Source organism: Trachypithecus francoisi, unplaced genomic scaffold, assembly GCF_009764315.1.
Source record: "Trachypithecus francoisi isolate TF-2019V2 unplaced genomic scaffold, Tfra_2.0 Lachesis_group8, whole genome shotgun sequence".
Classification (NCBI taxonomy): Eukaryota; Metazoa; Chordata; class Mammalia; order Primates; family Cercopithecidae; genus Trachypithecus; species Trachypithecus francoisi.
Window position 1 is genome coordinate 72091426 of NW_022681473.1, and position 144179 is coordinate 72235604.

The following is a 144179-nucleotide window of genomic DNA, read 5'->3' on the forward strand; positions in this document are numbered from 1 at the left end:
AACCAGTAGCAAAATGGCAGGAGTAAGTCCTTACTTATTAATAATAACATTGAATGTAAATGGATTAAACTCTCTTTTTTTTTTTTTTTAGACAAAATCTCGCTCTGTCGCCCAGGCTAGAGTGCAATGGCACAATCTCAGTTCACTACAAGCTCCACCTCCCAGGTTCATGCCATTCTCCTGCCTCAGTTTCCCAAACAGCTGGGACTCCAGGCACCTGCCGCCACGCCCAGCCAATTTTCTGTATTTCTAGTAAAGATAGGGTTTCACTGTGTTAGCCAGCATGGTCTCGATCTCCTGACCTCATGATCCGCCTGCCTCGGCCTCCCAAAGTGCTGGGATTACAGGCATGAGCCACCGTACCCGGCCTTAAACTCCTTAATTAAAAAAAGAAAGCAGAAAAAGAAGGCCACAAAACAACCTGAAAACAAACAAAATGACAAAGGTAAGTCCTTACTTATCAATAATAACATTGAATGTAAATTGCCTAAATTCTTCCATCAAAAGACATAGAGTGGCTGAATGTGTTTTTTAAAAAATGTATTACCTATTGCATAGAAAAAACACACTTATTAGAGATACACATGGGCTGAAAATAAAGGGACAGAAAAAGATATCCTATGCCAATGGAAACCACAAAGAACAGGAGTAGCTGTACCTATAGCAGACAAAATGGATTTCAAGTCAAAAACTGTAATAAGAGACAGAGAAGGTCATCATACAACGGTAAAGGAATGAATCCAGCAAGAGGATATAACTACTATAGGTATAAATGCCCCCAACACTGAAGCACTCAGCTAGTTAAAACAACTCTTATTAGAACTAAAGAAGGAGATAAACTCCAAAGCAATAATAGCTAGAGAGTTCAACAACCCTCTTTCTGCCTTGGACAGATTATCCATAAGAAAAATCAATAAAGAGATACTGGACTTAATCTGTATCATAGAACAAATGGACCTGTAAATATCTATATTTACAGAACATTTCATCCAACAGCTGCAGAATACACATTCTTCTCCTAATCACATGGTCCGTTGTCAAGGATAGATCATATGTTGGGTCACAAAACAAATCTTGAAACATTCAAAAAACTGAAATAATATCAAGCATCTTCTCTGACCACAATGGAATAAAACTGGAAATCAATAAGAAGAGGAATTTTGGAAACTATACAAACACACAGAAATTAACCAATATGTTCCCAAATGACCAGTGGGTTAATGAAGAAATTAAGAAAATTGAAACATTTCTTGAAATAAATGACAATGGAAACACATATATTAAAATCTACTCGATACAGCAAAAGCAATATTAAGAGGAAAGTTTATAGCCGTAAGTGTCTACATCAAAAAAGTAGAAAAACTTCAACTAAATGGACAAGTGGGATTGTGTCAAGTTCAAGAGATTCTGCAAAGCCAATAAAAAATCAATGCAGTGAAGAGACAACCCACAGAATGGGAGAAAATACTTGTGAACCACCAATCTGACTGGGAATTAATAGCCAGAATATATAAGGAGCTCAAACAACTCTATAGGAAATATATATAATAATCGAATTTTAAAACGAGCAAAATATCTGAATAGACAGTTATCAAAAGAAGACATAAAAATGGCAAATAGGTACATGAAAAGATGCTCAATAACATTAACCAAGAAAGAAATGCCACTCAACACTGCAAAAAAATATCTCACCCCAGTAAAAATGGCTTTTATCCAAAAAACAGGCAAGAGCAAATGCTGGTAAGGATGCAGAGAAAAGAGAACCCTCCCACATTGTTGGTGGGAAAGTAAATTAGTAGAAGCACTATGGAGAACAGTTTGGAGGTGCCTCAAAAAAACTAAAAGTAGAGTTACTATATAATCCAGCAATCCTCTCCTAGGTGTATACACAAAACAATTCAGTTGATACATTTGGCTGTGTCCCCACCCAAATCTCATCTTGAATTCCCACATTTTAGGAGGGAACCAGTAGGAGGTAATTGAATCATGGGGGCAGGTCTTTCCCATGCTGTTCTTATGATAGTGAGTAAGTCTCATGAGATATGATGGTTTTAAAAACAAGAGTTCCCTTGCACAAGCTCTCTTCTCTTGCCTGCTGCCATGTGAGATGTGTCTTTCACCTTCTGCCGTGATTGTGAGGCCTCCCCAGCTACGTGGAACTGTAAGTCCAATTAACCTCTTTCTTTTGTGAATTGCCCAGTCTCAGGTATGTCTTTATCAGTAGTGTGAAAATGAATGAATACATCAGTATATTGAAGAGGTATCTTCATTCTCATGTTTATTGGAGCACTGCTCACAATAGCCAAGATTTTGAAGCAACCCAAGTGTCCATCAACAAACTAAATGAATAAAGAAAATGTGGTACATTTACACAATGCAATTCGGCCCTAAAAAGAATGAGATTCTGTTGTTTGCAACAACATGGATGGAACTGGAGATTATTATATTAAGTGAAATAATCCAGGAACAGAGAGACAGACTTTCAATGTCCTCACTAATTTGTGAGAGCTAAAAATTAAAACAATTGAACTAATGGAGACAGAGAGTAGAAGGATGGTTAATAGAGACTGGGAAGGATAGTGGGAGTTTGGGGAGTGGGGAAGTGGGGATAGTTAATGGGTACAAAAAAATAGAAAGAATGAGTAAGAACTAGCATTTAATAGCACAACAGGGTGACTATAGTCAATGATAATTTAATTGTACATTTTAAATAACAGGGTACTTATTTAAAAATAAATAATATAATTGAATTGGATTGTTTGTAACCAAAGGATAAACACTTAAGGTGAAGGATATCCCACTTACCCTGATGTGATTATTAAGCATTGCATGCCTGTACCAAAATATATCATGTACTCCATAAATATCTACACCTACTATGACCCACAAAAATTAAAAATAAATAAATTTTAAAAATATAAAAAGCTTACAAAGGCCAAGAGGTAGCAAGGGAAGAATTACTCATGGAGGCAATGGCATGCCCAGGGCTGAGGCAACCAGGCAGGTGGCGGTGAGTGGCAAGGAAGGAGGAATTACCGCAGAGGCTGCATCAAGCCCACTAGACTTTAGCATGTATTGTAGTGCAGATTTCCTGTCAACAAATTCTTTCAACACTTGTGCAGTTGAAAATGTCTATGCATCACCTTCATTTTTTCAAATATATTTTCATTGGACTAAAATTTTTACCTGAAAAATTGCTTTCTTTCAGCATTATAATTATGTCATCCCACTGTCTTCTGGCACTATTTTTGTCTCAGTCTATGCCATTAATATTGTTATACCATTGTGTAAAATTTCTTTTTTCTCTGGCTCCCTTTAAGGTATGTTCTTTTTTTTTTTTTTTTTTTTTTGAGACGGAGTCTCGCTCTGTCGCCCAGGCTGGACTGCAGTGGCCGGATCTCAGCTCACTGCAAGCTCCGCCTCCCGGGTTTACGCCATTCTCCTGCCTCAGCCTCCCGAGTAGCTGGGAGTACAGGCACCAGCCACCTCGCCCGGCTAGCTTTTTGTATTTTTTAGTAGAGACGGGGTTTCACCGTGTTAGCCAGGATAGTCTCGAACTCCTGACCTCGTGATCCGCCCGTCTCGGCCTCCCAAAGTGCTGGGATTACAGGCTTGAGCCACCGCGCCCGGCCAAGGTATGTTCTTTATCTTTGATTTTAAACTGTTTGATTATGATGTAGTCTTATTTGCCCTTAGTAAATTTTCAGACTTTCTTCACACTGTGTCTGTTTTTGTTTTTTAAATCAAATTTGGAAAAAAAATGTTGACTAATGGTTTTTCAGATAGATAGACCCAACAATTCTACTTTTAGGTAATAACATTAGAGAATGTTTTTTAATTCTGCATGTTTTATACACACATATGCACAAAAAATAAGAAATATTATAATAGCCAAGATATGGAAATAATCCAGATGTCCATTATCAGATGAATGAATTAACACATTGTGGCATATTCAAACAATGAAATGCTACTCAAAAACTTAAAGCAATGAAGTACTGATGAACACAGCACCATGCATTAATATGAAAAATATGATGCTGAGTGAAAACCAAATAAAAATAACATACTCCATAGGATACTATTTATGTACAAGTTTAGAGCGGAATAGACAAAACTTTAGTTGTAGATATGAGCAGTGTGGCCTGGTGAGGAAATAGCTGACTGAAAAGAAGCACACCAGAATTTAGAATATACTGGATTATGAAAATAGTTTAGACACTAATTGGAGTGAAGATTATATAAGTGTGTGTGTGTATGTGTGTGTGTAAACTCAGCAAACGATATACTTAATATCTTTGGATGATGTAACAAGGTACTTATGTGCCTGCTAAAATTTCATTGGAAGCCTCAACAAACAACTGATTAAACATATCTAAATGGAGAAATTCAGAAATTGAAACTAGATCAGAAGAAAAGGCACAACTGAAGCACAGAAAGATCAATAAAGAAAATGATAAAATGAAAGTTAAGCTACAAAGAAGACATTTTCTCTTTCTATTAACTTGATAGGTCAAGTATGTGTATCAAACTTCGATAACAAATAATAAAAAATTCAGGTTAAAACATTATAAGAATCTTTCTAAAATAATGTAGAGTTGACAACAGACTTATGAATCATGACACTAAAATCTAAGCAAAGGTAGAAATCCATGGAGGTGAGCAGAACACTGAAACCACTTTAATTCTGAGGGATTTTGCCATACCTAGGAAGAGCTTAGATTTTGAGAGTTTCCCAGGATTTTCGGTAGAACAATAAAACCTGGGGAGTAATAAAGTCTATGACTCGAATGGCAATTCATTTAGGTAAGAATGGCTTAAATAAACATACCTAACCCTGTCCCAATCCAAGGGTAATGCCAGGAAAGTTGCCTTGGCTCTGATGAGAAAGGGGTATGGGATATGAAAATAATTCCACAAAGTCTTCAGGATTGCAGATAAATCTCCAGCTTATTTGTGACTGACATTCATAGCATTTTATAGTTCTAAAAGCCTCAAATTAAAAGTGGTCCCTGACAAGAGGTGCCCTTTGGTGCCTGGAAGTAGCCAACACAAAGGCTGTAAACTCAAAAATCCCCACAAATAATTTTATGTGGGCACTAAGTATTTCATAATCAAAAATGAGCCCAGAAGGAAACAAGACACACTAGGGGAGAATCATCCAAAAGCTGAATAAAAACCAGCAGAAACAAATTCACACAAATTTCAGAAATTTTTTATAATTTTGCAGTTATCAAATGTGAAGTATTTTAAACATATATTTAAAATGTTTAAGAAAATAAAAGAAGAGAAAGCCTTATAATAACTGCAGGAAAAAAACTGAATTTAACTTCTGGAATTAAAATATAGAATAGTCCAAAGTAAAAAATTAATGTGCAGTCTTAATAATATATTAGACACAATTGAAAATAGAACTGAAAATCGTTTTTAAAAATTATTCAGAAGGCCTCACAAAGATTAAGGAAGTGGCGGGAAATGTGAAAGAGTGGGTAAGAGAGACAGAAAAAAGGAAGCGAAGGTATAATGTATGTGCCTATTCCAAGTTACATAATGAAAATATAGATAGAATATAGAATAGCAGATGTTAGAATGATGACATAGTCAATGTCTCAGATTCATGAAGTCCAAAAAGTATAAAAGAAAATGAACAGAAATTTATTCACATACACATAATAGCAACATTGAAATACTAAAGATGAAGAAAATATATTAATAGCATCTTTGGAGGAAGGGAAGATAGATCACCCTTAGACAATCATCAATTAGACTGATAGCTGAGTTTTTAACAAACACGTGCAAAGCCAGATGACAGTGTACTTACCTCTTCAACATGTTGAAAGACTATTTTCAACCTGGAATTCTATACTCACAAAAGTATCTTTCAAGAGTGACAGATAATTAAAGACACTTAAACAGACAAGTACATTTAGAACGTTTGGTACCATATGATTCTCACAAAAGGAAGTTCTATGACATATAATCCTAGATGAAAGGTCTGAAGTATAAGTAAAAAGAATAAAATAAAGGTGAAATATATGTAAATAAATCTGAAAGAAGACTGACTATATAATTATAATAATATTTTATAGAATAAAATAAAAATTAAATTCACAAATATAATATAAAAGTTGAGAAGAGATAAAGTATTCTAATTTCCTGTTTTCCAAAAGGAGGGTAACAGTTTTGACTACCTTCAGGTATTATAAGTGAAGACATTCATGTCATAATATTTTGGGTGACCAATGGAGCATTCTCCATTGGAACAAATTGTGTAAATTTTATGCTAGTATGGTCCTGAATAGTGACTACCAAAGATAATATATGTTCTAAGCTTTGGAATCTGTGATTGTTACTTTATATGACAAGAGGGAACTTGCAGATTAATTAAGGATCTTGAAATGGAGAGATTATTCTGTATTATGCAGGCAGTCCCTAAATATAATCACAAGTGCCCTTATAAGAGGGAAGTATTGGGGAATTTGATGTGGCGACTACAGAGCTATAGAAGAGGAAAAGAGGCCGGGCCCGGTGGCTCAGGCCTGTAATCCCAGCACTTTGGGAGGCGGAGGCGGGCGGATCACGAGGTCAGGAGACTGAGACCATCCTGGCTAATACGGTGAAACCCCGTCTCTACTAAAAATACAAAACGTTAACCGGGCGTGGTGGCGGGCGCCTGTAGTCCCAGCTACTTGGGAGGCTAAGGCAGGAGAATGGCATGAACACGGGAGGCGGAGCTTGCAGTGAGCGGAGATCTCGCCTCTGCACTCCAGCCTGGGCGACAGAGCTGGACTCCATTTCAAAAAAAAAAAAAAGGAAAAGATATGTGATGATAAAAGCAGATGTTGCAATTATAAGCTTTGACGATGAAATAGTCCTAAAGCAAGAAATACAGGTGTCCAGTAGAAACTGAAAGGGGCAAGGAAACAGATTCTCCCTTTCATATCGCCAGAGGAATTAGTCTTGTTGGCATCTTGACTTTAACCCAGTGAAACTGATTTTAGACTCTGCCTTTCATAAATGTAAGAGAATAGATTTGTGTTGTTGTAATCCACTAAATTTGTGCCATTTCTTACAGCAGCAAGAAGAAAGTGATATATATGAAAACATGGATGATAAAAGTTATTGAGCCAATCCAAAAGGAAGCTGTTTTAGCTATACCAAGATACCATAGACTGGGTGACTTAAACAACAGACATGTATATCTTACTAGAGGCTGAGAAGCCCAGCAGATTTTGTTTCTGTCTTGCAAATGGCTGCCTACTTGCTATATCTCCACACGGCAGAAAAGAGAGGCCTGATATCTCTTCCCCTTCTTACAAGGGCACTAATCGACCATAGAGGATCCACCCTCATGACCTCATCTAAGCTCAGTTACTTCCCAAAAGCCCTACCTCCCAATACCATCACATTGGCGGATAAGGCTTCAACATATACCTGTAGGGGAGCACATTCAGTCTATAATAAAAGCAAATAGCATAGAGAAAAAAATCATAGAGATGGTAGAACAAAGAGAAAGCATAAAAAATGTAGATACAAGCCCATATGTATGTTAGTCTATTAAATATTAATGAGCTACTTTTCTATAGATAAAAGATAAAAGATAAAGATTGTCAAGAGATTTTTAAAAAATAGATCCACAACTAAAACGCAAGAATAGAAAAATATCAAAAATTAAAGAATGAAGGAAAATATGGCACACAAATATGAACAAAGGAAAGATGATTTAGCTATGCACCAAAGAGAAAAAAAAAAACTCACTAAAGATGACCACTCCACAAGATAAAATATTCAAATCAGAGAAAAGCACATGAAAAATGCTCAACATTATTAGTCTATAGGGATATATAAGTCAAAACTACAGTGAGATACCACATCACACCCATAGGGATGGCTATAATAATAATGTTTTGAGAAAGAAAAGCAAATTATTGGCAAGGATATGGAGAAACTGGAACCTTTGTACGTTGCTGGCAGGAATGTACAATGGTGCAGTCACTATGGAAAATAATTTGGCTGTTTCTCAAAAAGTTAAACATAGAATTACTATATAACCCAGAAACTCTTCTCCTAGGAATTCACACAAAATTAATGAAAACAGGGACTCAAACAGATACAACAAAAAGGTATGAATAACTTAAGTATACGTCAATTTAAAAATGGATAAACAAAAATATATGCATGCGACTGAATATTATTCAGGCATAAAGAACAATGAAGTTCTGATACATGCTACAACATGGATGAATCTTACAAACATTCTAAGTAAAATAAGTCAAAAGCAAAAGGGTGAATGTTATGATTTATCTTACATAAAAGGGTGAATGTTATGATTTATCTTACATAAAAAATTTAGAATAAGCAAAGTTATAGTGACAGAAAGTAAATTAGGGATTAACAGAGGCTACGGAGAAGGAGAATGGGGGAATTATTGCCTAATATATACCAGGTTTCTGTTTGGAGCGATGAAAAAGTTTTGGAAATAGACAGCTGTGATGGTTTCACAATATTGTGAATATAATGAATGGTCACGAACTGGATACTGCAAATGGTTACATTGCAAATATATTTTATATATACACACATATAATGCATACAATTTTGTATACATATGTATTTTGTGTGTGTGTATCTGTTTTAAAAAAATAGAATTCTGATAAAGAGAAGCCCAGGAAACACAATCAAGAAATACAGTATCATGGAATCCAAGAGCAGTATGCAGGGTTCCCGGGAGAAAGATGTGGTAAACATTGCCTAACGTTGACAGGCATTTAAACAAACACACTCTGGATTCAATACCAGATCTGTCACTTCTTAAGTTTGTAATACTGGCTGATATGGTTTGGATATGTGTCTCCTCCAAATCTCATGTTAAAATGTCACTCCCAGTTTTGGAGGTAGGACCTAGTGGGAGGTGTTGGATCGTGAGGATGGATCCCTTAAGAATATACATAAAGTATAATAATAATGATAATAAAAGAGTGGTTTAGCATTAAACCCTTGGTGATGAGCGGGTTCTCTCTCTATTAGTTCAAGAGCAGGTTGCTTGAAGGAGCCTGGCATATCTCTTGCTCCCTCTCTCACCATGTGACACACCTGTTCACCTTTCACCTTCTGCTGTGAGTTATAAATTCCTGAGGCCTCACTAGAAGTTGAGCAGATGCTGATGTCACACTTGTACATCCTGCAGAACTGTGAGACAAATAAACCTCTCTTCTTTATAAATTACCTAGTCTCCAGTATTCCTTCATAGCATCATAAAAAGGACTAACACACTGGCTCAATCGACTAACTTTTCTTAGGTTCAGTTTTTTGTTTCTGTTTTATCTTGTTTTGTTTTGTTTTTTTCAGAAACAGGGTCTCTGTCACCCAGGCTGGAGTGCAGTGGTATGATTTCAGCTCACTGCAGCCTTGACCTCCCAGCCCAAGCAATCCTTCCACCTCAGCCTCCCAAGTAGCTGGGTCTGCAGGCACATGCCACCAGGCTTGGCTAATTTTGTATTTTTTGTAGCGATGGGGTTTCACATATTATCCAGGCTGGTCTCAAACTTCTAGGATTAAGCAATCCATCTGCCTCAGTTGCCCAATGTGCTAGGATTACAGGCATGAGCCACCACACCCAGCCAGGTTCAGTTTTTTAATCCATTAAATAGAAATAATAATAATATTAAATAGGAATAATCTATTAAATAGAAATAATATAAGAACTATAGTGATGAGTAAAGATCCAAGGGCCAAGTCTAAAATAGCATAATCATTTAATAAATGATAGCATCTAATATTCTATTTTATTTGCTTACATGTCTATTTTCCTGGAGATCATAGACTCTCTCTATAATTCTATTTCCAGTTTCCAACACAGTATCTGGATATATTAGACTTAACTCTAATCTGCAGCTGTCAGGGAGATCTTCATATGTACAACTAAAATTCTGACTCTCACACTACCATAGGCATCAGTAGAATATAGAACAGAATCCACTTGCCAGCAGGGGAGCATCAAGCATTCCTCATCATCAGGAATCCTTGCAGTGGTCCAGCACATCAGTGTTGGTCCAGCATAGCTCTCTGGGAGATAATGTTTCCCAGATGACTGCTCAGATGCAAGGAGATGAAACTCACATCATATAGGGTATTAGTTATCTATTGATGCATAACAAATTGGCCCCAAAATTGCTAGCTTAAAACAACAAACCTTTTTTTTCTTTAATCCTGCAGTTTCTATAGGACAGGAATCTGGGTGCAATTTACCTGAGTCTTCTGGTTCAAGGTATCTCACAAGGCTGTAATCAAGGCATCAGCCAGGGATGCAGTGATCTCAAGACTTCACTAGGGGAAGATTCACTTACAAGCTCATTGCCTGGTTATTGGCAGAATTCAGTTCCTTACAGGTTATTGGACTGAAGGCCTCAGTTCCATTCTTGCTATTGGTCAGATACTCCCTTCAGTTTCTTGCCACATAGGCCTTCTCCACAGGAGAGTAGCACACAATGTACTAACAGGCTTACATCAGAGCAGTCAAACAAGAGCACAAGAGAGGATGAACAAGAAAGAACCTAGGGCCATTTGTAACCTTATCTTGGAATTGGCCATAACTTTTGTTATATCCTAGTTGTAGAGATGCATCACTAGGTCCAGCCTACACTTAAGAGAACAAAATTACATAAGGGCACGAATACCAGGAGTCAGGGATTTTTTGGATCCATTTTGGAGGCTGCCTACCACAGGCATTGTGGTAAACAACCTAGCTTAGAAGCCTCACTTTCCACAGAAATCAATAACTTTTGTAAAACTCCACAAGCTTAGCTTCCAGGCTCCCCTCAAAAGACATGGCATTACAAGAGTTAACATCCTAAGAAACTCTGAGGTATTGCCTTCGCATAAGGTATTTATAATTCATATACAGTTTCTTCTATCTTAGTTGCTCAATCTTTTTTTTTTTTTTAGATGGAGTCTTGCTCTGTCACCAGGTTGGAGTGCAGTGGCGCAATCTCGGCTCACTGCAACCTCCGTCTACCGGGTTCAAGAAATTCTACTGCCTCAACTGCCTGAGTAGCCACCTGAGTAGCTGGGAGTTCAGGCACGCACCACCATGCCCAGCTAATTTTTGTATTTTTAGTAGAGACAGGGTTTCACCATGTTGGCCAGGATGTTCTCGATCTCTTGACCTTGTGATCCACCCACCTCATCCTCCCAAAGTGCTAGAATTACAGGTGTGAGCCACCGTGCCTGGCCGCTCAATCATTTTTATCACAAGCAATGTCGCTTAGCAACATACTAATAGTTGACATTCTACCCTCATCAGATCACCAGGAAAATAGGTAGAAAGATTAAGAAAAATCAAACTATCTTTGCCTACCACATAAAGTAACTATTTTTGTAAGTCAAGGATATTCAAATATTTGCAAATTAATATGGTGCAAACTAACATTATATTTTAATTAATATATATGGCTATCAAATTTAATTTACTGAATTGGACTTGCAAAATCAAGTTTGCAAACAAACAGTCAAACAAACACTATAAAGCCAGGAAACAGAATAGGATGCAAATATTGACTTTTCCGGAGCAAAAACTGGGAAAAATCAGGCCTATAGTAGCTGATAGCTAGCAGAATGAATTTGTCACACACTAAGAATAACTGGAGAAAATCTACTGTAATGTAGGACAGGGCCATATTCATAAAAAGTTAATTATTTAACAAATATTATTGCCGTGGAGGCCCAATTTCAGTTCAGGTGACTTAAACAAAATTGTTTGAACACCACAATATACTAGGAAGTGTGGTAACAGAAATAGAAATGTATAAGGCATGGTCCCTGACCTCAATAAACCAATGTGCTTATATTTAGAGAATTTCTATTGTATTGCAGACACTATGCTAGTAGCTAAGTAGAAAAAAGATAAATGAGATATAGGCTCTGCACTCAAAGTATTTATGAACAAACAGAGCTAGACATAAAAAGTTTATCATTTTATAAACAAGGCAGAGAGTGGCAGAGATGTAGTTGCAGAGGTGGAAAGAGCCCAAATGACAGGGAGCTTTGTAAGCTAAGCTGAGGCAGTCAGTGGGAAGTCATTGAAGGTTTTCATCAAGATAATAATGTGATCAAAAATATAATGTTTGCTGCTGTATGTATGATGGATATAAGGGAGATCAGTGTGAATTCAGAAATATACATCTTTGTAGAGAGGAAAAGGGTCTAAATTAAGGCAGTGGGAGAGGAATGGAAACTTTCTTTATTCAGCTTCTGCTCACAGAGATATACAAATCAATCCAGAAATTCACCTCTCCCTTAATCAGCCACCATACACAAGCATTGCTGCCTTATCTCCCCCACTCTGCTCCCACCATTACTTTCACTGATGGCAAAGTCTAATCACATGACTCAGTCAGGTAGACTTTTGCCCAGTGTCTAGTAAATAGTAGATACCCAAGACCATTGTTTTGGCTTGACGACATGAATCAAGGAAGTGCTGCAGAGTGGACATACATCTTGCCTCCTGTTTTGTTGACTTCCTCACAACTTGGCACAAGTCCATGGCCTTGAAATGAAGGAACTTGGGGGGAGAAAAATAAAAACGGGGAAAAAAAAAATCTGCATTCGGTGTATGCAGCACTGTTTTGAAATCTTCTGCCCCTGCTTCAAAAAGCTAGACTGCAGCCAGAACCAACTGTTTGGTTAATGAAAGCACAAAGGCTAAAGTGGAAAAAAAAAAAAAGTCTCACTCTTGTCCCCAAGACTGGAGTGCAATGGTGCTATCTCGGCTCACTGCAACCTCCGCCTCCCAGGTTCAAGCAATTCTCCCGCCTCAGCCCCCCGAGTAGCTGGGATTACAGGTGCCTGCCACCACACCTGGCTAATTTTTGTATTTTAAATAGAGACGTGGTTTCGCCATGTTGTCCAGGCTGGTCTCGAACTCCCGACCTCAGGTGATCTGCCCGCCTCGGCCTCCCAAGGTACTGGGACTACAGACGTGAGCCACCGCAACAGGCCAAAAAAAAAAAAAAAAGCTTTTAATTTTTTTTCAAGATTCAGTGTTTACAACCAACTTCACTGCTCAGAATTTTTGTTTTATTATTCAGTTGTTTGACCACTTACTGTCGGTGGAGATAGTGCAGGTTCAGTTTCGTATCACTGCAGTACTGGAAATCGTACACATTTTTTGATTTCCCAGGGCGTATAAAAGTTATATTTATACCATTTTGTAGTCTTTCAGATGTGCAAGAGCGTTATGTCTAAATATAATGTACAGACCCTGATTTTAAAATATTTCATTGATTTAAAAAATGCTAAAGATCATCTAAGCCTTCAGTGAGTCATCATGTTTTTGCTGGTGAAGAGTCTTGCATAGATGTTGATGGCTGCTGTCTGATCAGGGAGGTGGTTGCTAAAGGTTGGAGTGGCTATGGAAATTTCTGAAAATAAGAGAGCAGTGTAGATTGGTGCATCAGTTGACTCTTTTTTTTCACGAAAGATTTTTCTGTGGCACGCAATGCTGTTTCTTTCAAATTTGGAGTCAGTCCTCTCAAACTCTGCCACTGCTTTATGAACTAAGGTTATGGAATATGCTAAATCCTTTGTTGTCATTTCAGTGTTCACAGCATCTTCACCGGGAATAGCTTCCATATCAAGAAACCACTTTTTGGCCAGGCGCAGTGGCTCATGCCTGTAATCCCAGCACTTTTGGAGGCCGAGGTAGGCAGATCACCTGAGGTCAGGAGTTCGAGACCAGTCTGGCCAATATGATGAAATCCCATCTCTACTAAAAATACAAAAATTAGCGAGACATGGTGGCGCATCCCTATAATTCCAGCTACTCAAGAGGCTGAGGCAGGAGAATCACTTGAACTTGGGAGGCAAAGATTACAGTGAGCCGAGATCTTGCCACTGCACTACAGCCTGGGTGACACAGTGAGACTTCATCTCAAAAAAAAAAAAAAAAAGAAAGAAACCACTTCCTTTACCCATCCATAAGAAGCAACTCCTCATCTGCTCTGCTCAAGTTTTATCATGAGATTGCAGCAATTCAGTCATATCTTTAGGCTCCACTTTTGGAATAGTAAGTGAGCACTGACTTCGACTTAAAGTCACAAGCTGCATTATCCCCTATTAAGAAAGTCAATCTGTCTTTTGAAGCTTTGAAGACAGCCATGAACTTCTCTGCAGCTGTGAAAGTCCTAGATGGCATTTTCTTTCAATAGAAAGCTGTTTTTTCCACATTGAAAAATCTGGTATTTAATGCAACTATCTTCATCAACAATCTTGGCTAGATCTTCCAACAGCGTCTACATCAGCCCCTGCTGCTTCACCTTGCATGTTTATGTTATAGAGTTGGTTTTTTGCTTAAACTTCATGAGCCAACCTTTGCTAGCTTCCAATTTTTCTTCTGCAGTTTTCTCAACTCTGTCAGTCTTCACAGAATTAAAGAGAGTTAAGTCCTTGCTCTGGATTAGTCTCTGGCTTAAGGGAATGTTATGGCTGGTTTGATCTTCTGTCCAGACCACTAAAACGTTCTCTGTATCAGCAATAAGGTTGTTTTACTTTCTTATCATTCATGTGTTCACTGGAGTAGCACCTTTAATTTCCTTCAAGACATTTTCCTTTACATTCACAACTTGGCTAACCATTTAGCAAAAGAGGCCTAGATTTTGAGCTATCTTGACTTTTGACATACCTTCCTCACTAAGCTTAATCAATTTTAGCTTTGATTTAAAGTGAGAGATGTGCGACTCTTCCTTTCACTTCAATATTTAGAAGCCATTGTAGGGTTGTTAATTGGTCTAGCTTTAATATTGTTGTATCTCAGGAGATAAAGAGGCCTAAGGGGACGGGGGGAGGGAGAGAGAGAGAGAGAAAGATGGAGGAACAGCCAGTCAGTGGAGCAGTCAGAAGACCCACAACACTTATCTGTTAAGTTTCTTGTCTTCATAGGTGTGGTTCATGGAAACCCAAAACAATCACCGTAGTAACATCAAAGATCACAGATCACAGATCACCATAATAGATATAGTAATAATGAAAACATTTGAAATATTGCAAGAATTACCAAAATGTGACACAGAGACATGAAATGAGCACATGCTGTTGGAAAAATGGGGCCAGTAGGCTTGGTCAACACAGGTCACCACAAACTTTCAGTTTGTAAAAGATGTGCAATACAATTCAATTACACAGCTGTGGTGGTTCGTGTCTGTAATCCCAATTACTCAGGAGGCTGAGGCAGGAAGATTGCCTGGGCCCAGCAGGTTGAGGCTGCAGTGATCTCTGATCACACCACTGCATGCCAGCCTGGGCAACAAAGCAACCTCATCTCCTAAAATAAAATAAAATGGTATGCCTATATGTGCCAAGAACGGTAGGACAGGATATTGAATCATACACAGAACTTACCTTATTAGATGAGTTTGCATTTTAATAGACAGGAAAGATATGATGAATAAATACATAAATAGATGATGATGAATGATTAGATAGATGGAAGATAGACTATGGATTGATTACTGGTCAAATATAGCAGGTTTTAAAGTAAAAGAATAAAGAGTTTTGTCAGGGCATAGAGGGAAGACAAGGTTACCATCTCTGCCAAGGATAGATGAGTAAATTTCACAGAAGGGCCCTGTCAGAGCTGGATATTGAAAGATGAAGAATAGTTTAACAATTAGAGAAGAGAATGGGAGAAAATCCTAAACTTGTTCAAAAAGAAGCAACACACTAAACAAGAACACACAATTATGATTAAGAAAACTGCTGGCCGGGCATGGTGGCTCACACCTGTAATCCCAGCACTTTGGGAGGCCAAGGCAGGCGGATCACGAGGTCAGGAGATCAAGACGATCCTGGCCAACATGGTGAAACCCCATCTCTACTAAAAATACGAAAATTAGCTGGGTGTGATGGTGCACACCTGTAATCTCAGCTACTCGGGAGGCTGAGGCAGGGGAATCGCTTGAACCCAGGAGTCAGAGGCTGCAGTGAGCCAGAATCGTGCCACTGCACTCCAGCCTGGCAACAGAGTGAGACTCTTCTAAAACAGAAAGAAAGGGAGAAAAAGACAAGGAAGGAAGGGAGGGAGGGAGGGAGGGAGGGAGGGAGGGAGAGAGGAAAAAATAAAAGAAAGAAAACTGCTGGCCAGATTGTGGGCAATGATGAATTCACCAAAATTATTTTTTTTTCTTCTAAAATCTCAGAGGCTTCCTTCCCCACATGCTTTTTTATGATAAAAAGATATTGTTAATTTGTTCCTCTCATTTATAATCAGTGTGTACCTAGATTGTGAAGTCCAATGGCCTTTATGTGAGTTATTTCTATGTTTTCATCCCATTTCTAAATCACCGTACTATTTTTTGACTACTTAGGTTTCCCAAGAAGGAAGAATATGAAAAGTTTGCCCTTCTCCCTCTATCAAATGGTGGCTAGGAAACACCATGTCTTTTTCAGAGACAATGGAACATTGTTCAAGGTAGAACAATTATTAAATGTGCATTAAATGGCAAGGTTATAGAAGAGATTTCATCATAAACTCAGTAAAATCTTTTTTTTTCTGCTTGCAATTATCAACATTTCTTAATCCCCAATGTAGATGTTTAATAAAATCTCTGGCTCAAATTTGGGAAACACAGAAAGACCACTACTGTGTGAGCAGTACAGGATCTGCAACATAAATCTCCAAATGGGTCCTTGAGTCAAGCCACAGATGACAGGATGGCCCCAGTGTTGTCTGCTGACCAACCATGTGCTGAGCATAAAATGTAAATAAATGTCTCCATGATGACCACAGTTCTTCTTTGTCATCCAAATGCACTGCAGCCTACTTAGCAATATGGTCTTCCAGTTCTTCATGAATATAATATAAAAATTTTGTTATTAAAACTTTCCAAAACAGTGATAATTAGTTGACCACTATGAAAATAGTTGAGAATTGCTTCAGCCACTTGAAAGTAAAAAAAATAAATAAATAAATAAAAAATAAAAACAAAAAAATATTAAAAAATCAAGAATGCCAAGTAACTCACACTGTCAGTGATGTGGTAGGACACACAAAGGATTATAAAATCAGCCTGCCAGCATTTACCCCTCACCCACATATAATATACATGAGGGAAGGTTAAGGAAATTGTTCCAGAGGCTTCAAAGTTGATCTGCACTTTGGACATTTACCCAAATAGTAGCTGGATGATATTGGTCCTAACCAATTGGCAGAAATTACCCTATGTGGTCTGGGTAATTACTGATCATGTTCTCTGATGTACCCATGGTTATTGCCTACTGGGAGAATCAAATGGGTAGTGATTGCTTTCTTCAAGGAAAAAGTTTAAGGAAAAAAAAAACGGAGCTTGTAGTGTCACAAAGAAAAAAATGCAAGGTAGAATCACTCCTAAAAATGTAAAGGAAATGTACAGGTATTAGACTTAATAAGATAATGGGTCCATCTGGAGATTTGTGAGGAGAAAACAAAAACTTAGACTTTCGACTACAGACACATAGAGGTGAGAAGAGATATGAGGAAAGCATGTGGAAATGATATCCGTTAACGAGTTTTTCTTTCATTCTATTATTGCCTGAGGTCCCAAAGGTAGGAAAGAAATTCAAGAATGCCAATAACTTGCACTCACCTCTTAGGGTGGTGCTAGATCCCATATATAAAACTTCTATGAGATCATGAAATCAGTTTTGCCAGCACTCACACCTCATCCGCATCTAAGCAGCAAATCACGAGGACAAAAAAATCAGCATTTAACGTCTTCCACATCTCACAATCACTATGTTAGTTATCAATATATTGCCTCTTAGCTCAGAATACACTCTTCAATATATGCTCTGTGATGATAAAATTTCCTTAAGCATTTATCCTTTAAAGTGAGCACAGTGTGAAGCTATCTCAGTGACAGGAATGTAGGAATACTGCAGGAGGAAAAGGCTGCCCTGTAGTTTTCACCATGGGTTGGGGGTGTGTGGCATGAGTGTGAGGTCATCCAGTTAAGTACTGCCCCAGCCATCGGATGAGAATGTAGTCCCTCTGTGACCAGTCTCGCCTGGTGACAACCTTTCCACAGTCCTCTCAACCTGGAAACCAGAGCCCCACTCAGACACGTGCCCTAAAGGCCTCCTGCCAGGGCCTGTCCCTGGCCCCACTGTGAGCCCACACCCCCAGCTGCTGATCCCCTGCTAATCCCACTGGCACTGTGGAAAGTTGTCTATCACTTGCCGGCAACTCCTGCCAGCTCCAGGCTAACCAAATGAGGGAACTTCTCTGCTATCTCGTGGGCTGAACCATTCCTTCTCTTACAAGAAGGCCTGAATCCCTTCCAAGTTTGTTGGTGGTTATGCACATTCCCTCAGCCCTATCATGCTGTATTATTTCCTTACATCGCATAGTTACTCTTTTATCATCCTTAATTCTTTATAGGAAACATCCCTTGTTTAGTCTACTGTGTTGTTTCTATCTCCTGATTAGACCCAGAATGCTACAGTCACCAACGTACTTTTATAGCTATACAAATCAGGTAAAAATCTCTGCCCCTTGCCTCTCTTTCTCCTAATCCCTTCTGACTCTGGGGGCACTAGATCAGCTCTATGAGTGGAAGGTGAAGGAAAAGCACAAGAGAAAGTTGATAAAATAAATCACAAACTCCTTGCCCCATGGTAGTTTTCTTCAATCACTGCAGCCTTGATCCAAGAGAGATTAAGGGGAGAACAGAAGCTTCAATTCAATAAGCCTTGGGAATTATTACATATGATTATGAATTTATTTGTACCCAAAGCTACCTGGAAAAGCAACTGGATCATCCTGAGACCTTATCCAGGGATAAGGAAGAAGAAGGCAAGAGAGAAGGACCAAAGAGTCTATGGTAAGAGCACCTTGCCATACAAGCTTACTCAATATATTTGTTAAATCATTGTATTATGAGATAAAGATTTCACAGAACTATTAAAATTGTACTCTGCTACTCTATAGACTACATGACTCTGCCAGTATTTTCACCACTAGATCATTCAGCTACTAGCAAATATGATTGTCAATTCCAAATAATACTATTTTAATATTGTTGAGAGAATTGTTATAGCCAAAGGTCAAAGAATATAGGAAGAAAATATAACCAATATTTAGTCAGAGGAAAACAAACTCATTAAGTAGAAGTAGGAGTCTTAAAGTGAACCAGATTCCAATACTTTTTTTAAAAAAATTAAGTCCTAGAGAAAAAAAGCCCACTGGATATTTTTATCAGACTACAAAATTTATTAAGTAAAGGGCATCCCCTGACAAGGAATCACAAACTGTTTTTTAGACATAGGATATCTTCTTGTCCTTACCCCTTTCCCTGAAGTTTCTATTCCTCCCACAACAAACCTGGAATACTGCCAAACAGCCAGAAACAAGGAACTCTTTCTCTCCCAAAAAGAACTCATCTCAATTTCAGAGAGAACAAATATTCAGAAAATGCTTTCTCTAAGTTAAAAATCTAACTACATTTCTAGTCATGCTTTCAGGAGAAACACAAAGATAAAACATCTATTTTCCTTATGGTAGCCTTTCAAATACTTTACTTCTTATATCCTTGGAGATTTTCTTTTCCCTAGGCAGATGAGTCACTATTTTATTTCTCATATAGCTTAGAATAGAGTTTTCTTACTCTTCTCTAAACACACACCAGTTATAAATGTCTTTTACGTATTTCCTTTAGGTATCTTTTTTATTTATACATAATGAGAACTCTACAGTTGGCACAATATACAGGCTACATGGCAGAACAGAGCAAGACTGTCATCTCTTATGCTCAATATACTTTACTTCTATAAGAGTAACCCAATCAAAATTCTCACTCTACACATGCTTCCTGGGCAAGCTCATTCGTTTCTGGTGATTTTAACCACCACAAATATGATCCCCTAGTGCCTAGTGCATATCAACAGCTCATGCCTATTTTGACATTCTTGATGCATTACCCTAGCGTCTACTCATTATCATTTCTGGATATCCCAGAGATACCTCAACATCAACCTGTCCCATATCATTAATCTCAGTTAAAACCACTAGTATTATTCCAGCCACACTAGCTAAAATCCCCATGTAGAGGCAAATATTAATCAAATATTCTTTGTCACTCCCTGCGTATTTCCAATAAATATTTATTGTCACCCTTATGCTATTTAGTTATTTACAATATTCCTCATATTGTTTCCTATGTCTCTACTATTTACCCCTAAACCCATTTTTTCTGCTTCTCATTCAATACTTAACCCAGGCACCATCTCCTCCAGGAAGTCTGGATGGGAACAAAGTCAAGATCTTGTCTGGATCCTAGATAGAAATATAGCACATTTGGTGGTTTATGTCTACCACAATTCTGTCCAAACCATTCTCCTCTGATATAAATACACAATACACATTCCTCACGCCTCACTCTAAAATGTACTTAATTTCTTTTTTGATCTTGCACTGATTCGTTGTTCTTTTTATGCATTTTCTAAGACTTATTTTACTTACTTTTTACTCCCTTCATCCAAAATGAGATATACCTTTCACTAAACTTGTCTTTTACCTATTTTCTTGGATTAAGAAACTGGAAACCTTCGATTATTACGTTCTTGCCAAATCTCAGGGAGCAAAAGAATCCCTTTCTAACATCATGGGGACTGAAGTTCTGTATTTCAAAGATTCCATAATACCTATCAAATGCATCGATTTAACCAGAAAGATATAAAAATAATTCAGAGACACATAGCAAGTAGATAAAAGGGCCCTTAGAGATCACCGATTCCAAAACAGGCCCCCACTTGAGATCTCAGAGTCAGAACATAAACTTTGGAATGAGGTGAACGGTGTTGGAGTCCTGGAGTCATTATTCATAACTGTTTCTACGCAACTGCTTTAACTTCCCTAAGTTTCAGTTTCCTCATCTATAAAATTAGGATAATAACTAATAGTACATAGCTCATAGGATTTTAATGAGGATTAAATGAGATATTAAGTACTAGCACAAAGCTCAAAAGTGTTAACTATCAGACATATTCAAAATTGGCAAACTAGGTGGGCATTTAACTGGGACTCAGTCTCATATCTCCTCTAATATTCATGACATTTTTAGAATTACGTGGTCTATTTTAGAAACAAGATACATGACAAAAAAAGACACTAATTCTTTTTGTTTTTCCTTTGCATGACTGCTTCAGTTACAATTTAGACTCATTGAAATTGCCAAGGGAAATTACTCAGTTAGAAGCATGGGCTGTGAAATATAGCACATACAGTCCATAGTATATCAAACTCCTGAATGCAATGCATTTTTAATTAATATAAACCTCCTTCATGAGCCTTCCTTTCTCCAATGGGGTCTCTGCAGGTAGTAACTGCTAGAAGAAAAATAGCAATGCATTTCTTAGTCTTATCTGGCGTTGTCAACATTTTTTATTTGTCTTATCCTCTCACAGTTTGTCAGTTTATGAAAGAATTTATTTAACACCTATTATATGTCAGGTACTCTCTTAGGTAATAGTTTAGGTATAACCACTGCTCTAGAAGAGTAACAGCTAAATGGGGAGGAGGATGATGGGTGATATTATGAAAGAGTAGTGAAGGCATTAATTACTTATCTCACTTATTTGGCCATTGTGACCAAATTAGCTATATTATCATTAAGAAATAGCATCTCTCTTGTTGTAAAATAACCCTAGGAAACCCTAAATTAAAATGTTGCACTCTACAAAAGACTACTGTACTATAGTTTTAATTTAAAATCCACTGTATAGATACAGTGACATCAGCTAGAGTTGCCTGGTGCTCATTCTCCTCCACTTCCCAAAAAAAAAGGCTAAATCCCTGTGCAGCACAGAAGCCCAGGCCAGCACCACAGAAAGGGGAGCAAGGCATCCTGCCTCTACCACACTGTCTACCCTGCCAGAATCAGCTCTGAGCCAAGGAAGACTTCTAAAATAGGAAAGGTAGCCAGGTTCAGTGGCTCACACCTGTAATCCCAACATTTTGAGAGGCCAAGGCGGGTGGATCACTTGAGGTCAGGAGTTGGAGACCAGCCTGGCCAACATGGTGAAACCCTGTCTCTAATAAAAATACAAAATTAGCCAGGCATAGTGGCACACGCCTGTAGTGTCAGCTACTCAGGAGGCTGAGGCAAGAGAATTGCTTGAACCCGGGAGGCAGAGGTTGCAGTGAGCCGAAATCACCCCAAAGCACCCCAGCCTGCGTGACAAGAGCTAAACTCTATCTCAAAATAAATAAATAAATAAATAAATAAATAAAATAAAGTAGGTAAGGGGTAACTTGGAGGTCATCAGCGGCCTCAATCACTACTGCAGATGCCAGAAGTCATTGCTACAAAAGAGTTACCCAGTCCCTAGAGGCCCCAAATCCAGTCTGGAGAGTTGCTAGGAGTCTGGGCAGCTAGGCTTCCCCAGAGCAGGAACCCCACAGGAGCCCCACAGCTCGAGTGCATACTTCCCTGGAGACCAGTAGCCACCAGACCTCTCTAATCCTGAGGCCCTGTCATCATTCCACTTTGAGTATCTTGAGCACCAATAACCCAGCTGCCTGGAGTCTAGGCCTAAGGAAATGACCAAGATCCTGATGTCTTAATTCACAAGACATCCTACCCCCCCAAGAAGCAGGAGCACTTCCACACCCAGGAAGTCCCTGCAGTCACCAAGCTTGAGTGCTCTGGCCCCCTAAATGACATCGGGCATGGAGGTGGCCCTGTCTTCCCAGAGAGAGTCCTGCACAGCTGCCCAACACACTGCACTTTCACCTGGACTAACAAGTAGTCTGGTGGTGCTTCTACCTGCCCAGAGAACCCACTACTCAGCATGCCAGCCTGCTGTACCCAAATGCACCTAGACTGACAACTAACCCAGTGCCCCCACCCACAGTACATGACCATACCACTGCCATCACAAACTTCTGCAGCATAGGCGACTGAGACAATTGCAGACATCACATACAAAGATTACAGATGAAGAATCTGGATAAAGACCATGCTACTGAATCCACACAAAGCCAAAGCCAACTCTCAAATGAATGCACCATTCCCAATGACACCCTTGGACTCATTTATGGGGGGGTGGGGGGGGGGAACTTTTCTGTGAAAGTTACTCCACAAAATGTGAAAAAAGAGAGTGTTCTACTAGTTGCACAGTCATCAACACAGAGGCACAAGAAACATGAAAAAGCAAGGAAACATGATACCAATAAAAAAGAACACAAGTCTCCAGTAATAGACTCCAAAGAAAGGGATATTTACAAAATGTCTGAAAACAAATTCAAAATAATGATCTGAAGGTAACTCAGAGAGATACAATACAGACAAATAATTCCAGGAAATCAGGAAAACAATTTATGATCTGAATGAAAAATCCAATAGATATCATTAAAAAGAGAACCAAACAGAAATCTGGCGTCTAAAAAATTCAATGAATAAAATTTAAAAATACAATGGACAATGGAGAGTTTCAGCAACAGGCTAGACCAGGAAGTAAAAGAATTTCTGAACTTTAACACAGGTCTTTTAAAATAACCCAGTCAGAGGAAAAAAGTAAATAATTAAAAAGACTGAAGAAAGCCTATGACACTTGTGTGATGACATTAAGCAAATAAAGTCACATTATACGAATGTCAAAATAATGAAGAAAGGCACAAAAAACCTATTTAACAAAATAATAGCTGAAAACTTTCAAGTCTTGAGAGATATGGACACTCAGATTCAGGAAACTCAAAATTGCCCAAAAAGATTCAATCGAAAAAAAATCCTAACATACATTATAATCAAACTGTTAAAAGTCAAAAGCAAAAGAGAGGATTCTAAAAACTGCCAGGGAAAAATGTCAAGTCACCTACAGGGGAATACCCATTAGAATATCAGATTTCTCAGCAGAAACTTCCCAGGCTAGGAAGAGAGGACGAGATGATATATTCAAAATGCTGAGAAAAAAACCAAAAATAGTCAAATGCTGAGAAAAAAAACAAAAATAGTCATCCAAGAGTTCTGTATCTGGAAAAGCTATCCTTCAGAAAGGAAGGAGAAATAAAGATCTTCATAAACAAGTAAAAACAGGGAATTCATCACCACACATTGGCTTTATAGCAAATGCTTAAGAGAGTGCTACAAGTGGAAATGAAAGAACAATAATTATTACCATAAAATGCATGAAAGTATAAAACTCACCAATATAGATAAACTATAATCATACTCAGAATAACTTAATGCTATAATGGTGCCATGTAAATCTTTCAATCCTCTAGTGTGAAGATTTCAAGTCAAAAAGGTCCAAAACATCAACAGCAAAAATTAGTGGCTAAGGGACACACAAAAAATAAAGATGTAAATTAAGGCAATTAAAATACAAATTATGGGGAGAGGAAAAAAGTCCAGAGTATCTTTATGTAACCAAAGTTAAGTTGTTATCAGCTTAAGATAGTCAATTATAACTACAAGATTCTCTATGTGAGCTTTTTGGTAACCACAAAGAATAAACATACACCAGATATGCATATGAGAAAGACAAAGAAAACAAAGATTAGCACTAGAGGAAATCACCCAACCACAGAAGTAAACAAGGAAAAAGGAAACAAGGGATCAAAACACAAATGGCAGGAATAAGTCCTTACTTATCAATAATAACCTTGAATAAAAATAGATTAAATTCTGCAATTAAAAGATGTAGAGTGGCGGAATGGACAAAAGCAACAAGACCCAAGTATATGATACCTACAAGAGATTCACCACACTGTTAAAGAAAAATATAAAATGAAAGTGAAAAAATGGAAAAAAACTATTTCATACAAACAAAATCAAAAGTGAATAGGAGTAGCCACACTTACATAAGATATAATAGACTTTAACTCAAAATCCACAAAAACAGACAAAGAAAGTCATTATATAATAATAAAGGGATAAATCAATAAGAGGATATAGCTATTGTAAATATATATGTACCCAACACCAGAGCTTCCAAATATATAAAGCAAATATTATTAGATCTTAAGAGAGATAGAGTTAAATACTGTAATAGGAGGGGACTTCAACATTCCATTTTCAACAATCATGCCATCGAGACAAAAAAATTAAGACAGAAATATCAAATCTAAACTATACCAGAGGTCAAATGGACCTAACATACATTTATTAAGACAGAAACAGATTTAAACTATACCGGAGTCCAAAGGGAGGTAACGTACATTTACAGAACATTGCATCTAATAGCTGAATACACATTCTTCTCAACTGCACATGGAACATTCTCCAGGATGGATCATATGTTAGGCCACAAAACAAATCTCAGCAAATTTCAGAAGAGAGACATCATAACAAGTAACTTTAAAGACCACAATGGTATAAAAGTAGAAATTAACAAGAAAAACTTCAGAAATCTTACAAATACATGGAAGTTACACAACATGCTCCTAAATAACCAATGCGTCAATGAAGAAATTTAAAAATTCCTTGAGATAAATAAGAATGGAAACACATCATACCAAAACCTAGGAGATAGAGCAAAAGCAATTCTGAGAGAAAAGTTCATAGCAATAAATGGCTACATCCAAAAAAGTAGAAAATAACTTCCAATTGCAAAAGGATAGCATATAAGCAAGCTGGGTTCACTTCTCCCACAGAAAACCAAAACTTAATATGCAATACTGAGATTATCACCAGCAATATCCAGAATTCAACTATGAAGATGAGTAAGTTCCAGGGGTCATAAAGAACTGAAAAAAAACTTCAAGCATATGGTAAGGAAATGAAATTTCCATATCTTCAGTACCCCTCTCCACAATCCACCTAGCACCAAAAGCACAGAAAACTTCCCTGACTCAGGTTCTACATTAAAAAAAAAAAAAAAAATCCATGAGATTGAGGTGGACAACAAAACTTCTCCACCATCTTGTGCTCCCTGGCAGAAGACATGTCCCTGCCTCAACCCACAGGAAGCCTTGTGAGTGCATGAAAAGAGAAATATCCCTAAGGACAGCCAGAAACAAAGGTGGGAAGCAGGACTACCATCCCCAGCCCTGGAAGCTCTGCTCTGTAACTCAGTCAAAGAAGAGACCAAATCAGACTGGTTTTTTAGCAGCACCATGCTGTAGGAGGTATATTCTTCAAGTTTCCTGGTCACAAATCCCACACGGCCAGGGTGGCCCCTGTGGGACCTCTCCCATTTGGGCCAGTAGTGCTTCAATTGTTTGCTAGAGCCAAAGCAACGCTGGGCTGTCATCTAGTGCCAAAAAGGAGGAAGCAACCTAGCAGGAAAAGTAAGTAAATAAGAAATTCAACATGTAAATTACAAAGAATCTCTCATCAAATGTACCCAGTAAAAAAAAAATCTAGACAGAGAAGACTGAAATAAATAATACTTCAGTACAAAGACATAGATGTACATCTACAAGAAACAACAGCAAACAGGGAACCATGTCCCCCCTAGACAAAGCAATGAACCAGTGACTGACCCTAACAAGATGGTAATTTGTGAGTTCTCTGACCAAGAATTCAAAATAGCTGTTTTAAGGAAACTCAGCGGTGTTCAAGATAACACAGAAAAGTAATTCAGAGGTTTATGAGAAATTTAACAAATATCAAAATAATTTTTAAAAATCAAACAGAAACATTGCAACTGAGAAATACACATTTGCTGAACTGAACTGATAGAAGAATATGTTGGAGAAACACTCCAGAACATTGGTCTGGACAAACACATGTTGTGCAAGACCTCAAAAGTATAAGCAATACACTTTGGGAGGCGAAGATGGCCAGATCACTTGAGCTCAGGAATTCTAGGCCAGCCTGGCCATTACGGTGAAATCCCATTCTTCTAAAACTACAAAAATTAGCCGGGCATGGTGGTGCATGCCTATAGACCCAGCTACTCAGGTGGCTGAGGCAGGAGTATCCTTGGAACCCAGGAGGCAGAGGTTGCAGTGAAAGCCACTCCACTCCAGCCTGGGCAACAGAGTGAGATTCCATCTCAAAAAAATAAAACAAAAAAAAGTACAGGCAATAAAATCATAAAAAATGGAATTACAGCAAGCTAAAAAGCTCCTACACAGCAAAGGAAACAATCAACAAAGTGAAGAGACAACCCACAGAATGAGAGAAAATATTTGCAAACTATCCATATGACAAGGGATTAATAGAATTAATAACCAGAACATATAAGAAGCTCAAACAACTCTATAGCATAAAGACAAATAATCCTATTTAAAGATGGGCAAGAGATCTGAACAGACATTTTCTAAAAAGAAGACATACAAATAGGCAACAGGTATGTAAAAAAATCTTCAACATAATTAATCATCAGAGATATGCAAATTAAAGCCACAATAAGATATCTCACTCCAGTTGGAATGGCGGCTTTCATCAAAAAGGGAATAATTTACACTGGCAAAGATATGGAGAAAAGGGAACCTTCATATAAAGTTTAAGGAATGTAAATTAGTACACCCACTGTGGAAAACTGCATGGAGTTTCTTTAAAAAAATTACAGATAGAACTACCATGTGATCTAAAAATTCTACCACTGGGTATGTATCCACAGGAAATGAAATCGGTATATTGGAGAGATACCTGGACTCTAATGTTTATTGCATCACTATTTACTATATTCAAAATATAGAATCAACCTCAATGTCTAACAGATGAATGCATAAAGAAAACGTGGTGCATGGGTGTACATTGTGTGTATGTGTATATACATATACATACACATATTGTGTATTTGTGTCCGGAATTGGTGGGTTTAGGTCTCGCTGACTTCAAGAATGAAGCCGCAGACCCTCACTGTGAGTGCTACAGTTCTTAAAGATGGTGTGTCCGGACTTTGTTCCTTCAGATGTTCAGATGTATCCAGAGTTTCTTCATCCTGGTGGGTTCGTGGTCTTGCTGGCTTCAGGAGTGAAGCTGCAAACCTTCACAGTGAGTGTTACAGCTCATTGTTACAGCTCATAAAGGTGGCGCATCTGGAGTTGTTCGCTCCTCCTGGTGGGTTTGTGGTCTCACTGGTTTCAGAAGTGAAGCTGCAGACTTTCCCGGTGAGTGTTACAGCTCATAAAGGCAGTGTGGATTCAGAGTGTGCACCAGCAAGATTTATTGTGAAGAGCAAAAGAACACAGCTCCCAAAGCCTGGAAGGGGACCCAAACCGGTTGCCACTGCTGGCTCTGGTGGCCTGCTTTTATTGCCTTATTTGGCCCCACCCGCATCCTGCTGATTGGTCCATTTTACAGAGTGCTGATTGGTGTGTTTACAAACCTTTAGCTAGACACAGAGCACTGGTGCATTTACAATCCTTTAGCTAGACAGAAAAGTTCTCCAAGTCCCCTACCTGATTAGCTAGCCACAGAGTGCTGAATGGTGGGTTTACAAACATTTACCTAGACACAGAGCGCTGATTGGTGCATTTATAATCCTTTAGCTAGACACAAAACTTCCCCAAGTCCGCACCCGATTAGCTAGACACGGAGTGCTGATTGGTGTGTTTACAATCCTTTAGACAGAAAAGTTCTCCAAGTCCCCACTCGACCCAGAAGCCCAGCCGGCTTCACCTTTCATATTCATAATATGCGTGTATATATACACACAGGCAATATGTATATATAGGGGCGTGTGTATATACCACTTATGGTATATATGCATGTGTGTATATATACATACACATATGTGTGTATACATACATACATGTATACAGTATTTATATATACATACACATATATACACATCACATATGGTATACACACACATATATATGCAGATTGTGTGCATGCATATATGTACACACAATGTATAGTATTCCATTCCATATTTATATACACACACAATGGAATACTATTTAGCCACAAAACAAAATAAAATCCTGTCATTTTTAACAACATGGATGAACCTCGAAGACATTATTTTTTTTTTTTTTTGAGATGGAGTCTCACTCTGTCGCCCAGGCTGGAGTGCAGTGGCCTGATCTTCTCGGTTCACTGCAAGCCCCACCTCCTGGGTTCACCCCATTCTCCTGCCTCAGCCTCCGGAGTATCTAGGACTACAGGTGCCCACCGCCACGCCCAGCTAATTTTTTGTATTTTGAGTAGAGATGGGGTTTCACCGTGTTAGCCAGGATGGTCTCGATCTCCTGACCTCGTGATCTACCTGCCTTGGCCTCCCAAAGTGCTGGGATTACAGGCATGAGCCACCGTGCCTGGTCCTGGAAGACATTATTCTTAAGTAAAGTAAGCCAGATGTAGAAAGATGAACACTACATTATATCACTCATATTTGGAATCTAAAAAAACAAAACTGATTTCATAGAAATACAGGGCATAATAGTGGTTATCAGAGGCTGCAGAGAGTAGGACAAAAGGAGGCACTGGAAGAGGTTGGTCAATGATACAAAGTTACAGTTAGACAGTAAGAATACGTTCTGGTGTTCTTTATACAGTAGGGTGACTGTAGAAAATAACAACGCAGTGAATATTTCAAGCTAGTTAGAAGAAAGGATTTTTGAATGCCATCACCACAAAGAAATGATAAATGTTTAAAGTGAGGTATATGGTAATTACTCTGATTTGATCATTATACAATGTATATGTGTATTGAAATATCACAGTGGGCCAGGCAGGGTGGCTCATGCCTGTAACCCCAGCACTTTGAGAGGCTGAGGCAGGAGGTTCGATTTAGCCTAGACCGCACAACATAGCAAGACCCTGTCTCTTCAAAATATAAAAAAATGAGCCAGGCATGGTGGCCGGCATCTCTGGTTCCAGCTACTCAGGAGGCTGAGGTAGGAGGGTCACTTGAGCTGGGAGTTTAAGGCTGCAATGAGTCAGGATTGTGCCACTGCACCCCAGCCTGGGCAACACAGTGAGACCCTGTCTCCAAAATAAACAGATAAATAAAAAAATTAAAATATGAAAACTAAACAAAATCACACTGCAACCCATAAATATATAATTATTATGCATTAGCTATAAATAAAAAATAAATAATGAAAAAATACTCACTAGATGTGAGAGAGATGATGATACAAAAATAGTAAAATGAAACAAACGTATACAAATGCTAAATTATAGCATATATAAGTGGCTTTGAGAAAGAAAACAGATAAATTTTGTTTGGATAATCAAGTAAGTCTCCCTAAAACACTTATATTTGGAATGGGTCTCAAAGGTTGCAAAGAATAGATACACCAAGGTAGGTAAAAGTTTCTAGACAAAAACAATAGAATAAATATAAGCCTATAATCTTGAAAGTACTATGTTTGTGACTAGTGAGTGGACTAGTGGGTGAAGATACTCTTACAGTAACCCAGAGTTCAGAGCTTAATGCAACGCTCTGAACTCTGGGTTGCACCTATGTTATATTCATCTTTGAACGCCTAGATTCTCTCATATACTGGCACCTGCCCCACAGTAAAATAATTGAGGGGAGAAAGAAAGGAGGAAAGGAGGGATGGAAGAAGGGAAAGAAGGAAGATATCAGGCATAAGCACCAATCTGAACAGACGTCTCAGAAGTGTCAACTTTGAATCCAGGTTCAAATAAGTCAACTTTAAAATGAAGAAGAAAATTATATATACATATATACATACTGAAGAAATAAGAACACTGACTATGTATAATGATTTTAAGGAATTGTTCATTTTCATTCATGGTAGCGGCACTGTGGTTGTATTTTTAAACTCCTTACCTTATATAGATTGATGCTAAAGCTATCTATAAATAAAATGATATAATGTTGGTAGTACTTCAAAATAATTTCATGGCAAAGGGCAAATAGTGGGTTAGAATACAAATAAAACTGTATTATCCATGTATAGATAGCTGTTACAAACAATTGATGGATACATGGAGGTTCACAATATATTTTCTTTACTTAGGAATAAGCTTGAAATGCTGTATGATAAACGTTAGCAAGAAAGAATAAATGCCTTTAGAAAACTATTGATAAAATATTCTGCAGAGTTCTACAGTAAGATAAATGTTCTACAATAATTTTTACCATGAAAAACTGTTTCATGTAAATTATGCCAGCAGATTTTACCCCTACAAGTAGTATTTAATTTTTATAAGAATACTTTCATGTGTTTTTCTATAATAAAAAATAAAATTTAGAAAGTAAAATATTCAATTTGAAATTGTTATATCACCTTTTACTCCAAAATATTCCTCTACCTTCTTTACATGTCATTAAATTTTTGAGTAATTAAATTATATTTTGGCTATAAGCAAGAATATTCACTCAATATATATGTGTTCAATGCCCCCTACATGGCAACAATGTGCACAATATATGAATAAGGCATAGTGCCTACTCTTAAGGAATGCATTAGTCAGTGAAAGAGCTTAGTGTCATCGGTCAGTTAAAGATTTATTCATTTTCATGGCTGGATTGAGCATGCCCTTAGGTTCTTACAACTTTGACCTGAAAATATAATATTAAAAGGGTTTAGTTATCAGAATCAAATGAATGTCATTTTTTAGTGAAACTCATGGAGAGCAACAGTCAATTATACATCTACAGAAACTTCTGAAAGCATATGTATAGTAATTTCAAACTATGACCATTACAGATAAACTTTTGCAAACATTTAGAGTATTTCTTAGTTTACCTTTATACAAAAGTTGATGTTTTAGGTCTTACTAACTCAAATAGACATCCATGCAAATACCAAAAATTAAACACTGAAGAATGCTACATTCCTAATTTAATTTTGAGAGATTTGGAAAAGTTCATGGTTTTTATTCAATTATATTGAGGAAGTTTTTGCAAAAACTTTTTAAAAGAGTTTTTAAAAGTTTATCAAACCCCAATTGTTCCATTTGATCCAGACTGTATACACAGAATTCAGAATTACAGAATTTAAGAGTATCTCTCTGGCTGACTACTTTTTTTTCCTACTTAGATGAAAATAATCTGAGATATTTTAGGTTAAAAAAATATATATCCTTCAGCTTGTTAATTCTGAGCCTCCACAATTCAGAGTGATTCATTGAAGCCGTGAATAAAGAATGTCACTGAAATACTGAGATGGCCTGAAACACTTTAGAAATTAATGGACTGACTGTGATATACTGGTGCCTCTTTCATGCATCTATAATTGGAGTGCCAATTTATTTCCAATCATTTCAAGCACTGTAATTATAAAACATCATCGTTGCCTGTTTAACACTCAGATGGGAAGCTGCCACATGAATGCTAGCCAGGGACCAATATTTTGCAACTGAGATACATGAACAAAATATGAGAAAATATAAGGCCTATTCTGTTTTTCAAAGCATGAACCTTAGTCAAGGTGGGCAGCATTGAAGGAGGCAGTAGAGCTGTTTTTGTTTGTTTGTTTTTTGTTTTTTTTTATTTTTGAGACGGAGTCTCGCTCTGTCGCCCAGGCTGGAGTGCAGTGGCGTGATCTTGGCGCACTGCAAGCTCCGCCTCCCGGGTTCACGCCATTCTCCTGCCTCAGCCTCCCAAGTAGCTGGGACTACAGGCGCCCACCACCATGCCAGGCCAATTGTTTTATTTTTAATAGAGACGGGGTTTCACCGTGTTAGCCAGGATGGTCTCAATCTCCTGACCTCGTGATCCGCCCGCCTCGGCCTCCCAAAGTGTTGGGATTACAGGTGTGAGCCACTGCGCCCGGCCTGAAATTCTCTTTTTTTATAACACCGTTCACATTCATCAGTTTCTTCCCTTCCCACTTCTACCAGGTAGACAACATCTTCAGCCTAACTTCCCTCTGTTCTCTACCTACACTCTAATGAAGAATTAAAATTTCCCAAAACACCTTTAAGTATGCCACAAAACCTTCTCCAAAGCTTTCAATTATTCTTCATTGTGTGAAATACAATATACCTCTCCTTTACCTGGTATTTAGAAACCTACACAATTCATTTATAATATACCTTTGTGAACTTCTTTCTACTGTTGTGAAATAAATACTGTTCTGTAAAAAGCAATTAATAATTAGTGTGATTTTTGAGTTGTAATATTTGCAAACTTTGAATTTCAATTCATCAAATATTTAGTACTAATTTAAGTGCCATATTTTCATACTCATTATTAAAATGATAATAATGGGAGTTTTATGGGTACATAAAATTGTAATAATGGTAACTACTTTAACAGTGAGTTACGAAATAATTATATATCATTAAATCAATAAGAAAATTGAAAGCTTATAAGAGAGGGTATGAAATAGAAAAGGTTCTGTAGGATAGGCAGAGGGGAGGGGGAGAGTTTTAACCAAAATGCATATTCAAAGCTCACATTCCTCCCCAGGAACAGCAAAATCGACTAAGCACTCTGGTCCCAATTATAGCAACTAAGAAGATAGTAATACAATCTTTGTTTTGATCTTGGCTGGTAAACAGCAATCCATGTGAACTATACAAAGCTGGGTCGTAACAGTGACTAAGTGGTGGTAAATTTATATGGATAATTAGAATAGTGATTGCTGATATCAATTTATATGAGGAATCTTGTTATTAGCAGTAAAGCACAATGGAAATCATGAATAGTGATTAATACAAGTAAATCTATAATTGAATTTATACGGATGGTCTATTAGAAAGATAATCTAAAACCATAAATTTGCTGTGAAAAGGAAAGACAGAGGGAACTAAAACTATTTAGTCCTTGTATGTGCTCCCAACGCTGCCAGCTCTTCACATTCAGGATTTCACTTTAACCTCACAAAAGCCTTAAATTATCAGAGGTGAGTAAAAAAGCTCATCAAAAATAAACAATTTGTTAAAGGTCGATCAGCTAGTAGATTCAGATCTGTCATTTGAACGCAGGTCTTCCAGACTCAAAAGTTCTGTCTTTCATTTCACTAAACTTTGAAAGAAAATGATAAACAACTGACTAAAGAAGATAGAAACTGAAATCTGGACATTTCATATTCTCAAGCAATAATAAGCTGAGGAGAAATTATTTTACAGAGAGGAACTCTGAAAAGAGTAGTGGCTCCTTTCTTGTGGACCAAGCAACCATTCATCCATTGATCTATGTATCCATTCATCCACTGACACTACCACTGAAGCTTCTAACCATTCCACTGTGACACTAACCAGACACTCTGGATGCATTTTGGTAAAGATTAATTATCAGAACAGAAGGGGCAACTTTGTTATTGGACATGAATGTGGCTATGAGAATGCCTATGGATAAAAACAAATAAGAAAACAACTGCTGAACATCAGAATTCTAAATACTTTTGCCTTTTACTGTAAGTCGTCTTCTTTATTGCATTACTAAAATATATGTATATTACATTTTTACTTTACATGCGTTCACCATATTTTCTAATTTTCCAAGAAGGAAATAAACTGATATAGTATAGATCATCTTGGAGCACAAAAATAGACTGTGTACAACAGGGGGAAAAAAAGGAATTAGTAATTACCTGTGTGTGTGTTTTTTTTTTAAGTATTTAAAACTAGTAGTTCCATCTGGGCACAATGGCTCACATCTGCAATCCCAGCACTTTGGGAGGCTGAGGTGGGCGGATCACTTGAGGCCAGAAGTTTGAGACCAGGCTAGCCGACATGGCAAAACCCCATCTCTACCAAAAATACAAAAAAAAAAAAAAAAAAAAAAATAGCTGGATGATGCGGCACATGCCTGTAATCACAGCTACTCAGGAGGCAAAGGCAGGAGAATTGCTTGAACCCAGAACACAGAGGCTACAGTGAGCTAAGATCGCATCACTGTACTCCAGCCTGGGTGACAGAGTGAGACTCTGTCTCAAAAAAGAAACAAAAAAACTAGTTATTTCCTTCATAGAAAAATAAACTCTACTTTAAAAAAATCATTAATTTCAAAGACCCATGAGCTTGGAAAACAGGGAATACCTTATTAATACCCTTGGTACTTAGTTTTCCACTAAGATGTCAATTATATCTCTCATGCTATATTGTTAACATAATATGATAATGTTGGAGGATGAATAAATAAATGACCACGTTTAGAGCTCTAATTAATGTATTTATAGTCAGGTGAGTTACAAAATATGTCTGTTCAATTTCTGCTGGTCAGTTTTCAAATTTTTTTAAATCAATCACTGGAAAAAATTCAGAAGACAAAATTATCAACTCAAATTAGGGAGATGTTACTGAAGACAATAGACTGAAACATCTCAACATTCTTGTAAAGCAAGTCAAATTACCATGATGAAATTTAATGAAGATAAATGTAAACAATCCACTAAGCCTCTAAAAATCAAATACACACGTACATTATGATTAAGACATTAAGTAATTGCCAGTTATATATGAAAGGCTTAGACAAAAGTTGACAGTAAGCTCAGTAAGAGCCAATATTATGATATCAAAACAGCTCATTTAATCTTAGACTACAGTATTAGAAATGCAATACACAAATAGAACTACACTCCCACTGTATTTTGTGCTGACTACATACATAAAGTATTCCTTTCATGTATGGGCAAAATATTTAGTGAGGTACATTAAAAACAACATATAGAAACAAAGTCAAAAGACAAATAATTAAGACGACCTTAAAAAAAAAAAAAAAAACTAATGCTGTGCTCACATATTAGAAAGACGGCAACATAAAAGCTGAGCTACCCAGAGGCAGAGAGCAGACCCAGGACAAATGCAGGTGAAGGGAATACATTTCAGTGACCTTTTTGGAGAGGCAGTGAATTCTTAGACATTCTCATAGCTGAAAAAATCAGGTTTCTATCAAATGGTTTGCACTACATCTATAGAGGTGATTATAAAGCTTTTTCACCTGAATAGAAACATGTTATATTACATTAATTGATTTTTAAAATGTTAAGCAAGTGATATACACTTGAAATAAATCTGGTTGGTCATGCTATATCATCTTTTTTATGTATTACTAATCTTAATTTATTATTTAGTTTAGGATTTTTGCCTCCATATTTATTTTTTTCTTAATTCTCACAATAGCAACCTCAGTCTGGTTTTGTTCATAGATGAGGAATCTGAGTCTCACAAAACTTATTAGGCATTTAGTCAAGGTCACATAGTGAGCAAATACACTAGTTGGACTTTAACCCAGATTTGTCTTGTTCCAAGACTTGGATTCTTCCCATTATATTACACATAAACCAGCATCTTTCTGGTTATAGAAATGTCAAGGATAAATTAAGTGCAAATTATTCACACAAGACACACACAGCATGTCCCAATCCTATTTTCTTTGTGTATTCTCACAATATGACTGTATATGTCAAATTAATAGGAAGGCAAAATGGTTAATGCAAAGGGCAGACACTAGACTTTTAAATTCTGGCTCTCTCACTAATGAGCCACACAATCTTAGCTTCCCTGGGTCTTCAATTTTTTAATCTAAGAAATGAAGCTAAGACTTCCAGTTTCTGGTTTGACATGTTAAAATCTTGGAAATCATCACCCTATCCTACCAAATAAAAAGCTGAACAAACTAAAAATACAACTCTTCTTAGATTAGAAAAATTAGGTCACAGGGCCGGGTGCAGTGGCTCACATCTGGAATCCTAGCACTATGGGAGGCTAAGGAGGGCAGATTGCCTGAGCTCAAGAGTTCGAGACCAGCCTGGTCAACATGGTGAATGAAACCCTACTCTAAAATACAAACCCCACTAACATACAAAAAATTAGCCAGGTGTGGCAGCGTGTGCCTGTAGTCCCGGCTACTCTGGAGGCTGAGGCAGGAGAATTGCTTGAACCCTGCAGGCAGAGGTTGCAGTGAGCTGAGATCATGCCACTGCACTCCATCCTGGGCAAGAGAACGAGACCCAGTATTCAAAAAAATAATTTTTAAAAAGAAAGAAAGAAAAAGAAAAGAAAAATTAGATCACAGAACAAACTGCTGCCCCCAAAATTGGAAAGACAAATAGGCCCATACAGGGTAACACAACTTGACAGAGCAGAAACCCATAAGCAGAAACCTCCATGGGAACCACTATCAGGTAGAAAAACCTGAGCTATAATTGATAAATTATTGAAGTCTTAGTGTGGACAAGCCAGCGAGATTAAAAAAATATATAGGAGGACCAAGTCACATGGGAAACCTACATTTTGAGAGTTTTACCTCCAGAATATCTACCAGGCTCTCACAAGAAATATTGTAGAAAATTTTCCTCATGCTTCCTGCATAGGAAAGGTAAAAGTAACCTTTTGAAATATGCCAGACCATCTCTTCTTAACACACACAAACACACACACAAAAAAAACTATTCCTATACTAGAGTCTAAAGTACTAAAGTACTGGGAGCTTTATGAGAGCCTAACTAAATTACTGGAAGAGAAATATCCAACTCCAGCCTGCTCTAGCCTCCCATGTGAGAGAACTGAAAAACTCAACCCCAGTCCTCTTTAGACTTTTATGTAGAGGAAGGGATACATTATACAGCAGCCAACTCTAGCCATTATGTTTCACCTAGGCAAGTGAAAAATAATTGAGGAGCACTTGTGAAGTTCACAGTCCAGGGCAGAGGCTCATCCAAAGACTACGACCTAATCAAAGGACTATAGAATGGTTTCCTTTGCCCCATGCCTTACCACATAACTAAAGGCTGATTTATTACATTTTTTTCATCCAGTATATCATGTCTAGCTTTCAACAAATAATTATAAGGCAACTCAAAGACAAAACCACATTTTGAAGAAACGGCAAGCAACAGACTCCAAATCAGATGTGACAGGGATGTTGAAATTATCAGACTGGAAATTTAAAACAAGCCCATTAATATGCTAAGGGCTCTAATGGATAAACGAGGCAACCTGTTAGAATAGATCGGCAATGTAAGCACAGAGATGAATATTCTAAACAAATCAAAACGAAATGCTGGGGATTTAAAATACTACAGCAGAAAAAAGAATGTATCTGATGGGCTCATTAGTAGACTGTACATAGCTGAAGAAAGAACCTCATCATCTTGAAGACACATCAATAGAAACTCAAAAGAAAAGAAAAGAGAAAAAAAACTGAAAAAAAAATCCCAGAATATCCAAGAACAGTAGGACTAAAAACAATGTAATATATCCATAAGGGGAATACCAGAGAAGAGAAGAGAAGAGAAGAGAAGAGAGAAGGAAGGGAGCAAAGAATTAAGGAAGGAAGGGAGCAAAGAAGGAAGGAAGGAAGGAAGAAGGAAGGAAGGAAGGAAGGAAGGGAGGGAGGGAGGGAGGGAGGGAGGGAGGGAGGGAAAGGAGAGAGAGGGGGAAAGGGGGAGGGAGGGGGAAAGGAAGGAGGAAGATAGAGGGAGGAGGGAGGAATGAAGGAAGGAAGGAAATATTTGAAGCAATAATGACTAAGAATTTCTCAAAGCTTTAATTTAGGAAGCTCAGAAAATGACAATCAGGGTAAGTGCTGAAAAAAGATATTAAGGAATATTCTACTTAAATTAGAAATAAAGATAAAATAAATTCTTAAAAGAAACCAAAGGAAAAAGATCTTATTTTTTGAAAAGCAAAGATAGGAATTACATCTACCTACTCCTCAGAAACCACGCAAACAAGGCAAGTGGAGTGTAATGTTTAAATTGTTTAGAGTAAAAATCACCAATCTAGAATCCTGTGTGGAAAATTATCCTTTAAAAATGAAGTTTGGCCGGGCGCGGTGGCTCAAGCCTGTAATCCCAGCACTTTGGGAGGCCGAGACGGGCGGATCACGAGGTCAGGAGATCGAGACTATCCTGGCTAACACGGTGAAACCCCGTCTCTACTAAAAAATACAAAAAAAAAAAACTAGCCGGGTGAGGTGGCGGGCGCCTGTACTCCCAGCTACTCCGGAGGCTGAGGCAGGAGAATGGCGTGAACCCGGGAGGCGGAGCTTGCAGTGAGCTGAGATCCGGCCACTGCACTCCAGCCTGGGTGACAGAGCGAGACTCCGTCTCAAAAAAATAAAATAAAATAAAATAAAATAAAATAAAATAAAATAAAATAAAAATAAAAATGAAGTACAGGCCGGGCACGGTGACTCACGCCTGTAATCCCAGCACTTTGGAAGGCCGAGGCAGGTGGATCACGAGGTCAGGGTATGGAGACCATCCTGGCTGATACAGTGAAACCCCATCTCTACTAAAAATACAAAAAAATTATCCAGGCGTGGTGGCAGGCACCTGCAGCCCCAGCTACTCGGGAGACTGAGGTAGGAGAATGGCATGAACCCAGGAGGCGGAGCTTGCAGTGAGCCCAGATTGTGCCCCTGCACTCCAGTCTGAGCGACACAGACTCTGTTTCAAAAAAAAAAAAAAAGAAGAAGAAGTACAAGTAAGTCTTTCTCAGACAAGAATGAGAGAATTTGTTGACAGTAGACCATTCTTACAAGAAATGTTAAAGAAGTTGTCAGAGAAACAGACATACGAAAAAATGCTCATCATCACTCCCCATCAGAGAAATGCAAATCAAAACCACAATGAGATACCATCTCACACCAGTTAGAATGGTGATCATTAAAAAATCAGGAAACAACAGGTGATGGAGAGGATGTGGAGAAACAGGCACACTTTTACACTGTTGGTGGGACTGTAAACTAGTTCAACCATTGTGGAAAACAGTGTGGCGATTCCTCAAGGATCCAGAACTAGAAATACCATTTGACCCAGCCATCCCATTACTGGGGATATACCCAAAGGATTATAAATCATGCTGCTATAAAGACACATGCACACATATGTTTATTGCAGCACTATTCACAGTAGCAAAGACTTGGAATCAACCCAAATGTCCATCAGTGACAGACTGGATTAAGAAAATGTGGCACATATGCACCATGGAATACTATGCAGCCATAAAAAAAGATGAGTTCGTGTCCTTTGTAGGGACATGTATGCAGCTGGAAACCATCATTCTCAGCAAACTATCACAAGAACAGAAAACCAAGCACCACATGTTCTCACTCATAGGTGGGAATTGAACAATGAGATCACTTGGACACAGGAAGTGGAACATCACACACCAGGGCCTATTGTGGGGAGGGGGGAGAAGGGAGGGATAGCATTAGGAGATATACCTAATGTAAATGATGAGTTAATGGGTGCAGCACACCAACATGGCACATGTATACATATGTAACAAACTTGCACGTTGTGCACATGTACCCTAGAACTTAAAGTATAATCATAATAAAAAATAAATAAATAAAAAGAAGTTGTCAAAGAAAAGAAAAATAATTTGCTCAGAAACTTGGGTGTATAAATGAAGGTGAAATCAGAACTTTTTTTTAATTGATTTGACAGATAACAGTTTATTCAAAATAATAGCAATGATATAACTGACTATGCATATATGTGTATGTGTGTGTGTGCTTGTGTATATATATATGCATGCTCAGGTGTGAGTAAAATAAATGACACCCATGAGAAAAAAAAAAAGGAATTGGTGTTATTTCACTATTATAAGGTATGTGCACTATCCATGAAGCGGTATAGAGTTATTTCAAAGTGGACATGCATTCATTACAAATGTGTATCACAAACTTTAAGGCAACCACAAAGATGTTTTTTAAAAAGTATAATTAATATGCGAATAAAGGAGATAAAATTTAATTATGTAAAAATGCTCAATTAAAACCACAAAAAGAAGCTGGGTGCGATGGCTCACATCTGTAATTCCAGCACTTTGGGAGGCAGGCAGATCACAAGCTCAGGAGTTTGAGATCAGCCTGGCCAATATGGTGAAACCCCATCTCTACTAAAAATACAAAAATTAGCTGAGCGTGGTGGCGGGTGCCTGTAGTCTCAGCTACTCAGGAGGCTGAGGCAGGAGAATAGCTTGACCCCTGGAGGCAGAGGTTGTAGTGAGCTGAGATTGCGCCACTGCACTCCAGCCTGGACAAAGGGCAGAGAACAAAAATAGGAACAAAGGTAAAGGGCAGAAAACCAAAAAAAAAGTAACAAAATGATGTATATTAATCCAACTATATAAATAATTACGTTAAACATCAATTATCTAAACAAACAGATTAAAATAGAGTGGATCCAAAAACAAGAGCCAGTTATATATTGCCTAAAAGGAACCCGCTTTAAATAGAAAGACACATTATAGTTTAAAAGTAAAAGACGGAGAACAATATACCATGCTAACACTAAACAAAAGAAAGCTGGAGTGGCTATATTAATTTCAGACAGAACAGACTTTGGAATAAGGAAAATTATCATAGATAAGGAGGATCATTATGTAATGATAAAGAAGTCAGTTCTCCAGAAGACTTAATTATATGTGCCTAACAAAAGCATGTCAAAATATGTGAGGCAAAAATGACTAAAACTGTAAGGAGACAGAGATAAATCCGCAGTTACAGTTTGAGGTGTCATCACCCCTCCATAAAAAATAAAAATGCACAGCTCCAACAAGCAGGAAATCATTAAGAACATAGTTTAAACAGCACAATCAAACAACTAGATACAATTTCATCTATAGACTGCTATATTAACAAACAGCAAATTACATGTTCTCCTTACTTTCACATAGAACATGAACCAAGATAGACCACATTCTCAGCCATTAAACACATTTTAACAGATTTTAAAGAATATAAACACTCAGTATCTGCTCTCAGACTACAATGAAATTAAACTAGAAATTAATAACAGAAATATAGCTGAAAAATCTCAAAATTCTTGAACATTAAACAACACACTTCTAAAGGGTCAAACAAGAAATCACAAGAGAAATTTGAAAATATTTTGAACTAAATAAAAATGAAAGCAAAACATATCAAAATTTGTGGGAATATAGCTAAAGCAGTGCTTAGAGGGATATTTACAGCATTGAATTTATATACTAGAAAATAATAAAAATCTAAAATCAATAAACCAAGCTTTTACCTTAGAAAAACAGAAAAAAAAAGAGAGAAAATTAAATCCATTTTGACAGTGTCACTCTGTTGCTCTGTTGCCCAAGCTGAAGGGCAGTGGCGCAATCTCGTCTCACTGAAACCTTCAACTCCCAGTTCACGTGATTCTCCTGCCTCAGCCTACCGAGTAGCTGGGAATACCAGCATGCGCCACCATGCCTGGCTAATTTTGTATTTTTAGTAGAGACGGGGTTTCACTATGTTGGCCAGGTTGGTCTTGAACTCCTGACCTTGTGATCCGCCCACCTTGAATAAATATTAATGCAGAAATCAGTGAATTTGAAATAAGGAAACTACTAGAGAAAATCAACAAAACCAAAAATTGATTCTTTAAAAATATAAATAACATTGTAAGCCTCTAGCCAGGCCAACCAGGAAAAAAGAGAGAACATAAAGCACTAAGATTATAAATTAAAGAGAGAGCATTAATACAGATATTGTGCACATTAAAAAATATAATATGATGAACAATATGAATTGCCTACAAATTTTATAACCTAAACAAAAAAGACCTATTCCTCGAAAGATACAATCTACCAAGGCTCATGGAAAAGAAAGAGACAACATGAATAGGCTTCTGCCTATTAAATAAATTAAAACAATAATTAATAACTTTCCAAAAGAGGAAAACCAGTTCACTGGTGAACACTTAAGGTTGAAATTATACCAGCTCACTACAATTTTGTCAAAAAGATAGAAGCAGACAGAATACTTTCTAGCTCATTTCATGTGGCCATTATTACACTAATATAAAAACCAAAGACATTTTAAGAAAACTACAGACCAGTATCTCTCATGAATACAGTTGCAAAAATCCTTAACAAAATTTTAGCAAATCAAACCCAAGAGTGAGTAAAAATAATTATATACTGTGAGCAAGTGGGATTTAACTCAAGTATGCAAGGTTGGTTCAACATTCAAAAACCAATTTAATGTAATCAATCACATCAACAGGCTAAAAATGAATATATTGTATCCGGAATTGGTTCCTTCCAGTGGGTTCTTGATCTTGCTGACTTAAGAATGAAGCCGTGTGCCCTCGCGGTGAGTGTTACAGTTCTTAAAGATGGTGTGGCCGGAGTTTGTTCCTTCAGATGTGACCAGAGTTTCTTCCTTCTCATGGGTTCATGGTCTTGCTGACTTCAGGAGTGAAGCCGCAGACCTTCGCAGTGAGTGTTACAGCTCTTAAAGGTGGCCTGCGTCCATTGCTGTTTGTTCCTCGCAGTGGGTTCATGGTCTCACTGACTTCAGGAGTGAAGGGGCAGACCTTCACCGTGTCACAGCTCATAAAGGTAGTGCAGACCCAAAGAGTGAGCAGTAGCAAGTTTTCTTGTGAAAAGCAAAAGAGCAATGCAAGGGAACCAACCGGGTTGCCCCTGCTGGATCAGGTGGCCAGCTTTTATTCCCTTATTTGGCCCCACCCATATTCTGCTGATTGGTGCATTTTACAGAGTGCTTATTGGTCCATTTACAGAGTGCTGATTGGTGTGTTTACAAACCTTTAGCTAGACGCAGAGTGCTGATTGGTGTGTTTTTTACAGAGTGCTGAGTGGTGCATTTACAAACTTTAGCTAGACACAGAGCACTGATTGGTGTGTTTACAATTCTTTAACTAGATAGAAAAGTTCTCCAAGTCCCCGCTCAACCCAGAAGCCCAGCAGGCTTCACCTGTCAATATCAATAGGTTAAAAGAAAGCATTTGATTGGCTGGGTACAGAGGCTCACACCTGTAATCCCAGCACTTTGGGAAGCCAAGGTGGGCAGATCATGAGGTCAGGATATCCAGACCATCCTGTCTCAGACGGTGAAACCCTGTCTCTACTAAAAATTAAAAAAAAAAATTAGCCAGGCGTGGTGGCATGGGCCTGTAGTCCCAGCTAGTCAGGAGGCTGAGGCAGGAGAATGGCTGAACCCAGGAGGCAGAGCTTATAGTGAACCGAGATCATGCCACAGCACTCCAACCTGGGTGACAGAGCAAGACTTCGTCTCAAAAAATAATAATAATAAAATAAAAAAGCATTTGATTAAATTCATTACATATTCATGATAAAAATCTCTTAGCAAACCAGGAATAGAGCCAAATTTCCAAATTTGATGATGAACATCTACTAGAAACCTATAGCTAACATCATACTTAGACTCAAAGATTTCCCACTAAGATCAGGAACAAGGTAAGGATGTCCCTCTCACCATTTTTCTTCAGTATTACACTGGAAGCCTTAGCTAATGCAATTAGACAAGAAAATATATACTGATTTGGAAGGAAGAATTAAAAATTTATATGTTCACAGATGATGCGACTGTCTATGTAAGAAAATCTGAGACAATTAATATCCTGGAACTAATAAGCAATCATAGCAAGGTTGCAAGATATAAAGTTAATATTCAAAAATCAATTGCTTTCAAATATGCCAACAATGGACAAGAGGAATTTAAAATTAAAAACACAATACCATTTAAATTACCACACACACAAAAGAAATAAGTATAACTCTAACTGAATATATATATTTGTAATCTACATGAGGAAAACTACAAAACTCTGATGAAATAAATTAAGGAAGAATTAATTCAATATTCAATAGCCAGTAGGGTGACTGGCTATTGTCAAGTCAGTTCTTCCCAACTTTATCTATAAATTCAATGTAACCCCAATCAAAATCTCAACAAATTATTCTGTTAATATCAAAATTAATTCTAAAGATTTTTGTGAAAGGGCACAAGACCCATAAGAGCCAATGCAATATTGGAAGAGAAGAACAAAGTCATAGAACTAATTCTACATGACTTAAAAGTCTTACTATAAAGCAAGAGTGATCAATACGTGTAATATTTGTGAAATAATAGACAAATAAATCAATGAAACAGAATAGTGGAACCAGAAAATGACTCACATAAATATAGCTAACAATCTTTGGCAAAGGAGCAAAGGCAATACAGTGGAGTACAGATAATCTTTTCAACAAATGATGTTGGTACAATGATATCCATATGCAAAAAAAAAAAAAAAAAAAAGGAATCTAGACAGATTTTACACCCTGAACAAAAATTAATACAAAATGGATCATACACCTAAATCTAAAACACAAAACTTTACATCTTCTAGAAGGTAACACAGCACAATATCTAGATGACCTTGGATATGGTGATTATTTATAAATACAGTGCCATAATCTATAAAGGAAATAATTGATAAGCTGGACTTCATTAAAATTAAAATCTTATGTTCTATAAATAACAGTGTCAGGAAATAAGAAAATCAGCCATAGATTAGGAAAAAATATTTGCAAAAAATTACCTCTAATAAAGGAATGATATTCAAAATATACAAAGAACTCTTAAAACTCAACAATAGGGGTTGTTCTGCCTATGGATAGCCATTCCTTTATTCCTTAACAATAACAACAGCAACAAACCTAAACAATAGGGAAATGAACAATCCAAATAAAATAGGTCAAAAGATCTGAACAGATACCTCATCCTAGAAGACATACTGAGTCAAATAAATTTATGAAAATTTGCTCAACATCATATGTCACTAGGGAGTTGCAAATTTAAAAAAATGATAAGCTATCACTATATATCTATTAGAAGGTCCCAAATCCAAAACATTGATAACACTAAATGTTTGCAAGAAAATAGAGCAAAAGGAACTCTCATTCATTGCTGATGGATGTGCAAAATTGTACAACCACTTTAGAAGATAGTTGGCAATTTCTTACAAAACTAAACATACTCTTACAATATAATCCAGTAATTGTGCTTCTTGGTATTTACCCATATGAGATGAAAATTACATCCACACAAAAACTTCCACACGAATGTTCAAAGCAGCTTTATTCATAATTACCAAAATGTAGAAGCAACCAAGATGTCTTTCAGTAGGTTAATGAATAAACTGTGGTATATCCAGACAATGAGCTATTATGTGGTATTAAAAAGAAATGAAAACACAGGAGGAACCTTAAATACATATTACTAAGTGAAACATGCCTATCTAAAAACACTATATACCGTATAATTCCAACTCTATGACACTCTGGAAAAGGTGAAATGATGGAGACAGTAAAATGATCAGAACTGAGAGGGACTAATAGATAAATAGGCTGAGCACAGAGGATTTTTAGGGCAGTGAATCTACTCTGTATAATACTAAGATGATAGATACATGTCATTATATATTTGTTAAAACCTATAGAATGTACAGCACCACAAGTGAATCCTAACATAAACATTTACTTTGGTGATAATAATATATCAGTATTATTCCATTGTAGTGCAGGATGTCCATAGTTGGAAAGCCTGTGCATGTGTGGGGGCAGAAGGTGTATAGGAATCTCCATCTTCCGCTCAATTTTGCTGTGAACCTAAAACTGATATAAAAAATAAAGTTTATTTTTAAAATGAAGCTAATAGTACTTATTCTTTATGTGGCTGTGAGAATTAGAACTAACATATAGTAAGTATGGGGTGCAGAGTCTAGCTGACACATCATAGCTGCCCACTAAATGTGGGCATGTAAGGTATTCTGTATTAAACTGATCTGTATATACCTCTCCATTCTCCTTGATTTATATTGTATAGATAACGTCAAATCCCCTTGAGAGAAAACATCCTCTAGGATCCAGATTTCCCCATAGCTAAGGCGTATCCTATGGAAATTCTCTCATCAAAACAAAATATTAATTTATTTCCCTCTTTATTAATGTATCACAATGATAGTAAAAGCTCATGGCTTGATACCTGTGGAAGTTATTCTCGCCTGCAATCCCTGCCTGAGATTTAGAAACCTGTTATTTTAAAGTAAAATAAAATAAAATAAAATAAAATAAAAAGCCTTGACTATTGGTTGGCATTAATTTTAAAAACTGGATGCATTTTCTAGCAGTCTCTCCATGACCCTGGGCAAGTTATTAAACCTCTCTTTACCTTTGTTTCCTCCCTTTTATAATGAGGTCGTGATACTACCCTCAGGAATAACAGAAGAAAGCAATAAGCCACTAACTGCCTATGGGGACTTGAGAGAGACTGAAAGACTATCCGCCAGGCATGGTAACCCCAAGAGCTTTACAATTTCTCCAGGAACTGTCATAACATTCTCTACATGTGGCATTCTAAACTGCCTGTCTCCCTGCAATGTTTAACAGTACTGCAGTAAAAAGATAATGTGCTTTTGCATTTGACAGATCTGTCACTTCCTGTATGACCTTTGGTACGTAACTTCTATGAGCCTTGGTTTCCTTATTTGCAAAATGGTAAGAATAATTAATAGCTATTCTATTAAATTTCCATGAGCAGTATAGAAGGAATACAGTGGTTGAGTTATATTCAATATTTATTATTTGTTTCTATACAATTACAATAGAGGGCCTGCAGGTATTTGGGTTTTTGGGTTTTTTCCCCTGCTTTGGTTGGTTTTGTTTGTTTGTTTCCTTTTCACACAGATGATAAAGGGTTGAATGATGATTATCACCAAGATTGCAGCTAAGAGGACAGTTTGTGAAAAAAAATTAAGTTCCCAAGATTAGAATCGCAGAACAACAGGGTTTAGGTAAAGACATGCTCAAACAGTTAGTGGCCTACACTATGGTCTTCAAACATAATGGTAGTAATTATCTTTGAGAAAATTTCTAATTCAAAAGCTTGGTGATTCTGAGTCTTCTCCTATGGAAGGCTGAATAATGCATGCCAAGTATATCCGGTTCCTAATCCCCAGAATCTGTTAACATTATGTCATATACAAGGAGTTTGTACATGCAATTACACTAAGGAGCTTGAGATGGAAAGATTAACCTGGATTAACTGGGTGGGCCCTAAATGTAATCATAGGTGTCCTTATAAGAGAAAGGCAGAGGGGGATTTGACTACAAAAGAGGAGAGAGTGATATGATGGCATAAGCAGGTGTGGAAGAGCTGTGCCTTGAGCATGGAGGAAGGAGGCACCGGTCAAAGAATAAAGGCAGTCCCAAGATGTTATGAAAAGGCAAGGATACACATTCTCCCTTCAGAGCTCCAGAAGCAACCATCCTTGCCTATACCTGATATTTAGGTGAAACTGATTTTAAACTTCTGACTTCCAGAACTGCCAGAGAATAAATTTGTGTTGTTTTAAGTTACTAAGTATTTGTTACAGTGGCAACAGGAAACTAATATGCTTCCCATTTTGGAAGATGGTTCTAACACAATGAAACATAAAGTTCAACAAGCAAAGTAAAGCAATGATGACTTGGGCCTTTAGAGAGCATGTATTCTGGGGTGATCATGCAGATGTCTCAGGACAGGAGGAATGTGCCCAGCTGGCAATCAGGCACTGAGATGAGAGGCCCTGGTATGTCCTTCATTACCAAAAAACAGGAGAGGATGCTCTGAAAAGTAAGTCTGTGATACATAATTGATTGCATTTGTGTTAGCTGGAGCTTAATATAATTGTCTCTATCAGTAGAAGAGCTCATATTGATTTCTTTAAAATTTAAAGGCATCTCCTTTTGTACCCTCCAGATTTTTCAAACCTGAGATTAACATTTTTCTTTCATTTGTTTGCAGTGTAAGGTCCAAATAATACATTTGGGATTTTATAGCTTGAGACTAAAATATTGTTTGCATATACAAATATTCAAAGTCAGTTAAATCTGTTCTCATTTTTCTCAATTGACTGCTTATCTTCTAAGTTCTAGCTACTTTGCATCAATATTCAAAGCCTTTCATGATTTGAAACATATCTCATATCACTCTACCTGGCAACCCATACTGTGGACTGTCCAAATATTTACAGTTTCTTAAATGCACCCTGCATTTCTTGCTTCCTTGTTTTTGCAAATACAATGCCAACTCCTTGAAAGGTACGTTCTTCCCTCCATCAAACCCCTCCACCAGTAGACCAGAAAAATGTCTAATCATACTCATTCTTTAGCACCCAAATGTGAAGTATCATCAATTACATGAGGCTTCTCTGAACTGGAGTTCTTTACTCCTTCCGTTGTGTTCTTATATATTACGCATACATTGTTGACTACTGATTCTCCTCTACTTAGTATAATGAATTGCTTCAACATATTGCCGAAAAGAAAGAGGCATACAGGGAAGTCTAAGAAGGTTGTCACCTGTCAGAGTGGCACATGTACCTATTTGGCTTTATATAAAAGTGTATACAATGAGGGATAATGCTCCTTGATCCAACTGCTTATGTCCTTGATCCCTTCATTCACAGAGTCTACTGTTCTGCCAATAGATATACTTATTTGGTCTCTTTTTTCTACAAGGTTTTGTTCACATCTACCTTTTTTTTTAGCTTTACTAACAAATTATTTTATTTCTGCTAAGTAAAATTGACAGATGCCCCCTCTTCCTATAAAATAGATTTCTCCACTGGATCCTTCCTTTGATCAATTCCTCACACTCATTCTTCTATCTTCTACCTTTTGAATAGGTTTTTCTAAACTTTTCACCTTCCTTTAACAGAAGTTTGCCTCAATATTTTTCATATCCTTTTGATCTGATCAACACTCTTCTCATTTCCCATTTGCCCATAACTTGCAGTTGATAACCAATCGTTAGTCTAACTCCAATGTTGAACTCACAAAGTTTAGTTTGGACTATATCTAGCATATATAGCCTTTTAAATGCATGACACTAGAAATGCTTCTATGTATTATAATCATGTTTATCCCATCCTTTGTTACCTTTCCTATTTTGTGTTATTAATTCAGGGATTATTCAAAGATTTAATTTAATTCTGCTGACTGTAAGTCAAGACTTGTAATTGGTAATATTTTGTTACAAAATGTGCCTGTGTTGGGAGGGAACATCACACATCAGGGCCTGTCAGGGGGTGGGGGACAAGGGGAGTGACAGCATTAGGACAAATACCTTATGCATACTGGGCTTAAAACCTAGATGACGGGTTGATAGGTACAGCAAACCACCATGACACATGTATACCTATGTAACAAACCTGCACGTTCTGCACATGTATCCCAGAATTTAAAGCAAAATTTAAAAAAAAAAAAAAAGTGGGCCGGGCGCGGTGGCTCAAGCCTGTAATCCCAGCACTTTGGAGGCCGAGACGGCGGATCACAGGTCAGGAGATCGAGACCATCCTGGCTAACACGGTGAAACCCCATCTCTACTAAAAATACAAAAACTAGCCGGGCGAAGTGGCGGGCGCCTGTAGTCCCAGCTACTCGGGAGGCTGAGGCAGGAGAATGGCGTAAACCCGGGAGCGGAGCTTGCAGTGAGCCGAGATCCGGCCACTGCACTCCAGTCCGGGTGACAGAGCGAGACTCCGCCTCAAAAAAAAAAAAAAAAAAAAAAAGTGTCTGTGTTAAGTCTCTCTCCTTGCAAACAACAAGGAGTGCTGCAATTCTCCTTTAAGCAAACAATTGAAACTAGTTGGATTTTTAAACTTGTTTAGTGGTTTCATAGTTGATTTAAGTGGGAACACAGCATTTTCACTGATAACTTTTTAAACAACATCTAACTGAATTTTATTTATGAATGCGTGTGTATGTGTGTATATTAATGTGGCCCAGCTACATGTTTGTATGTGTGAGAATTTAAAAATTGAGGGACTTGTCATTTTCAAGAAGGCTCATAGTTCCCCCCAATACTAAACTGAAATGATCTTAATACAATTTAATGAGATTATCATATATTAAACTATATTTAATAACACAGTATTTCGTGTTTCAGGCAACATGAGTTGTACTGTGAAAGACAACTCTGCTGAATTAGAACTAATAAAGATGAGGGGTGGTGTGGACAAGAAGAAAATCTATCTAGAACAATAATTATCAGTTTTTTCCCAAAAGTTACATTTTAGAAGGGGAAAAAATGTCCAAAAGTCCTTTAGGTCATTTTAGAGTTTAGCTGTGAGGCTATGACTCTGTCTGCCCTTGAGCCTATTAGTCTCTTCCTCCACTCTGACCTCCTCCATGAGCACCACTTGAGTCTTGTAGGCAGTGCTCAAGGAATCTTTAGGAATATCTATTTTATGGCTTATAATTTACCTTCCTGTTCTTATGGACGCTGCCTAGGACACTACCACACCTGGTTTTCCACTCTGGTTGATGACTATGCACTTGAGAGGAGGTCCAGACATCATAACAGGAATGTATGCTTCCTGGTCATCAGAGCCTTCGTAAAACTTGTGGTCTTTCTCCCCCCAAAATGGGAAATTCCTTTCTCAATTGGTCCTCCTAGGCTTTCTCTGATTCGGCACAGAACTTGAAACTGGTTAGTCAGCTATTGGACTAATAAAAATGTTTAGGTGGGTACGGTGGTTCATGCCTGTAATCCCAGCACTTTGGGAGGCTGAGGTGGGCGGATAACTTGAGGTGAGAAGTTTCAGACAAGCCTGGCCAACATGGTGAAATCCTGTCTCTACTAAAAATACAAAAATTAGCCAGGCGTGGTGGTGCATGCCTGTAATCCCAGCTACTCAGGAGGCTGAAGCAGGAGAGTCACTTGAACTTGGGAGGCGGGGGTTGCAGTGAGGCGAGATCGCCCCACTGAACTCTAGCCTGAGTGACAGAGCAAAATTCAGTCTCAAAAAAATAAAAATAAAAATGTTTGCTACCAGTGTAGTCATCCCTGGCTCTCTTTGTTAAATTAACTTTTCAGTTATTCCAGTAATCATCTTGTCCAAATTTTGCAGAAGACTTGCTGCCCCCACAATCTCCACCCCATCCATGTATATAAAACTTGTTCCACTGCTCAAAGATCATGCCAAATCTATTCACTGGACACTAACTCCTTGCAGGTTTCTTTATGAACGCGAAAAGCTACACCCATTTCTAAACCAAATAAGTTTTAAGTCAAATATATATGGCTGACAGACGGTATTTCAGTGAGAATTCCAGACGGATTCATTCCTGAAGTATCTGCATTCAATTCAGTTGCATCTGCTGAAGCTCAGATTAGTTGAGCTGGGATAACAAGGCCCCCAAAATGATTGGCTCACATCCTACTAAACATCAAATCATTGTTCAGATTCTAATCATACATCCCCATCTGGGTGATTTTTATCTTCCAAGACCAAAGTAGGAGATAAAAGGAACAATATAAACAGCATGTGCTAAAATTGACGATTTCCCAAACAAATTATACAGAAGTAACATCCTAGAACTTTTGAGCACTTTTGTGTTCCAAAGTCCATTGCAGATATTAACCTCAATGGGGAGAATGGGCAATAGCACATAAATACATCTGGTACCTGACTTATTGATACTTCATGTAACGAATCCAGAGGGAGAAATAACAAGGAGGCATCATTCACAGAAGCCCTCCCGACGGTCAAGTAAAATTTAACCTTTTAACACATAATTTGAATTTTTCTCTGTCAATATTACATGACTTAAATCTCTCCTAAATCTTCCTCAGATTTTTCCCAAAAGACAACTACCTTTGGCACATGTAACTCCACTAGCTTATGTACTCCATTTGTATCTCATTTGTCTAATTGCAACATTATAATTATAAGTTGGAGGACCTAGCCAGAACAGTCAGAAATGGTATATGGCAGTTCATGGATTATGGAATTCTTAACTCTTAACTGGAGAAACTTGGTGATCTTGTTCCCTTTATTCATACAGTCAAAAGAATGCAAGATATGCTGCCAACCTTATTTTCGTCTGGTTTATCTCTCTTTCTACTAGGTCTTGTTAACCTGTTCTTTTTTTTTTCTGACCTACTAAATTTATTTTTTTTACCAGATAAATTTATTGCCCTTCCATTCTACTACAAAAAATGATTTTGTCTCTGAATTTCCTCACCAATAAATACAATACAGTTAATTTCTAAAGACCAATTAAGCATCCTTTACAACATATATGTTTGCATGTTACTGGTCTAGCAACAACATAAAAGAAGGGTCAGACATTATTATTTTTAATGTAAATATAATAACGTTTAAGATAGATGCTAGAATATGTTTTTAATGTATATTAGTTAATTAAATGACCTTTTATCAGCACTGTGAGAGTCAGCATAGCAGGAGTGGAAGATCCTAATGTGAAATTCATAGTAGTTACAATATTTTCACAAGCCACAAACTCAGGGCTACAAAAATTAAACTTTATTTTTCAGCTTCTAAACTTGATTTTTATCTCATGTTTCCATTTGATGGAAGGTGACAGGTGACTTCTGGACCAGTTCTTGTTTTTCTTCCTGCAGTGAATTCAGGGTTTGAATGGAAGTTCAAGGTCAAGTTGCTCTGAGTTGCATCTAAGCTATGGGAGGAATGGGTGAGGTGCTTTCATATATCAAGGTACTGGGGAAGAACAGCGTCTGAGCCTACACATAGTCTGTCCACATGGGTATTCATTGAGATGTGATCATCTAATCTGGTTTTCAGCTATCCTCATCTGCTCACTCTGGTATATACAGAGATGCCTGTATTTGCATCGGGTCATGGTCATAAAGTCCACTCTGACATTGAACTCCTCCACTTGTCTTGACTGAGAGCTCTCTCAGGCCCAGCAAATCATGGCAGCCCATGTGTGTACTGCTTGAGGCTGCACAAGGTGGGGAGGGGTTAGCAGGAACAGTAGTGTACAGGGCCCCTTCATAGAGACAGACAATGTCATCGAAAGATATTCCTTTCTTCTTCAGTAGAAGAGAAAGAACTACTCAGGGGACAATACTAGATGCTTCAAGGGGAAAAATCTCTTCTTGGCACAAATAAATTTGTCAGTTTAACTTTTAAACAAAATTAAACAAATTTTCTTTGTGGTGGCATTGTTTAGGAGCTTTAAGATGGGACTATACCTTGTGAATTTCCAACAGTGGGAGTGTATCAAGGTAGCAAGTATCTATGTTATTTGAGCAGACTGCCTGGAACAAATGTTTCCTGGAATACTATTTGGAAAACATTGTTACAATATGCTTTGCAATTGTTGCTGTTACATCCTGTTGTTGTTGCCATTCACCTAATCGCCAACACAGGCCAGGGTACAGTCCAGGGTGTGAGGACAGTTTGACTCTATGAGAATTTGGTATTTCATTTTAATTCAGTCAAATTATCCTTTATATCACCTCCAACATGGAAAAGGGAACTTCCAGAGATAAGTGGGAATAGAACAGGTGGAGCAAACTTCCAGCCCTCTCCGGCTTCTCCTTTTCTAATTGCTCACGTCAAGCCATGGCACTACTATTCATTTAATAAGGTTAGAAGCAGGGTTGTTTTGGAAAGAATATTGGGCAGGAAATGGAGAATTGAGTCCCAGACTTCCCCTAACTAGCTATGTGATTTTCATCAACTTGCTTACTTCCCTGGGACTCGGTTTCTTCATTTTATAGTGGGGAACGTAAAGGGAGAAGTTGGGCTTAACTTGCCATTCTAATGATGTAATGACATTCTGCCTAGTGACCATCTTCATTGGTTGGTGGGTCTACTGTCTGGCAGACTCTTAGGTAAGAAATCATTTCTCATCATGCATCAGCACAGCAGGCATTAATATTGATAACCATCTATATTTACATTGTGCATTATAGTCGTTCAACCATTTCACAACCATTACTTCATTCGATCCTTAAAACAGCCAACAATACAATCCAGGGATTCCTATTCTTTTTAAAAATGAGAAAACCAAATTTCAGATACTTTTCCAAGGTGACCCTGCTGTTAAATGACAGAACTGGGCTTGAACTCTGGCCCTGAGACTTACAGTCCCATGTGTATTTAGTGACACAATGTTTCCTTTCCATTCTGAAACCCCAACAAGGAGTAATTTTGCTACGTTTTCCTTTGCTGCCAGACAATCACCCTAGGAAAGGCAGTACTCATCATTTTTCTGAAGGGAAAACACAATGTTAACTCAGGCAACATAATAATTTTATGGTTTGAGTGAAAAAAATGTTTTGCTCCTGTCAAATTCAATTTATATCACCAGACTAAATAAAAATTTTAAGTACTGGGTGAAGGAAAATAGAAAGAAAATGTCCTGAGTGGACAATCTTAAATTATCTCCCATTTGAATGACTTCATTTCCCAGAGAGAGTTTCATCAGGCTTTTTAATTAAGAGCAAATTGTTCATCTAGAGTCAGTAATTTGCCAATGACCTCTTCTTAACACTCTCGTCTAAGGTGACAGAAATTACAATGGGACTCTCAAATTAAAAACATCAAGTTCGCAAAGATACTGGGCCCTTCAGTTAATAACTGAGTAAGGAAAACAATTCCATTTTTCGCCTAACATTAAAGCTCAGAGATGTTTGCAAGATCTTAAATTTCACAGGAGGTGACATTAGAGATTAGAGATATCCAGTAATATGTGTAAATAAATAGAAGTATGTAAATATATAAATAAACACCTGTGTTTATATAGCATTATATGAACATGGAAAAAAGTAAAAAAGATACTTCCTAAGGTGTTAATATGATGTTATTACAGCAGTGGGTGGAAGTGAGGTGAAGGGAGAGTAAGGTGAGAAAAGGGAGGGGAGAGAAAAAGAAAGGGGAAAAAAATAGGAGTAAAAATAGAAAGCATGAATGATATACCTTTTACTCCTTTTTTATTTTTATTTGTACAAATTTATGGGGTACATAGGCAGTTTTGTTACATGCATAGATTGTGTCGTGATCAAGTCAGAGCTTTTAGCACATTCATCACCTGAATAACGTACTGTACCCATTAACCAATTTCCCTTATCCTATCCTCTCACCCTTCTGAATCTCCATTATCTATCGTTCCACTTTCTACATCCATCTGAACACAATTTTAGCACCTACTTATGAGTGAGAGCATGCAATATTTGTCTTTCTGTGCCTAGCTTGTTTCACTTAAGATAATGACCAACAGTTCGATCTGTGTTGTTGCAGAAGACATCATTTCATTCTTTTTAATGGCTGAATAGTATGCTATTGTGTATATATACCACATTTTCTTTATTTAGACATCCATTGGTGGATATTTAGACCGATTCCATGTTTTTTCTATCATGAATAGTGCTGTGATGAGGATATATTTTTGATATAATAATTTTATTTTCTTTTGCGCATACCCAGTAGTGGGATTGCTGGATCGAATGATAGTTCTATTTTTGTTCTTTAATAAATCTCCAGAATATTTTCTTACCACAAATCAACATTTTAAGAAAAACAATACAGCATGAGATATAAGAGGTACTAAAGCATTTGGAAGCTCTAAAGAATAATAAATACTGTTGTTAGAAAGTTGTTGGAGATGAAGCTGAAGACAGGCAGAAGCCTAAATAAAGATGTCCTAGCGCAGAATGTTAAGGAGCTTAGACTTTCTCCTGAGGGCAAAAGAGAACCACTGGGGGCTGGGTGGAGGAATTATTAAGGAGAGTGACAGGCTCAGATTTGGGTTTTAGGCAGGTCATTCTGCCAGTGGTGTTTTAGTTGGATAGTGTAGAGGAGGAGGGAACTAATAATCGAAACAAGGAAGATGCATTCCTACATGAGGGCAGTGGTTATGGAATTGGTTGGAATTACAGAGCTCCAAAACAATAGCTACTGCTACAACCATCACTATCTCCACAATCACTACTTCACATATTCACTACTAGTACTACACTATTACTACTACAATCACTCAACTGCTACTATTTAATCAGCATTTATTATATACTAGGTGTTAGGCTAGGCAGATAGCCAGATGAGCAGGCAAAGGAGCTTCTGGGAAAACAAATCCTGGAGACTCTGCCACTGACAGCAAAAAAGACAATGGCTACACTGGCTGCTTTTGGCCTTGTGGTTGGACTCATCAGGCCCTAGCGAGAAACAACCACAATAAGGACTTTCCCCACTGAGGAGCATATGTACCCCTACAATAACTCACCCTAGAGTAGCTTTTTACTTATTATAATAGTAAAAAACACACCTTGGGTGGAGATTTTAAATGCTAATGAGATATGTGATGCATATACTAGCACTCCACAGATAAGATCTCTAACTTCCAGAAACTCACCTAATTTACAAACTTTAACCCTGCTTAAAATATAGTTGTTAATTTATACCCTAAAACCACTCCATGACTAACTCCAGCTGCTAAGATCCTCTAATTCCCATCACTAATCATTAGAGAAATGCAAGCCAAAACCACAATGAGATATCACCCCACATCCATGAGTACAGCTACTATTACAAAATAGAAAATAGGCCAGGTGCAGTAGCTCGCACTTGTAATACCAGCACTTTGGGAGGCCGAGGCAGGCGGATCACGAGGTCAGGAGTTCGAGACCAGCCTGGCCAACATAGTGAAACCTCATCTCTACTAAAAAATACAAAAGTTAGTCAGTCATGGAGGGGCACACCTATAGTCCCAGTTATTCGGGAGGCTGAGGCAGGAAAATCGCTTGAACCCAGGAGGCTGAAGTTGTGGTGAGCTCAGATCGCACCACTGCACTCCAGCCTGGGCAACAGGGCGAGACTCCGTCTCAAAAAAATAACAAAAATAGAAAATAGCAAGTATTGGTAAAAATGTGGAGAAACTGGAACCCTTGTGCACTGTTGGTGACACTGTAAAGAGGTACAACCAGTTATGGAAAACAGTAAGGTGTTTTCTCAAACAATTAAAAATAGTACTACCATATGCTGCAGGAATTTTACTTCTGCATATATATATGCAAAAGGATTGGTAGCAGGACCTCAAAGAGACATTTGCACACTCATGTTCATTGCAGCACTATTCACAGTAGCTAAGAGGTAGAAGCAACCCATATCAATTGACAGATGAATAGACAGACCAAATGTGGTTGATGTGTGCAATGGAATATTAGTCTTAAAAAGGAAGGCCACCCTGTCACATGTTACAACATGGATGAACCTTGTGGACATTAGGCTAAGTGAAATAAGCCAGTCACAAAAATACAAAAACTGTATTTTCCACTTACATAACATATTTAGAGTAATTAAATTCATAAAAACACAAAGTAGAATCCTAAGGCTGGGAAGAAGGGGAAAAATGAAAGTTGTTGTATAGTGGGTATAGATTTTCAGTTTCACAAAATGAAAAAGTCATAGAGATATATTTCACAACAATGTAAATGTACTTAACACTACTGAATTATACACTTAAAAGTGGTTAATATGGCAAATTCTGTCATGTGGTCTTTACTGAAATTAAAAATATGTGTTTTGGAAAAACACCTTAATGAATGTATAAACCCAGCTCTGAATGATCAGGAGGCTTCCCTAATGGCCTCTGTGGAGACTTGGACCCCATGCCAATCACACCTTGCAGGTCACATGCCTTCCAGAACAGTGCCAAGAACATGGGCTTTGAAGCCAGACACATTAGAGTCCTTTTGAGTCCTGCCTCTTCTGTTCATTAGATGTGAAATTTGGGAAAATTGATGAAATCTCTTTCATCCTCACTTCTTCACCCATGGACTGGGAATAAGAGTATTTCATAGAGCCATCATGGTTATTAAACAAGATAATAAATGGAAATGTTTGGCATACTGTCTTCCACACAGTAGGTAGGTAGTTAACAAATGCAGCTAATGATACTCTCCATGCCCATTAATACCATTCTTCCCACCACTTCCACCATCCTGGATGAAAAGTGGGAAGGATTCCTGCCCCCTCCACCTTGGTACTTTCTTCCTGTTTACTCATTTAAACACTATTTATTACGCTCCTACTAAGTCCCAGACTCTGGACTAGGCATTGGAAGTGTGATGCAGAGATGCTCCATCATAACGGGGTTTCAATTCTGGTAAAAGAGGTGAATGTGCACCCAAATAACACACAAAAGTACATTAGAAGTGTGGGTAGGAGAAACATTGAGAGGACCATTCATGTCCAGGTTCCAGATTAAAATACCATTGCTATAGGACTGTTCTTAAAACTCTTCTATAGGAAAGTTAATAATAATGTTAATAAAAACAGTAATAGCAACTTGCTTCATTCTGGGAGACTGAAAGTAAGCTGGATAAAGGAGCCAAAGATAGAATCCATCAACTTTGTTTTTTTCTTCACCACACACTTATTTGTTAACAAATAATTTCACAAGCTTAAATTGTCAGAAAGAGAATCCAGGAACAGAGTGTGATTACTCTTGGGACTTTTCCTCTTTCTTATTCCAAAAGAGGGAAGAAGAAAAACAAAATCAATTTATTGTATGCACAGTGCTAATTACATTTTTATATGATATCAAATTCTTCCTCATAGCATCTTTGCGAATCACAATTAATATTCTAATTATACAGATTACAGAAATGAGACTCAGATGTTCTACCACCTGCCCTTTATATCACAACTGGCAAGTGTGAGAACTCTGGTCTGTATGACCTGGAATTCTGAGTTAGTTTCAATCCCCCAACCTGGAAGGAGCTGTAACAGCCCTTCAGTTGGAGCTGTCTTATTTCTTTCAAATGCTTTAGAAAGAAAACAGATCCAAGAAAAACTTTTACTGGAGATACTTTTTATAAATAAGAAACTTATCCAAAGAATCTTACATTTTCAAGCTTCTTAAGTTCTTGTGACGAAACAGATGACAAAAGAAAAGCTGCATTAAATATTGCAGCTAAACTTTCTTTCAAGACAATTTTTGAGTTCTATGCCCATGCATGTCGAAGAAGTTGAAACTGCAAATAGGTATCCATATAGTGCTGTGTTAACATTCACCACTCATTCTCTCTTCTGCTTCATTGGCGGAAAAGATTAATATATCATTCAGTTAATACAAAGTGTAATTTATTTTCAAAGTGGTGAATTTCCTTTACAGCATCAAATCTGGCAGCTCTATGCGAGTGCTGTTCTGTCAACTGGAATAATGCCTTTAATGAATTTGTCTGTGGAATATCAAAAGTGTAATCTGCTGCACAACCTGCAACCCTATCACCCAGGCCTTCATCATCTAGCCTTCCAACTTCCACATCAGCTGCAATTTTAAAAAAAGAATCCATCCTTGACCTCAAATAAGTTACAAACCAGCCACCAGAATCTGCAAAATTAGTTTTAGCTCTCTCTTATCCTATTCAGCAATTCTGCTACTCTAACCACGGAACATGCAGAGGGTAGAAATAATCCCTGCCAATATTTTCACCAGTCCTTAAGTGTTCTTCCCCTCAACAGACAATATCCTCCAGGTCTATGTGATTCAGCTTGCCTCCCCCAATAAGTTGAATAGGGTCACATGGGATCCTAACAGCTCCTTCTGTGGCCCTCCCTGAGTAAGGGTTAGAGATTCTTCAAAGCCAATGCATGGCTAGCAACTAGACTTTACCATCCTTCCATGTTGCTTCAGTCCTTTAAGAGAAGTTTATCTACCAGGTTTCTAAGAACCAACAAAGGGAAGCCAAAAATAACCACTCCTCCCATAGCAATAAATCTGGACCCTCTTCTACCAAGTATTTATTACTGAGCTGCTCTTTTTTTTTTTTTTTTTTTTGAGATGGAGTCTCAGTCTGTCACCCAGGCTAGAGTGCAGTGGTGCTATCTCGGCTCAGTGCAAACTCTGCCTCCTGGGCTCAAGCAATTCTCCTGCCTCCTGAGTAGCTAGGATTACAGGCACCCGCCACCACGTCCAGCTGATTTTCTTTATTTGAATAGAGACGGGGTTTCACCATCTTGGCCAGGCTGGCTCGAACTCCTGACCTCGTGATCCACCCACCTGGGCCTCCCAAAGTGCTGGGATTATAGGCATGAGCCACCACACCCGGCCAAGCTGCTCTCACTTTTATCCTTTTCCTACTCAACTACCACTGAATATGAAGATTTACCTCTGGTTTCCAGAATTTGAACACTGTATTGCTGCCTGATCTTTTCTGATGGAACCCCAGGTTCACCTAAGTACTGTATAAATTTGGCTCAGTTGACTCATTTAACAAAAGTGTATTAAATATTTACATGTGCCAGGCATCATTCTAGTGCAAGGGACAGCAATGATAAGGGCAAAAAAAAAAAATGATCTCATAGAGTGTACATTCTGTGGGATGAAACAGATAAACCAAATGACTCAATTATATAAAGTGATGGATGCTAAAGTGAAAAAATCTGTAGGAAGAAAGTGGATGGGAGAGTATAACTAAACTGCAAAAAGGATCCTCAAGGAAGGGTTACATTTTGGAGATGATTTTGAGCAAAGACTTGAATGAAGTGAAGGAGAAGGTTGTTAGTGTCTGGAACTGCCTCATAAGAACAACCTGTTAAAGAACCATAGATAGCATGTTCTTTGGAGTATAGCAGCTCTACCTCTTGATAGTTAGAGAGGATTCACATATTATTTATCTTCCCTGAGCCTCAATATTCTCAACTGTAAAGTGTAGGCAACAGTACCTTTCTCAAAGAATTTGAAAACAGATTTCAGTGAGATAATATACATAAAACACCTCACTTCATAGCATCTCAATTCATGTGATTTACATGGATAGATGATATATAAGTAGAGAAATGGGCAGATAGACAACAGAATATAATAAATTAGGATAAGATTAGATAAAAGTAGGATAAGGTAGGAGAGGAGAGTACAGGACAGAACAGAACAGGATAGCTATAGATGGCAAATAGTAGCTACGGAGACAACAGATATGTAGGCCCACAGAATCTAACCTAATTACTTGCCCACCCCTCAGCTGGCCATCTACCTAGATAGATTTCTGTGGTTGTGTCCTAGACCTACCTCTAATACTGAAAGTCATCGTGAGCTTGGTCTGGTCACTTTGTATTTCTGGATTTTATTACCCTCTTCTAAATTGAGCAATGTATAGTAAAGAATTACTATGCCTTTTCCAGTTCTATTTATTTATGCACTGCTAAGCCCCCAAATTTAATTTTATGTGTTTTACCACTTCTAAAATAAAGGAATCTTAATTATTTATTCAAAAGGATGAAGTTTGTTTTCTTAAAAACAGTGAGTTATTGAACAACCTTCCTGTATTATAATAGAATCAAAACAAAGAAACACAACTATGAAAGCAACAATTAAAAAAAATTAAAATCAGAAAAACGTAGTCCACAACCTAAAGACATGGGTATTTAAAATGTATACTAGTCTTGACTTCTTGCATTTGTAAAATTCAGCATTTGGGAGAATCTTCCGTATCAATTTTCTATTTTCCTACAATATGTATTCTTACAAATGTAAGATTATCTTAATTTTAACTTTTTAAAGTTTATTTCAGGCAATAAAAAATAATTTCATTTGACTCCAATTAAATGCAATAATCACAAGTCCTTTTTGAATGAGTAAATGAATAAAAGGTATGCAAGCCCATTTTCCTGACCTCCATGAGATTACATACTACAATTTATAAATTGATGAACATTCATTCACTCATTCATTCCTTCATTCTTGAGCAAATATTGAGAACCTGACATGTGCTAAGCACTGTATCTACATGCAGGAAGCACATATACATCAAGGCCTTTGCTTTGGAAAGGCACAATTTAGAAGATACAAAGGAAAGAAAATAGCTAGAATATTGAACGATAAATGCAATAATCAGTGTGAATAGATAATATAGGTATATTTGAAGAGAAGCAGACCTATCACTGTGGAGTATCCAGAGATTTCACAGAAGAAATACAGTCAATCAGTTTTAAAAGATTAGTTTGTCAGGAGGACAATTTTTCAACGAATGTGTATCATATAATCAGGAAAAAGTGATAGTCATTATTTCTAGATAATAGGATTGTGGATAATTATTTTTCTCTTCATCCTTTGTATTGAGTCCAAATCATGTTTTATTTTTAGAATGCAATGATAATATTGCAAAATGAACTATATGCTATTTATGATTAAGGTCAAGTTTTGTACAGCTAGACATAACTTTTATCTAATTCATAGAAATTGACATATGATTTAAAGAGCCAAACATGTAATCCATAGTTTCCTGGGAGAGAGCTAATGTAGTCAACATTGACTACCTAGCAAGTGTTCCAGACAATTGCAAGTTCCAGAAAGCAAGACCACGTGAAGAATTTCCATATTTTTTGCACAGGTCTGTCACTTCTGTCTCTACATCTCTTTTCTTGCATCTCAGGGGGTCCACATACTTTACACCTCTTGTAGACTCTGAATATATCCAGGCTGATTGGTACTGTCTCCTTTACTTGCCGGCCTTTCCTTATTTGCCATGTGTCTACATATGATTCAAGATTTATCATCTGGTATTTCTTCTGTAATACCTTCTGAGATATAAAATTCTATAAGAGATGTATCTGTCAGTTTTCATTCCCAATCGAGTATCATAGGGTCTTAACAAAAGGCGTTGTTAGTTTTAGGGCCTCATCTCAGGCCCTCCTTGTGTTGTTGACCCCTTTGGACATGAATCTTCCATAGTCAAACCCTCAATGATCCTTACTTAATATATTGTGTTATTCATCTTCTGTTTAATTTTACTCACTTTAATTGTGGGTAAGCTACACTCATTCACCCTCTGGTCTGACCTCATGGATTTCTTACATGCCTGGATACCCTATGGGAACAGAGGCACTGGACAGCTTTAACCTAAGAATCAATTCTGTGCAGTGATATTCATTCTGTTAGACTGACTGGAAGCTTTATCTGGCTAGGGAATGATTTTAATGCATGTCTTGGTATATGGGCTCTTAATAAAAATGGAGCTATAGTTATTATCCAGTAAATACAGTTTGTGAAACAAAATATCTTTAAGACATTCAATAAATTTTATTGAATTTTTACTATGTGCCAGACATTATACTTGTACTTCATGGAGTATGTGTTGTAGTGCAAGAGGCAAAGTAAGTACTTCCAAATAAAACGATGATAAACTACTGGAAAGACAACTGCCTCTGGCATGAAAAATAAATGTTCAATGTATTCTAGAGAAACTTTTCAAAAAGTTTAATTTGTAGCTGCCATCCTGCCAATACCAGAATGGGCTGAGCACCAGTCCACTGTATTCCCAAGGCTCTCTTTGCATTTCTCCTAAGAACGCATGTCTTATTACTTTGAAATTGTCTATTTATATTTCTCTCTCCTATTACTGCGAGCTTCTCAAGGGCAGATGTCATGTCGTTTTTTAAAATTTAGCATAAATTAATCTTCCTGTAATATGTCATAAAAGCAAATATACAATGACTATAAACCATGAAAATCACTTACAATAGTAGAATCATATTCCAGCATCTACAGAATATCCATAAACTACACATATTGATGTAACCCCAACAGGCTGTGAAGAAAGCACACAACCCACACAAAGAATTGACAACATGACCTAAATTGTCAGAGTTGACTAGAGAGAAAAACTCTCTGGTCTATTTTCTTTAGGCTCCTTCTCCCACAAAAGTCTACACGAATAAGCACAAGGAGTAAAAAACCACAGGATAAATAGAGTGATTCATCCTGTAAATAGAAAGGAAAAAATTAAGGTCCATGTCAAAATAGGTTTATTATTGAGTAGAACTCAAAGTTTGCATGTCTTTTGAAGATAAATCACAGACTCCAAAATAAAGCCATGCTTTCAGGGGGTCGCACTGAACCACATCCTCCAAAAAAAGGGTTGGTGAAAACTAGAGCCAGGGAAAAAGGGAGAGCCACACTATACTCTACCACTTAGGGAACTTCAATGAAAAAGCTTATGATGCTCTGGTCGGAGCCAAATCCTCATTTGAAAAAACAGGCACGGTGGCTCATGCCTGTAATTCCAGCACTTCGGGAGGCCGAGGCGGGCAGATCACCTGAGGTTAGGAGTTCAAGACCAGCCTGACCAACATGGAGAAACCCCGTCTCTACTAAAAATACAAAATTAGCCAGGCGTGGCGGCACATGCCTGTAATCCCAGATACACAGGAGGCTGAGGCTGGAGAATCGCTTGAACCTGGGAGGCGGAGGTTGTGGTGAGCCGAGATCGAGCCATTGCACTCCAGCCTGAGCAACAATCCATCTCAAAAAAAAAAGAAAATAAAGAAAAAGGAAAAGCAGGTTTACCATCACACTATACCATAAATGGAAATTGTTTAATAAAATATACTAGCTCTGAGTAACATGAATTAAGCTCTTCAATAGCATCTTCCTTTTCTTAGAATGTGGAGAAAGCTTTCAACAGATGTTTTGGGATAGACCAGTTCTATGAAAAGAAAAGGAAAAATAAACAATAAAGTCAATTGGTTCCTTCTTTTCTGTCTTGATAAATGTAAAATGAAATAGCATTCAGAGTCATGTCATTGGTCCTAAAGTTAGTGCTTAACATTTAAATTTTTTGACAAATTTTTAAATAATTGATGGCCTTATGAAAAAAATAAATATGCCAAGGTTTTGTAAAAAAAAAAAAAAAAAAAAAAAAACTTGAATCTTTTTGTCTTCAACGTATATAGTTTTCTTTCCTATTTTACCTTACTTCACAAAAATATAAAACTGAGTAAAAAGTCCCCAAAAAAGCATGTGGAGGAATGTGTGAAAAGTGGGAAGAACAATCTCATTGTATTTTGCCTCAGCGACAAATATAGAATAGGCATGAATTGAATGTGCAAGTTTAAACCAGGCATTCTTATTTTACCTGAAACTCTACATAACTTCAGGCCTACTTATTTTCCTTTTGTGATTGAAAAAGAACTTAGCATTAAGAAGGGATGGCAGGGAAACCAAATAAAAACTCAAATGACATAAAAACAGCAACCAAACCACTGTTAACCTAAAACAACACTGATCATGCTCTAATAGCAAAGTTTTAGAGCTTCTAACTGTCTCTCTGGGTGTATATTATCAGTCAAATCTGAGAAGATACCCAACTTAACGTGACAGTCAAAATTCTGAGTTGACTACTGCTTTAGGATCATCAGTACAGCCTGAAAGCATACCAATTAAAGGATACTGATACTTAGCCTTTACTCATACAGAAAAATGAAAGTAATTTGTCCATCAGGATTTGTAAAAGGATTTTATTTTTATCAATTTGAAAGCAGTTAAAAGTATACAGCTGGCCAAGTGACCATGAAAAACATCTCAAGCCTCTCTAATGTAATCAGAAAAGGTCTTTTTAGAATAATCTTGTCAAACTCATTTCCTCACTAGTGCCTCTTCCCTAAATCATTGTCTGCCTGGAGGACTCAGGAAATCTTGTTTATCTGTCCAATCACATTCAACATCATCTGTATCATTCGTGAAGACTGCTGAGTAATTTGAGGATTGTGAGTTAAGTAGGCCTACAGTACTGTAAGCAACTGTAGGATGAATTATATTTCTCAAGAGGCTTATTGTACAATTGCATTTTATATTTTTAATAACAATTCAGACTGTAGAGAAGAGAAGCCTATGGGTGAGGCTTCTTTAAGACAAAAGCAGGGTGGCCAAAAAACAAAACAGACAAAAAAACTAGGACTTAGTTATCAAAAACATACTCATGTGACTAATAGACTTGGTAACTAGTCCTTAGGAAACTAGTCGTTGGGGTTAATTGCATAACCCAGATACCTGTACAATGGCATTGAGAGTATTGAGAATTTAAGATGAAGATTGAGAGGTAGCCATTTGATAGAACAACCTAAAGATCGTGAGCTTAGTAAGAGCTGTGTTAGTGAAATGATGAAGCTAGAACAAAATCAGAGTGGGTTAAGGAGGCAGTAGGAGATAAGGAAATAAAAATCACAAATACAAAAGGAGGATAAAGAGAAGGAGGAAGATAAAAGGAGAAGTGAATAAAGGGGAGGAGAGGTAAAAGGAGAAAAAGTTCTAGTGAAATGGAGAAGAGAGATGAGGCAAAGCTGAAGGAGACTAATGGATCAATGATAAATAAAGAGGAGATATTTGTAAATATTTTAAATGGAGCATTAGAAATGGTAATTAGAAATAAAATCTGGAGCCAAAATGCCAAGTATCAAATCTCTGCTCCACCATTTACCAGCTGTGTGACATTGGGCAAAACAGTTAATCTCTCTGTACCCAATTGCTTTATCAGTAAAATGAGAACAACAACAATACTTACTCCATAGAGTGGCTGTGAGCATGCGAAGAGTTAATACATACAAATTACTAAGGCAGTGTTTGGCAAGCAATAAAAGCCATGTAAGTGGTGGTGGTTGTTATTTCTTTTCTTTTTTTTTTATTTTTTATTTTTTCCAAGGTCTCATTCTGTCACCCCATCTAGATTGCAGTGGTGAAATCACGGTTCACTGTAGCCTCAACCTCCCTAGGCTTAGATGAGCCTCTCATCTCAACTTCGTAGCTGGAACTACAAGTGCTGGCATGCACCACTATGCCCAGCTAATTTCTGTATTTTTTGCACCGACGGGGTTTCACCATGTTGCCCAGGCTGCTCTCACTCTCCTGGGCTCAAATGATCCACCCACCTCAGCCTTCCAAAGTGCTGGGATTACAGGCATGAGCCACTGTGCCCGGCCATTATTGTTATTTCTAATGGAAAGGAACTAGTTCAGAAAGTGAGATCGAAGTTAAAGAAAAAAATAAATAAATAAGGTTTTTGAGAGGAAGAAGGAGCAGAACACAAAGCAGAGATGGAATGATTAACTTAAACTAGGAGTAATGTTAGTTTGTCTATTGATCACCTGAGCGCATAGCGGGAGGGACACTGACTGGGATATAAACCAGGCATTCGAGTTGGCAGTGGCAACGTCCTTTGGGTCCTCTCCCATTGTATGGGAGCTCTGTTTTCACTCTATTAAATCTTGCAACTACAAAAATCAGAACAAACTAAAAGAAGAATGGAATACTTGCAGATATACCAAGGTCTGTACTTGATATTGGCAAATAAGACAGCCCCAGTCTGGTAACTTGAAATTTTTCCATTATAAATGGGAGCTAAGGACATCAAAAGTGTTCTTGAAATAATGACATCATAGAATCAAGATTTAATGAGGAAAATGAATAAAGGAAAGGTTTCACAGTGGAATAAATGCAGAAGGGTCAATGAAATGGGGGATCTTTCTTATGGTGAGGAATGATCATAGGGTGAGTAGTTGAAACTGGAAGAAGATAAGTTTATGGTGATTAGAAACAAAGTCTGGAGCCAAAATGCCAGGTATTTAATCACTGCTCCACCATTTACCAGCTATGTGACCTTTGGGTAAAACAATTAATCTCTCTGTACCCAATTGCTTTATCTGTAAAATGGGAATAACAACACTTACTCCACAGAGTGGCTGTGAGCAAGCACAGAGTTAATACGTACAAATTACCTAACCAGTGTTTAGCAAGCAGTAAAAGCAGTGAAAAATGAGAAATTTGAATTAAGGATAGTTTTAAGCAAGCAATTACAGGTGTTAGCAAGGCCCAGATGATCACCTTGTTCTCATGGGAGTTGCGAAAACTGTCAGTATTAAAATGGAGTCACTTGTGTCAACCCTGACAAAATAGACCAGGGAAGGCCATGAAGTCAGTGTTCTCACACATGTATGCCTGAGAACAAGAACTATCCCAAAAGACTGCAAAAACCAAAAACTTGCACAATGGCCACCATAACCTTTCAGATACAAAAAAAAAAAAAAAAAAAAAAAAGACTTCTGCAGAGATATCTGCCCAGGAACTACTTGTTCAACCTTGGACTGACACCACCTTTGCTATTGACTTTTGTTGCCAAGAATAATTGTTTCAAAACAACTTATGTAATCATCCTCATTTTTCCTTTAAAGTCCCTTGCCCTCCTTTGCTTCTGTGAATATATCCATTGTTTACTACATTGCAATGCCCACTCCTGAATAAACTTATTATCCTTGGAGCATCTCTTCCTGCCTGTTACGTAGGTTGACAAAGTGAATGTCTAAAGTAGAGCAAAACAATAGCTCATTGAAGAATGAGAAAGTGAGGACAGGTTACCGGCACATATAACGAAGTCATGGAAAATGTTGGTGGGCTTGTGTCAATGATTTGATAAACAGGAAGTGACTACAGCCGGATTTATATCTGTGGGATGAACAGCTATGCTTCTACTAAATTTTACTAACATTTGAAAGATGAACTAAACAATTATTTTAACACTGAGAAATGTGAGAAAGTAATTTTTAAATTTCTAGCACTTCATGTGCATATACTCTACTACAATAATATAATTTTAAATATCATCATTAACCTACTTTAAAGATGAAAGTATTGAAGGTTGACTAACTTGTCCAAGCCACAAATATTCCCAGAGGCCAAACTGTTAGTCAAACACAAATCTCTTGACTCTAGTTCCTGCAACCCCAAACCTAATCTAAACTAGATGCCCTCTAGAAACTGAATTGCACATGTCTAGGTCATTTAGTTCAACATCAGACTCACCTTGAATGGTTGATGAATATGGCCACCATATGAGGAGTGATACTTATAACAAGCACACAGAGCAGGAATATGAAGTCCCTTCTAAATTTGATGTTCCATCATTTGAATGTCCTAACATGACTTTTGTGATGAACAAGTTTAATAATCTTGACCATTTTCTATTGTCCTAAGAAAAATCTAGGCCCAGATATTTCCTGAGGCCCTTAATAATACAATCGATAATATCTCAGTGAAACATTCTCAGAACCAGAATAAATGTCATAGAAACTTGTATATCACTAAATTTATAGGTTATTTTTGTCATCACACACTACAGTTTAATTTTTTATTGGACTGTTTTCAAAATCATATGTTGAAAGAGAAGAAATGTGATCTTGGTCCACTGAGGAAAATTATTCTACATTCAGAATTAGATTCCTTACTTTGCATAAATCCTATTTTGTAAGAGTGAATTAATTATCCATAAAAAGAAATGAGTAGCTTTAGTTCTATTTTAAAGCTTGATATACCCTCACCAGCACTGGAAATTGAAAAGATCAATCTTGCAATGAATGGGAAGTTGTCTTCAAACCATAAAAGATGTTTTCAGAATGACTGTCTCAAGGAGGCATGATAGGAAAAAAGATGAATGGAATGTCAAAGCAAATAGGCATTTGCCCCACACTTTCTTGGGTCAAGTTCTTATAGAAAGAAAGAATTTTTAGTGTTTTTCCATCAATCTGTAGATTTTAAAGGCTTGAAGGTTGTCATAGTCCGTTTCACTCAAAAGCCTTTATACTCAGCGAGTATAGGAGATATTGGTGGTTTGTTTTGTTTTTGTTACCAGTAATCCATGCAATTACCCATTATTAGACCAGGTAATTTAGATGAAGTCTCCAACTAAAGGGTCTAGAATCAGATCATGGGGCTTAGTCAACTATCCTGTCCCTAGTCAATATCTTAGGGATAGATATGTGGCTCTTGAGTCAAATGAATCAACACCAGTCAGAGGTGATCCTGGTGACTTTGCTTAAGTAACAGAAAAGGCATTTTACTATTTTCCTCTAGACTTGGATTTGGAAAGATATAGGTTGGAGCAATCTTGAAAACTTGAGGGTAGACCCTCTCTGAAAGTAGAGCCAATGTGGAGGAAAATAGACTCAAAGAATAGAAAACTAAAGAGAGAAAAGTAAAAAAAAAAGTCATGGTGGCAACTTACATATGCTCAAAACAGGTCTACTCAAACTCTTCCTCTGGAATTTGATATTGTGCAAAGCATTATGTTCCTTTATTGCATAAGCAAATTTAGTTAATATTTTCTGTCACAAGCAAATGAGTTCTGCCTGAAAAAATGACTCAGCATCTACAGTCCAACAAAATATCAAGATTCTGGAGATCCATGCTAGAGGAGAGAAACCCAAGAGTATGATTTCTGAGGCTATCTTATTCTAGAATTCTGGCTTGTAAGTTGCCAAATTATCTTTAAACTTTAACTAGGGGTGTAATATGATTTTGAAGTCCAGCTCTCCTATTTAATCAAGTTGAGTAAGTGATTTAACTTCAGTGTTATCATCTATAAAATGGGAATAATGGTAATATTTTATGGAATTATTTAACACAAAGCAGGATAGTGTATGTTCAACTTCTAACAGAGTACCTGGAACATATGCATATTCAATACCTGGTGGCTTTTATTCTTTATTGATCTGTTCAGCTCCCATCTGTTGATTAAGTTGATCAAAGTTATCTCTATCTCTGCACTGGTCCAGAGTCTCGCACACAGGAGGCAATAAATAATTGTTTGCTAAATGAATAAACGAGCTAGTGAATAGTCCATACTTATGGTTATCATATTGTCCCAATGTACTTGAAATAGTCCTGTTACCTTTTATAGTATCAGTTCCTTTATTCTCAAAATGTTCTTCTTTGGATAATAAATTATATAGTTACCCTAGTTATATAATTCTTATTCCCTGTTTCTAAGCCAGTCTCTCTAGCTTTAATCTAAGCAGGCTTTTCCTTAATCAGCTCTCCAAGGGTACGAAAAAAAAAAAAAAACAAAAACGTGATTAGGATTATCCCAGAGATATTTTTTGTCAAATACAAGCTAGTTTTTACTCACTTTGTGTACAGAGGAAGACTTTGTGGTAGAGAACAGAGAACTGGAGTCAGACTCCAAAAGACTTGTGAAGTCCCAGTCCTGCAGTTTACCTACTGTGAGACCTTGGCCAGGTCACGTAACTTCATTTTCCTCATTTATAGTAAAATGAGATTAATAATTTCTACTACATAGGAATGTTGGGACAATTAAATTAAATAATAGAAACAATGCTTCGAAAATTATTTAACACTATGTCAGTAACTATGATTAATGTTTTGAATTAATGAGGAAAGGGCTCATTATTCTCTTTTTCTACCTTGGATATAATTGATCAAAATATTTAATCTTTAAATTTATTCTTGCTCTTCAACAAATGAAAAGACGCATGATGGTGCTTTAGATTTTAATGAGAGTTTCATTATAAAGCAGGAGAAAAAAATGGAAGAGGGGTGCATTTCACAAATGCCCTTCCCTTAGCCTGGATTTTTTTTCTCTCAAACTGCTTCTCCAACCCACCAACCAAACTCCACACCCCCAGATCTATTTGTTTTCCTATGTACCATTTAAGTCTCGTATCCACTATCATCCACTATAGAGAAACATCTTCCTCAGATAGAACTAACTACCAGTTCTGCTAGGTCCCCATTGTATGCGTGCTCCATTTTTCTACCTGTTATGCAGAATAACACCTATCTGTTTACATATTTGTTTTCCCTTCCAAACTATGGTCTCTTTGAAATACAAGTCTATGTATTACTTATATTTGTATCACCTACACTTAGCATAGACAATGACACATAAAAGTCCAGCATGCACGTCTTTTCAATTGAATGGAAGTAAGAATTTATTAATCACATATTATGAATCAAAAAATATGCGAGGTGCTTTATAGATGTTGTCTCATTTAATCCTAAAAACAACCTAGTAATATGGAAATTACATTGCCATTTTAAAATGTAAAAAATACTGAGGCTGAAAATCACGCAAAGCCCATTCCATAATCTTCTGGATGAACTAAGTTTCCAACCTGTGCTCACTAATAAGAATATGAATTATAGAAAAGTAAAAAGTATACATTTCTCCTTTTTATAACTATGGCCTACAAATAACCATTGTAATTGATAAAGACCATTGTTAATTCTATGAGCTTGTCTAGACTTGTTGATTAGCCAGAAAAGAGAACAATCATTCATCAGATTTTGTGACACAAAAAGTCTGATCATTTCAAACTGCAGTGGAGGAGCTGTTCCTGAGACATTAGAGAGAATAAATGTAACTATAGAAGCTCTATCTGAGAAACCTAAAAGCTAGTCATGTCCTTTATCTATTGGAGAAGAGCAGTAGTTAATCAATTTGAGCTAGGAGCTACAGGACCAAGGCTTACCAATAAAATAATGGTACCCCTGGTAGTTGAGTTAAGAATAAAGCATGGGGTAGTAAAAGATAAGGAAGACATATTCAGATAACTATAATTATAAATGACTTTTAGCCTCAGCAAAATTAATTGAGAATCTCTTGATAGATGGTTAAGACTGAGCCCTAAATGACACTGACTGTGAGATACGACTTTCTGGTACAAACTCTGAGAGAATTTCCCTGAAGTGAATCAAAGCTAGATCTATTCCAATGACAATGCATGAGATGGATAGAAAATGTGTCCAGTGATTGATCAGATGCTTGACCACAGGGTTGCTGAGTATAAATTTTAGAAATGGGAAAGAAGTTTTTACAAGAAATTGGGCTTTAAACTACATCATCTAGGGAAGAAAAAGGAAGGTCACAGAGAATAGATGGCCTCAGCGGGAGGCAATAGATTAGTCTCTGACTTAGTCTTTAAATTCCTGCATGATGGCCTATCATCACCACCTTCTGATCATCTAATCCAAACTCCACAGTGCCATTAGCATTATCATTCTCAAACACAGAACAGCTCAGAATATTTTAGGGCTCCCAGTTTTCCACAGAATGAAGTCCCTTCCTCCTCATATGGCATGTATTGTCCTTTACAGTGTGGACCAGACTTACATTTACAGGACTAGTTTCTTCTATCCTAAAGCATAACTCTCAAATATATCGTACTTTTTACATGCTAAAAAGTGTCTAAGATGCTCGTTCCCCTTCCTGCCATTTGGTGAATTCTATGCCAGTATTGCGTTTTCTGTGAATCCTGTCTCAGTTCTCCTAGGCAGGATGGTGATATTATCTGAACACTCATCTTACAGCATTATCCTGTCACCTTATAATTATCTATCTCCTCCTTCATACAGCAACCAGAGACCAGGACATGCCAACCTTTGCATATACTCCAGGGACTAATGTCTGATATCAAGAACTCACTCGATTCCTTAGGCCCTGAAATACAGTAGTAAACAAAACAAATCTTCGCTTTATATTATGGTGGTGGAGAAAAAAAAGAAAATTATAAAATCAGCAAATATATGATAGGTAATAATAACTGCTAGGAAGAAAAATTGAACAGGGTAAGAGAATAAAAGGATAGGAAATGAGTATTAATTTAACTTGTACAATCAACAAAGATCATCTGAAAAGGTGATATTTGATATTTACACAGAAATATTTAGCAGAGATATTGAGAAAGTAAGCCAAAGTATGCCATCATCTGGGTGGCACCCAGATAGGGGAACATCATAGGAGAGTTATCCAGTGTTCAAGAGCAAGAAAAGCTGAATGTAGAAAATAAGCCACATCCTAGAAAAGACTGAAAGTCAAAGCTGAAGAATCAGTACAGACAGCCCTAACTCTGATCTCTGATGTCCAACCAACCCAGGTTGGTATCTTAGCAACACCGTCAGCTCTGTGTGCGTGTGTGTGTGTGTGTGTGTGTGAGAGAGAGAGAGAGAGAATACGCATGTGTATGTGTCTTTATGAGAAAGTAAGGTAGGGTGGGTAGATTGCAGATTTCCCTAGAATCTTGAACCGCCAATGGCCAAACTTGCAATGCAAGTAGCTTTAAACAACATCAGACACCTGCATTTCATTTCCCTGTGTGCGGTGCCACAGTCAACAGTCCATGGGGAGTTCAGAGGTAGGAACAGTTTAGGAGATCAGAATCCTTGCAATTAAGGGTTTCTCAATAGCAGTGTATTCACAATTCAGACCAGACAATTCTTTGTTGTCAGGGGCTGTCCTGTGCACTGTAAGATGTTTAGTACCATCCCTAGCCTCTATCCAGTCTCCAAATGTTGCCAAATGAGCTCTATGGTTAAGAGAGTCAAAATCTCCCCCAATTAAAAAACACTTTTGTAGACAGAGGGACAGAACAGAGAAGCCATGAAAACATCTCACAGACAATTAAAGCCAACAGGCCTGAAGAGTCTAAGACAAATTTTTATTTGAGTTTTCTTTCATAAGGTAGCTACAGTTAGCCAGAAATGTCTTCATAATCCTGTTTCTGAACTCTTGAAAATCTTTAATTATCTGAATCAGTTATGCTAATTTGAACCAAACCAAACAAATTAAAATAATTTATTTTAGAAGGGCTTTTAATAAGATTTGAAAAGATAGCAGATGTTCATCAAATCCTCCTTTCTGACATACTGTAATTAATCTATGTTTTGTTGACTTGTAAAAATGTCAAGTTTAGTTTTGTGTTCCCTAAGGATTGTATTTTTTTAAGGTGTCACTTTTATTCCTTTATTATAGACAAGCAAACATTAAATGATTACAGTGTGTTCGTATATAGGTACTTAATAAAAGTAAGATACAGTCTCCAGCCTTCAGGATACATAATGAAAAAGACATATATATCCTACCTCTGATCAGTTCATAACTTGGTGCAATAGCATGTGCTGCTCCTGAATACTGAATTAGAGATACCACAAAAGTGATAGGAAGAAAGTTGGTGGATCCCAGATACTGACCTAAAAATCTATGAAAAATTCCTGGATAGACAGAGTGGTTGGGTACTGGGGTGTCAGGGGGAAGATTGGGGAAAAGTCGAGAGAGAAATGACAGTTCATAGCAAAAGAAGGCTATGCCATAAGATCCCATTCCTCTCTGCAAATAGGCATTACCTACCAAATTAGCTGATATCTTCAGGGAACTATTCACTTGCAAAAAGAAAGATATACAAAATACAAATATTATAAAAGAAAAAACTATACAATCAACATTATTTGAAACAGTCTTAATGAACTAATCAAATAATAACTCAAAATAGGCATATTAAATATTACCAAACAGGCCGGGCGTGGTGGTTCATGCCTGTAATCCTAGCACTTTGGGAGGCTGAGGCGGGTGGATTGCCTGAGCTCAGAAGTTTGAGACCAGCCTGGGCAAAATGGTGAAACCCCATCTCTACTAAAACACAACAACAACAAAAAAATTAGCTGGGCATAGTGGCATGCTCCTGTAATCCCAGTTACTTGGAAGGCTGAGGCAGGAGAATTGCTTGAACTCAGGAGGCGGAGGTTGCAGTGAGCTGAGATTGCACCACTGCACTCCAGCCTGGGTGACAGAACAAGACTCCATCTCAAAAATAGTAATAATAAAATAATATAACCAAACAAATAAATGAAGATACCAGGGGAAATGAGCAGGAACAAGAGCAGTGGGCATCAATAAAACTATAATAGTTATAATAAAGAGTTCAATTAATTGGTTGAATTAGCAGAATGGATCTATTCAAAGAATAAATTAGTGAGCTTGAGTATCAGGGTAATGGACTCTTCCAAAAGCCATCAGGAATAACAGAGATAGACAGATTTTTGTACCAGAGGAAAGAAAAATAAAATTAGATGAAAAATATTGTTAAATTATAACTGAGAATATCACAAAATTATAACCGAAAATTTCATAGATGTTAAACTACTTCACAAATAATAGTCTAAATTTAACATTAATTATGGTACTATAGACTGGGCATGGTGGCTCATACCTGTAATTCCAGCACTTTGGGAGGCTGAGGCGGGTGGATCATTTGAGGTCAGGAATTCGAGATCAGTCTGGCCAACATGGAGAGATCACGTCTCTACTAAATAAACAAATAAAAAATACAAAAATGAGCTGGGTATAGTGGTGTACTCCTGTAATCCCAGCTACTCAGGAGGCTGAGGAAGGAGAATCGCTTGAACCCTGGGAGATGGAGGCTGCAGTGAGGTGAGATCGTGCCACTGCCCTGCAGCCCAGGTGACAGAGTAAGACTCTGTCTGAAAAAAATAAAATTTTATATATATATATATATATATATATATATATGGCACTATAAATGAGTTAAACTTATATCAAAAGACAGAGACTCTCAAATTAGCTTAAAAAGCAAAATCCAGAAATATACTAGCTGTGTAAGATAATTTTAAAACAAAATAATATACCAAGTTAGTAAATACACAAAATAAATAAAGATATTCCAAACAAAAATCATGGTTAGCAATTTTATATCAGTCAAAATATAATTTAAGTTGGAAAACATCAGAACTATAAGAAGAAGAGCTACTACATATTGGTAAAATGAGCAATAAATTGTGTCAAAAATTATACTTTTTATATAAATTTAACACTATTGTTCCAATCTATATAAGAAACAGTTGACATAAATAGGTAAAGATTAAATAAAATTATAGTTGGAGATGTTAATATACACCCATTTAGAATCTGATAGAGTAATTAGACCAAAAAAAAAGACAAAAGATATAAATTCACTTTCTGTGAATTATTTACCCAAATGGCTGTAAGTATATTAAAACATGCTAAAACTCATTAGTAATGAGGGAAATGCTTGTGTTTTTTCTATCTTCTTCATACTTCTTTTAGAATCAATGGATTAAGCATATGGTATATATAATATGGATAGATATTAAAACCTAATTGTATAGTAAAAAAGTAGAAAACATATTTTAGCATACATATGAAAACTTAAAACATATACAAACAAAATGAAACTATATAATTTTTAAAAATTTTTGCATAGCTAAGAACATAAATAACATTCATCAGAGGGACTGCCCATTGGGTAGAGATTAGAAGTAAAAAGATGACATGAAGAACAGAATAATAACGTGAAATTAAAGGAGCAGTCTTTTGCATAGACCAATAATGATTATAACCCTGTGAACTGAGGAATATGATTTACTCAACTCTATGAACTGATAAAATATAAATTACATTGTTTTGGAAGCAGAGAAGAAGGAGAAACTTGTTTGTAAGAAAAATAGGTTGTAAATGCCTCACAGAAGCAAGAACAAACAACTAAGCTGAGTCTTCAATGACAGGTAGGATTATTTATGCTGGGTGGAGAATGTAGGAAGAAAATTGTTTCAAGGTTATGAAACCTTGTATTCAAGGGCATGGCCAAGAAGGAGATCATCATGTGCAGGGAACTGCAGGTAGAGTGGTGAGTATAGACTGTACAGTTTGGTGGATTGGCTGGGGAGAAAGGAGTCACAAGATTGGTGACAAGGCCAGAGTGATAGATTGGGTCCAAACTGTGAAGCTTTGCATGCCCTGTTAGAAAGCTACTAGAAACCTACAGAGGTGGGAATGAAGGGTAGACTGACCCTCAGTAGCTTGTGAAAGCCACATGAAGAATTTCCCAGCTGTCACAAAGTAGCCAAGCTGTCAAGATTCCAGAACTGGAGCAGAGTAAAGCAGTTAACTAAAATGAGGCTCCTGTGAAGAATGTCCCTGTCACTCTGTCTGGGGTGGCATCTGCTGTAACTAGAGACTAGCAAGTCAGCAGACACTTTGATTGTCAAATGATTTATGTCAGCCATCATGTGTTGGAGTGGCAGCCACACATCTGTCATCAGGACCGTGTTGTTCAAAAGCGATTTTAATTGCCTCTGGATTATAAATAAAATGAGCACAGCATCACAGAAATAAATTATGGGATCACTGCTAATTTGCAGATTGTGTTGTGAAGGACAAAGTAAACCCCCAATGGGCTTGAGGGGAAAAGTTATTTTACTGATGGGAGGTGTAGGCAGGAGTGTTTTAATAACAAAAGACAACATTCATTCTATGACAAGAGCCTTGATTCAGAAAATGTCAGGCTGATGCATTCCATTTTCTGTCCTGTATTTAGTCAACTGTAGAAGATATTGATGGAAGAAGCAGGCTGTAAGAAAAGGACTTGTGAATGTCAAACGTTAAAATAAATATTTGCATCTAGGTAATCTCTTCAGATTTGCTACACATAATGGCCAGAATTTAATGTCTTTGTACCTACTTTTCACTTGCCTTTCTCTAACATTTCTCTCCCCTCCATTCCCTACTCCCTATGTCCTCATGTAAATGCCTACATTTCTTTTCCTCACTTGTGTCTCTCACCTGTCACTGCAGAATGAATCCTCCTGAAGTGCAACTAGCGTTATTCCAGTCCCTTACTTAGAAACTGCTCTAGGCTGACCACTACCTGCAAAATCCAGTTCTTATTCTTTCTGTGGTCAGAGTCCTTCATGATACACATTCATTGATTCAGTAGTTATTAAATACCTTCCACATGTCAGACACTGTTCTGGACACTTTTAGAACATATCAGTGAACAAAACCTTACAAATACCCCTGTCTTCATGAATTTTACATTCTAAGGAACCCCTAAACTTAACACTTCAAACCAAACTTCCATCAGACATCTAAGCAAACACAAACTAGGTTTACTCATAGACCTAAAAGCTCAATCTCTACTTTTGCTTGACTTTTTAATTTACATTATCAATAAGTACTATTTTTCTATTAAACATATTTTACATTGATGTGTATAAGCCATCCAATTCCTTAGGCTCTCAGTTCCTCAATCTTTTCTTCAAGGATCCCTTCCTCCTCTTCACCTCAGCCACCATGGTCATTCATTTGACATCCCACCAAAAACAGCATGAACTCTTAACACTTTATTCCAAGTTTCCTCCCTCTGATGACCACCTCCTGATCTTCCAGGTCTCCTCTGCCAGTGCTCAGCTGCCATAATTCCCTGACACCATCATCACTTCTAAGAGACACTTTCTCACTCACTATCAGTCCCCATTACCATGTCCTCACTGAACTCCTTACTCAGATTTAAGGCCAAATTATTACATTTTTAACATCATATGTCCATGTCACTATCTCCCCATGCACATATTTTTGTAATTATATACTTGAGACCCAGGGCAGTAACCCATGCAATAATCACAACTCGTATTTATTGAGCACTCACACTGTACCAAGTTCTGGCCTAAAATGCTTTAATATGTGAGCCAATTTAATCCCTACAGCAACTTTATTTTCTTCCCTTTTACAGATGTGAAAACTACTATTTTACAAGTTTCAATTATTTTATTTTTGATTATTTCAAGTTTTATTTTAGATAGAGTGGTACAGGTGCATGTTGGTTACATGGGGATGTTATATAATGCTGAGATTTGGAGTATGGATTTCAACACCCAGGTAGTGAGCATAGTACCCAATATGTCATTTTTAAACCCATTCTCCCACCCTCTAGCAGTCTACAATGTCTATTGTTCCCACCTTTATGTCCATGTATGCTCAATGTTTAACTCCCACTTAAAAGTAAGAACATGCAGTATTTGGTTTTCTGTTTCTACGTTCATTTGCTTAGGATTATGACCTTCAGCTCCATCCATGTTGCTGCAAAGGATATGATTTTTTTTTTTTTTCTGTTTTATGGCGCATAGTATTCCATGGTGTATATGTATCACATTTTCTTTATCCCATTGATGGGCACCTAGGTTGATTCCATGTCTTTGCCATCAGGAATAGCACAGCCATAAAAATAGAAGTGCATGTGTCTTTTTGTAGAATGATTTTTCTTTTGGGTATGTATCCAGTAATAGAATTGATAGTTTTAATGGTAGTTCTGTTTTAAGTTCTTTGAGAAATCTCCAAACGGCTTTCCACAGAGGCTGAATTAATTTACATTCCAACCAATAGTGCATAAGCGTTCTCTTTTTTCTGCAGCCTTGCCGGCATCTGTTGGTTTTTTACGTTTAAATAATAGCCATTATAACTTGTGTGAGGTCATGTCTCACTGTGGTTTTGATTTGCATTTTTCTGATGATTAGTAATGTTGAACATTTGTTCATGTTTGTTGGCCACTTGTATGTCTTCTTTTGAAAAGTGTCTGTTCATGTCCTTTGCCCATTTTTAATGGAGTTATTTGTTTGTTGCTTGTTGATTTCAGTTCCCTATAGATTCTAGATACTAGGTTTTTATCAAATGCATAGTTTGCAAATATGCTCTCCCATTCCATAGGTTGCCTGTTTGCTCCGTTGACAGCTTCTTTTGCTGTGCAGAAGTTCTTCAGTTTAATTAGTTCCCACTAATCTACCAAACTATAAAAATCCTGGAAGACAACCTAGAAAATACTCTTCTTGAAATCAGCTTTGGCAAAAGATTTTTGACTAAGTCCCCAAAAGCAACTGCAACAAAATCAATTCTTTTAAAAGCTAACATATAATTATAATAAATATCCTTGATTTATGAAATCTAATGTTAATAAGAGGCCCTAAGAACTTAAGTAAGCTACTCAAGTTCACACACCTTCCACTATTCTATTGTTCCAATAGAACAACTATTCAAAATTCAAACACAGAAGTCCTGGTTCTAGATCTTACTTACTTAACGAGTACACTATTGTGGAACATAGTAAGTACTCAATAAATATTTGTAAAATGAAAGAACAAATGGTTCTTCTACTTATACATCATGCATTCCTTGTGATTCTTGAAGCTCTTCCACTTTATCATGACTCAGCTTGACTATTACTTCCTTCTGGAAAACTTCTTGATAAATCCTTCCCCTTCCCCAATTCAACTAGAAGCAAAAAGAAAATCTGCTAGCTGCCCTATATAAATCTTGAAAACAACCTTATGAGGTAGAAATTATGTTTAATTTATAGACGATAATGACAATAATTGTAATAATAGGTATTTTTGACACCCTACTATATTCCAGGACTTATAAAAGAGCTGCAGATCTACTGTCTCATTTAATACTCATAACATCCTCATGAAATAGGTTATATTATTATCCTCATTTTATACATGAGGAAACAGAAAATTAAGTAGTTTCAGAATATGGTGATAGGTAAACAAGTAAGTTCTTGGTTTTTTGTTTTTGCTTTTTGTTTTTTAGACAGTCTCTCTCTGTCGCCAGGCTAGAGTGCAGTGTGGCATGATCTCAGCTCACTGCAAACTCTGCCTTCCCGGTTCACACCATTCTCCTGCCTCAGCCTCCCAAGTAGCTGGGACTACAGGTGCCGGCCACCATTCCTGGCTAATTTTTTTTTTTTTTTTTTTTGCATTTTTAACAGAGACAGGGTTTCACTGTATTAGCCAGAATGGTCTCGATCTCCTGACCTCGTGATCCGTCCGCCTTCTGTCTCCCTAAGTGCTGAGATTACAGGTGTGAGCCACCACGCCTGGCCTAAACAAGTAAGTTACAAACAAAATTATTATAGCTGCTCAGTAAATGTGTAGTGAATATAACTCAATCCCAATGTAACTAGAAACCACATACTTTTAGGAACAATCTTACTCGCTATTTTTGTGTTAGTAAATATCAATGTCTTTTGTCCACAACACAATTATCATTTAACTTCTGCCTAAATGCAATAGGGTTGTCAACAAAATCAACATGAGACAAAATTACCTCTTTTGAGTTTACTCTGGTTCTTCCTGTGTCTAGCCTAGGCCGCAGACATACTGGCTTGAATGTGACTAGATCACAACTCAGCAGCCAAAAAGCACAGCCAAGGACTGATTCAAAGGAGACCCATCTTTCTCTGAGTGGATTGCAATGGCAAACACCATACTGATTTGGGAAATGGATTCTTAGAATTTTAGGATTACTATAGGATGGTATACTAGGCAGAACAGTGCCCATGGAGTCAGAAACCTAGGATTCAAATTCTAGCTCTGTTATATCTCCTCAGACAAATTCAGTAACCTCATTCTTTTTCCTCATCTGAAAAATGAAACAAATTATGCCCACCAGATAGAGTTATTATTAGGACTACTTGAGCTTAATATCCATAGCAGCAACTTTATAGACTATGAAACACAACAACCATTAGATTACTTGATATTGGCTTCAAAATTCCAGTCCACCCAAAAACATGCCTAGTCACCAATCCTCCAAAGTCTAAAATTTCATTCTTGAATCTATGTAGTTATCAGGGAACCAAGTTTCTTCTTCACTTCCCTTTTACCATCTTTACCAAATGGATTCCATCCTCAAAGTCATGATATGGCCGTAAAAGGTACAGCAATCATGTCGGCATTCCAGCCAATAAAAATAATAAAACCAAAGAAAAAGGGGAGGATATTTCTCCCTGCTAAATCGATCTTATTTAAAGTATTTCCTGAAAAACCCTCAAAACAATACAGTCATCTGTTGTGCCCACTGCTACCATGGAAAAGTTGAAGTTTTATAACTAGGGTAGAAAAGAAAATTGGTTACTGATAATCAAGTAGCATTATTTGTTACAACTTATATTAAGTTTTAATTTTACAAAATAATCTAAAGTTAATTTACCAATTTTATTTTCCTAAAAATTTTACCAGGAAATCATAATAAGAATTGTTATCCACATTTTATAGATAGAAAAACTAAGGGCTATGCTATGCAGTGTTTTAGAATATGCTTTTAAAAAAACATTTTATTGTAAAATATGACACATACAAATAAAAGTCCACTTAAACACTAAAGCTCAATGATTTACTGAATGAAAAAAAATGTGATGATCATCCTAAGTTAAAAACAAACAAACTAATCTTGCCAGTACTCCAGAAAATCTCTATGTTCTCTCATCTCTCCAAGGCAATAATTAATCATTTTAATTTTAATTAATTTCTTAGTTTCATAGCTATTTTTCCCACTAAATACAGAATGTTAAAAATTATAAATGTTTTCCACCAGAATGACTGAGGATCCCAGGATGGAACGTAGACTGTGAAGAGGAATTTAACTGTACTAACAATGTAAACCTGAAGCAAGCGGGGGAGGGGTGGAGGAACTAAGTGACTTTTGAAAACAATGTTTTCACTGGAAAGAATAAGGCTAAAACTATACACAAACACCTTACTTTCACTGATTAATGTGTTTCTCATCAGGATGGGGGTTAGCAGTTCTGAAACTACATGTGTTCTAGGATTCAACACATAAGTAATGAATTTATCAATAAGACCAAAGCTTTTCACTGTCAGAGAAAGAAGTTATAAATAAACAAGTGGGGAAGGCTAGAAAGGTTTCTCTACATTGGCTATTCTAGTTAGCCATTCTGTTGTGCTGGATTAAAGGCCAAGATATCAGCATGAACTCATGTTCACTTAGTTAGATAGATAGGAAGCTAGAAAGAAAGACAGACAGGAAAATGATAGATGATTGATTGATTGATTGAGAGATAGATAGATAGATAGATAGATAAATAGATAGAAAGAAATATGTAAAGATACATGAGTTAGTATACAGACATATATTTACTGTCTTTGTCCATGAAGAGAGCTGAGAATCAGCAACACCCCAGTTGCAAAAAATAGACATAGTACCCAGATCTTTACATCTAAATACTATTCTCCAATGAAAGAAACCAGAGATCCTTGGAGAAATGATTGATTATAGGGCTGGAATAGGTAGTAAAAAAAGATGAAACTGGAGCATTGTGTAATGTCAGAAAATAAGGTACTGCTCAAAATGAGAGAGAAAAAAAAAAAACCTCCTCACAAAGATTCAGGAGCCAACCTGCGAGCTCCCAGTGACCACATCTGGAACAATTTTGCCAACAAGGTAAAAAATAACAGTATTGGATTATAAGCTAAAAATAAAATAAATATCTATGAGCCTATATTAATATAAACAAATTATTGAATAAATAAATGGAGGAGGAACAAATCTTCCTCACAAAAGAATTACAAATATAAATATGGAAAAGAGTAAGAGAAATAAAAATTACCAATAAAACACCACCACAATAATAAAAGTTGCATAAAATATACGCTAATGAATGCTAAAATTAGTGGGCAAAACTTTTTAAGGAGCAACAGGATATTGCCATTGCCTCAAAATATCTCTTCCAAAATATTTTGGTTACTGTGGTGGTTTTAATACATGTCCACAAACTCCTCTAGGAAGCAAGTTTAATTATTCTGTCCTTGAATATGGGCTGGACTAAGTGATCTGCGTCTAAAGAATGGCTTATAGTAAAGAAAAAGTAATAACTTTTCCAAATTACACCAAAAAATTTTATAGAATTTTGATTCAGGTTGTATCAAATCTATATAGATCAATTCAAGGATAATTGGCAATATTTAGACTGATTTCATTTATTAATATTCACATCATTTTAGTTTAACTTGTTAATATTTGGCAGTTTTTATTAAAAGGTGCTGTACATTTTTAAATATATTCTTATATGCATGATTATATTTTATGTTCTAGGGTACATGTGGACAACATCAGGTTTGTTACATATGTATACATGTGCCATGTTGGTGTGCTGCACCTATCAACTCGTCATTTACATTAGGTATATCTCCTAATGCTATCCCTCCCCCTCCATCCCACCACCCCACAACAGGTCCCGGTGTGTGATGTTCCCCTTCCTGTGTCCAAGTGTTCTCATTGTTCAATTCCCACCTATGAGTGAGAACATGCAGTGTTATGTTCTCTGTTCTTGTGATAGCTTGCTGAGAATGATGGTTTCCAGCTGCATCCATGTCCCTACAAAGGACTCAAACTCATCCTTTTTTATGGCTGCATAGTATTCCATGGTGTATATGTGCCACATTTTCTTAATCCAGTCTGTCACTGATGGACATTTGGATTGATTCCAAGTCTTTACTGTTGTGAATAGTGCCTCAATAAACATACATATGCATGTGTCTTTATAGCAGCATGATTTATAATCCTTTGGGTATACACCCAATAATAGGATGGCTGGGTCAAATGGTATTTCTAGTTCCAGATCCTTGAGGAATTCCCACACTGTTTTCCACAATGGCTGAACTAGTTTACAGTCCCACCAACAGTGTAAAAGTGTTCCTATTTCTCCATATCCTCTCCAGCACCTGTTGTTTCCTGACTTTTTAATGATTGCCATTCTAACTGGTGTGAGATGGTATCTCATTGTGGTTTTGATTTGCATTTCTCTGATGGCCAGTGATGATGAGCATTTTTTCTTGTGTCTGTTGGCTGCATAAATGTCTTCTTTTGAAAAGTGTCTGTTCATATCCTTTGCCCACTTTTTGATGAGGTTGTTTGTTTTTTCCCTGTAAATTCATCTGGGTTCTTTATACGTTCTGGATATTACCCTTTGTCAGATGAGTAGATTGCAAAACTTTTCTTCCATTCTGTAGGTTGCCTGTTCACTCTGATGGTAGTTTCTTTTGCTGTGCAGAAGCTCTTTAATTAAATCCCATTTGTCAATTTTGGCTTTTGTTGCCATTGCTTTTGGTGTTTTAGACATGAAATCCTTGCCCATACCTATGTCCTGAATGGTATTGCCTAGGTTTTCTTCTAGGGTTTATGTCTCTAATCCAGCTTGAATTAATTTTTGTATAAGGAGTAAGGAAAGGATCCAGTTTCAGCTTTCAACTTATGGCTAGCCAATTTTCCCAGCACCATTTATTAAATAAGGAATCCTTTCCCAATTTCTTGTTGTTGTCAGAATTGTCAAAGATCAGCTGGTTGTAGATGTGTGGTATTATTTCCCAGGGCTCTGTTCTGCTCCATTGGTCTATATGTCTGTTTTGGTGCCAGTACCATGCTGTTTTGGTTACTGTAGCCTTGCAGTATAGTTTGAAGTCAGGTAGCGTGATGCCTCCAGCTGTGTTCTTTTGGCTTAGGATTGTGTGGCAATGCAGGCTCTTTTTTGGTTCCATATGAACCTTAAAGTAGTTTCTTCCAATTCTGTGAAGAAAGTCATTTGTAGTTTAATGGGGATGGAACGGAATCTATAAATTACCTTGGGCAATATGGCCATTTTCATGATATTGATTCTTCCTAGCCATGAGCATGGAATGTTCTTCTGTTTGTTTGTATCCTCTTTTATTTCATTGAGCAGTGGTTTGTATTTCTCCTTCAAGAGGTCCTTCACATCCCTTTTAAGTTGGATTCCTAGGTATTTTATTCTCTTTGAGCAATTGTGAATGGGAGTTCACTCATGGTTTGGCTCTCTGTTTTTCTGTTATTGGTGTATAAGAATGCTTGTGATTTTTGCACATTGATTTTGTATCCTGAGACTTGGCTGAACTTGCTTTTCAGCTTAAGGAGATTTTGGACTGAGACAATGGGGTTTTCTAAATATACAATCATGTCATCTGCAAACAGGGACAATTTGACTTCTTCTTTTCCTAATTGAATACCCTTTCTTTCTTTCTCTTGCCTGATTGCCCTGGCCAGAACTTCCAGCACTATGTTGAATAGGAGTGGTGAGAGAGGGCATCCCTGTCTTGTGCCAGTTTTCAAGGGGAATGCTTCCAGTTTTTGCCCATTCAGTATGATTTTGGCTGTGGGTTTGTCATAAATAGCTCTTATTATTTTGAGACATGTTCCATCAATACCAAATTTATTGAGAGTTTTTAGCATGAAGAGCTGTTGAATTTTGTCAAAGGCCTTTTCTGCATCTATTGAGATAACCATGTGGTTTTTGTCTTTGGTTCTGTTTATATGCTGGATTATGTTTATTGATTTGCATACGTTGAACCAACCTTGCATCACAGGGATGAAGCTCACTTGATCATGGTGGATAAGCTTTTTGATGTGGTGCTGGATTCAGTTTGCCAGTATTTTATTGAGGATTTTTGTCATCAATCTTCATCAGGGATATTGGTCTAAAATTCTCTTTTTTTTGTTGTGTCTCTGCCAGGCTTTGGTATCAGGATGATGTTTGTCTCATAAAATGAGTTAGGGAGGATTCCCTCTATTTCTATTGATTGGAATAGTTTCAGAAGGAATGGTACCAGCTCCTCCTTGTACCTCTGGTAGAATTTGGCTTGAATCCGTCTGGTCCTGGCCTTTTTTTTTTTTTTGGTTGGTAGGCTATTAATTATTGCCTCAATTTCAGAGCCTGCTATTGGTCTATTCAGGGATTCAATTTCTTCCTGGTTTAGTCTTGGGAGTGTGTATGTGTCCAGGAATTTATTCATTTCTTCTAGGCTTTCTAGTTTATTTGTGTAGAGGTGTTTATAGTATTCTCTGATGTTAGTTTGTATTTCTGTGGGGTCTGTGGTGATATCTCTTTTATCATTTTTATTGCGTCTATTTGATTCTTCTCTCTTTTCTTCTTTATCAGTCTTGCTAGTGGTCTATCAATTTTGTTGATCGTTTCAAAAAGCCAGCTCCTGGATTCATTGGTTTTTTGAAGGGTTTTTTGTGTCTCTATCTTCTTCAGTTCTGCTCTGATCTTAGTTATTTCTTGCATTCTGCTAGCTTTTGAATGTGTTTGCTCTTGCTCCTCTAGCTATTTTAACTGTGATGTTAGGGTGTCCATTTTAGATCTTTCCTGCTTTCTCTTGTGGGCATTTAGTGCTATAAATTTCCCTCTACACACTGATTTAAACGTGTCCCAGAGATTCTGGTGTGTTGTATCTTTGTTCTCATTGCTTTCAAAGAACATCTTTATTTCTACCTTCATTTCATTATGTACCCAGTAGTCATTCAGGAGCAGGTTGTTCAGTTTCCATCTAGTTGAATGGTTTTGACTGAGTTTCTTAATCCTGAGTTCTAGAGCTTTATTGCACTGTGGTCTGAGAGACAGTTTGTTATAATTTCTGTTCTTTTACATTTGCTGAGGAGTGCTTTACTTCCACCTATGTGGTCAGTTTTGGAATAAGTGTGATGTGGTGCTGAGAAGAATGTATCTTCTGTTGATTTGGAGTGGAGAGTTCTGCAGATGTCTATTAGGTCCACTTGGTGCAGAGTTGAGTTCAATTCGTGGATATCCTTGTTAACTTTCTGTCTCATTCATTGATCTGTCTAATGTTGACAGTGGGGTGTTAGAGTCTCCCATTATTATTGTATGGAAGTCTAAGTCCTTTGTAAGTCTCTAAGGACTTGCTTTATGAATCTGGGTGTTCCTGTATTGGGTGCATATATATTTAGGATAGTCAGCTCTTCTTGTTGAATTGATCCCTTTACCATTATGTAATGACCTTCTTTGTCTCTTTTGATCTTTGATGGTTTAAAGTCTGTTTTATCAGAGACTAGGATTGCAACCCCTGCCTTTTTTTGTTTTCCATTTGCTTGGTAGATCTTCCTCCATCCCTTTATATTGAGTCTATGTGTGTCTCTGCATGTGAGATGGGTCTCCTGAACACAGCAATATGATGAGTCTTGACTCTTTATGCAATTTGCCAGTCTGTGTTTTTTAATTGGAGAATTTAGCCCATTTACATTTAAAGTTAATATTATTATATGTGAACTTGATCCTGTCATTATGATGTTAGCTGGTTATTTTGCTTGTTAGTTGATGCAGTTTCTTCCTAGCATTGATGATCTTTACATTTTGGCATGTTTTTGCAGTGGCTGGTACTGGTTGTCCCTTTCCCGTTAGTGCTTCCTTCAGGAGCTCTTGTAGGGCAGGCCTGGTGGTGACAAAATCTCTAAGCATTTGCTTGTCTGTAAAGGATTTTCTCTCTCCTTCACTTACGAAACTTAGTTTGGCTAGATATGAAATTCTGGGTTGAAAATTCTTTTCTTTAAGAATGTTGAATATTGACCTCCACTCTCTTCTGGCTTATAGAGTTTCTACTGAGAGATCTGCTGTTAGTCTGATGGGCTTCCCTTTGTGGGTAACCTGACCTTTCTCTCTGGCTGCCCTTAAGATTTTTTCCTTCATTTCAACTTTGGCAAATCTGACAATTATGTGTCTTGGAGTTGCTCTTCTCGAGGAGTATCTTTGTGGCGTTCTCTGTATTTCCTGAATTTGAATGTTGGCCTGCCTTGCTAGGTTGGGGAAGTTCTCCTGGATAATATCCTGCAGTGTGTTTTCCAACTTGGTTCTATTCTCCCAGTCACTTTCAGGTACACCAGTCAGACGTAGATTTGGTCTTTTCACATAGTCCCATATTTCTTGGAGGCTTTGTTCATTTCTTTTTACTCTTTTTTCTGTAAACTTCTCTTCTTGCTTCATTTCATTCATTTGATCTTCAATCACTGATACCCTTTCTTCCAGTTGATCAAGTCGGTTACTGAAGCTTGTGCATTTGTCACGTAGTTCTTGTGTCATGTTTTTCAGCTCTATCAGGTCATTTAAGGACTTCTCTACATTGGCTATTCTAGTTAGCCATTCGTCAAATCTTTTTTTCAAGGTTTTAGCTTCTTTGCAATGGGTTCGAACTTCCTTCTTTAGCTTGGAGAAGTCTGATCATCTGAAGCCTCCTTCTCTCAACTTGTCAAAGTCATTCTCTGTCCAGCTTTGTTCCATTGCTGGCGAGGAGCTGCATTCTTTTGGAGGGGGAGAGGCACTCTGATTTTTAGAGTTTTCAGCTTTTCTGCACTGCTTTTTGCCCAACTTTGTGGTTTTTATCTACCTTTGGTCTTTGATGATGGTGACATACAGATGGGGTTTTGGTGTGGATGTCCTTTCTGCTTGTTAGTTTTCCTTCTAACAGTCAGGACCCTCAGGTGCAGGTCTGTTGGAGTTTGCTCGAGGTCCACTCCAGACCCTCTTTGCCTGGGTATCAGCAGCAGAGGCTTCAGAAGAGTGAATGCTACTGAACAGCAAATATTGCTGCCTGATCGGTCCTCTGGAAGCTTCGTCTCAGAGGGGTATCTGGCTGTGTGAAGTATCAGTCTGCCCCTAGTTGGGGGTGTCTCTCAGTTAGGCTACTTGGGGGTCAGGGACCCACTTGAGCAGGCAGTCTGTCCATTCTCAGATCTCAAACTCCATGCTGGGAGAACCACTACTCTCTTCAAAGCTGTCAGACAGGGACATTTAAATCTGCAGAGGTTTCTGCTGTCTTTTGTTTGGCTATGCCCTGTCCCCAGAGGTGGAGTCTACAGAGGCAGGCAGGCCTCCTTGAGCTGAGGTGGGTTCCACGCAGTTCGAGCTTCCCACCACTTCCTTTACCTACTCAAGCCTCAGCAATGGCAGGCGCCCCTCCCCCAGTCTCGCTGCTGCCTTGCAGTTAGCTTGGTGTGCTAGCAATGAGAGAGGCTCCATGGGTGTGGGACCCTTCCAGCCAGATGCGGGATATAATCTCCTGGTGTGTCATTTGCTAAGACCCTTGGTAAAGCGCAGTATTAGGGTGGGAGTTACCCGATTTTCCAGGTGTTGTGTGTCACGGTTTCTCTTGGCTAGGAAAGGGAATTCCCTTCCCCCTTGTGCTTCCCGGGTGAGGTGATGCCTAGCCCGGCTTTGGCTCTCGCTCAGTGGGCTGCACCCACTGTCCTGCACCCACTGTCTGACACTCCCCAGTGAGATGAACCCGGTACCTCAGTTGGAAATGCAGAAATCATCCATCTTCCGTGTCGCTCACGCTGGGAGCTGGAGGCTGGAGCTGTTCCTATTTGGCCATCTTGGAACCGCCTATACATGGTATTTTTGATAGTACTCTAAGTTGAATCGTTTTATAAATTTTGTTTCCTAACATTTTATCAGTAGCACATACAAACAAAATAGTCATATTTTATCTTTTCATATTAGTCATATTACCAGCAAGACTAATCATTTAATTCCAGTAATTTATCTGTATTTTTTATTTCCTATTTATTCATCTAATTATCTGAAAATAAAGACAATTCTTTATTATTTAACAATGATTCTACTGTCTTTCCAAACTTCATAACTTTCATTTATCTTGTCTTACTGCAATGGCCAGGATCTCCAATACAATATCAAATAGAAGTAGTGATTGGGTTACTTGGTCTGTTCCTGTTTCTATGACAGAATACTACTGATTGAGTAATTTATATAAGACATTATTTCTCACAGTTCTGGAGACTGAAAGTTCAAGATCAAGGTCCCAGCAGGTTTGGTGTTTGGTGAGGACCCAGTCTCTGCTTCCAAGAAGGTGCCTTGTTGTTGTATCCTGTAGAGGGAACAAACACTGTGTCCTCACATGATAGAAGGGCAAAAATGTCCCATCTAGTCCCCCACAGCCCTTTTATAAGGTCATGAATCCCATTAATGAGGGTAGAGCCCTTATGATGTAATCCTTTCCAGAAAGCCACATCTCAATACTGTTGCTTTGGGGATTCCGTTTCTACATTAATTTTGGAGGGGATACAAACATTCAAGCCACAGCAGTGAGTATCTTGTATTGTTTAAAAGAAAAGCTTTCAATATTTCACCACTTAGTATGTTTTCTATAAGCTTTTTTAAAGGTACCCCTTGTTAGATTTAAGGAAGTTCCCTCTATTAATAGTTACCTAATAATTTTCTTTTTAAATATAACTTCCTGTTGAATCTACTTAAACTTTTTCTCCATCTACTAAGATGATCACACAAATTACATGTTTTATTTTGTTAATGGGATTAATTACATAGATTTTTAAACTTTCTATTTTGAAATAATTATAGATTCTAATTATAGACTCACAGAAGGTTGCAAGGAAATACCCAGAGATGTCCTGTATATGCTTGATCCAGGCTTCCCCAATGTTAACATCTTATACAAATCTAGTACATTTCAAAACCAAGAAATTGACATTGCAATAAGCTATGGAGCTTATTCAGGTTTCACCAATCATACTTGCACTCTTTCATGTGTGAACAGCTCTGTAATTTTATCACACAGATATCCTTCTAAAACCACCATCACAATCCTAATACTCAACTGATTCTCATCAGCACAGGACTCTCTCACATTATCTCTCTGTAGCCCTCTGCATTCCCTCCCCAATACTTAACTCCTAGAAAACATGAATCTGTTCTCCATACCCATAATTACTCTATTTCATGAATGTTACATTATTTAAAACCATCCAGTTTGTATCCTTTTGGGATTGAACTTCTTCTATTAGGTGAAATTCCTTGAGGCTGATCCAAGTAGTTCATCTATGGATATCAAGTTTGTTCCTTTTTAATTGTTGAGTAGAGTTTCATGACATGGTTACATCACAATTTGTTTAACCATTCACCCATTACAGGACTTTTGGAGTGTTTTCAATTTGTAGCTATTAGGAATAATGCTTCTGTGAAGACTAATTTATAATTTCTTGTGTGAAAAATAAGTCCTCATTTCTCTAAGATTTTATGCCCAAATACAACTACTAGGTCATTTTATAAGTCTATTTTTGGTTTCGAAATGAACTGCCAAACTAGTTTCCAGATGGGTCACACCATTTTCATTCCTACCAGGGATGTATAAGTGATCCAGTTTCTCCACATTTTTGCCAGAATTTGGTATTATCACTATTTTTTATTTCAGTAACACTAGTAGATAGATACCACATTGTAATTTTAATTTGCATTTCTCTAATGGCTAATCATATTGAATGTTTTTCTCATGTTTATCATCTATACATCATTTTCATGAAATCCCTGTACATTTTGCGCGTATAACTTGATTGTTTATTGTTGAGTTTTGAGAGTTCTTTTTGTGTTCTAGATTCAAGGCTTTTTTCAGATATGTAATTTGCAAATATTTCTTTAACTCTATAATTTGTTTTCGTCGTTTTAACAAGGTCTTTCATAGAGCAAAAGTTTTGTTCTATGATTTTGATGAGATTCAATTAATCTATTTTTCCACTTATAGATTGTGCTTTTGATGTTAACCTAAGAACCCTTTACCTACTCCTAGGTCCTGAAAATTTTTCCTATGTTCTTTTCTATTAGTTTTATAGGTTTACATTTTATATTTAAGTCTATAATTCATTTTTAGTTTATTTCTGTATAATGCATGAGGTTTAGTTTAAGGTTCTCTTTTTCTTTTCCTTTTCTTTTTGTGGTTTTTTGTTTTTGGTTTTTGTAGGGGAGGGGGTTGGGGAGTGGCTGATGGATGCCCAGTTACCACAGCATTGCATATTGAAAGTCTTATCCTTCCTCCATTGAATTGTGTGTGTTCATTTGTCAGAAACTAATTGAGAGCATTTCTATAGATCTATCTTTGAGTTTTCTATTGTGTCCCATTGATCAATGTGTTTATTTCTGTGATAGTACCACAATGTCTTAATTACTAAAACTATATAGCAAGCCTTATTATTAGGCCAAGTAATTCTTCCCATTTTATTCTTCTTTTCAAAGTTGTTTGAACTATTCTAGGGCCTTTCCCTTTACACACAAATTTTAGAATAAGCTGTGTACATCTACAAACACACTTGAAATTCTAACAATGTATATTAAAACTAAATATCAATTTAAGAAGAATTATCATATTTACTATGTTGAGCCTTTCATGATTCCCAATTATTTCTTTTATCAGTGTTTCATAATTTTTATCAGATTTTGATCACATTTTATAAGAGTTATACCTAAATATTTCATTTTTTAGAGTAATTGTAAATGCTATTTTTTTGGATTCCACTTGTTTGTTGCCAGTATATAGAAATGCAATTGATTTTTAGGTATTGGTCTTGTATCCTGCAGTTTTACTGAATTCACTTGCTAGTTACAGGATTTTGTCTCTGCGTGTATATTCCTTGAAGTTTTGTACCTTCACAAGCATTAGTGTCTGAAAATAAGGACAGTCATACTTTTTCTTTCCAATTATTTTTTTTTACCACATCGCAGTGATTAGACCTTCCAGCACTGTTAAGTATGTATATAGTGAAAGAGCAACATCTTTGCCTTATTCTTGAGCTTAAAAAGAAAGCATTCAGCTTTGTCATGTTTAAGTATGATGTTAGCTGTAGGTAGGTGTCTTCACCAGATTAAATAAGTTCCTCTTTATTTCTAGTGTACTGAGAGCTTTTATTTTGAAAGGTTGTTATATTTTGTCAAATGCTTTTTCTGTGTCAATTGATGCATTCATATAATTATTTTTTATTTAGTCTGTTGATAAAGTAGACATACAGATTTTTGAATATTCAAATAAGCTTGTACTTATAAAGTAAGTTTAATTTATGATACATTATCATAATGTAATTATGATACATTATCTTTTTATATATTGCATAATTCAGTTCCTTATAGTTTTTCAGGGTTTGGGGTTCTATGTCTTCTCTCTTTTAACTGTCCTATAGGCTTTCGTGTCAAGATTATATAGCCTTTATAAACTGAGCTTCGATGTCATTCTTCTTTTCTATCTTCTGTGGAAAAAAAGTTTGAAATGTGTATTATTTATTATTATAAATATTACATATTATTATATATGTAATATATAAATATACTACATATTTTATAGATGAAGGTATCTTCTGTTCAGGATGGTTTTTAAATTATGAATTCAATGTCCTCAGTAAGTCTAAGATGATTCAGATTTTCTATTTCTTTTTGTGTCAAAATTTGTAAGATGTATTTTTTTAGGAATTTCTGCATTTTATATAAATTTATTGGCATAAAAATTTCTATTTTGAAAGTCTATAGAAATGGAAATTATACTCATTCCTGGTATTGTTGTGTGTCTTGTTCTTTCATTCTTTTTTTTGTTTTTTTGTTTGTTTGGGTTTTTTTTTGAGACGGAGTCTCGCTCTGTCCCCCAGACTGGAGTACAGTGGCCGGATCTCAGCTCACTGCAAGCTCCGCCTCCTGGGTTCATGCCATTCTCCTGCCTCAGCCCCCCAATAGCTGGGACTACAGGCGCCCGCCACCTTGCCGGCTAGTTTTTTGTATTTTTTAGTAGAGACGGGGTTTCACCATGTTAGCCAGGATGGTCTCGATCTCCTGACCTTGTGATCTGCCCGTCTCGGCCTCCCAAAGTGCTGGGATTACAGGCTTGAGCCACCGCGCCCGGCCACGTTTGTTTGTTTTTGAGACACAGTCTGGCTCTGTCACCAGGCTGGAATGCAGCAGTGTGATCTCTGCTCACTGCAACCTCTGCCTCCCAGGTTCAAGTGATTCTCCTGCCTCAGGCTCCCGAGTAGCTGGGACTACAGGCACGCACCACCACACCCAGCTGATTTTTATATTTTTAGTAGAGACAGGGTTTCATCATGTTAGCCAGGATGGTCTCGATCTCTTGACCTCGTGATCCACCCGCCTCAGCCTCCCAAAGTACTGGGATTACAGGCATGACCCACCGCACCCAGCCTATTCTTTCATTCTTATCAGTATCACTAGCAGCTTGTCAATTTTATTGGTCTTGTTAAAGGATCAATTTTAGATTCATTGATCTCTCATATGTTCTTTTTCTTTAATTTTTGCTCATCCCTTTCTAATTTATCACACTCTGCTTTTGAAGTTTATCATTTTTCTACATTTTATTTTATTTTTTATTTTTGCAGGTACATAAGGGTATATATCTATGAGGTGCATCAGACACCCAATACAGGCATGCAATGCATAATAATCACATAGACGTCGAATTTAATGGCAACAACATGGTGACTATAGTCATTTTTCTACTTTTTGAAATGAATACCTATTTTACTGATTTTTGTCTTTTTCTTGTTGTAATAGATTATTTAAGCTATAAATTTCTCTCTAGTCATGGTATTATTTGCATCCCATAATTATTTTTAGAAAAGCTTGTGTTGAATTATTGCATACCTATGGAGAACTGTACAAGCACACGTGTCAGTTCTATTCATTTACCAGAGTACATGCAGTCACATTGCTGCTTCTCCCCAGTAGATTTCTAAAATCAGTTTACTTTCATGTACATCTGGAACTGGTATATTATTTTGTGTCTAAATTCTTTTACACCACGTTAAGAATATAAAATTCATCTATACAGTGGTGTGTAGCAGTAGTTTTTTATTCTCATTGCTGTACAGTACATTATTAGGGAAATATCCTACAATTTGTTTCTTCACTTTGCTGTTGATGAATACTTATTCTCAAGTTTTTGCTATTTTTTAAAAAAACTATTATTAGTACTCCTGGTTAGGTCTTTTGATGCCTATGTGTAGAAACTTTTGTTGAGTATATTTGCAAGAAATGTATTTTTTTCCTATTTTTTGAAAATAGATATTAAGGTCATTAATTTTCAGTCTTCTTTTCAATTGTATGCATTTAAAGTCATTAATTTCCCTAGTTCATGGCTTTACCTGAAGTGTACAAGTTTTAAAATATCATGTTTTATTATTATTCAGTTCAAAATATTTTCTTCTTTATCTCATAAATTATTCTTTGAGCATGAGTTGTTTAGAAAAAGATGACTTGATTTGTACTACATATAGTTATTAATGTTTTCTAGATATATTTCTTATTGATTTCTAAATTTATTCTTTTATAGTGGACAAAAATTATGCTCCATGTAATTTCAATCTTTTAAAATATGTTTAAAAATGTTTTACTATTCTAAAATTAATATGAAACTGTGAAAGGAAAATAAATCTTGGGGCCCCCAAAATCACTAAGCTAAAGGGAAATGTCAAGCTGGGAACTGCTTAGAGCAAACCTGCCTCCCATTCTATTCAGAGTCACCCCTCTGCTCACTGAGATAAATGCATACTGGGTTGCCTCCTTGGGAAAGGCTAATCAGAAACTCAAACTAATGTAAACTTTGGCTCTCACACACCTGTGACCTGGAAGGCCCTCCCTGCTTCAAGTTGTCCCACCTTTCCAGATGGAACCAAGGTACATCTACATATATTGACTGAGGTCTCATGTCTCTCTAAAAAGTATAAAACCAAGCAGTGCCCCAAGCATCTCTGGCATATGTCATCAGGACCTCCTAAGGCTGTGTCATGGGTACGCATCCTTAACCTTGGCAAAGGAAACTTTCTAAGTTAACTGAGACCTTGTCTCCAATATTCGTGGTACTCAGAACCAAGAAAGAACTTCTATAACCAAGGCACTATGCTACCCAACTTCAAACTATAGCACTACAGTAACCAAAACAGTGTGATACTGGTACAAAGACACACAAATAAACCAATGGAACAGAATAGAGAACACTGAAACAAGACTGCACATCTACAACTATCTGATCTTTGATAAAACTGACATAAACAAGCAATGGGGAAAGGATTCCCTATTGAAGAAATGGTGTGGAATAAATGGTGAGCCACATGCAGAAGATTGAAACTGGACCCTTCCTTACACCATATAAAAAAATTAACTCGGGGGGGCAGAGCAAGATGGCCGAATAGGAACAGCTCCAGTCTCCAACTCCCAGCGCCAGTGACATAGAAGACCGGTGATTTCTGCATTTTCAACTGAGGTACTGGGGTCATCTCACTAGGGAGTCCCGGACAATCGGTGCTGATCAGCTGCTGCAGCCTGACCAGCGAGAGCTGAAGCAGGGCGAGGCATCGCCTCACCTGGGAAGCACAAGGGGGAAGGGAATCCCTTTTCCTAGACAGGGGAACTGAGACACACAACACCTGGAAAATCGGGTAACTCCCACCCTAATACGGCACTTTAAGCAAACAGGCACACCAGGAGATTATATCCCACACCTGGCCAGAAGGGTCCCACGCCCACAGAGCCTCCATCATTGCTAGCACAGCAGTCTGCGATCTAACTGCAAGGCAGCAGCGAGGCTGGGGGAGGGGCGCCCGCCATTGCTGAGGCTTAAGTAGATAAACAAAGCCCTGGGAAGCTAGAACTGGGTGGAGCTCACAGCAGCTCAAGGAAACCTGCCCGTCTCTGTAGACTCCACCTCTGGGAACAGGGCACAGCTAAACAGCAACAACAACAACAACAAAAAGCAGCAGAAACCTCTGCAGATGCAAACAACTCTGTCTGACAGCTTTGAAGGGAGCAGTGGATCTCCCAGCATGGAGGTTGAGATCTGAGAAGGGACAGACTGCCTGCTCAAGTGGGTCCCTGACCCCCGAGTACCCTAACTGGGAGACATCCCCCACTAGGGGCAGACTGACACCCCACACCTCACATGGTGGAGTACACCCCTGAGAGGAAGCTTCCAAAGTAAGAATCAGACAGGTACACTCGCTGTTCAGCAATATTCTCTCTTCTGCAGCCTCTGCTGCTGATACCCAGGCAAACAGGGTCTGGAGTGGACCTCAAGCAATCTCCCACAGACCTACAGCTGAGGGTCCTGACTGTTAGAAGGAAAACTAACAAACAGGAAGGACACCTACACCAAAACCCCATCAGTATGTCACCATCATCAAAGACCAAAGGCAGATAAAACCACAAAGATGGGGAAAAAGCAGGGCAGAAAAGCTGGAAATTCAAAAAATAAGAGCGCATCTCCCCCTGTAAAGGAGCGCAGCTCATCGCCAGCAATGGATCAAAGCTGGACGGAGAATGACTTTGATGAGATGAGAGAAGAAGGCTTCAGTCCATCAAACTTCTCAGAGCTAAAGGAGGAATTACTTACCTAGCGCAAAGAAACTAAAAATCTTGAAAAAAGAGTGGAAGAATTGATAGCTAGAATAATTAATGCAGAGAAGGTCATAAACAAAATGACAGAGATGAAAACCATGACACGAGAAATACGTGACGAAAGCACAAGCTTCAGTAACCGACTCGATCAACTGGAAGAAAGAGTATCAGCGATTGAGGATCAAATGAATGAAATGAAGCAAGAAGAGAAACCAAAAGAAAAAAGAAGAAAAAGAAATGAACAAAGTCTGCAAGAAGTATGGGATTATGTAAAAAGACCAAATCTACGTCTGATTGGGGTGCCTGAAAGTGAGGGGGAAAATGGAACCAAGTTGGAAAACACTCTTCAGGATATCATCCAGGAGAACTTCCCCAACATAGTAGGGCAGGCCAACATTCAAATTCAGGAAATACAGAGAATGCCACAAAGATACTCCTCCAGAAGAGCAACTCCAAGACACATAATTGCCAGATTCACCAAAGTTGAAATGAAGGAAAAAATCTTAAGGGCAGCCAGAGAGAAAGGTCGGGTTACCCACAAAGGGAAGCCCATCAGACTAACAATAGATCTCTCGGCAGAAACTCTACAAGCCAGAAGACAGTGAGGGCCACTATTCAACATTCTTAAAGAAAAGATTTTTAAACCCAGAATTTCATATCCAGCCACACTAAAGTTTCATAAGTGAAGGGGAAATAAAATCCTTTACAGATAAGCAAATGCTTAGAGATTTTGTCCACCAGGCTGCCTTACAAGAGACCCTGAAGGAAGCCCTAAACATGGAAAGGAAAACTGGTACCAGCCATTGCAAAAACATGCCAAAATGTAAAGACCATCGAGGCTAGGAAGAAACTACATCAACTAATGAGCAAAATAACCAGTTAATATCATAATGACAGGATCAAGTTCACACATAACAATATTAACCTTAAATGTAATGGACTAAATGTCAAATTAAAAGACACAGACTGGCAAACTGGATAAAGAGTCAAGACCCATCAGTCTGCTGTATTCAGGAGACCCATCTCACATGCAGAGACATACATAGGCTCAAAATAAAGGGATGGAAGAAGATCTACCAAGCAAATGGAGAACAAAAAAAAGCAGGGGTTGCAATCCTAGTCTCTGATAAAACAGACTTTAAACCATCAAAGATCAAAAGAGACAAAGAAGGCCATTACATCATGGTAAAGGGATCAATTCAACAGGAAGAGCTAACTCTCCTAAATATCTATGCACCCAATACAGGAGCACCCACATTCATAAAGCAGTCCTTAGAGACCTACAAAGAGACTTAGACTCCCATACAATAATAATGGGAGACTTCAACACTCCACTGTCAACATTAGACAGATCAACGAGACAGAAAGTTAACAAGGATATCCAGGAATTGAACTCATCTCTGCACCAAGCGGACCTAATAGACATCTATAGAACTCTCCACCCCAAATCAACAGAATATACATTCTTCTCAGCACCACATCGCACTTATTCCAAAATGACCACATAATTGGAAGTAAAGCACTCCTCAGCAAATGTACAAGAACAGAAATTATAACAAACTCTCAGACCACAGTGCAATCAAACTAGAACTCAGGACTAAGAAACTCAATCAAAACTGCTAAGCTTCATGGAAACTGAACAACCTGCTCCTGAATGACTACTGGGTACATAACGAAATGAAGGCAGAAATAAAGATGTTCTTTGAAACCAATGAGAACAAAGATACAACATACCAGAATCTCTGAAACACATTTAAAGCAGTGTGTAGAGGGAAATTTATAGCACTAAATGCCCACAAGAGAAGGCTGGAAAGATCTAAAATTGACACTCTAACATCACAATTAAAAGAACTAGAGAAGCAAGAGCAAACACATTCAAAAGCCAGCAGAAGGCAAGAAATAACTAAGATCAGAGCAGAACTGAAGGAGATAGAGACACAAAAAACCCTCCAAAAAAATCAATGAATCCAGGAGTTGTGTTTTTGAAAACATCAACAAAATTGACAGACCGCTAGCAAGACTAATAAAGAAGAAAAGGAGAAAAATCAAATAGATGCAATAAAAAATGATAAAGGGATATCACCACCAACCCCACAGAAATACAAACTACCATCAGAGAATACTATAACAACTCTACACAAATCAACTAGAAAATCTAGAAGAAATGGATAATTTCCTGGACACTTATGCTCTTCAAGACTAAACCAGGAAGAAGTTGAATCCCTGAATAGACCAATAGCAGGCTCTGAAATTGAGGCAATAATTAATAGTCTACCAACCTAAAAAAGTCCAGGACCAGATGGATTCACAGCTGAATTCTACCAGAGGTACAAGGAGGAGCTGGTACCATTCCTTCTGAAACTATTCCAATCAATAGAAAAAGAGGGAATCCTCCCTAACTCATTTTATGAGGCCAACATCATCCTGATACCAAAGCCTGGCAGAGACACAACAAAAAAAAGAGAATTTTAGACCAATATCCCTGATGAACATTGATGCAAAAATCCTCAATAAAATACTGGCAAACCAGATCCAGGAGCACATCAAAAAGCTTATCCACCATGATCAAGTGGGCTTCATCCCTGGGATGCAAGGCTGGTTCAACATTCGCAAATCAATAAACGTAATCCAGCATATAAACAGAACCAAAGACAAGAACCACATGATTATCTCAATAGATGCAGAAAAGGCTTTTGACAAAATTCAACAGCCCTTCATGCTAAAAACGCTCAATAAATTCGGTATTGATAGAACGTACCTCAAAATAATAAGAGCTATTTATGACAAACCCACAGCCAATATCATACTGAATGGGCAAAAACTGGAAAAATTCCCTCTGAAAATTGGCACAAGACAGGGATGCCCTCTCTCACCACTCCTATTCAACATAGTGTTGGAAGTTCTGGCTAGGGCAATCAGGCAAGAGAAAGAAATAAAGGGTATTCAGTTAGGAAAAAAAGAAGTCAAATTGTCCCTGTTTGCAGATGACATGATTGTATATTTAGAAAACCCCATTGCCTCAGCCCCAAATCTCCTTAAGCTGATAAGCAACAAGTCTCAGGATACAAAATTAATGTGCAAAAATCACAAGCATTCTTATACACCAGTAACAGACAAACAGAGAGCCAAATCAGTAATCAACTTCCATTCACAATTGCTTCAAAGAGAATAAAATACATAGGAATCCAACTTACAAGGGATGTAAAGGACCTCTTCAAGGAGAACTACAAACCACTGCTCAGTGAAATAAAAGAGGACACAAACAAATGGAAGAACACACCATGCTCAAGGATAGGAAGAATCAATATTGTGAAAATGGCCATACTGCCCAAGGTTATTTATAGATTCAATGCCATCCTCATCGAGCTACCAATGAGTTTCTTCACAGAATTGGAAAAAACTGCTTTAAAGTTCATATGGAACCAAAAAAGAGCCCACATTGCCAAGACAATCCTAAGTCAAAAGAACAAAGCTGGAGGCATCACGCTACCTGACTTCAAACTATACTACAAGGCTACAGTAACCAAAACAGCATGGTACTGGCACCAAAACAGAGCTATAGACCAATGCAACAGAACAGAGTCCTCAGAAATAATACCACACATCTACAGCCATCTGATCTTTGACAAACCCGAGAGAAACAAGAAATGGGGAAAGGATTCCCTATTTAATAAATGGTGCTGGGAAAATTGGCTAGCCATAAATAGAAAGCTGAAACTGGATCCTTTCCTTACTCCTTATACGAAAATTAATTCAAGATGGATTAGAGACTTAAATGTTAGACCTAATACCATAAAAACCCTAGAAGAAAACCTAGGTAATACCATTCAGGACATAGGCATGGCCTTCATGTCTAAAACACCAAAAGCAATGGCAGCAAAAGCCAAAATTGACAAATGAGATCTAATTAAAGAGCTTCTGCACAGCAAAAGAAACTACCATCAGAGTAAACAGGCAACCCACAGAATGGGAGAAAAGTTTTGCAATCTACTTATCTGACAAAGGGCTAATATCCAGAACCTACAAAGAACTCAAACAAATTTACAAGAAAAAGCAAACAACCCCATCAAAAAGTGGGCAAAGGATATGAACAGACATTTCTCAAAAGAAGACATTCATACAGCCAACAGACACATGAAAAAATGCTCATCATCACTGGCCATCAGAGAAATGCAAATCAAAACCACAATGAGATACCATCTCACACCAGTTAGAACGGAAATCATTAAAAAGTCAGGAAACAATAGGTGCTGGAGAGGATGTGGAGAAATAGGAACACTTTTACACTGTTGGTGGGATTGTAAACCAGTTCAACCATTATGGAAAACAGTATGGCGATTCCTCAAGGATCTAGAACTAGATGTACCATATGATCCAGCCATCCCATTACTGGGTATTTACCCAAAGGATCATAAATCATGCTGCTATAAAGACACATGCACACGTATGTTTATTGTGGCACTATTCACAATAGCAAAGACCTGGAATCAACCCAAATGTCCATCAGTGACAGACTGGATTAAGAAAATGTGGCACATATACACCATGGAATACTATGCAGCCATAAAAAAGGATGAGTTTGTGTCCTTTGTAGGGACATGGATGCAGCTGGAAACCATCATTCTTAGCAAACTATCACAAGAACAGAAAACCAAACACCGCATGTTCTCACTCATAGGTGGGAACTGAACAATGAGATCACTTGGACTTGGGAAGGGGAACATCACACACTGGGGCCTATCACGGGGAGAGGGGAGGGATTGCATTGGTAGTTATACCTGATGTAAATGACGAGTTGATGGGTGCTGACGAGTTGATGGGTGCAGCACACCAACATGGCACAAGTATACATATGTAACAAACCTGCACGTTATGCACATGTACCCTAGAACTTAAATTATAATAATAATAATTTTTAAAAAATTAACTCAAGATGGATTAAAGACTTAAATGTAATATCCAAAACTATAAAAACAATAAAAAGATAGCCTAAGCAATACCATTCAGGACATAGTCACCAGGAAAGATTTCATGACAAAGATGCCAAAAGCAATTGCAACAAAAGCGGATATTGACAAATGGGATCTAATTAAACTAAAGAGCTTCTGCATAGCAAAAGAAACTATCAACAGAGTAAACAATCTACAGAATGGGAGAAACTTTTTGCAAACTATGCATATAACAAAGGTCTAATATCCAGCATCTATAAGGAATTTAAACAAATTTACAAGAAAAAGACAACCCCATAAGAAAGTGGGAAAAGGGCATGAATAGATACTTTTCAAAAGAAGACATTCATGCAATCAGCAATCATATGAAAAAATGCTCAGCATCACTGATCATTAGAGAAATGTAACCAAAACCACAATGAGACACCATCTCACACCAGTCAGAATGGCTATTATTAAAAGGCCAAAAAATAATAGATGCTGGTGAAGTTTTGGAGGAAAAGGAATGCCTATACGCTGTTGATGGGAGTGTAAATTATTTCAGCCATTGTGGAATACAGTTTGGCAATTCCTAAAAAACCTGAAGACAGAAACACCAATCAACCCAGCAATCCCACTGCTGGATATATACCCCAAAGGAATATAAATCATTCTATTAGAAAGACACCTGCACGCATATGCTTATTGCAGTTCTATTCAGAACAGCAAAGACAAAGGATCAAGCTGAATGTCCATCAATGACAGACTGGAAAAAGAAAACGTGGTACATATACACCATAGCATACTATGCAGCCATAAAACAGAAGGAGATTGTATCCTTTGCAGAGACAGGGATGGAGCTGGAGGCCATTATCCTTAGCAAACTAACACAGGAACAGAAAACCAAATACTCCATGTTCTCACTTATAAATGGGAGCAGACTGATGAGAACATGTGGACAGATAGAGGGAAACAACACACACTGAGGCCTTTTGGAGGATGGAGGGTGGGAGGAGGGAGAAGATCAGGAAAAATAACTGAGTACTAGGTTTAATGCTTGGGTGACGAAATAATCTGTATAATAAACCCCCTTGATGCAAGTTTACCTATGTAACAAATCTGTACTTGTACCCCTAAACTTAAAATAAAAGTTAAAAAAAGAGAAAAAAAATGTTTTACAACACAACACAAAGTCAATTTTGGTAAAGTTCTATGGGTGCTTGAAAAATACACATGCATTCTTCACTGTGCTATATAAGCCAACTAGGCCACTTCTGTTAGTGTTCAATAGTCTCTATCTTTAATGATTTTTGTCTATCTGCCCTGTCAATTACAGATAAAAGAATTTGAAAATCTTCCCATACGATTATGAATTTGTTTTTCCTTTTAGCTTTGTTAAATTTTTCTTTATATATTCTAGGATTATTTTGCTGGGTACATACAAATTTAGAATTGTTATATTGTCATCATAAATTGAACCTTTGCTCATTGAGAAAAGCATTCCCAGTTAATTTCTTAAAGTCTTCTTTGATATTGATATGGCTACAAAAACACTCTCACTTAGTGTCTGCATAATGCACGCTTTTTCATTTTACTTCTAAACTTTTTGCCACCTTGTGTTTCTTACAAGACTTCTAAAATTGAATATGTTAAGTGTATTTTAGTTGAGTCTAAAAATATCAATCTTTTGATAAGAACACTTAGACCATTTACATTGAAAGTAATTATTGATATATGGAAGTCTAAGTTTACAGTGTTACTCAGTGATTTGTATTTTTCTGGCTAATTCCATGTTCCTATTGATCTGTTTTTATTTATCCTGTCAGATTACTAATTTTATTATTTCATTTCCCCTTCACGTTTGCAATTCTCAATAATTTTAGTGTTTACATAAATTATAAATTCTTAACTTATGAAGTATAATGCTAATCAGTGCATTATCTTTTTAAATTTTTTATTAATATATATTTGTACATATTTATAGGATATGTCATATCTTGTTACATAGAATGTGTAATGATCGTGATCAAGTCAATGTATTTATTTATTTATTTTTATTCTTTTAATTATTTTTATTTTATTTTATTTTATTTTATTTTATTTTTAGAAGGAGTCTCACTCTGTCACCCAGGCTGGAATGCAGTGGCATGATCTCTGCTCACTGCAACCTCCACCTCCCGGGTTCAAGCAACTCTACTATTTCATCATCCTGAGTAGCTGGGACTACAGGCTCATGTCGCCACACCTGGCTGACTTTTGTATTTTTTGTAGAGACAGGGCTTCATCATATTGCTCAGGTTTGTCTCCAACTCCTAACCTCAGGTGATCCACTCACTTCAGCCTCCCAAAGTGCTGGGATTACAGGCGTGAGCCACTGCGCCTAGCCTCAAGTCAGTGTATTTAGAATATGTATCACCTCAAGTATTTATCATTTCTATGTGAATGCCTTATCTTTAAACTGGAAGTCTTGTGAGTAAATCATTCTAATGACTTTTAGAATGGTTTTAGTTTTGAATTGATTAACTGCATGTTTTCCTATGTTGCTTTGTAATAATTTAAAATGAAAAAGCAAAAAATAAATTAATGTGTCAGGCATCAGACCATGATTTTTCACATATATTGAATTATTTAAAAGGTTCCAGCACTATGTATTATATATACTGATGTTCTGATTTTGGAGATGAGGAAACTAAAACAAAAAGAAGCTCTTATGCATTAGAGTGCTGGAATTTTGGTTGCTGTTTTCCAAGGCTCAGCTTGGTTTTCCTTTTACTGCTCTATAGTTACTGCACAAAGAAAGGACAGTGTGACCCGCAAGGACACAAAAAAACTGGCTCTCTAGCTGTCAGGACCTTTCTAGCAAAAACAAACTCCCCACAGGGAAATGGTCCCAAATGATAGGCTCAACTATCTGGGTATCAGTCCTCTGCACTGTCTTCTTAGGTCTTCAATATCCTTAAGCAGATTTATGTTTATATTTTATCTAGATCTTCTAGGTATCTTCAGTGGTCGTATTGCCCCAAATTATTCATTCTGCCATTACTGGGAGAAGTCATAATCAACTTTTTTCACCCAACATTTTATCTCAAATATAGTCTCATATCAACAGCCCATAGTTTATTTATTTTTTCCTTATTTATTCTAAAAAGAAATGGGATACATGTGCAGAACGTGCAGGTTTTTTCATATGTATAGATCTGCCTTGCTGGTTTGCTGCATCTATTGACCCATCCTCTAAGTTCTCTCCCCTCAACTTCCAACCCCCAACAGGCCCTGGTGTGTATTGTTCCCCTTTCTGTGTCCATGTGTTCTCAATGTTCAACTCCCACTTATGAGTGAGAACATGCAGTGTTTGGTTTTCTGTTCCTGTGTTAGTTTGCTGAGGATGATGGCTTCCAGCTTCATCCATGTCCCTGCAAAGGACACGATCTCATTCCTTTTTATGGCTGCATAGTATTCCACGGTATATATGTAACACATTTTCTTTGTCCACCCTATCATTGATCATCATTTGGGTTGGTTCCATGTCTTTCCTATTGTAAATAGTGTGGCAATAAACATATGCGTGTATGTGCCTTTATAGTTGAATGACTTATAATCCTTTGGGTATATACCCAGTAACGGGATTGCTGGGTCAAATGGTATTTCTGGTTCTAGATCATTGAGGAATCACCATACTGTCTTCCACAATGGTTGAACTAATTTACATTCCCACCAACAGTGTAAAGGCATTCCTATTGCTCTACAGCCTCCCCAGCATATATTGTTTCCTGACTTGTTAATAATCACTGTTCTGACTGGTGTGAGATAGCATCTCACTGTGGTTTTAATTTGCATTTATTTGATGATTAGTGATATTGGGTTTTTTTTCATATGTTTGCTGGCTGCATGTCTTATTTTGAGAAGTGGCCATTCATACCCTTTGCCCACTTTTTAATGAGGTTGTTTGTTTTTCTTTCTTGCAAATATGTTTAAGTTCCTTGTAGACTCTAGATATTAGACCTTTGCCAGATGGCTGGATTGCAAAAATTTTCTTCCATTCTGTAGATTGTCTTTTCACTCTGATGATAGTTTCTTTTGCTGTGCAGAAGCTCTTTAGTTTAATTAGATCTCATTTGTCAAATTTGGCTTTTTTTGCCATTGCTTTTGGTGTTTTAGTCATCAAGTCTTTGCCAGTGCCTATGTCCTGAATGGCACTGCCTAGGTTTTCGTCTAGGATTTTTATGGTTTGGGGTTTTACATTTAAGTCTTTAATCCATCTTGAGTTAATTTTCATATATGGTGTAAAGAAGGGGTCCAGTTTCAGTTTTCTGCATATGGCTAGCCAGTTATCCCAGCACCTTTTACTGAATAGGAGATCCTTTCCTCATTGCTTGTTTTGTTTGGTTTGTCAAATATCAGAGGGTTGTAGATGTGTAGTGTTATTTCTGAGGTCTTTGTTCTGTTCCATCAGTCTATATGTCTGTTTTGGTACAAGTACCATGCAGTTTTTGTTCTTCTACAGTGATATATGGAAAATGGAAGTAAAGTATAGAAATAGTTGTATTATTTACAGTTTGTCATTTGCCTTATTTGAACACAATTTGAACAGATGGCCTCCTTTGATTGGCCAAAACTCAGTGATTGGCACAGGAGTCAGTTAGCCTGTTTATACCTCCATTTAGGTTATAGCTCACTATGTTACACATTTATACAGTTTCTTAACTTTTACTATGTAAATCCTCCCATATATATTAGTAACATTAATAAGAACAATAAAAATTGCAAATAAATGTTAAGTGATTAAAATGATCCATAAACTATGCTAAATTATTATCTAGTGCTTTATTGACCTTATAAAAACCTTATTCTAAAGATAAAATACTGAGAAACTTAGATAGGTTAAGTGGCTTGCCCAAGATCACACAACTGGAAGGTCATAGGGCTAGATTACTTAGTTGCTATTAGATGAGGTACCTGATAGAAGGAAATGGAGGGATCTCACAGCAAAACAGCCATCCTTCCTCACATGGTGGCAGCAATGAAAAGTGCTGAGTAAAGGGGGAAAAGCCCCTTATGAAACGATCAGATCTCTTGAGAACTCACTCACTATCACAAGAACAGCATGGGGGAACCACCCCCATGATCCAATCACCTATCTCCTTCAACATGTAGGGATTACAGGCCCTCCCTCAACACGTGTGGACTACAAATCGAGATGAGATTTCAGTGGGGACACAGACCCAAATCATATCACCTTCCCTGGTGACCATATAAAATCATTTCCTTCCTGCTCTGCTCCCCAGCAATCCCACTTCTTTTGCTGTTTTAATTTCCCCTTTTAGCCGTCTTCATCATCTAACACACTATGTTTGTTTTCTCATGTGTGTGTGTGTGTGTGTGGTGTGTGTGTGTGTTGTTCTGTATTTCCCTCAAGAATGTAGATTATTTTTAAGGGTAAATTTTTGCCCATTCTTTTGTGTTCAGTGTTGCATTCTCAGTGCTTGGAATAAAGCATGGATTGTAGTATGTGAAACATAAATATTTGTTGAACAAATAAAATTAACACTTCTCTTCATTTATTTTTCTCTCAGACTTTCAATTCAAATGCTTCTAAAACAATCCCTACTTCCTACTAGAGTACTGAGATGCTTTTCCCATGTCCTCTGAATGCAGGCCTTGGACTAATCCCTAAAGGTCAGGAGCTAGTGACTTCCAGAGAGCAGAGCAGAGGGTCTAAATCTTGAAATCAGAACTCATTTCCAGCATCTCCTATTCGTAACTTTCACCTTTATTGATTCTGGGCTCCCAGACTCTGTATGCCACATTTGTACGCCTAAGGTAGGTTCATATTCAGTAACAAACTTCCCTCTGCTCATCGACCAGCTCCTGGCTGAACATTCTTACTCCTGCTTCTGTTTTGCTTCTCTCCTACCATCTATCCAACAGCAACATCTCAACAGACTCAGCCTTAGATAAGACATCAAGTTCAGGTCCTTCTTATTCCCCATGTCAGATACTGAGGAATTTCTTTAAGAAAATCCACAGCTCCAGAAAGATAAAACTTTGTTCAAAAAATTATGTATCATGTTGCATGCTATCTGCCAGGACTAAGCTATATTAGAGGTTTGTGTGTATTTGGGGAGGAATAACTGCTAATGTGTATGAAGTTTTTTGGGGTAGGTAGTGAAAATGTTCTAAATTAGATTATATTAATGGTTGCATATGCTTAAAATCAGTAAATTACATATTTTAAATGTATGATTATGAAATGTGAACTATATCTCAATAAAAAGGTTTTTTAACTGACTTATGTACACTCTGTTTTGCCTCCTTAAGTATCCATCTACCGTTGTTCTGATCTTTAAATCTCAAACACTTCTTACATTCACTAAATAGTTATTGAGCACTTGTTACTTGTCAGATACTGTACCGGGGATGTAGGAAAGAAGGAAGCCACAGTCCCCACTTCTGGAGATACACAAAGAAGTGATAAATGTTTGAGGTGATGGTTATTTCAATACCCTGATCATTACACACTGTATGGAAAATACCAGAATATCACTTGTACCCTAAATATGTACTATCATGAATCAATTCAAAAAGAGATTGGATAAGTGATAACAAAATGAAATGGGCGTTTTGAGAGATGATTCATTCACAGAGTGCCATGCCTAACACAGTAGTAACTATACCACTATCATCGTAGTTACCGTAATAGTTATTCGATAAACACTGAGAGAATATTGTCACTCATATTCACAATCCCGATTGTGTGTTTTTTTCTTTCCCTCTTCAGGTTTTAGCAATTTCCACACAGGTACCAAAATATTTGCCACTATCACAGACCTCATGTGTGTTCTCTGTGTGTCCAGAAAAGACTCAGGCACAGTCTTTCTCGTGACAGACACATAACTCCTGGAATTCTATGAAGTCTCAGGTTTTTTCACTCAAACCCCCATTGTTTGAGAAGAACATATTTTCAGGAGAAAATTTCCTTTCAAATTCACTTAAAAAAAATCAATAGATTCCTCTTTGTTGTACAACTTGAATCCCAATGATTTGGCATGAGCTATTTCCTCCTGGCACTCTGTTTCAAAAAATAATATTAACTTCTTGTTAAAGTGCTGAAAAGATATGTTCACAACACAATCATCTATGAAACAGCATCTTTCACTTCAAAGTGGAATGAAAGACCAGTGGATTCAGGAATTGTATTCTTCCAGAACAAATGTTACACTTATGAAATTTGAAGTATTAATAGTTTTCAAACATCAGCATCAGGGTGCCCCTAAGTTATTTCGTTGCACTCCAATCTGTGAAGAAAACCATAGTGAAACCTTGTGTTTCCTCTCTAGGTGTGTTCAGCAGCGTGCCCTTATTTGTGAACTGCTATAGCAGCAGTTTGCAGCATTTCTTGTTTTTTTTTTTTTTTTTTTTGGTGGGGGGGCGCTTCTCAGCTGGAGGACAAAAGTCAATAAAGAGATGTTTGACAAGATCCTCAAGAAACTAATTACAAAACATCTGAGCCACCTTTGCAGTCCGATCTACCGCAAAAGAGTGTATGATTGCTTAGACACTTTGGGAGGCCAAGGCGGGCGGATCACGAGGTCAGGAGATCCAGACTATCCTGGCTAACACAGTGAAACCCTGTCTCTACTAAAAATACAAAAAATTAGCCGGGCATGGTGGCGGTCGCCTGTAGTCCCAGCTACTCAGGAGGCTGAGGCAGGAAAATGGCGAGAACCTGGGAGGCGAAGCTTGCAGTGAGCTGAGATGGCACCACTGCACTCCAGGCTGGGCGAGTGCGAGACTCCGTGTCAAAAAAAAAAAAAAAAAGATGTTAGAAGAGGTGGCCATGCTTTAGGGGGAAAATTGGGGTCAAAAGACCTATATCTAAGATCTGCCTTGTCAAAGCCCTGCTCCTCTCTGGGCCTCAGTGAAAATGATTAGTCATCTGCAAGGCACTGTGTAAAAGCAAGCTTTAATTCTGAAGATATTTTAATAACTCAAGGTGTTCTGATATTATTTCATGCTGATTTTCCAGTTATGATTTTATATATACAGAATTATCAGTAAATATTCACATTTAAAATTATGCTACCGCATCCGAAGATAAAGGCTGCACCCTCCAAGACCCCAGAACTATACCCTACTCTGGCCCACCCTCTATTCTTGCCAGTCCAGTTTCTTCCCTGCCACCCCCTTACCCGCCCCCTTCCTTCCACATCTCCAGTCTCCATGTTTGTACTCATGCTATTACCCCACCAGATATGCCTTCCCTCCTCCCTGTCACTTGCTTTTTCCCTGTTTATACCTCAAAACCCAAGGTAGGTCCTACTTTATCCTTGATGCCTTTTTTAGTTTCTCAGATAAGTGTTTTTTCTTTCTCTAACTTCTTTTGACAAAAGCACCACACATACACATTTGTTTTCCAAGTTACATCATGTTTCTTGAAACTATGACAGATTAGGCTCCTGCTTAGAGGAAATGGTAGAAAATCAGCTTGGAAACATCAGTTGGGATGAGATTGTGTAAGACCTTGAATTCCAGGCCTCTACAAGTACCTTGGAGATATTAAAATGCTTTAAGTGTAAGGGTGACACATCAGAGCTGTGTTCAGGGAAAGTTCAAGAGTTTACACCAGCCATAAGCCTGCTGCTATAGTCCAGGCATGAAGTGATAAAGAGAATAATGAGAACCCTGACAGTGAAAGTAGTGAGAGACTAACGGTAAGACGACCAGGTGTGAGGCCTATGGCAATGTCCCATGTTGTCCTCATCTTCTCACCAAATCTGCTCCTCCTGGGTGCTCCCTGTCTCACAACCTGTGGCCATCATCCTTGCAATCAGAGAGGACAGAAATCCAAGAGGCCTCCTGGACACCTTTTTGTCCTTCACTCCACATCCCACCAAGTCACTAAGTTATACCAATTCAGCCTTTTCAATTTCATCTACCACTTTGCTCTAATAACCTGCTATCTTCTAGGACCAGGACTGTGGCATGTCGAACCTAGGTGACTTATACCTGGTACCTTTCCTCCAGGCCTAACCCTCCAATCCATCTTCCAACTTTCTATCAGATGAATCTGTCTGAACTGCTACTCTGATCCTTTCATTTTCATGCTTAAAATATATCAATGGTTGCTTCTTGTCTATAACATTAACTCCAATTTGATATGACTTACAATGTCCACTGTGATGTGATCGTGTGCCAATCCCCTCAGGCTCTTCTCTTGCCTCTCTGTGTTCTAGCCATCCTCGCACCCTAACCTTCTCACAATTCTGAATGGGCTGTAATGTTGAATACCTTCATGCCTTTGTTCACACGTTCTGTTCCCCTTTCCCTCTCTCCTCCTCTTAAAATCACCTTATTCTTCAAGTCTTCAAGGAAATGTTCATCTTTGCTTGAAAATCTTCCGTGTCCCTTCCTTCCACTCCTAGAACACTACCCTGGTGACTTCACAAAACATAATAATCTGTAATTATATATACTTTGCTCTATTTTATTTAGAGTTCCTTGAGGAAAAAGACAGATTTTTATCCTATTATCCTTAGAAAATTTCAAGGCACAGACATGATGTTATAAATTTTTAAAAATATAATTTCAACTTTTATTTCAGATCAGGAGGTGCATACACAGGTTTGTTACATGGGGATATTGTATGAAGCTGAGGTTTGGGTACTAGTGATCGCATCAGCCAGGTAGTGTGCATATTACCTGAAAATTAATTTTTCAAACTTGTTCCCATAATTATATCCATGAGTACCCAATGTTTGGCTCCCACTTATAAGTGACAGTATGTGGTATTTAGTTTCCTATTCCTGCATTAATATGCTTGGGACAATGGTCTCCAGCTGCATCCTTGTTGCTGTAAAGGACATAAATTCATTCTTTTTTATGGTTTCACAGTATTCCATTGTGTATGTGTACCACATTTTTAAAAATCTAATTCACTGTTCATGGGCACTTAGGTTGATTCAATGTCTTTGCTATTGTGAGTGTTACTACAGTGAACATATGAGTATGTGTGTCTTTTGGTATAATAATTTATTTTCTTTTGGATATATACCAAGTAATGAGATTGCTGGATCAAATGGTAGTCCTAATTTCTTTTAGCATGCCAAACGGCTCTCCACAGTGGGTGAACTAGTTTACAATGCCACCAACAGCGTATAAGTATTCCTTGTACTCTACAGTCTCACCAGTACCCATTACATTTCGACTTTTTAACAACAGCCATTCTGACCAGTGTGAGATGGTATCTTATTGTGGGTTTTTGTTTTGTTTTGTTTTTGAGACAGAGTCTCACTCACTGCAAGCTCCGCCTCCCGGGTTCACGCCATTCTCCTGCCTCAGTCTCCAGAGTAGCTGGGACTACAGGCACCCGCCACCATGCCCAGATAATGTTTTGTATTTTTAGTAAAGACGGCATTTCACTGTGTTAGCCATGATGGTCTTGATCTCCTGACCTCGTGATGCGCCCACCTCGGCCTCCCAAAGTGCTAGTGCTGGGATTACAGGTGTGAGTCACTGCACCCAGCCTTACTATGGGTTTTTTAATTATTTTTTAAAGCTACTTTATTCGAGAGACCAGGAATCCATCTCAGGTACTGTGAAAAATGAGAAGTTACAAGGAAAGTAAAGAGCCACTCCATTCTTCGTGAGTTCAAAATAAAAATATGAGGGAGAGGCAGATGATACAAAAAATTACAAGAAACACATTAACATTCTGAAGGTTTATATTTACCATCAAGGCAACATATTAAGGTGAAAAGGCCTTCAAGTTTTATCAACTTCTTTGTATATTCCCAAGGTATTATCTCAAAGGAATCACTTATGTTTTATTATATTATACTTTAAACCTACTTCAGTTTAGCTATAAATTTTTAATACTTTAAAAATAAATAATACAAAGTTCTAGATTAAATTTTATCTTTGCTAATATTTGCGTTTGAGCTCAAATTCCCACTAACTGTAGAAAGAATTTTATAAAAACACTTAGTTTTTTCCTTTCTCAAGCTATGTATTTATCATTATTATCATTAATTATTATTTCAGTAGTTTTGGGGAAACAGGTGGTTTTTGGTTACATGGATAAGTTCTTTAGTGGTCATCGCTGAGATTTTGGTGGACCCATCATGGAAGCAGTGTACAATGTACACAATATGTGCCTTTTGTTCCTCACCTCCTTCTCACCCTTCCCCCTGAGTACCCAAAGTCCATTATATTATTTTTATACCTTTGCATTTTCATAGCTTAGCTCCCACTTATAAGTGAGAATATATGTTTGGTTTTTCATTCTTGAGTTACTTCATTTAGAATAATGGCCTTGAACTCCATCTAAGTCTCTGCAAAGGCCACTATTTCATTTCATCTTATGGCTGAGTAGTATTCTATGGTGTATATATACCACATTTTATTTATCCACTCATTGGTCGATGGGCATTTATGTTGGTTCCACATTTTTGCAATTGCAAATTGTACTGCTATACACATATGTGTGCATGTGTTCTTTTTATATAGTGACTTATTTTCCTTTGGGTAGATACCTAGTAGTGGGATTGCTGGATCGAATGGTAGTTTTACTTGATTTGCATTTCTCTAAGGATTAGTGATGTTGAGCATTTTTTCATGTATTTGTTGGCCACTTGTATGCCTTATGTTGGGAAGGTCCACTCATGTCTTTTACCCCCTTTTTAATGAAGTTATTTGTTTTTGGCTTGTTGAATTAAGTTCGTTATAGTTGCTGGATATTACACCTTTGTTGGATGTATAGTTTGTGAATATTTTCTCCCATTCTGTAGGTTGTCTGTTTACTCTTTTGATGGTTTCTTTTGCTATGCAGAAACTCTTTAGTTTAATTAAGTCCCAGCTGTCAAGTTTTGGTTTTGTTGCAATTGCTTTTGAGGACTTATTCATACTTTTTTTGTTTGTTTGTTGGTTTTGCCAAGGTTGATGTCTAGAATGATGTTTCCTAGGTTTACTTCTAACATTCTTATTGTTTGAGATCTTACCTTTAAATCTCTAATCCATCTTGAGTTAATTTTTGTATATGGTGATATGTAGTGGTCCAGTTTCATTCTTATGCATATGGCTAGCCAGCTTTCTCAGCACCATTTATTGAATAGGGAGTCTTTTCTCCATTGCTGGGTTTTGTCAACTCTGTCAAAGATCAGACGGCTATAGGTGTGTGGCTTTATTTCAGGGTTGATTATCTGATCCATTGGTATATATGTCTGTTTTTGTACCGGTACCATGCTGTTTTGATTACTATAGCCTTATAGTACAGTTCAAAGTTAGATAATGTGATGCCTCTGGTTTTGTTCTTTTTGCTTAGGATTGCTTTGGCTATTTGGGCTCTTTTTGGGTTCCATATGAATTTTAGGATTTTTTTTTCTAATTCTGTGAAAAATGATGTTAGTAGTTTCCTAGAAATAGCATTGAATCTGTAGATTTCTTTGGGCAATATGGTTATTTTAATGATATTGATTCTTCCAAGCCATGAGCATGGAATATTTTTCCGATTGTTTCTATCATCTCTGATTTCCTTCAACAGTGTTTTGTAGCTTACCTTCTAAAGATTTTTCATCTCCATGGTTAGATGTATTCCTAGGTCTTTTTTTTTATTGGTAGCTATTCTAAATGGGATTGTATTTTTTGATTTGGCTCTCAACTTGAATGTTATTGGTGTATAAAAATGCTACTGAGTTTTATACATTGATTGTGTATCCTGAAACTTTACCAAAGTCATTTGTCAGTTTCAGGAGCCTTTTGATAGAGTCTTCAAGATTTTCTAGCATAGCATCTATCATTGGTGAAGAGAGATAGTTATTTTCTTCTTTTAATATTTTATTTACGTATTTGAATATCTTTCATTTCTTTCTCTTGCATGATTGCTCTGACTAGGACTTCCAGTACTATTTTGAATAGGTGTGATGAGAGTGGGCATCCTTCTCTTATTCCAGCTCTCAAGAACAATGCTTCCAGCTTGTGACCATTCAGTATAATGTTGGCTGTGGGTTTGTCATAGATAGTTGTTACTATTTTGATGTATTTTCCTTCAATGCCCAGTTTGTTGAGGGTTTTTATCATGTAGAGATGTTGGATTTTATCAAAAGCTTTTTCTGAATCAATTGAGATTATCATATTATCTTGTTTTTAATTGTTTATGTGGTGAATCACATTCATTGATTTGCCTATGTTGATACAAGCTTGCCTCCCATAAATGAAGCTCACTTGGTCATGTGAATAATTTTTTGTTGTGCTGTTGGATTCAGTTTGCTATCATTTTGTTGAGGTTATTTTTGTGTGTCTATAGGCATTAGAAATATTGGCCTGTAGTTGTCTTTTTCAATTGTGTCCTTGCCAGGTTTTTGTATGAGAGTGATGCTATCTTCATAGAAATAGTTAGAGAGGAGTCCCTCCTCCTAGATTTTTTGGAATGGTTTTGGTAGAATTGGTACCAGCTCTTCTTTGCACATGTTGTAGAATCTGGCTGTGAATCCATCCAGTTCAGGGCTTTTTGGTTGGTAGGCTGTTTTATTACTGATTCAATTTCAAAACTTGATATTGGTCTGTTTAGGGTTTCAATTTCTTCCTGATTCAATCATGGGAGGTTATGTCTTCCCAGGAATTTATCCATTTCCTATGGATTTTCTAGTTTGTATGGATAGAGATGTTCATAATAGTCTCTGAGGATCTTCTGTACTTCTGAGGATTTGGTTGTAGTGTCATCTTTGTCATTTCAGATATTGCTTATTTGGATCTTCTCTTTTTTCCTTTGTTAATCTAGCTAACATTCTATTGGTCTTGTTTATCTTTTCAAATAATCAACTTTTGGTTTTGTTGATTCTTTGTATGGATTTTGGGTTCACAGTTTCATTCAGTTCTGCTCTTATTTCTTTTCTCCTACTAGCTTTGGGGTTGGTTTGTTCTTGTTTTTCTAGCTTCTCTAGGTGATATTAATTTGAGATCCTTCTAACTTTTTGAGGTAGGCATTTAGCACTATAAATTTTTCTTGTAATACTGATTTTGCTGCATCCAAAGATCTTGGTATGTTGTGTCTTTGTTCTCATTCATTTCAAAAAAATTTTTTTAATTTCTGTCTTAATTTCATTACTTACCCAAAAGTCATTCTGGAGGAAGTTGTTAAATTTCCATGTAATTATATGGTTTTGAGGGATGTTTATGTCGATTCCTATTTGTATTCTACTGTGGTCTAACCGTATGGTTGGTATGATTTTGATTTTTTTAAATTTTTATTGAGACTCACTTTATGGCCAAGTATATGGTTTGATTTCAGAGTATATTTAATGTGCAGATGAGAAGAATGTATATTCTGTGGTTGACAGGTAAAGTATTCTATAGATCAGGTATTCTCAACCTGGGGGCTACAGATCACTCCCCATCTCTGGCTTGCTAGGAAGTAGGCTGCATAACAGGAAGTGAGTGGCAGATGAGAGAGCATTATCACCTTTGCTCCACCTCCTGTCAGATCAGTAGTGCCCTTAGATTCTCATAGGTGCACAAACCCTATTGCAAACTCTACACGTGAGGGATCCAAGTTGTGTGCAAACTCCACATGCAAGGCATCTAAGTTGTGTGTTCCTTATGAGAATCTGATGCCTGATGATCTAAGGTGGAACAGTTTCATTCTGAAATTATCCCACACAGGTCCATGGAAAAATTGTCTTCCACAAAACTGATTGCTGGTGCAAAAAAGTTTGGGGACCACTACTATAGATGACTATTAGGTCCAATTGGTTAAGTGTCAAATTTAAATCCAGAATACCTTTGCTAGTTTTCTGCCTCAATGATCTGTGTAACTTTGTCGATGGGGTGTTGAAGTCTTCCACTACTATTCTGTGGCTGTCTAAGCCTTGTCATAGGTCTAGAAGTACTTATTTTATGAATCTGGGTGCTCCAATATTGGGTACATATATATTTAAGATAGTTAAGTCTTCTGGTTAGATTAAACCCTTTATCATTATGTAATGCCCCTGTTTTTGTTCCTTTGTACTGTTGTTGGTTTAAAGTCTATTTTATCTGGCATAAGAATAGTGACCCCTGCTTTATCTATTTGTAATATAGATCTTTCTTCAATCCTTTACATTGAGCCTATAGGTGTTATTACATGTGAGATGCATTTCTTGAAGACAGCAGATAGATGGGTCTAGTTGTTTTTTTAATCCAACTTACTACTCTGTGCCATTTGAGTGGGGTGATTAGATTGTTTACATTCAAACATAATATTGATATGTGACATTTTTATCCTATCCTGAAGTTATTAGCTGGTTTCTATTGTGTGGTTGCTTTAGAGGATCTTGGGCTATGTACTTAACTCTGTTTTTATGGTAGCAGGTATTGTTTGTTACCATGTTTAGAACTCCCTTAAGGATCTATTGTAAGGCTAGTTTAGAGGTAATGAATTTCTTTAATGCTTGGTTGTCTCAAAAAAAAAAAAAAAAAAACATATTTTTTCTTTGCATATGAAGCTTAATTTCGCAGGATATTAGATTCCTGGTTGGAATTTCTTTTGTTTTTTCAAGAATGCTGAAAATAAGGCCCCAATCTCACTTGGTTTTTGATTTCTGCTAAGAAGTCTACTGTTAACCTGTTGGGGTTTCCTTTGCGTGAGTTGATCTTTTCTCTTTAACTGTCTTTAAATTTTTCTGTAGTGTTGACCTTGGTTAAATTAGGTTTAGCCTAAAATTGCCTTTTTATGTATTTTAAGTTCAGCCAACAACTTCCTCTGTATATAGTGAACTATAACCTAAATGGAGGTATAAACAGACTAACCTACTCTTGTGCCAGTCACTGAGTTTTGGTCAATCAAAGGAGGCCATGTGTTCAAATTGTGTTCAAATAAGGCAAACAACAATCTGTAACTAATAGGCTGTTTCTATACTTCACTTCCATTTTCCATACATCACTTTTCTTTTTCTGTTTATAAATCTTCTTCCACCACGTGGCTGTGCTGGAGTCTCTTAGCCTACTCTGGCTTGGAAGGCTGCCCAATTCATAAATCATTCCTTGCTCAGCTAAACTCTGTTAAATTTAATTTGACTAAGGTTTTTCTTTTAACACCTTGGACAATCTGGTGACAATATGCCTTGGTGATGTTTGTTTTGTATAATATCTTGTGGACGTCCTCTGGATCTCCTGTATCTGAATATCTACCTCCCTTGCAAGATTAGGAAAATTTTCTTGAGTTATTCCCTCATGTATGTTTTCCAGAGTGTTTACTATTCCTCCTTCTATCTCAAGAATGCCAATAATGTGTAGGTTTGGTCACTGTACATAATTCCATATTTCTCAATGACTGTTCACTTTTTAATATTCTTTTTTAAATGCTTTTTATCTATCTATGTTAGTTTGAAAGACCAGTCTTCAGGTTTTGAAATTGTTTCTTCTGCTTGGTCCAGTCTATTGGTAAAGTTTTCAATTGTATTTTAAAATTCCCTAAAATGAATTTTTCAATTCCAGAAGTTCTGACTGATTTCTTTTTAAGATGTTTATCTCTTTCTTCATTTCCCAGATTGCTTTAGAAGTTTCTTTGTTTTGATTTTAAACCTGTCTTGGATCTCACTGAGCTTCTTTGCAATGATGCTTTGTATTCTTTACCCGTTATTTTTGCATTTGCATTTTGTTTAAGAACCATTGTTAGAGAGCTAGTATGATCTTTTGGTGTTGTTACTACACTCAGATTTTTCATGGTTTCATAATTCTTATACTGGTTCCTTCTCATCTGGAGATGCTGGCACTTCCAACTTTTGTAATTACTTTTTATTTTGATTTTTTCTTTTTCTTTATTTCCTATAATATTTTTCCCTTTACCTTCCCCCAATTCCTTAGGGGGTATAACAGTAGAGAATGCTGAGTAGAATATTTTGGCTTTGCTTCCATAGCTAGCAGTATGCAATTTTGTTGGCAGATTTTATATTAGGCTGTGTGGTTCAACCTATGAGTCAATAGATAGCACTCGTGGGTAAAAGCTGGGTATATACTGGATCATTGTTTACTAGGAGAAGCTGTCTGTTGCCTCAGGCAATGGGCTGATTCTTGGAGTAAACAGTGGTCAGAGCTCCCTGCTCAGCTCTGGGGGTTGGAGGCAAGATGGATGAGGTCAGACTGGGCAGGACCACCTGAAGTTCCCCCGTTGACAGGCACAAGCACCAGCACCAAGGGAAAATCCAGGTCTAGCCACCTAGCACCCAGAGTAGTGTGTAGGCAAGGAGATGAGAAACTTCTTTGGCCCCAAGTCCTCTGCACAGGGAAGAGGGTGGCCTAAAATCCTAATCCAAGAGAGTGGGTACTCCAGATGCCTGGACATCTGCCTGGACATGGGGCAGAGAGGGCTCCGCTACACCAAGATCTCTTCACAGAAGGGGTGAGACAGCTCAGGCTGCTGATTCAGGTGTATAGGCACTCCAAATGCCTGGAGATCTACCTGAACATGGGGCTGAGAGGACCCCACTGCACTATGATCTCTCTGCAAGAAGGGTAGGGCAGCTCAAGCTGCCAATCAAGGTGAGCAGGTGTCTGAAAATCTGCCTGACTGTGGAGCAGAGAGGACCTGGTGCACCAACCTCTGCATAAAATAGTGGTATAGGTGAAGCTTTGGAACCAGGCAAGTGTGTGCTTCAACTGCCTGGAGATCTGCCTAGTCATGAAGCAGAGAGGGTCTCCTTGCACCCAGATTGCTATGTAGAAAGGGTGAGGCAGCTCAAGCTGCTGATCCAGGTAAGTGTGTGCTCCACATGCCTGGAGATCTGCCTGGGTGTAAAGCAGAGAGCGCCCCACTACACCTGGATCTCTGCACAGGAGGGATGGGATGGCTCAAGCTACCAATCTGGGTAAGAAAGTATTCTAAATGCCTAGAGAGTTGGGCCTAATCAAAGGTAAAGACTCCTGCTAAGATCGGTGACAGAAGAAAATTAGAGCTGATATTTGTCAGGCCACAGTTTTTAACTCATAAATGCTGTTGATTTTGAAGGAGTAGCCAAAGTGCTAGAGCGAGCTTGACCTATTTGTCACTGTTGTGTGGACAGAGAAAAAAACACTGGGCATATTATCAGAAACCCTCAGTTAATTTTTTATTCTTGCCTCTTACTTGCCTGTAACTGAAACTTATCCTTTCTGTGAGTTTGTAAGTTTCATCATCTTTAAATGGATAGGATAATATCCCCACCTCTCAGAATTGACGTGAAGTTTAAACAAAATAAGGTACAAAAAGTGGCTATGATAGTGGCTGGCTCTGGGTAACAAGCGGAAACTATATTAATGACTGCTATCATGTGAGAGTTCCAGGCACAGTATACTTTACAGGTGTTTGTACTTAAGGAGTGTGGACAGCTCCAGGCTGAATTCTAGGTGAGCCTGATTCTGCAGAGGATTCTAGCTTAGGGTTAACACATACTAGATACTCATCTCGGTTGGTTGTTGATCATGCTACAGGGGCATAAAACATGTACAGAGGCAAAGTTTTCTGCTTTGGTGGCTTGAGGATGTCAATAACTGAGATAGGGAATAAAGAGGATAGAGGATTTCAAAAACTGAATGCTGTTCTCACCTATGCCATCATCAGTTATGCATTTAATCTCCACAATTGTAGGAGGTAGATGTTATTATCCCCATTTTACAGATTGAGGAAGTATGTTCAAAGTTAAGTAATGTGTGCAAAACCACATGAATATGGCAAAACAAAGACTTTAAACTGGTCTGTTGACTGCCAGCCCCATGCTCTTCCTGTCCTTGCTGTTTTTTCACAGAGTGTTGCCCCACAATTTATGGGATGCACAAACCAGTAAACAACAGTTCAGGAACTCAAACTTCTGTCTTCTGACTCATATGCACTATGCTTTCCTACAAAGGAGTAACCACCCTCTGGCCAGACTAAACAGAATAGAAATATTAAGGAAAAAACTACTTCTCAAACTTAGTGTTATAAATTTATATGAAATGTCCTTCCAGTGCAGTAGTTATAGGAGCTATTCTTATGTGAGGAAAAGATTATTACATATTATATATTAATTTATTCCCAACTTTCTCTTAGGATTAGAAGAACCTAAATAATATATGAAAAACCATGCATTTGCCAAAGAGCACACCTGTGATTTAAGGAATCTGCTCATAAATCATGAAGCTGTAATATTTTAAAGTGATATTTTATTTATTCAGAAGATGAAACTTTGTTAAAACTATAGAGATTTGTATAAAAATGTAAATGTGTGTTAAATGCAATTTTAGCCAGCTGTATTATGTCAAGTAAATTATAAATGTCTAATATTCAAAAACAGCATCTATTCCATTTGTTTGAAAAGTCTATTGAGCATTTATTGAGATGGTCATTGTCTTAGGTAGCGGGATACAAGGGTGAATAAGTCATGGCTGCCCTTCAAGGAGTTTCTGGCCCAGTGAGGAAAAATGACTTATAAATAAGTGAGTGTAATAAAGTATGTGCTTCATTTGCCTTCATTATCATACTAGAAAGAGGTACACAATGTATGAAACAGCCAGTTTTATGCAAAGATACAAGTAGACTTCAGAAAATAAGTGATGCTCAAGCTGAATCTTTAAAAGGGGATAGGTATCGCCAGGTGGACAAGGAACTACAGGTGGCTATGGGCAGGTTAAAGAGCATTATATCCTCTTTTGTCCTGATAACTGCAAATGGTGTCATGAGAATGTAGCTTAGGAACCAAGGGAAGCATGTGTGGTAAGGTGATATAAAGTTATATTTTAAAAAGAACTATAGCGATAGCAATAAAAACAGATGAGCATGTGTCTGTGAGAGGAAGGGGACATAAAGTTTGAGGTCTGACTACATGTGAAGGATAAAAGAGAAAGTTTTCTGCTTTGGTGGTTTGAGGATGTCAATAACTGAGATGGGGAATAAAGGAGGAATATATTTATGGGATAGGGCATCAAGTTCTCTCCAGGATGATGGGCTTCAGAGGTTATGTGAAATCCCCATGAGGAAGGGAAGTAGGCAGCCAGATAAATGTAACAGGATCTCAGAAGATAGGTCCAGACTGGAGATACAGCATCATATTTGATGGGTGATAAAATCTCATGAATAGATAACTTTGCCCAGAGAGGATACAGAGAGTGAACAGGGAAAAAGAGCTGAGGACAGAGTACTAAGTACCAATACTAAAGAAATGGCATAGGAGTCAGAAAGATGAAAAGAAACCCTGGAAGAAGATGAAAAGAAAAGGTCATATAGGTAAAAGAAAACCAAAAGAAAGATGTGTCTTAAAAGCCAACAGAGAAAAGAGTTTTAAGAAAAAAGGAGCAGTCAGCAGTTCCAAATTTCACAGCAAGCTTAAAGAAGAAAGGAACTAGGAAGAGGAAACAAGACTTACACAGAATACGATCTAAAATTCCATGTAATAGTCAGACAAGAGATGATGAGAATCTTCACTAGGACAAGAATAAAGGAATGATGAGAATGTAAGAAATGGAAGGGAAGTTGAATAATAACATGCCTTGAATTCTTATTGGATATGAGGGTTATGTAAAGGTAAGGCCAAGGATGATCTTACCAACATTTGTAGGTTATGTGACACAACTCACCAAAATAAGAAATACTCAAGGAGCTGGTTTGGTGACAAACATGAGTTGAGTGTTGGATGCTTTTTGTTTTAAGTTCCTGGGGTACACCCAGGGTAGCTTCTACAGAAATAAAAAGTGGAAGGGTATTGAAAAGAAAGGAAGTGGCTGTAATGATGTACCACTGGTCTGAGGTAACTAAAGAAAGAATTGAAGTCACGAAAGAAAATAGTGGGGGAAAAAAAGGCAAATGAAAGAAACTGAAACCTCAAAGAGAGAATAAAGAACTAGAGCGATAAGGTAGCATCATTGCAGTTTAACATTTCAAGAGTTGTAGTTATATCTGCAATCACTGCCATATGACTTTTGGAATGAAATAGCTGGAATAAAGGAAAAATTTATTGCCGGGCGCGGTGGCTCAAGCCTGTAATCCCAGCACTTTGGGAGGCTGAGACGGGCGGATCACGAGGTCAGGAGATCGAGACCATCCTGGCGAACACGGTGAAACCCCGTCTCTACTAAAAATACAAAAACTAGCCGGGCGAGGCGGCGGGCGCCTGTAGTCCCAGCTACTCGGGAGGCTGAGGCAGGAGAATGGCGTAAACCCGGGAGGCGGAGCTTGCAGTGAGCTGAGATCCGGCCACTGCACTCCAGTCTGGGCAACAGAGCGAGACTCCGCCTCAAAAAAAAAAAAAAAAAAATTTATTGAGATCCATAAAAGGAAGATTTGAGGCTAAAATGGATCACCCACTTGGGTATGGAAATTATCTAGGATGACAACAGGAATTGGAAATTGAAGTGAAAATAATGACCAGGAGTAAAAGTTCCTGATGAATATGGGGGAGTGACTGGGATTTCATGAAATAGGAGACCCCAGAGATGACAGATAGATAGATAGACAGATAGATAGATAGATAGATAGATAGATAGATAGATAGACAGACAGACAGATAGATAGATAGATAGATAGACAGACAGACAGACAGACAGACAGACAACCACTATCACGAGCTTCATATATGGAGGTGTTTTATGAAAGGTGGGAGGTAAGAGTGGTGGTTTTTGTGTGACAATGAGGAAAAGGATAATGTTGACAGAGGTTCCAAGAATTTTAGACACATGACTTAAGAGAACAGTCTCTGCTTAAGGGAACTGGAAAAGAAAATTGTGTGCATGCAGAAACACCAGAGTTCTGATCCAAGTTTGAGAGTAAAGGTCCTATGGAAAGTACAGAGGAATAGAACCAGAAAAGAACAAGCACTAAGCAGAATGAGGATGGCAGTACTTTTAAAAGTAAGCTGAAGATGGAGGCCCTTACCTTTCACTCACATGTCTATGACAATAGGATGAAAGTCACCTTTGAAATTGTTGGTGTTAGACTTCAGAATGGGAATGGAATGTCAGAGGTCTGATGGGGATGAATCTTTAATTTACATGAGGTACTGTTTACGTACTTCTAAAAGGAATCTGTGGTGACAGGGAGCACACATTCTCTGGTCTCTGCCTTTGAGGAGTTCCTAGTGTAGGAAGAAAGGCCATCTCAGAAGCAAATACTCATTTACATGGTAGAAAGATGTAATTTATCTGATAGATTTAGGAATTCTGTCCTGATCTAGTTTCTGCTAGAAATATTCTCTAGTGCGGCTTTTATAGTCCTTTCCTTTTAAAGTTGTTTATGTGAGTGTTACCTTGCCTGAGCAACAAGGTAAGAAGCGGGGTGGATAAAGTAGCAAGCGGCAGGGCACTGGTGGTAAAACACAATTGCTAAATCACCAGAAGACATTCACTATCTCAGGTGTAAAGTTTACCCAGAATGACAGCAAAAATTGGTATAGACATAAAAAATATGACCAGGTGCAAAAGTCTTTGATGACCTAAAGTTCAAGGACTTCTTATTGTCTTTCCTTGGAAAAGAGTAATATCACTTAGGGTTACTTTTATGGTAGTAGAGTGGGAGGTTGCAGTTTTCTTATTTTTATATGAATTATCTCATCTAATCTTCAAACCAGCCTTGCAATGTACATTTGCAATAACTTCTGGAATATAGGGTTCCACAAAAACTATTTCAAGTCATTAGCCATCTGTAGGATTAAGGTGAAGTATGGAGAGAACAATATAAAAATAAACGTTCCACATTGTTAGAATTAGGTATCTACCATGTACATTACAGGGCTGGTTTGAGGATTCGATGGATAATTCATATAAAAATTCTTAGCATGATGCTAGACACATGGTAGATACCTGAATCTAACAATGTGGAACATTTATATTTATATATGTTCTCGCTACCTGTCATCTTAATCCTACAGATGGCTAATGACTTGAAATGGCTTTTGTGGAACCTGATATTCCAAAAATCATTGCCTATTCAGTTGTCTTTTAACTGGTCCCAATTAATCCTCATTTCTCTATATATTAATTTTGAAACTTTCATTCTCTCTAGCTAAGAATTGCATCATTCACTCCAAAAATTAGTATATAAATGCTAGCATATATAACACAGCCCATATATATATTAAAGCATGCATGCACATCATAGTAGGAAATTAATTTCCCCTCTATTACCCAAAACTTATTTTGTTGCTTGTTTTCAGTTTGTTTTGTTCATTAGATTTTTTTTTTTTTTTTTTTTTTTTTGAGACGGAGTCTTGCTCTGCCGCCCAGGCTGGAGTGCAGTGGCCGGATCTCAGCTCACTGCAAGCTCCGCCTCCCGGGTTTATGCCATTCTCCTGCCTCAGCCTCCCGAGTAGCTGGGACTACAGGCGCCCGCCTCGTCGCCCGGCTAGTTTTTTGTATTTTTAAGTAGAGACAGGGTTTCATCGTATTAGCCAGGATGGTCTCGATCTCCTGACCTCGTGATCCGCCCGTCTCGGCCTCCCAAAGTGCTGGGATTACAGGCTTCAGCCACCGCGCCCGGCCAATTTTTAAACCAATTTGCTGATGTGTCACTATCATTCTTGACAGTAAAAACTTCTTTCAACTATTGTTCTTTAAAATGAGAATAAAACTTACATCAAGAGAGGTTCTGTGAAGATTCAAAGATCTCCTGTAACTGCCTAATTCAATGTCTATCACAAGGTTGGAACTCAATTTATTATAAAAATAGTTATTTTTTTCCTTGACAGAGAGGTAGCACAAGGCAGAAGGAAGAGAATGAGCTTTGATCTCTAAACAGCATAAGTTAAAATCAGATCTCTACCTTTTACTAGTCATATGACCTTGGTCGGTTATTCAAATTCTTTACGTTTTAATGCTATGTCATAACATGAGAAAAATGATATTGACTTCAAAGGCTCATTGTAGAAATGAATGAGACAAGATTTGGAATGAGTTTGGCACAATAAATAATACATTATAGTTGCTCAATAAAGTTTTTTAATAAAAACCACATAGTTTTCTAACTGCATGTTTTTTCAAGCACTTTGAAGACTTTTATTTTTTTATTTCAACCCTATATAGCAGCAAGGTACTTTTTTTGTGATTAGAAGAAACTTGCATTTCTGAGAAGTCCTTTCCCCAATATCAGAGAAATGACAACCTTGTCAAGATTCATATTGGTTTGGAGACTTGAATCATCTTCCCAAAGCAGTCTAAAAAGGCTTTATTTTTCCTCCTACTTTACTCCTTTTAATCAGTATTGATACTTTACATCGGTACAGTCATTTTTACTCCTATAAAGTGCTTTCAAAAATTTTATTCCATGATACTCATACAATACTCCCTCAATATAAAGTAAGACATACATTCTCATCTCCATTCTAGAGACGAAAACCGAGGGATCAAAAATGAGCTCATCAAGGTTGAACAGCTGATAAGTGACAGAACTGGTATTTGAACCTGGTCTTTTCAACTCCAAAGCCTATATTCTGCACACAAAGAGTTAGAGTGGAAAGGTCAATTTGAAATTATAACTGCAAATTCTAATTTCACTGAGAGTTTGATTAGATTATAGCTGCCTGCCCCATCAGTTAACAGTATCTTCAGAGTGCCATCTTTCCCTATGTGACACCACTAAAATCATTAATATAATACATTTCTATAACATAGTCATAAAGTCACAGAATGTTAAAAGTGAAAAATCCCATAAAAACATCTAATTCCATCATTGGGCAAGAAATTAAGACCAAGAAATATTGGAAACTTATTCAAGATTGTACTTATTAATGGCAAGCCAGACCCACCATAGGTCTCTGACTTCTGATCTAGTGGCCCTTTCTTTTTTTTAAATTATTATTATACTTTAAGTTCTAGGGTACATGTGCATATGTAACGTTTGTTACATATGTAACAAACGTGCAGGTTTGTTACATATGTATATTTGTGCCATGTTGGTGTGCTGCCCACATCAACTCGTCAGCACCCATCAAGTCGTCATTTACATCAGGTATCACTCCAAATGCAGTCCCTCCCCCCTCCCCCCTCCCCATAATAGGCCCCGGTGTGTGATGTTCCCCTTCCCGAGTCCAAGTGGTCTCATTGTTCAGTTCCCACCTATGAGTGAGAACATGCGGTGTTTGGTTTTCTGTTCTTGCGATACTTTGCTGAGAATGATGGTTTCCAGCTGCATCCATGTCCCTACAAAGGACACAAACTCATCCTTTTTTATGGCTGCATAGTATTCCATGGTGTATATGTGCCACATTTTCTTAATCCAGTCTGTCACTGATGGACATTTGGATTGATTCCAAGTCTTTCCTATTGTGAATAGTGCTGCAATGAACATACGTGTGCACGTGTCTTTATAGCAGCATGATTTATAATCCTTTGGGTATATACCCAGTAGTGGGATGGCTGGGTCATATGGTACATCTAGTTCTAGATCCTTGAGGAATTGCCATACTGTTTTCCATAATGGTTGAACTAGTTTACAATCTCACCAATAGTGTAAAAGTGTTCCTATTTCTCCACATCCTCTCCAGCACCTGTTGTTTTCTGACTTTTTAATGATTGCCATTCTAACTGATGTGAGATGGTATCTCATTGTGGTTTTGATTTGCATTTCTCTGATGGCCAGTGATGATGAGCATTTTTTCATGTGTCTGTAGGCTGTATGCATGTCTTCTTTTGAGAAATGTCTGTTCATATCCTTTGCCCACTTTTTGATGGAGTTGTTTGTTTTCTTCTTGTAAATTTGTTTGAGTTCTTCGTAGGTTCTGGATATTAGCCCTTTGTCAGATGAGTAGATTGCAAAACTTTTCTCCCATTCTGTAGGTTGCCTGTTCACTCTGATAGTAGTTTCTTTTGCTGTGCAGAATCTCTTTAGTTTAATTAGATCCCATTTGTCAATTCTGGCTTTTGTTGCCATTGCTTTTGGTGTTTTAGACATGAAGTCCTTGCCCTTGCCTATGTCCTGAATGGTATTACCTAGGTTTTCTTCTAGGGTTTTTATGGTATTAGGTCTAACATTTAAGCCTCTAATCCATCTTGAATTAATTTTTGTATAAGGAGTAAGGAAAGGATCCAGTTTCAGCTTTCTATTTATGGCTAGCCAATTTTCCCAGCACCATTTATTAAATAGGGAATCCTTTCCTCATTTCTTGTTTTTCTCAGGTTTGTCAAAGATCAGATGGCTGTAGATGTGTGGTATTATTTCTGAAGACTCTGTTCTGTTCCACTGGTCTATATCTCTGTTTTGGTACCAGTACCATGCTGTTTTGGTTACCGTAGCCTTGTAGTATAGTTTGAAGTCAGGTAGCATGATGCCTCCAGCTTTGTTCTTTTGACTTAGGATTGTCTTGGTAACACGGGCTCTTTTTTGGTTCCATATGAACTTTAAAGCAGTCTTTTCCAATTCTGTGAAGAAAGTCATTGGTAGCTTGATGGGGATGGCATTGAATCTATAAATCACCTTGGGCAGTATGGCCATTTTCACGATATTGATTCTTCCTACCCATGAGCATGGTATGTTCTTCCATTTGTTTGTGTCCTCTTTGATTTCACTGAGCAGTGGTTTGTAGTTCTCCTTGAAGAGGTCCTTTACATCCCTTGTAAGTTGGATTCCTAGGTATTTGATTCTCTTTGAAGCAATTGTGAATGGAAGTTCATTCCTGATTTGGCTCTCTGTTTGTCTATTACTGGTGTATGAGAATGCTTGTGATTTTTGCACATTAATTTTGTATCCTGAGACTTTGCTGAAGTTGCTTATCAGCTTAAGGAGATTTGGGGCTGAGGTAATGGGGTTTTCTAAATATACAATCATGTCATCTGCAAACAGGGACAATTTGACTTCTTCTTTTCCTAACTGAATACCCTTGATTTCCTTCTCTTGCCTGATTGCCCTAGCCAAAACTTCCAACGCTATGTTGAAGAGGAGTGGTGAGAGAGGGTATCCCTGTCTTGTGCCAGTTTTCAAAGGGAATGCTTCCAGTTTTTGTCCATTCAGTATGATATTGGCTGTGGATTTGTCATAAATAGCTCTTATTATTTTGAGATACGGTCCATCAATACCGAATTTATTGAGAGTTTTTAGCATGAAGGGCTGTTGAATTTTGTCAAAGGCCTTTTCTGCATCTGTTGAGATAATCATGTGGTTTTTGTCTTTGGTTCTGTTTATATGCTGGATTACGTTTATTGATTTGCATATGTTGAACCAGCCTTGAATCCCAGGGATGAAGCCCGCTTGATCATGGTGGATACGCTTTTTGATATGCTGCTGGATTTGGTTTGCCAGTATTTAATGAGGATTTTTGCATCGATGTTCATCAGAGATATTGGTCTAAAATTCTCTTTTTTTGTTGTGTCTCTGCCAGGCTTTGGTATCAGGATGATGTTGGCCTCATAAAATGAGTTAGGGAGGATTCTCTCTTTTTCTATTGATTGGAATAGTTTCAGAAGGAATGGTACCAGCTCCTCCTTGTACCTCTGGTACAAGGTTCTTTATAGCAGCATGATTTATAATCCTTTGGGTAGGCTGGGCGCGGTGGCTCAAGCCTGTAATCCCAGCACTTTGGGAGGCCGAGGCGGGCGGATCACAAGGTCAGGAGATCGAGACCATCCTGGCTAACATGGTGAAACCCCGTGTCTACTAAAAAATACAAAAAAATAGCCGGGCGAGGTGGCGGGCGCCTGTAGTCCCAGCTACTCGGGAGGCTGAGGCAGGAGAATGGCGTGAATCCGGGAGGCAGAGCTTGCAGTGAGCTGAGATCCAGCCACTGCACTCCAGCCCGGGCGACAGAGCAAGACTCCGTCTCAAAAAAAAAAAAAAAAAAAAAAAAAAATCCTTTGGGTATATACCCAGTAATGGGATGGCTGGGTCATATGGTACATCTAGTTCTAGATCCTTGAGGAATCGCCATACTTTTTTCCATAATGGTTGTACTAGTTTACAATCTCACCAATAGTGTAAAAGTGTAAAAAGTGTAAAAAAATTTACACCAAAAGTGTAAAAAAATTCAGCTGTGAATCCATCTGGTCCTGGACTTTTTTAGGTTGGTAGGCTATTAATTATTGCCTCAATTTCAGAGCCTCCTATTGGTCTATTCAGGGATTCAACTTCTTCCTGGTTTAGTCTTGGGAGAGTGTAAGTGTCCAGGAAATTATCCATTTCTTCTAGATTTTCTAGTTGATTTGCGTAGAGGTGTTTATAGTATTCTCTGATGGTGGTTTGTATTTCTGTGAGGTCGGTGGTGATATCCCCTTTATCATTTTTTATTGCATATATTTGATTCTTCTCTCTTTTCTTCTTTATTAGTCTTGCTAGCGGTCTATCAATTTTGTTGATTCTAGTGGCCCTTTCAAACACTCCACATTGATCTTCCACACAAAGATAACACAAATGACATTGAATTTCTTTTGTTTCTTCATTGAAATACTTGTTTGCTCAGAATTCCTAAGATAATTTTGTATTCTATTAACTTAAAATCAATTTTGTATTCTATTAACTTAAAACCAGAGAGGTTTCTCTAAATCAGAAGTTTCACTTACATTTGTTCAGCACTCCTTTTAAGGATTGTTCACTCTATAAAAGAAGGAATATTGTTCATTCAAATGTTTCACTTTTATCCCATAAACTGAGATTTAAGTAAATATCCTATTTTAATTAGAAAGAAAAATGAGAGCAATTTTTGTCATTCTTGAGGTTTCAGATTATTTGCTTAAATCAAAACTCACTTTAGAAGTGAAATCTGAAGTACTCGGCCTTTATTCCACAATTAATATAAATTTCCCAATTATTCTGCCACCATCATCAATGTATTGATGAGACACATTTTGCACTGTTACGATATAGGAAGTAACTAGAAATATTAATACATCAGAACCTGTTGCAACATTCCAGCATAGCAGTCAGTTTCTTTTCACCTTTCTATCAAAGTAGTAAAGCATTAGCTCAGGCATAAAAACTCATTTTTCACCTGTATCTTTGAAACACTAGTTTATAGAATTGTACTTTCTTTTAACAGCTATTTTCTTGTGCTTGCAGAAAGCTTCTGGGAACTGACATATACCACCTCTTTTTCTTTTGGGCATTTAAACTTTAGAATTGGATTAAGATAAACCTAAAAGTCATAGATTGTAAATTTATTACTTGCCTAGACTGTAGAATATATGGTGAAAAGTGTGGACTTTCAAGTTACACATACTGTGGTTTAAGCCCTAAGTTTATATCTTCCACATATAAACTTTGTGAGCTTGTATAAGCCTTACTTTTGGCATTTTCAGACTATGGATAATAAAACCTACCTTACAGAGAAGTTGTAATTATTAAAGGATGTAAGGTATGTAAATAGCCTAATACAATATTTAGTACACATTGGTAGCACACATTCAAGAAATATCGAAATAAACTAATAACAATTAAAAAACTAACATGCTAAAGTATACATTCATTAAATTGGAAACAGAGTCAGATTATGCTGCCAGTTTTTATGGCCTTTTCCTAAGTTTGGAGCAAATCATCCAAATGAAGTGAGTGAATAATTGGAGCTTTAGTCCCTATTCTTTAATCATTCATTCACCAGTGATTTAATGAGAGCCCACTGTGAGCCGGGCACTTTGCAAGTCACAGAAGAGTAAGTGAGTAAGATATTGTTACTGAAATACCAGGGGTTCAGTCTATGTCTTGCTGCCTGCCACACGGAAAGCCAATGACTGAAATGAGTATTGTCAAGGAAGGCTTTAATTGGGGGCTGCAGTCAAGGAGATGGGAGCTCAGTCTCAAATCCATCTCCCTGGCTAACTACAATTCCTATAGAGAAAGGAAGAAAAGCAACTATGAAGGAGAAAACAGGAATTCGGAAGGGGTAAGGAAGCAATCATGATGAATGAGGGACCTAGAATTTCATTGTCTGGATGCAATGATCTTATGAATTTCAGTTCTTTGATACTTTTCAAGAAGTCTGGAGGTCCTTTCCCGAGGAAGGAACTCAGATAAACAAATGTAAGTTTCAAGCTTTAAGACCAGAAGGGTCAATTTCTATGTTTATCAAAAAAAAAAAAAAAAAAAAAACCTGTCCATGGGAATACTGGGTCAGTTTCAACCTTGTTTCCATGAAGCTCATAAGTATGTAAGAAAAACAAGGAATAGAAAACAACAAGTGAAAGCACCTAGTTGGGGGTTCTACCAAAAGGATATCCTAAGACAAGGATTTGAGCACATATAAATTATTTGGTAGATAGTTCCAGTAAGCAAAGAAGGGAACAGGGAAGTGAGAAAAGCTAATAAAGAATTCCTTGATGAGTAAGTTACCATGTGGAAAATGGAGGTAAATCTCACTGTAGATTTTTGGAAACACTGTGTAGCACATACCTAAGAATTGTTCCATCAAGAGGTTAAGGAAGTTAAAGTGTGTATCCACCAAATCCTGTCCCTAATTGGTTGACAGTTGCTCCTCAGGGGATTAACTCCTTTTTTAATTTTTTTTAATTGACAGATAACATTTTCGGTATTTATCATGTACAACGTGATGTATTGAAATATATATACATTGTGAAGCAACTAAATCTAGCTAATTAACACATGCATGAGTGAGCCTGGTCTCACTTAGTGTCCCCATGTCAAGAAGACGATGGCCATCCTCACTCTTGGTAGTTAGTGAGTATGTTGTACAAAGTGACGCCAACTTTGCTTCTTTGTGAGAAACACAAACTAAAACTATAAGGACGCCCAAAGAAGACAACTCCTTACGTTATTCACAAAAACAAAAGGAAATTGAAAGTTTATCAGAAAATTGAAGTTTTCACTAGGTTAAAGAGTCTATGTTGCTGCTAGTAGTGTTCATATTTAGAGCAGGAATAATTGCAGCTGCCCCTCTGAACTTTACAGATGGGAGGTAACTTTGCAAGTCTATAAAGCTGTTAAGAGATGAAGCTAATACACACTCTGCTGTGTTGTTGCTTATTGTTGTTGCTGCTGCTATTTCAGAAGAAACAATGAAAGGATTTAAATAGGTATATAGGCAGCCCTCCCTCTGCAAACTGTAGATGCATCTTACCATCCCCTTCCAGATTCCCATATGCCATATTTCTTGCAGCTTTCTCTCCATGGGTGAAGTTGCTAATATCTTTGTTCCAAGTTCTAGAAGCCACTAAAGATCACTGTATATTAATAGAGTAGCAGTCTGGCACTGGGCTGCTTTCTACATCTGTATAATACAGAAACACAGGCAAAGTTTGGCCTCTCAGGGGATTCTGATTCTCTCTCACCTTCTTCATGCTTCAGTAAAGTGGGTGAGTTTAGCTAGTCTGCACTATACACAGGTTTAACTAGCTCTTCCCTCTTTGCTTCTCCCATGCAGCCAGAGGGGTGAAGAGAGCTGTTTAAGACCTAAGTATCAGCCAAACTTCCCTACCTAATCTTTACTAGGTGTTTATATTAGGAAATCAGGTACTTGTACAGCTTGTGACAAAGTGATGCTTTGTTTCCCAATCTGCTATTGTCCCCTGTGTGTATGGCTCCCATGGGACCCCTGTGGGAGAAGGAACAATTGGCAGGGCATGATTCATGACATAATGCCATCAACAGCCACCCCAAATTATAAAGCCAAAGTGACAGGATGTTTTCCAAGTCACTACCAAATGCCATATGTTAGTTAGTGATAATTACTGCTATGATAACACCAATGGAAACAAAAATAATTACATGGTGAAGCAACCGTGTTATCACTCTTACACCCGGAGTATAAAACTTGTCATCATGGTGTTGACAAAAGGGATTAGGTTTTCCTCTGCTCCAATGCTTTTACAGAGATGTTCTCATCTACCAAATAAGAAGGTTCCCTTTCATGTTAATAATACAGCTTGATAGGTTTTAAGAATTCCAAAGGCTGATGCCGGGCATTTTAAATATATTTTTAAAGGGATGGGATGTGTTTTCCCCAAGTCAAGCATATAGAAACACAAAGCTGATGACATAAGAGGATGCTTTCTGTACAGTCTCAGGTAGCAGGTAGACTGGTTATGCATGTGAGCTGTGCCCTTCAGTGAATTAGTTCAAATATGTTCTCTGCTACCAGCTTACAGCTGTTCGACTTTGGACAACCAGCTAGTGGGCCTTCTTATCTCATCTTTCTAAGTCTCATTCCTCCATTGTAAAATGCACATGATAATAACTACTTTATAGGATTGCTATGAAGATTAAACAAGATCGTGCTTCACACAGAGCCAGACACAGTGTTGTTGCTTAGAAATATTCCTATGCTCTTATAGCGGCTTTGTTTCAGATTTCAGGGACAATGCTTATTTCCCTTTCTGTTTCTTGATTCAGTTTTTCTTAAACGTACACAAAACCTAAGAAGCCAAGAAGGGAAAGGGGACTGGACGGCCACTTTTCCTGCCTCTAGAATAGAACTTTGGTCTGCTTCAGCGGAAATGAAAAGATTCCACATGGTTCCATGTGGTTCAGCTCAGCTCACCAGGAGAAGTGTATTGGGACTTGTAACCAAACTCCAGCTAGTGATTAAAACCACCACCCCCAACATGAAGCATTCACTTGACCTTGTCCTCTCTGTGCCCCCACATAGGCCTGATTGAGGGCTTTGGGATCTCTAGCAGTAGGTGTCTTAAATTACCAACTACCAATACAGTCCTTTCATTTAAACTGTATTACAACACTGACCGTTGAACATTATTATCCCCTTTTCACGGGATGAGGAATCTGAGACTTAGAAAAGTTATAAACTACCAAGAGTCATCACACCATCAGGAAGCTGAGATTTAAGCCCAGGTCTTCTGTCTACCAATGCAGGAGTCCTTTCATGGTGGTTTATCTGTACAAGATTCATAACAGGGAGGCTGATGCACTAACCAAGCCAATAGGTGTAAGTGATTTTCAGTCAAAGCAATTCTACTGTCACCTGAAAATCACTCTAATTCAGCATGTTTGTTTTTAATGACCATAAACAAGCCTCCCACAAAAAAGCTAAGAGTTTTTTATTTTTTAGTTTAAATGAAGCAGTTATTAACACTCTTGAATTAAAACATAAAAATACCATTTAACTCAAATGTTTATATCTACACTTGCTCTAGAGAGTCTATTTATGAGTCAAATCAGAGGAGCAAGGCTCAGTGACAGGAGCAGCATTATTGGCCCCCTGCTCCCTTTTTATAGGTTTTCACTTCCTCATTTTCCAGCCAGAGTCCATTTCTCCCCATCCCCAGAGAAGAAGTAAATGGTGAGCATTTCAACAAAGACCTTTCACATTTTTGCTGTGAAAAAACTTTGCTTTGGACATTTTCAGCCACTTTTGTAGGATGTGCACCATTGAACTCACTAGACCCATAGGTCAAGAGAATGTGTTATTTGTTCAAAAGTAGACCTGATTTATCAGGCTACTACATATAGATGGAATTACACAATTCTGGAAATGCCTTTAGGTATAATCTTCATGGTTTTAAAAAGCAATATTATTTTCATTCCCAACTCTTTTCTAAGTGTCTCTCCTCAAGAGCCAGCTCCCTGACACCTGCTTTGTAAAGACCCCACTGACCAGCTAGTCAAGGGAACCACCATTCTTCTGGGATAGAGTCTTTCTCCCATCAATTTTACCAAGAGCTGGCCTCTCATAGTTAGTAGTTACTCAATAAATATACACTTAAAAAAAAATCAGATTGGTGAGTGTGTATCTGGTAAATTTATTAAAATGCTAAGATTGGGTAGCTGGGGTTCAAGCTCTGACCTTGAACTCATTGACCTACTCTTGTAAGTTTGTTTGTTTTAATGAAGTCTTGCTCTGTCACCCAAGCTGGAGTGCAGTGGGGCAATTGTGGCTCACTACAAATTCCCTCTCCCGGGTTCAAGTAATCCTCCTGCCTCAGCCTCCAAGTAGCTGGAATTATAGGCATGAGCCACCACATGCAGTTAATTTTTGTATTTTTAGTAGAGACCAGTTTTCACCAGTTGACCAGGCTGATCTCAAACACCTGACTTCAAGTGATCTGCTAGCCTCGGCCTCCCAAAGTGCTGGGATTACAGACGTGAGCCATTGTGCCCAGTCTCTTGTAAGTTTCTATACTATTTCACTCACCCACCATTTCAGCAAACATGTATTAATATGCAGTTTTTCACATGCTCTGTGGCAAGGCTCAAGAACACAAAGATAAAGCAATCAAAAGAACACAGTTCCTAACTTTGGTATTCACAGTTTATGGATGGTCTGAGGTAAATGCACAATGGTGAAAAATAAATATGCATTGCAATGTGGTAAATGATATGCAGAATTATCTGGAAAGTGCAATGGGATTACAAAGAAGGAAGCATTTCATAATCCCTGAGAAGGCCAAAGAGAGCCTTCACAGAGGAAGCAAACTAGGACCTAAAGGATAAACAGTGTTTTTAAAGCAGATAACAGAAGGTGCTCCAGGTATAGGGTACCACACAGGCAAAGCAGTGATACTTCAGGCAAACAAAGGTACTGTACTTCTGTATGACTTAAGCATAATACGTCAAGAGAAAGGCCAAGAGAAAAACCTACAGAAAAAGTTGGGAGCAAATCACAAGAGGGCTTGTACGCTATCCAGAAGTTAAAACCTAATGAAGAGCCCTGACAGAGGTTAAATGGTGTTTACTAACTGCTGGGTGAGATGATTGTGGTGTGTGGATGAGTGGGTACCAGATCTTCTTCAGAAGACAGAGTCATTTACAGAAAGGCAATGAGTGAAGACTGATAAGGAAGTGTCATTGATTGGGCTTCAGCAGCTCAAAGGAGAGCCTGGCCTTTGAGGCACAGAGTGGGTTTGGAGTCAGACCATAGAAATGAAAGAACAACTGAAGAGAACTAGAGCACTGACAACCTGGAGGTCAAGAAGAGAAGCTGTGTCTGAGAATGGAAACAGAGGAGGCACTGGAGCCAAGGATTAAAGTAACAAATTAGTCTTCCTCTTCAAGGGCCCAGCTTTGAGGGTGTCTCAGTCAAGGAACAATCATGACTCACAAGAAGGTACTGATATCCACCACCTGGTAATTGCATATGAAACAAGAAAAAGATGTCAGAAACTGGAAAGGGACCCTTGAAGCCCATGTCCAGGATCTCTGTGGCACAGCTCAGAAGGATGAAGCTTTCTCTCAAGAGCCTCAGAAGCCCCTCTACACTCTCCTGCCCCTACGGCATGGTGTTGCTCTCCCCCAGGACTCTCAATGACACTTATCATAGGTTGCCTTCCATTGAAGGCATCTAACATTCAATGTCCTCAAGCACTTACTGAATGTCAGGTTCTTGGCACATGAGAGCAAATAAAACTCTCCCAGGCTTTAGAAGAAGGAGACATAAAAGAATGCCATTATAATGCAATGCAACATATTGGGAACGTACAAAGTATACATGGCACAAAGGAATGGAAGATCCCCCTCTCTAGACTATAAGGTAACATTTGAACAAAACTTGAAATATGATAGAGCTTTAACAGGATGGAGCAGGTAGAAACCTCCAGGCATTTCCGTAATACTGAAACATTAAGTAGGAGAAATGGACCTGTACTAAGTAAGGCTGGTCAAGAAGGAACAGCCAAATCATAAGGTCCCTATATGCCATGGCAAGAGGTTCAGATCTAATTCTATAGGCAAAGGAAGAAGTTTCTAGCTTTCATTTTGCCCTTCCCCCACTTCTAAGTTGACAGTTTGCACAAGGTTGAAGCCTTATTGTTTCACCTATCTTTCGCCCAAACTATCTAATTTACCTAGTTTTTTCTCTCCCTCCCTCTCTCTCTCTCTCGCCCTCTCTATTTTCAAATGTTATAGGAGGTACAAAATAGTACATAAATACATCAACATTAATCCATATACTAGTATCTATTGAAAAAAAAGTGTTAACATTTTACAAAACAAAACCATCACATTCAGATCTCTCTAAGCCTGAACCTTGTTTGATAATTCATATCTCATTTCAAATCTCACTGACACCCCACCATCTAAATCAGCCCTCCTTCTCCTACTTGAGTCACTCTCTGGGGATTTGTCATTGCAATATCTGATGTTATTTTGTGTGTTTGTTTGTTTATTTACTTACTTACTTCTGTATTTTCTGTCTCTTTCCACTGGAATGGTAACCACAACTATTTAAGCTCCCCAGGACCTAGAAAACTTCCTGGCATGTGAAGAGCAGTCAATGAATATTTAATTGTTAATTAAGAGTTCAGAAGCACCTTCATTCTGCAGTTATGCTTCCAATGAAGCAAACCCATGGACAGCCACTTGACAATATCCAATTTTTTGTTCTTTTTGAAGAAAAATTATTCCATTGGATTTCTCAAGTTGTAGATACAACAGTGTCTACTTCTACAACCTCTACTGCTTTTTAAATTAAGCATTAATTAAGGAGAACTGCAGCTTTGGAAAATCTGTTGAAACTCTAAGGGCACTGAGTTTCTACAAAATACTTAGCAAGATTAATTCATTCATTAACTTCAGAAATGATGAGCACCTCGTATGTGCTAGCCTCTGGTGTGCACTAGCACCTTTGTCCACAGAGAACAAGGATGAGTAAATAACTACTGTGCAAAAACAAAATATGACAAGCACCAAGGGGATATAGAGATGAGGGAAGTCACTTCCAGTCACTGGGAAGAAGACTCAAGAAGGTGACATTCAAGCTTGACATTGAAAAATAAGAAAAAATTCAGCAGATACAGATTCAGTCATATTTTCTTTCTTTCTTTTTTTTTTTTTTGAGACAGAGTCTCTTTCTTTAAATGAGCATTTATTAACACCTTTCTATATGTCAGATACTGGTTGGATATTGAAAATAAAATTAGGAAAAAAATAGTCTTATCCCCAATCAGTTCAAATTTAATGAAGGAAGAGAAACAGGAAAAAACAGGAGTGCAGTGGGGTGATCTTGGCTCACTGCAACCTCCGCCTCCTTGGTTCAAGTGATTCTCCTACCTCAGCCTCCCGAGTAGCTGGGACTACAGGTGCATGCCACCATGCCCAGTTAATTTTTGTATTTTTAGTAGAGACAGGATTTCACCATGTTGGTCAGGCTGGTCTGGAACTCCTGACCTCAGGTGATCCGCCCACCTCGGCCTCCCAAAGTGCTGGGATTACAGGCATATGTTCTTTCTTTAAATGAGCATTTATTAACACCTTTCTATATGTCAGACACTGTTTAGATATTGAAAATAAAATTAGAAAAAAAACAGTCTTATCCCCATTCAGTTCAAATCTAATGAAGGAAGAGAAACAGGAAAAAAAATTTAAATAGAATAAGATCAAAACTAAAGAAATGAGAAACATAGTATATCATGGAAACACACACACATACACACACAAACAGGGTAAATGAGGAGATGACAATTGATTTTTTTAAGTGACTTTCTATATGACTGCAAGAGTGAGAAGGAGTTCACCTTACGGAGATCTGATCATGAGAATCTCAAGCAGAAGATGAAGGCTGCATCAAGAACTGTGACGTGGTTCTGTGCATTTAGGGTGCTATAGGGGTTCTGAGTATCTGGAATCAAATTCACAAGATGTGCCAAAGGGTGAGGCTGGAGAGGTAGGCAGGCCAGATTAGAAAGGATATTTATGGTATAAAGTAGCTCCTCGTTTATCCACAGTTTTGCTTTCCATGATTTCAGTTACCTGCAGTATAGTACAAATAAGACATTTTGAGAGATAGAAAGACCACAGTCAATAGCTTTTATTGGATTATTATATTGTTCTATTTTATTATTGTTGTTGTCAATCTCTTTGTGTGCCTAACTTATAAATTAAACTTTATCATAGGCATGTGTAGGAAAAAACATGGTATATGTAAGGTTTGGTACTATCTGTAGTTTCAGGCAACCACTGGGGGTTTTGGAATATATCTCCCATGAATAAGTGGGGACTGGAGTGTGAAGAAGAGAGAAGAGCAAGAGCAAAAATGCAGAATCAGAAAAAGGCCATGAGACTTCAGGAGGAAGAGTGGAACCCAGCCTAGAGGAAGCAACCTGCTGTTACAGAGGTTATGCCTCTGGAAGGAAGGTGGAGACTGAATCATGCAGGATCCTAGGCTGCAGAGTGCAGACCTTCTCTAAGTAATGTAGAGGAAGCTATTGCAAGGGTTTTCTGCTTTCTTTTTGCCCCTGTAGCTACATGATAGTATATGTTTGACATTTTAATGACATTAGACATCTGAATCATTTTGCTTTTGATATCAGTGTGAGGAAAAACATAGTTATGACATTTTCATACCCACTAATTTTTGTCTATTAAAATTATTCTCCTTGGGTGTTTTTTCCAGAGGTGGAAAAAGATTTTGTTGTTGTTGTTGTTGTTGTTGTTTGTTCTTTTTTTCTTAAGACAGAGTCCCACTCTGTCACCCAGGCTGGAGTGCAGTGGCCGGATCTCGGCTCACTGCAAGCTCTGCTTCCCAGGTTCACGCCATTGTCCTGCCTCAGCCTCCTGAGTAGGTAGGACTACAGGTGCCTGCCACCTCGCCCAGCTAGTTGTTTTGTATTTTTGTAGTAGAGACAGGGTTTCACCGTGTTAGCCAGGATAGTCTCGATCTCCTGACCTCGTGATCCGCCCGTCTCGGCCTCCCAAAGTGCTGAGATTACAGGCTTGAGCCACCGCGCCCGGCCGATAAAGTTTAAATAATTTTATGGCCAGGCAAGGTGGCTCATGCCTGTAATCCCAGCACTTGGTGAGGCGGAGGTGGCAGATCACTTGAGGTCAGGAGTTTCAGACTAGATGGGCCAACATGTTGAAACGCCATCTCCACTAAAAATACAAAAATTAGCTGTGCATGGTGACATGTGCCCGCAGTCCCAGCTACTCCAGGAGGCTGAGGCACAAGAATCACTTGAACCCAGGATGTGTAGGTTGCAGCGAGCAGAGATCACACCATTGCACTCCAGCCTGGGCAACAGAATGAGACTCCCTCTAAAAATGTTTAATAGTCTTATGGTTCTTCTGACATATAATTGTCTTGTGCTCCAGATGAAAAAGACAACTTTTTGTGCCCTTAGCAAAAGTGTACTTATTTTCTACACCTTGATAAAATTGAGATTTACCATTTATATTTATCTTGTTAAATTGAAATACCTACTATAATGATATTTTAACTATGATGATAAGAAAGTAGATTTTTAAATGTTATGGTATTTTCTACTATTTAAACTGAAGCATCTTAGTGCTAAGGAAAAATCATGACCAGTATTTTAGGAAAGGGTTCGTGAAGACTAGGCACACAGGGCACTACTGTACACAACTCTGGTCAGTGCCCACACATAGGCATTCATTTAGTACATGTCAAATTAACAAATGAATAAGTGAACAAACAGAATTTGTAGTTAAAAGACCTAGAAATCTAATTCCACTCTTTTCTGTGACTCAGATCTTTAACAAATTACTAAACCTTCTTATGCCTCCGTTTCCTCAATGGGCAATTTAGAACAGAGTTTCTTACACTTAAATATGTATATGAATCAATTGGAGATCTTGTTACAATTCAGATCCTGACTCAGTAGTTCTGAGGCTGGACCTGGGATTCTGCATGTCTAGTAAGATCCAGGTGATGGCAGCACTGATGAACTGAGGACCACACTTTGAGCAGAAAAATTTTAGAAAAATCTACTGAAGTATATAAACACTTCATAAGCTGTTAGGTATTACTGAAAAGTTAGTCCTTGTTATATATTTAGTTTGGAAGTTTTTATCAGTTATGATTGCCATATACTCAGTCTCCTACCTTTTAGTTTCTTTTAAGTATTTCTTTGATTACATTTTGGCTTGTAAAAATATATCTTGCATCCAAAGAGCATAAATATACTGTATGATTTCATTTCATTCTAGATTTTTACAGATTATAGAGGAAATGTTTACCTCTTTGACTCCTCTGAAAATTCTCAGAGTATAGAATATGGAATAAGGAATGAATAGTGCATACCATAAGAAATTAATTCAAGTTAATATATTTTATACTGGTATTCAGCTGCCCCATAGAACATTCAATATTCATTAATTTTCTCATTACTATAATACTTTTGTTAAATCTTGAGGCCTGAGATATATTCAACCTCTCTTTAACAAATATTTTTAGACATCTACTTTAGTAATTTAAATGTATTTCTGAATTTATCCAGTTTTCAGCTCCATATCATGTAGTTTTGATTGTCATTTTAAAAATCTTATATAGCAATGACACTGTTATTGCCTTTAAAAAAAAAACTTCTGGCACTCTTGGCCACTCTTCCATAAAGATTTATATTTCAAAAAATTTAATGTCTGAGAAATACTCTGCAAAGTCTCCAATATTGTACCAGATATAAATATAAACTAGGGAATATTACTATCTTCACATCAATTAGTATTTCCTCATAGGTATCCCATTATTTGTATCTTCCTTTGCTTTTCCCATTGAGTCTGCATAGTTTGTTTCTATGAGAACAAAAAAACCTTTGTGTTGAGGAAAAAACATAAAGTATACATGTAGAAATATCAGGTGACATACAGGCTAGGGCATTGGCCAGTTTCATAAAATGTATTTTTGGCAATTTCCAAGATCTATATTAATGGGATATGAGCAAGAATTCAATTGATTTTTATAGATTTGCGTGTGTGTATATATATAAATACATATATGTGTGTGTATATATATTCTGTCTTATTGCTATTAATAATTTTTGTTGTATATTTAGTTGTATGGCCAAGATACATGCAAAAATGACTCATTTATTACCTATAGTCATTTCTTTTTTGAGACAGAATCTTGCTCTTTCCCTGCAACCACTGCCTCCTGGGTTCAAGCAATTCTTCTGCCTCAGCCTCCCAAGTACCCGGGATTACAGGTGCATGTCACCACGTCCGGCGAATTTTTGTATTTTATGTAGAGATGGGGTTTGAACATGTTGGCCAGGCTGGCCTTGAACTCCTGACCTCAGACAGTCTACCCTCCTTGGCTTCCCAAAGTGCTGGGATTACAGGTGTGAGCCACTGCGCCTGGCCCAGTCATTTCTTTTAATCACTGAAAACA